Source organism: Stylophora pistillata, chromosome 11, assembly GCF_964205215.1.
Source record: "Stylophora pistillata chromosome 11, jaStyPist1.2, whole genome shotgun sequence".
NCBI classification, from domain to species: domain Eukaryota; kingdom Metazoa; phylum Cnidaria; class Anthozoa; order Scleractinia; family Pocilloporidae; genus Stylophora; species Stylophora pistillata.
In genome coordinates, this window is record NC_142529.1 from 5,670,916 (window position 1) to 5,792,811 (window position 121,896).

At 38.0% G+C, this 121,896-nt stretch overlaps 5 protein-coding genes, 1 long non-coding RNA gene and 1 pseudogene across 10 annotated transcripts; all 7 read left to right on the forward strand.

Annotated features, from left to right (window-relative positions):
- Positions 1–12,425: 12,425 nt before the first annotated feature.
- LOC148719791 (uncharacterized) lies at positions 12,426–13,678 on the forward strand. Its single transcript, XM_088737463.1, has one exon. The coding sequence runs from the start codon at positions 12,426–12,428 to the stop codon at positions 13,494–13,496; it is 1,071 nt and encodes a 356-aa protein (XP_088593589.1). The 3' UTR covers positions 13,497–13,678.
- A 1,502-nt stretch (positions 13,679–15,180) lies between these two features.
- Positions 15,181–24,301, forward strand: LOC148719792 (receptor-type tyrosine-protein phosphatase alpha-like; annotated as a pseudogene). The gene is made up of 14 exons (XR_015993343.1): positions 15,181–15,309; positions 16,208–16,305; positions 16,492–16,608; positions 17,326–17,474; positions 18,443–18,578; positions 19,561–19,710; positions 20,321–20,423; positions 21,010–21,080; positions 21,306–21,351; positions 21,796–21,884; positions 22,203–22,325; positions 23,256–23,410; positions 23,775–23,910; positions 24,263–24,301. The product of XR_015993343.1 is annotated as a receptor-type tyrosine-protein phosphatase alpha-like (transcript).
- A 1,587-nt stretch (positions 24,302–25,888) lies between these two features.
- LOC111342861 (protein sidekick-1-like) lies at positions 25,889–64,657 on the forward strand. Its single transcript, XM_088737369.1, has 23 exons — positions 25,889–26,004; positions 31,512–31,825; positions 32,053–32,197; positions 33,327–33,655; positions 37,915–38,062; positions 41,131–41,436; positions 41,814–42,116; positions 42,955–43,268; positions 43,349–43,493; positions 44,618–44,940; positions 46,127–46,274; positions 46,852–47,154; positions 47,416–47,718; positions 49,978–50,280; positions 51,274–51,573; positions 57,835–58,128; positions 58,612–58,914; positions 59,785–59,893; positions 60,153–60,462; positions 60,705–60,747; positions 61,097–61,363; positions 61,762–62,055; positions 63,093–64,657. Exons 1-23 carry the CDS (start codon positions 25,935–25,937, stop codon positions 63,455–63,457), a joined length of 5,739 nt encoding a protein of 1,912 aa, XP_088593495.1. The 5' UTR covers positions 25,889–25,934; the 3' UTR covers positions 63,458–64,657.
- On the forward strand, positions 34,392–36,416 carry LOC148719793 (uncharacterized). Its single transcript, XR_015992920.1, has 3 exons — positions 34,392–35,116; positions 35,278–35,442; positions 35,951–36,416. It is a non-coding gene; the product is annotated as an uncharacterized LOC148719793 (long non-coding RNA).
- A 10,008-nt stretch (positions 64,658–74,665) lies between the features above and the next one.
- LOC111324014 (protein sidekick-2-like) lies at positions 74,666–97,646 on the forward strand. Of its 4 annotated transcripts, XM_088737382.1 has the most exons (21): positions 74,666–74,941; positions 76,213–76,526; positions 76,780–76,924; positions 79,914–80,227; positions 81,875–82,022; positions 82,916–83,221; positions 83,556–83,855; positions 84,604–84,917; positions 87,087–87,231; positions 87,822–88,135; positions 89,470–89,617; positions 90,479–90,781; positions 91,661–91,954; positions 92,489–92,791; positions 93,208–93,316; positions 93,574–93,895; positions 94,181–94,223; positions 94,520–94,786; positions 95,167–95,439; positions 96,071–96,271; positions 96,518–97,646. In XM_088737382.1, exons 1-21 carry the CDS (start codon positions 74,872–74,874, stop codon positions 96,595–96,597), a joined length of 4,713 nt encoding a protein of 1,570 aa, XP_088593508.1. In that variant the 5' UTR covers positions 74,666–74,871; the 3' UTR covers positions 96,598–97,646. The 4 variants fall into 4 exon arrangements, with proteins under 4 accessions (XP_088593508.1, XP_088593506.1, XP_088593507.1 ...); XM_088737380.1 differs by having other exon boundaries at positions 96,071–97,646; XM_088737381.1 differs by having other exon boundaries at positions 93,586–93,895; positions 96,071–97,646.
- Positions 97,647–98,859: 1,213 nt separating this feature from the next.
- Positions 98,860–109,450, forward strand: LOC148719794 (neuropilin-1-like). The gene is made up of 5 exons (XM_088739159.1): positions 98,860–98,989; positions 105,979–106,292; positions 106,539–106,683; positions 108,763–109,076; positions 109,388–109,450. Exons 1-5 carry the CDS (start codon positions 98,860–98,862, stop codon positions 109,448–109,450), a joined length of 966 nt encoding a protein of 321 aa, XP_088595285.1.
- Positions 109,451–110,961: 1,511 nt separating this feature from the next.
- Positions 110,962–120,251, forward strand: LOC148719795 (uncharacterized). The gene is made up of 7 exons (XM_088737443.1): positions 110,962–111,081; positions 111,964–112,269; positions 112,981–113,274; positions 117,364–117,672; positions 117,949–118,215; positions 118,519–118,809; positions 119,425–120,251. The coding sequence occupies exons 2-7, from the start codon at positions 112,260–112,262 to the stop codon at positions 119,787–119,789; spliced, it is 1,536 nt and encodes a 511-aa protein (XP_088593569.1). The 5' UTR covers positions 110,962–111,081; positions 111,964–112,259; the 3' UTR covers positions 119,790–120,251.
- The last annotated feature ends 1,645 nt before the right edge of the window (positions 120,252–121,896 follow it).

Below are 121,896 nucleotides of genomic sequence, written 5' to 3' on the forward strand. Positions count from 1 at the left end.
CTCATCGCATTGTCTTTTACTGTGTTCGTGTTGCTCGTTAAAATTTGTGGGCTGATATGGCAGCAAAGCCGATCGCGAGCTGTTCCTAATAAATGGATACAGAATAAAGAAGAAATTGACTTTAATGGCGTCAAATCTTCACCTGATCAACAGTCAAGTAAGGAACAACCTTCAGATCCAAACACATATATGGAACTTAAACCCAGGCCTTCCAACTAAAAGTCTCGTGTTCCTTTTGAGTATCTGTCGTTATAGAAAAAAAAAACCGAAAACCCCGCCTATTATAATATGGTGCTTCAGAAAGAAAATGGTGGGAAACTAAAGGAAGAAGTGTATGAGGAAATATGATATTCCCAAAACCTATTTTGTATCTGTTTAGTTCAGAGCATCCATCCTGTTTCATATAATAAGCTTAATTAAATACTCATTCTGTATGTGTAATGTAAAGGAGAGCAGGTGCATAGATGACGTCACATCCTGGTTCTTTATTGCATAAGACAATTGGATTCCATGTTGCTGTGTGTCTGTTCTGCAATAAGTCACAGAAGACGTCCGAAAATTTTGTTAAGAACGTCAGTGCCACGCTCGGCTGCACTTCGTGAGCCACTGTTTTGTCCTGATTGCATTTTAACGTCACCTGTGATCAAAAACGGAACAGACGTACGGCAACATCCAAATAGTACTTCGGTTCGTGACACACTTCTTGTTCTAGTCTAGCTAAAAGAGTATTTGTCAATGAAATGAAATCGTTACAACTGTTTTCCTCCTTCATTCAAAATTCATTTCTTAAACCTTTCTTATATTTTACTTGTATCTGTGTAATTCTATCTTTTTTATTTGCTTTTTATGTGTTTGAAATGTACAGCCGGTTCGATTTTAACTATTAGTTATAACCATCGGATGGGGGGTAAGTTAAATTTATAACTTTGGGTGAGGTTCCCAGACAATACGAAACCTCTTAAAAGACAATCACGTATAACTTCGTCGACTTGGTTTGACGATTCCGTCTTATCAAATGTGAACTAATCCATATGTACCGTTAGAGTCAGTGTTATAAATTAAAAATTTGAATTCAAATTAAGGTGGGGAAACCTACCACGCGGAAGACTCTTTAGCTTGAGCTTTTTATTGACAAGAAAATTAAGTTTGTAACGTGAATATACCTCGACCAATAACACTTCAAGGCATTGCAGGATTCCTGTAACCAAATAGTGCATTCTGTTCTTGCTGTCAACTTTACATTTAGTCGAGGATTAAAGCATGACCCAGACTTTCTGTAGCCTTAGCTATGTTACTACTAATCTCTGCTTGGTAAGGACTGCAGCAGACGAGCACGAGTTAAGCTCTTTTGTTCAGTATAATTAATGCATAGAAACTCTTTTGTAGTGTCTAAGCAAGTTTGAAGGTTATGACATGATGTACAATAGAATAGAATTGAATACAGATTGCTTTCTTTAATGTCGAAGGCATGGGATGTGTTTGCAGAATCCTCCAAGCCAGAGGTTGATGTTAAAAACGCTCGACAAACTAAAAATACAAAAAAAGATAAAATGGAAATTATACATATACAAGTATAAAGAAACCTAGCTATCAAGTACCTCGTAATTTTGTGAACATTTCTGAGAAACTATTTGCTTCTGAAAAAAAAACTAAAAAATCTAATCACATGTATTAAAAATAGTTTAAAATGGAGTAATCCGAATTATAAACTGATTAAAATGTAAAAAATATCAATTTATTTTTGTATAAACTAGCCCAAAACTGTGTAAAAATGTAAAAATAGATAAAATATACATTTCATGCACTGGCACCCTGTGAAATTACCATTATTCAGGCGAGTACGAAATTGTGCCAAAGTGGTCGAGGATTTTGTTACAGCTGGTAATTGTTTCCATATTTGGGCAATCATGTACAAATGGGAGTTGTGCATGACAAGGCTGTTATATTTATATGGAGGCTGTACAACATTTAAGCCACTGCCTCATTAATTGTATTTAGACAACCGAGGTGTAAAAAAAATTGGGAGATATAATTTGGGCCATCTAGATTAAAACTTGCTCAGGGGGCAAAAGTCATAGGAAGCCGAATTACCTAGATTCAGTAATGTCTTGATCGCATTATGATTGGTACGTTTGATCATAGTTAGTAGAGGTTCGATGTTCTTTTTCAAGGCTTTAGATATGCCCAGAAGTAGTGGGCAACAGCTAGTATTCCAAATGCGGTAACTCGTAGGCTATATAAAGAGAAATCACAACGTCTGAATGAACTAAGGGCTTAATCCTCAGTAGTGCGGCTACCCTAGCTTACACCTTTTTCAGCAAGATTGCAACGGGAGGCTTGAAAGACAAATTCCGGTCCAATGCAACGCCACGAATCTTCAGAGGTGGTTCAATTTCGATGGACTTGTCACCACTAAAAAGACTGTGTGGGTGTTGAGATTTCCCCAGTGTCATTGCCCAAGTTTTAGCAGCGTTTACTTGCAGGTAACTTGCGGTGAACCAGAGGGTAATCTCTCTATGTCTTGATTCAGTGTAGATCATTAAAGTGTGCAGAGGCTCTCATGAGCGTTATGTCATTAGCGTAGAAACGTATACAGGGAAGAAGATACAGCTGAGTAATTGACATCATTCACAAAGATATTAAAACAAGCGGACCTAGAGGGCTCCTTTGCGGCACTCCATAGAGAAGAGGCAGCCAGTCTGACACCTTCCCGTCACATTCCATTTGTTTAAAGCGGCCCGATAGATATGACTGAGTAAGCTTTAGGGAAGAATTGTGAACGCCGTAAACATTCAGTTTTGCAAGTAATAATTTATGACAAATCGAGTCAAACGCTTTGGATAGGTCAACAGCGACCACCGCCACATCCTTTTTATTGTCAAGAGCCTGGTGCCAATCATCAGTTAGCTTCAATAAAGCGGAACAGCAAGAATACCCACACAGGAACCCCGACATATTGTCCGAAAAGACTGGTGTAAAAACGCTGCATAATTGATCAAATTTTAGTTTCTCAAACACCTTGGGTATAACTGACAAGACACTAATGGGGTGATAATTCCTCTTAGATGTTCCGTCGTCTTTTTTATGAACTGGGGTGACGTTACTAAGTTTCCATTGGCATGACCACTCGTCTATGCCAATACAATAATTAAAAAGTTTATTCATTGGTCCTGCTATGACTGGAGCGGCAATTTTAAGCAGCTGGAGAGATGTTCCGTCAGGACCAGCTGACTTCCTAATGTTTAGATTAGTGAGAGTTTCAGAAAGCCAGGCCGCACTAACTGGATGAAAATAAAGTTTCGGTACCTTCGTCTGAATATTAACAAAACTGGCGTAGCTGGAAAATTCATCCACGGACAAGGTTAAGACGGACTCATTAATTGTAGGAGATGAAAATATTCATTAAGAGACGCACTACATTGTGAAGTTTCTCTGATGATTGCTACCCTTGCAGCATTTAATATTCTGATCGGGTTTCTCGAAAGTACGTACGAAGAGAGCCTTTTCAAATAATTCTATGAAAATTAGATTTTTCGGCAGCTTTCGCACAAAGACAGTTTTTTTCTTCACCCTAGTATTATTTATCAATAAAATTTTTTAGGATTTGTCTGAAGAAAGCAATTGCACTCGGAAACCCTAAAACATCCGGGATTAATAATGTTTAAAGAATCCTGACTACGTTTTAGTCGAGCGGTTTTATTTGCCACTGATATAATTTTGAAGTCAATTATAATGATTTAGCTGGCTTGATTTCCTTTGCCTTTTCCCTTTCTATGGGACTGAGAATTAATTCTGACTACCATTAGAGAACTACGAGGGGCCCATCTAAAGCAAAGTAGTTACAATTTAAATTAGACCAGGCTGAAATCAGCTGAAAAGTGCTGAAACATGAGCTACAGCGCAGGGCACTCTGGGAAGTATTAAAAAATATTTTTCTCCTGTCATCTTGTTACAGGAAGATAAAACTCGGCCCACACAGAGTGTGATTGTCTTGCAAGAAGCGCGGACGATATTACCACAAACTATATAACGATGAGCTTGAATTGTGAGGGATCAAAGATATCTTTTGTCTAATGAACGTTTTGTTACAAATGGCCGGTCAAGAAGAACAATCGTGATCGCATTAAATACACCGTGACACATGAATCGATACATGGCGCAATTTAATCTCGAGCTTTGTTTCCGGGTAGCTTTTCTCGTTGTTCTTCTTCCTCTGGTTTCAGGTGAGCACTATTTTATTTGAAATCCATTAGAAATATTTTTTCAGTTTGATGTTTACATTTGGGGTGCTTGATTGGATATTTCTTACATCAATATTATATTATTATTTTTTTATATTATCATTATTATTATCATTATCATTATGATTATTATTATTATATTGTACCTAGCTCAGTTTGGAAGCATGAGGACATTTTCCAAATTTAAATAAGACTTTAAATCATTCAGCGAACAGTCAGACCGTTCTGAAACAATTGTGTAGCAATGAAGCTATGAGTTTGTTTCATCTTCCATCCCACTGTTGTTTTTCAGAAAGTTGCATTCATAGGCGTACGGACCGGGGGGGCGGCTGCCCACCCAAATTTTGGGCAACTCATTTTTTGGGCAGCACAAAAAAATTTGGGCAAAGCTAGTTTTTAAAGAAGCTTGCATGTGTCTGTGTATTTTTTTTCCAAGAGATATTTTCTGTTTCAACCTGAGGTTTGCGTTCTTTTTTTTTAAATAGGCTTTTTTTTTTTAAATAGGCTCGATTTTCACCGTCTCTGGGGTCCAGTCTTTGATCTTCCCCTTCGGAGGGATGAGTGCGGGCTCATTTTCCCGAACAGCGGCTGGTAATCGAGCCTACGTTGTAAAGGCAGTGAAATTCACGCGAGACATTGGTTGCCTAGCGCGTGATCACTTTCTAGTTATTTTTGAAGGGGATCATACGTTGATATACATATTTGTAATTTTGTTGTTGTGGGGCACTGTGCAGTCTGTGTTGCACTGCACTAGTTACATTGAGAATTTCCAGTCGTGAATTAATTAGAGTCAATTTTGGCGTAACTTTCTAGAATCATATTGTAGATTATCCACTCGAGACTCTCAGAAGATCTGAGTTACCTGCTCGGCAACCACTGTCTCATGTGAATTTAACTGGCTTTACCACGTCCTTTATGGCTTAAAGAATGGAAGAGCGCTCCCCGCTCGGTATCTACGTCCACTGTTACGGACATGTGCTCAACCTCGCCGTTAAGGATACTATGACACAGATTGGACCGTTGCGAAACGCTCTGGGAACTTTCCAGACTCTGTACAGCTTTTTAGAAGCGAGTCCCAAACGACACGCCTTGTTTAGTGACACAGACGTACAAGGTGAGGCTCTAAAACTGACGCTGAAGTCATTAAGTACCACGCGATGGTCATTCCGGTGGGAAGCCACAAAGGCCGTACACGGGCAAATGGAACGGATTGCAAAAGCCCTGCTCACACCAGATAAAGAAAGCTTCTCCTGAGTTGCTAAATTTTACAAAATCGACGGGGAGATTCTGGAAGTTTCAGAAATGTTGCAGACAATGCATGAGAATGATGTATTTGATATGTTCCCAGAGTTTTCTGGTGTGGTACATATCCTTGCAGTGATACCTGCTACATCATGTTCTGCAGAACGATCATTCAGTGGGTTGGGCAGATTGAAAACTTACCTCCGCAGCACCATGGGGCAACAACGTGTTAGTAACATCGCACTTATTAACAATGAAAGGGAATATGCCAACTCTGTAGTCGAGAAAGGCATGGATCGTATGACTGATATATTTGGCCATGGAAATAGCAGAGACAGCTATTTGTTTTAACGTGTTTTAGATATACGTCAATGATAGTGTATCATATGACGACTGTTTCGTAGAAATTTGGGCAACTTTCGAGAACTAGAATTTTTTGGGCAAATGGTTCACCGCCCCCCCTGGCAAAATATTGCCCGTACGCCTGTGGTTGCAATAGTCAGTTTTTTAACACCCAAGAGATTATATTTGAGTTGTGTAAAATTTAATCCCTTCAAAAAAATCTTTTTTGGTGTTTTGTCTGAGCAATGCCTCTACTAATCTCTTAGGACTACATTTACTTCTCCTTTAAAGGCTACCACTGGAAATTATATTTCAACTCCTAATTAATACAGGGTCACATACTGGTTTTGTGCTAGTTTATTAACGAAAGAAACAATAAGTCTTACAATAGCATTTTAGCCATTACAGACATTTGCTTACAGAAGTCGCCATGGTTCATGGTTCAATCATTTGGCCTTCAATTTCTAAAGCTGAAAGTGGCCGCATGTGTATGAAGCAGCCGAGACTTAAAAGTAGTCATTGATACAGCATATTAAGAAAATTACTATGAAACAATTTCAAATTTTGCAAAATAGCATTGTAAAAACAGTCTTTAGGAATTTGCAAGAGCAAAGTTTATCCGCTTTCAGCCAAGAGCATGGTATTTATTGGCTTCAAAGCTCCGAGAGCTTATAAAGCCATACTATGAAATACTTCTAACTAAAGGTATTTATTTGCTCCTCTTGTGTTTGTCTCCCCCTGAGACAAATATTTATTGTGGGTGTAACATCTTCGTAGTCCTTGGCGTAAATGAAACAAAAATTATGTCCATGTGAATAGTTCTTGGAGTGTTCAGTGTCTCTATAAGTTCAATCTGTCGGGTGGTTGGCAAATCCTCTGCGGGTAACGCCTTAGTAGACCCACCTGGAAATCATTACTTCCCGAGTAGACTGCTGCGTCCATCTCAACTGAAGCGGAAGTGGTGTTTTCCTCCTGATTAACCTTTGTATCACTGAGCTGATCATTAGTAGGGTGGTGCTGCTTGACTACAGTTGTGTTTAATTTCAGTGCAAAACTCTCGCGGGATTATCGCTATCAGACACAACCACCTGATTTCCTTTCTTCTCTTTCACTTTGTAGAGTTGAGGTTCAAATGTGGTGGACAGTTTGTTCTTCTTATCCTGTTTCATGAGTACAAAGTCACCTTGTTTCACCTCACTTATCTTAGCATTTCTTGAAGAATCTGCATACTGTTTGTTCTTGAATTTCATTAGTTGATATCTATCTCTAATTTCTTCATCGCCATTGGATGGCTGTGACAATTCAGGTAACTTTGTTCTTGGATGTCGGCACATCAGAAGAAATGCTGGTGTCTGTCTAGTTGTCTGGTGAGGAGTTGTTCTGTAAACAGCCAAATACCGGACCAGTTCCCTTCTCCAGTCCTTTCCTTCTGCATGTGCCAATTGCAATCTTTTGAGTATGGATCTATTCTGTCTCTCTACCTCGCCATTTGCTTGAGCTCATCGAGCTGCTACACTTCGATGCTTTATACCATTCTCCTTCAGGAACGCTTCGAATTTCTGTGAGACAAGGTTTGGCCCATTGTCACTTACGAGCAGTTCAGGCAGTCCATGTCTGGCAAATATGGTTTCTCAACACTCAATGGTCTTCTCTGATGTAACTGTCCTTACAACAGCCACTTCGTAATATCTGCTATAGTAGTCAACAACTACTAGTATGTGTTCACCTGTGGGTAACGGTCCCATGTAATCAATTGCGACAGAACGCCAGGGTCCTGGGGGTAGTTCTGTACTTGCCACAGGCTCTGGAGGGTCAGGTCTGCCCACTAACTGACATGCATCACAGGTCTTGAGAAAGTTTGACGAACGAGTGACTGAAATAGGGAGAGAGTTCCAAATTTTAAGACCTTGGTAGAGAATTGTAAACTGCTTGACATTTGCACGGCACAAATGCGTTCCATAATTACTGGCTGTTCTGGTACCATAGTTGTGAATTTGGCTTTTCCTTACAAAAAGATCGAGAAGCAATGGGGGCAATAAGTTATTTTTGAAATAAAACATAAATTTAGCGATTTCAAACGTATTGACTTGGAAAATATCTAAAATTCCTAGTTTGGAGAATAAAGGGGCAGAGTGGTCTCGATAGTCTGAGTTGGTGATAGCCCTCACAGCTTGCTTTTGCAAATAATAAATTCTATTTAAGTTAGATATACGTATGTGAACGACCAGAAGGAGTTACAATAGACGATATAAGGATAAACTAGGGTGTCATACAAAGTGAGCTTGGTTGCAGAGGATAGGGAAAAGCGAGACCTAAATGCAATACCTATTGATTTAGCGATTTGTTTACATACATAGCTGATATGGTATTTCCAGATGAGATGATTGTCAATATAGACCCCAAGGAATTAAGTTACATTAGCTTGTTGTAGGGTTTTACCTCCAAAGGAGAGAGAAATGCTGGAGTTAAATTTCTTCTGTCTGGGTTTAAAAACTATATAGTTGGTTTTGAGATAGAATAAATATATGAAAATCATATATTGAACTGCGGTATTTGATACGTATGATGCACGATCCTCGCAGTAGATAGCGCTATTTAAGCAATAGCGAAATTCAGACCTGAAAAAAATCAGGCCTGTACGGGACTCGAACCACTGACCTCTGCGATACTAGTGCAGCGCTCTAACCAATTGAGCTAACAAGCCAACTGAGAGCAGGCCGTTAAGTTGATTCGTAATGAACCCGTGAAAGTGATAAATGAGATAGAATAAATATATGAAAATCATATATTGAACTGCGGTATTTGATACGTATGATGCACGATCCTCGCAGTAGATAGCGCTATTTAAGCAATAGCGAAATTCAGACCTGAAAAAAATCAGGCCTGTACGGGACTCGAACCACTGACCTCTGCGATACTAGTGCAGCGCTCTAACCAATTGAGCTAACAAGCCAACTGAGAGCAGGCCGTTAAGTTGATTCGTAATGAACCCGTGAGTCTTTAAATTTTAAAGCCAAATGATGCGGTGGCTACCGTTCTGTCAGGTTATGGGGTAGTTAAAAGCGTTAGGCACCAGGTTTGGCCGGGCTTGCCCGATGTCTCCACTGGTTCAAGAATTGTAACGATGGTACGAACTAAGGAAATCCCCCGGTTTGTGTCAATCAAGGGGATTAGATGTAAAGTTTGGTACTGTGGCCAGCCCCTCCGCTGCGATATTTGTAGAGCGGTTGGACACAAGTCTGCAGCATGCCCTGATAGAGGCAAGTGTTTAAGGTGTCACAAGGAAGGTCATTTCGCTCGGACTTGCCCCGACGCCTGGAACAAGGCCTCAGCTCCTACTGTCCCAAGTGTGGCAGCTGCTGGTGATGAGGCGGTACAACCATTGGACGCGGCTGTTGTTATTCCACCTCCTCCAACTGGTTCAGTTAATGAAGTTTCTGCCCACTCTGCTTCGGATGTTAACGTTGCTGACCCCACCCCTCCCGAGCCTGTGGACACTGCGATGGAGTGCGGTGATGTCTTTCCTCCTGCCTAGCAGGGCCCACTTGATTCTCAAGGTTACTTAAATGAGGATGTTGTTGACCCAATTGTAGTTGTGTCTGGTCAAGGTGCTAGTGTACCCTCTAGTGATATAGACTCTTCGGAGTCTGATGTTAAATTGTATGACGAGCACTTCAGTCAGTTGGATGAAGTTGCTAGTGTCACCTCGCCGGTTGTTCAGGGTATTTTGAGCAATGGTGATATCCTAAGTAGTACAAATAATGAAATAATTAATGATACAAGTAGTGAAATAATTAACAATACAAGTAGTGATATAATTAACAATATGGCCAGCGCTGGCAATGGGGAAGTTATCTTAGTTAATGAAATTGCAAACGAACCTAATGCAAATAGTGAAAATACTACCTTACCTAATGTAGATGAGCCTCAGGACTGGGGTTCCATTGTTGACTCTCAGGATGTGAATATGTCGCCGGCCTCTGGCCAACGCAAAAGGCCCTCCACCTCCTCGACTCCTAGGCGCCGTCCAGCTAAGAGGACCCCGGGCACTCCTCAATTGCCTGTGGGCCCTTCGGCTGCTATTAGGGTTAATGCAAGTCGTTCGGCTGAGAAAAAGTCACGATGTTTCTTTCATGCTTTGTGATGGCTCTTTCCATCCTTACGTTAAATTGTAATAGTATCCGGGACCAGTCTAAAAGGATTGGTCTCGTGCAGTGTTTGCGATCTCTCCCTGTGAAGGTTGACGTTGTCTGCCTTCAAGAAACGCACTGTGTTACTCGGGCTGAATGTTCTTTGTGGTTTTCTTTGTCTGGTTTCTCTTCTGTGTTAGCTCCGGGTTCTGTCCATTCCTGTTGTTGCGTCGTACTCTATCGTCCTTGTATCTCTCTTCTTAATTCTTGGTCTGCTGATGGTCGCTATTTGCAATGTGAATTCTCTTTTCATGAAAAGGTCTTTAGGGTGGTTTGTCTCTATGCCCCCAATCGCAACCCTGCACGGGATCAATTCTTTGATGGCCTGCATTCGAAGATTGACCCTTCAATACCAACGGTCCTTGCTGGCGATTTTAACTCCGTCTTTGACCGGGCTCGAGACCGACGTGGTCCAGTTCCTGCCTCTGTATCTAGTGATAATTCCTCCTCGCTTAGCCATCTTTTTTATGCGTGTTGCGTCACAGACATCTGGCGTTACCTCCACCCCTCTTCTCCGGGGCTCACCTGGACCAGGTGGGACGGGAGTTTGGCGTCGCGTATTGACATGTTTGGGACTCCTTTTGCATGGGTCCCATCGGTGTCCTCTGTTTCTGTGTATGTCTGTCCATTCTCGGGTCATCGTGGCTTGTGTTTGTCTGTGTCTGTTCCTGACGTCGTCCCACCTGGCCCTGGCTTCTGGAAGCTCAACACCTCAATTTTGGAAGATCAGGATTATTGTCAACTTGTCCGGGAGGAATGGTCCGCCTGGCGTCTTGCTGTCCCTCGCTTTCCCTCTCTCGCTAAATGGTGGGATAGGGGGAAAAGCCGGATTAAGGGGCTCACCATCCGTTTTTGTGCCAGTAGGGCCCGTAGGACATCTGCATGTAGAGACGCCTTGGTGCGCCTTGTTCAAAATCTCCAGGAGAAAGTCGATTCGGGGGTTACTTCTTGTGTGGATCCCCTGCGGTCGGCTCTCTCTGAGCTTGCTCGCCTACATTCTCATGTGGCGAAGGGGGCCCAGGTTCGGGAGCGAGTCAAATGGGTTGAGGAAGGTGAGACTTCCTCGCGTTATTTTTTTCGTTTAGAGAAAAAAGGTTCTGCCGACCGTCGCATCTCTGCGCTGAGAGAGCCCGATGGCTCAATTGTTTCTTCTTCTGCTGCTCTCTGTGCTTCTCTTGGTTCTTTCTATTCTGGTCTATATACTGCTTCGCCTACAGACTCTCATGTCCAATCTTCCCTTCTCGGTAATCTGTCCTCGTTTCTTCCTCAGGATCAGTCCAATAGTTGCGAGGGCCTACTCACACCATCTGAGGTCCTTGACGCTCTTAAGGGTATGGCACGCAACAAGACGCCAGGTCTAGATGGGCTCCCTATGGAGTTCTATCTCCGCTTCTGGAATGTGGTTGGTGCTGATCTTGTGGCTGTCCTTAATGAGTGTTTTTCTTCTGGCTCTCTTTCTCTCTCTCAGCGCAGAGGTGTCATTACTCTGTCATTCAAGAAGGGGGATGGTCTCGATCCCAAGAACTGGCGTCCCATATCTCTCCTAAATGTGGACTATAAGTTAGCGTCGCGGGCCATGGCCGGGCGTCTTCTCCGCGGGATACACCTTGTCGTCAACCGTGATCAGACGTGCGGGGTCCCTGGCCGCTTCATTGGTGAGAATGTCGCGTTACTGAGAGATGTTGTCAGCTATGCCGAGTCCTCTGGCACCCCTGTCGCAATCCTATCTCTTGACCAAGAAAAGGCCTTCGACCGGGTGGATTGGGGTTTTATGCGGTCCACTCTGGTCGCCATGGGTTTTGGTCCGTCCTTTGTCGCGTGGATTGACCTATTTTATACTCGTGTGCAAAGTGCTGTAAATGTTAATGGTTACTTGACTCCCTTCTTTAGTCTTTCTCGTGGTGTCCGGCAGGGGTGTCCATTATCTCCACTCTTGTATGTTCTTGTTTCGGAGGTCCTTGCTTGTAGCATTCGTGCAGACCCCCGTATTAAGGGTCTGTCTCTCCCAGGTTGTCCTCCGCTGTCTCCCATCTCTCAGTACGCGGATGACACGTCTCTCATACTTACCTCGGATGAAGACATCTCGGCTGCTCTTGACATATAAAGGTGTTATGAACTAGCTTCTGGATCGAGGATTAACCTCTCCAAATCTAAGGGTCTCTGGTTGGGTGGATGGCGGGGTCGCACGGACCCCCCAGTTCCTTTTGACTGGTCTCCTGTTAAGCTCAAGGTGCTGGGGGTTTTCATTGGCCCCGGTAACCTTGAGGAAGACAACTGTCGCCCTCGCATCAATGCGGTGGACCATGTTCTCAAGTCTTGGCGTGCTCGTGTTCTGTCTTTTCGTGGCAAGGCCCTCGTTATTAACGCTCTTGCCCTCTCCCGGGTTTGGTATGTGGCCTCTCTTATCCACATGCCGGCCTGGGTGGAGGTGGTGCTCTCTCGCCTGGTTTTTTCCTTTTTTTGGTCTGGCACGCGGGAGCTCGTCTCTCGCTCTGCCGTTGTTCAATCCCCCCTTTTTGGGGGTTTCTCTGTGGTGGACGTTCAGTCTAAGGTGAGGGCCCTCCTGGGCCAATGGGTGAGGAGATTTGTCTCTTCTCCCTCCAGTTGGGTCGCTCTCATGTCTTTTTGGTTTAATTCCTTGTTTGGTGTCTCTCCTTTTGTTGTGTTTTCTCGTCCTTTTAGTTTTGACCTAAGGGTCTTGCCACCCTTCTATCAAGCTCTGGTACTGGCGTGGCGTAAGCTCGACGGGGCTTTCGCCACGTCCAAAAACTCTCTGGTTTATGTTTCTTCGTGTCCTCTTGTCTGTTCTCCTGTCTTAACCATGTCTGCCAAGTCTTGTTACCTGTACCTTCTCTCTGAGAACATGGTCCAGCCTCATTGTGTTCTAAAGTTTGAGCTCATCTACCCCAATCTCGACTGGCCTGCCACGTGGCGCGCCTTATCTTTCTTTCATCTTGATCGCCGTGTTATCGATCTGAATTGGAAGATTGCGCACGGCGTCCTGTACACCGCCCGGCGTCTTTCCTCGTTTGGTTTGTCTATTCCCCTTTCTTGTTTTTGTGGGCCCCGGGTCGAGTCGCTCGAGCATCTGTTCTTTTATTGTCCACTTGCTCAGAGTGTTCTCGCCTGGGTGCAGTCTTTGCTATTTTGTTTCTCTCCTATGTGTCCTGTCATCACTCTTCGTCATGTCCTTTTTGGCTTTAACTCTGGCGACCTTGTTTCTGTTCCGCGTGTTTTTGTCTATCTTCTCAATGTCTCTAAGTTTTGTATCTGGCAGTGTAGGAATGATTTCCGGTTTCGTGGTACTCGTCCTAGCGCCGTGGCGGTGATTGCATCCATCAAGGCCCGCCTGAAGTCTTACCTACCAGTCTCCTTCAGGCGGTGCAAGTCTAACAGGCGTCGTCGCGTGTTCTATCGGCAGTGGTGTGCCCGTGGTGTCATTGCATCCGTGCATGGTGACTCCCTCCGGTTTGCTTTTTAGCTGTTTTGGTTTTTGTTGTGCCTCCCCTTGGCTGGCTAGGGGCTATGATTATTGTTTTGGTTTTTTCTGGTGCCTCCCCTCGTCTGGCTAGGGGCTATAATTATCGTTTTGGTTTTTTCCAGTGCCACCCCTTGGCTGGCTAGGGGCTATTATTATCGTTTTGGTCTGCTATTATTATTGTGAGTGCGTTCTTCCTTGGAGTAAGTGTGTAATTTTTAGGTGAGGTGGGGTTCGATTCCCCAGCGAGTTTGGCGTCTGGTGACCCTCGTTTCTGGTGGACCCCATCCCTAAGGCATTGCACGCCTGCCATGGGTTGGGCTTAGACATGTAGGTCGGCGGGCACTGCACCTCCCTTCATCGGGGGCCCGGCCGTCCACCTTAAACATAAAAAAAACATGAGAGTTTTCTAGCAGAAGGTCAATGGAAATCTTTCACGGTTGACGTCATAACTTTTGTATAATTGACTACACTTGAAAACTTACTTTCATGTTAAAAAGGATTGTTGGGATGCCTTGCTATATTTTTCTAAGATATTTATTTTTTGGGTAACAAACTTATATCATACTTTAAATTTAAGACTTGGTTCAGCATCATTTCAACCAGTAAAGTAGCAATAACTTTTAAAATTAATACAGTAATTGGTTTTTAACTGGGAGCAATGTGTAGTCTTTTGTTCAAATTTGCTGTAATATTATTGGCTGTAAGATTCAAGTGGTGTAACTCGTTCGTCATTGAATCAATCATCTTTTACGAACCAGACTTAGTTACGTCACCCGAAGTTGAATTTTGCTCAAGTTGTTAAAAGATCTCCTTCGTAGTTGACATCAGTCTTTGTCAAAATACTCTTTCATGGTAGATTGGACTACATGTACTTGATTAACAGTTTTAAATCTAAACAAGAAAATATCAAATTAGGTAATAGGGGCTTTGTATCGAAGTACAAGTTTGGTTACAATATATTAAAAGTTAAAATACCTTAAAAATCTAATTTTTATCAAGTACTAAAAAATCTTCGAAAAAATTAAAAGGCATAGAAAGCTGTTTTGCGCGGTGACAGGTTACTTTCCCAGACGAAGATTTTTGAAATCTTGAAATTACCAGCCCTTTACCTCAAAAGCGTGAATTCTGTTCACCTTCACGTCCCTTGTCACAAAAGATTCTTCTCCTTCAAATATTTATTTAACACGTGAGATCCATGTTAAATGATTTTCAGACACCAGATACCTTGAGTCTTAATATTACTTTTATTAGTCGAACCACCCAAGATCTAAGGCCTGTACAAGAAACACACTCCCATACCATGATCGTTTCTTAAGCATTATCGTTATCGTTACCTGTGGCTGAGTTTGCAAAATACTTCAAGCAAAAATCAGCAAATGGTGCTGATTTTTGAAAAAATGAGAAATAATTTACTATGTGAAGAGCTTAAATCAAGAGAGATTGTTATGTCTAAATGAGAAATCTCACCACACCCTACACCATACGTTCAAAGCACAATGATTCACAAGGTTTTCTTTGTATTTCACACTATAAAAAAAACCGTGCAACTGATTGACCAATTGTTTTTGTTAACAGATGATCATTCTCGCGTCTTATTGGAGGAAATAGAGGGTGATAAAAACTCCAGTTACATCAATGCAAGCTACATTCCGGTCAGTGACAATAAAACCACGTCGAGGTCGACACAACGACGCAATACGACAAGACAAGATAAAACTGTAGAATGACGTCGACACGACTTGTTTGATATAATGGATAGATAAATTGATGAACAATGAAACAGAGAGACAAAAAAATGTTTTTTACCTCTAAGGTATCTACAAAACTTTAACTTGAATTTTTTGTCTCTCCGTTCTCTTCCTTTTTGAAGTTTAAATTTTATCTGTTATTGTTTGTCTTCGAGAGCTAACTTTTTTATCAGACTTACCCACTATTTCAAAAACTTCTTAGCTGAAAAAAAACAACAACTACAACAATGGAAAGGACATTTAAATGGCTTGACATCGATATTTTAGTTGCCTATCATAAATTTCTGTCACCTTTTTCAAATGTCTCTTCTCAGACCTACGATGAAGTCACCATGACCTACATTGCAACAAAAGGTAAAAATCACGTGAGGCGTCTCATGGAAACATCGTCAATTGTCACACGCTAACACGTTTTATTGTTGAACAGCTTTTAATGGAATTTGATTCAACATATAGTCGGAGAACGAGCAAATGTCAGTAATAATGTGGGTCAACTTCACCGGGATCTTTGTCAGTATATTTAACCGTGTACCTTCTACAAATGGGACACCCTTGTAACTAAAAAAAAAGCGTCTTTGATTGAGGTTCGATCGTTGAAGGGAGTACTGTGTGGCTGCAAATATTACTGAGAATTCCCACACAGTTCATGCCGACGACAGTTTCTGTAATTTTAGGGGGCAAAGATTATTGCTCGTCATGAAGGGGTTCCATCACTTTATTGAATCTTTTACTGTGGCCTCGTTGCAGCATTTTGCGTTGTGTCAGTGTACGTCTTTCTTTGTGGGCAAAATACTTAGGGAAAAGCAGCAATAAATGATGGATATTTTCAAGAAACTCACTACACTCCCAAACAAATGACTTCTCCCATTCTTTTGTATATAGGTGCTAATTTGCCCCAGTGAAATTAACTAGTCTTTCGTCTCTCTTTTACAATTTTCTAACTGCTTTGTCAATGTCTGTTAGGTCCAACGTCTTCAACTATCGCTGATTTCTGGCGAATGGTCTGGCAGGAAAACAGTTCCACCATTGTGATGCTTACAAACCTGGTTGAGCTGGGAAAGGTAGGCTTAGAGAAATATTCAGGAAATATGCTTTGTGAGTGGTCTGTAAAACTCGCACCATAACCTCAGCCAGCAGGCCCAAAACCAAAATAACGAGTTGCTAGGCCACTCGCGTAGCATGCTGTACGACAAAGTTATTGGTCGCTACATATGTTATCACAAGTATTTTTTGTATCTTATCTTTAGGGAATATGTGATCAGTATTGGCCAGATGATGCTACCAAATTTGGTGCCATCACAGTTACCCTACACAAGACTGAAACCTTTGCCGATTACGTCATCAGGTCATTGATCGTGACAAAGGTGGGTTGTCCTAGCATAGACACACAGTTTCATTTCCATCTCTTAAGTGTTAAATGAAAGGTTTTGGTCATTTTCAGAGTAACCTTAATGTGCCTGTTACGTAATTACAGTGTACATGTACATGATAAAAAAACACAAATTGCGATGCATCCCAACATAGAAAACTGTAAACCACAACCATTTTGTACCAGTGGTAGATCTCGGGGTAGGGCTCGGGTTGTTCAGAATTCCCCCCTCCTCTCCTCCCTTGCCATCAGACTTCTAGGTTGTTTCACCACTTGTCTGAAAGCGAGACTTTTCCAACTAGAGCATTGCATATAAGTACTCAATTGAAACAATCAAAATATACCTTTTTGAAATATCTCTTAGGTTATTTAGCTATTTAGGCACTAGCGCAAAACAAGGACAAAAAATAGTTTTTGTTGTGAATCAAAGTGTAGACTTCTTGTCAAAAAAACTCCTGGATCCGCCGCTATATAACATTAAGTATTGGAGCTTTTTCTCTCTGTTGATAGTGCGTGTTGTACACTAAAATTCAGATAAGAATGATAATATTTGCTCATCTCTGTTAGAACTAAAATTACGTCATTTGAAATACGACATCTTGAATTATTTTTTTGTCACGGTAAACTACTTGCAAACAGTGACTACGTATTTTGGGCCAAGGAAGCTCTTATTATAAGAATATCCTCAACATAGATACAAATTTTCACCTAGGACGCAGAAAAAAGGAATGTGCAGCAGTTTCATTACGTCACTTGGCCAGACAAAGGTGTCCCACACCATTCCACAGCTCTACTTGGATTTAGGCAAAAGATTCATGCCAGGCACTTGGCTACTGGTGGACCACTTCTTGTGCACTGCAGGTAAAAAGTATTGTATTATTTGAAGACTTCAAATTAAATGCTTCACGTTTTGATATATTTTCCACGTGAAAATATGCCAAAGACCCTCCGTTAACCGTCTTTTCATCCTAAATTCTCGACGGATCGTGCTTGAAATAACTCACAGTCGCAGCACCGCTTTTTGATTAGGGAGCTTTAACAACGACGACGGCCACGGCAACGAAAACGTCTTGTCGAAATCTAACTTTTCGTTTTTGTAACTCTTTCGAGATTATTCCGATGTGTTTCACTTGGAAAATGCTGGCGAACTATTCAGTGACTTTATCACTACGAACTGCGTTAAAGTAAGGAAAAAGAAAGAAAAATTAACCGTCATGCCCTCACGTTCTCAAGAAAACCTAAAATTTGGTTATTTCACGCTGTTGTTTTGCCGAGAACGGCAAAGAAATGTACCAAAATGTTAAACGCACATGCAGGGCGATTGTCTTTGCTCATTAAGCCTATTGTTTTCTGCCGTTCTCGTTGCCGTTGCCGCTCTCGTTGCTAAAGCTCCCTAGTGTGTCCATAGTAATCACAGTAGCTAATCAGAAGAAAGATTAACGTCACAAGGAACCTATGAGAACTCGAATTAAACGAGTTGAACTCTCTGAAGTGTGAGAATTACATGTGTAAGTGTAGGGCTCTCTTTTAATGAGTGTAGTTAATAAATGAACCTCAGATATCTGCTCTCAATAGTCTTATTTGATCATACAAATGACGTCAAAAATTGTAAACTCGAGTAAAACCTGCCAGAAGCGAAGCCTATAGGTATACCCACAAAGTTTGTTTCTATTCTGGTTTGGTACTTCAAAAGTCAGATTTCCGACTTTCACTGAATTCCTAGTATGTTATCTTAGTTTTCCTGCCGTTTTCCCAGCCTTTGAGAATTCTCAATTTCTACACTCCTCTTCTTTAATTATTAACCTTTTTTTATTGGTACTCTTTTGTAGTGCTGGTGTTGGTCGAACTGGCACATACATTGCTATCGACGCCATGCTGGAGAGTGCTGAGAAGATTAAAACTGTGTTCATACAGAATTACGTGCAAGTCATGCGTAAATCTCGTCCTCAAATGATACAGAAAGATGTAAGCTAACAAATTCAACTTTTTTCCATGAGAGTAACAGCAGCATAATTCCTAGTAATTCTTCCCCCGTACATCTTTAAGAAGAATATATGTCATGATCATAGTGAAACTGATACGGTGTCTTAAGAACCCAAGCCTGGTCTTTATGATGACCGTCAAAGGCCAGTAATGTTTTTGCATAACGCTCAAATGATTCTAGAGTTTATCTCTTCGAATCCGCCATTTCTACACAAGTGTAGAAAATATTGTCATTCCAGATGACGTTATCCGAATTGATATATGTCTAAAAATTACAAGTTTAATAAAAAATGTTTGTAAAGCTCAGGACTTATGAAAAAAAGAATACAACTGTAGACTCTATTTATTAAGAAAAACATTGCAGTTAAAAAAAAAAAACTGAATTGCGTCTCTTTACAAGACAGTAAGAAATGATAAATGATCTATAACTACTACTATAATAAAATTACAGACGACTACTCTTAAAAATCACTTAAATGCTTCCCTCGCACTCTTAGCAATGAATGAATTTCCAAATCTATTTGTATTTACAAGAGGCGTGGCAAACCTCCTCTGCCTTCTCAGCTCATATGAAATAGAAACCGAGGGCAGGAGGCAGGAGGCTGGTAACAACAATGGGCAATTCCACTCTTGTCAAGTGGTTGTTTAGAAAACGTCTTAAGTAATGTAAAATAACCATATTCAACGAGTCAGCTTTAAAACGTGTTAAAGCTTTGGTGTAAATGGGGTATTAGTCACCTGAGAATTCGACTGATATATGGATAGATTTGGTCGACATCCTGTTTCAGAAGAGTTCATTTGTCTTAAAACAACGCTAAGGAAAGGTCACGTTTTTGTTGGTAATTAAGATACAGAGTTTGTTAAGCGCAGGTGATTTATTTTGACGATAAGGAATTTCTTAAATTTGGCTCTATCAAAAGCCGTCCATCTTAACAGTACTGGTATTGACTTTGTCTTTGTATAGGACCAATATGTTTTCTTGCATCAAGCAGTGATGGAAGCTTTGGTATGTGGAAATACAGAGATTGTCCCTCAGGACCTACGAATTACAATGAACAAGCTTGCCATGGTGCATAAACCATCCAAAAAGACTGCATATGAGCAAGAGTTTAAGGTAACTAGTAAATATTCCTAGTGACTAAATTTGCTTTTGTATGTTGTAAACTGCGAGAAGACGTTAATATCTGCAGGATAGTGTATCACTTGATTCTGAGAATTCTATTCAAAATGTGTCTTTGACTTTTTAACCTTGTCTTCATATTTCTTATACACTTTTAAGGATAAAAGAATCTCGACAACTAGCAACTGTCTCCCCCACAAATTAGACTTAAATATCAAACTTTACATCAAGTGTGCTTTTGTTCATGAATAACTCCTGCAATTAACCTTTTCACGTACATACCAGTGACAAATGAAGTTCGTTGTTGATCTTGCGTCACAGTACTTTGTGTCACTTTTCTATTTATTTAAATTTTTTTGTGTGTAACGGGGGGGGAGGTGTTTTGCGCCAATAAAAAACACTACCTTAATCCTTAAGGAGGCAGTAATATATTAGTTCGGTAAAAAACCAAAACACTAAAGAAACAACAATAAACTAGGACTGAAGCTAATGGCTTAGGATTGAGAGGATTAAAACGGATTGCAAAAGACGAACCCAGAGAATTTAGAATAAATTTTTAAAATGCCCAAGCAATGACACTACTTTTTTCAATTATGTGTTGTAGCGCTTGGAGCTTGTAACAGACGCCGAGGCTTCTCAAGAGGAAGCAAAGCAAGCATTTATGCCGGCAAATGTTGTCAAGAATAGGTTCCCTAACGTTGTTCCACGTAAGTGTTGCCTTGTCCTCGTTTGCATTTGTTTCCGAAACACTAAACTAGACTTTTATTTACTCCTGTGTTATTTCCTAGATGAGTCCTAAAGCAAGTGTTGTCATTCAGGCATGACTAGTGTACTGTTCGATTAGTGCGCTATTCAAGCTGCCGGTCATCGATCGTTCTGCATCATTTTGTTAGTCGTTTAAGTCAAGTCATAGCCTACAAGGGATTATGAAGTTGTACTGCGATGACTCAAAACAGATAAAATGTTGTAGGTTGGAGTGATGACTTAAGTCACTGTGTTGTGTTTTGAGACAGCTTGCGTAAACTTCACCCGAAAGTGACCCAAATAGGCGTGAAAGGAAGCTGTCTAAGGCATTGTTGGGCTTGGGGTGGGGAGAAATATCTCTTGGATGACTAAAATGTGTAAAATTCGACATTTGTTTCCCCAAAACTCCATACCAAATGTCAGGTGGCGCCTCACATTGAATAATGTTTCCAACCGAGACAATCTTTTTAACTTTTGTTGGGTATATTTTTGGTCTGCATAAATACCTTTACTTCTATAATTAAACACTCTTATTCGATTCTGTCCCAGTGGACAGCGCTCGAGTGCTCTTACAAGCTTCTTCACAAGACAAGAGTTACATCAATGCTTCATACATTGACGTAAGTGCAAAAATGACCTTTTCTTATTTGGTTATGGTATATTCTGTAATTCCAACATTTTGATCAGAAAAGAGTCAGAACTTTCAGGTTATTTACAATCTATATGTAAATATTCATTTTAAATTTTTTCCTTCTCGAGTTGTGGTGGTCTTATTCTTTTTCTGCTGATATACTCGTGTTGCTCAAATTGACTTCCCTATTTTCTTTTCATCTTTTATTTATCAGGAGTACAAACAACGTAATGTATACATCCTGACTCAAGCGCCATTAGATAACACTATTTTAGACGAGATAGAATAAATATATGAAGTTCATATATTTTGAACTGCGGTATTAGATACGTATGATGCACGATCCTCGCAGTAGTCAGGTCTGTGGTTCGAGTCCCGTACAGGCCTGATTTTTTTCAGGCCTGATTTTCGCTATTGCATAAATAGCGTTATCTACTGCGAGGATCGTGCATCATACGTATCTAATACCGCAGTTCAAAATATATGAACTTCATATATTTATTCTATCTCATTTGTCACTTCACGGGTTTATTACGAACCAACTTAACGGCCTGCTCCCAGTTGGCTGGTTAGCTCAATTGGTAGAGCGCTGCACTAGTATCGCAGAGGTCAGTGGTTCGAGTCCCGTGCAGGCCTGATTTTTTTCAGGTCTGATTTTCGCTATTGCATAAATAGCGTTATCTACTGCAAGGATCGTGCATCATACGTAACTATTTTAGACCTCTGGCAAATGATTTCTTAATATGATATTGGCACAGTTGTGATGTTTAATAACTTGAAAGAGGGAAAGCAGGTAAGGTTATGACATGTTTCTAAAAAGCGCATAGCAACACGCTTCACTCTTAGCAACGGAGAAGTCATTTAGTTCACTTAAGATAACTTAAGAAATTTTGAGAGACTAAACAGCCTTTTAGCATCCTTCATCGTCAAGAGAAAGTAATATTTTACAACGACTGTCCGAATGATTATGCTCTCAAATGTCATACTCTAGAGGTGGAATTCTTTACTGGAAAATCCTTCCTACCTCTTTTTAGATTCCTATCGTAAGTTTAAATATATTCAGTTAATGGTATCACGGAATCTCCTAGTAGCACTGCTTTTGTCTTTATAGAACTACCCACAATACTGGCCAAGCAAGGAATCCGCCAAGTATGGGGAAGTCACCGTCCAGCTTTTTTCTCAAGAGACTTCTAACAATATCACTACCCGACGATTCAGCGTAGAGAATGCAGCGGTATGGTTCGCTTGTTCTAGAATTTTTAGGTCCCCTTTTATCTGATTACTTTCAGGGCTCGACACTAACTTTGCAACCTACTAGCCAAGTGGCTGGTGACATCTTAGATGTTACGACAATGTCAGTTCGTTTACCAGCCAAACTGGCTAGTGGAAATCGAAATCCACAAGACAAAACTGAATTTCTACTAGGCTGTGGCTAGCGGGCTGTAGCTACCGTTAGTGTCGAGACCTGACTTTGGGGGGAACCTTTACTATAACAATAAGAAGTGTTTGTACGTTTTCGATGCGCAGGAGTTTGACCTTAACGCTTTCACTATCAGGAGAGACCAATGAAAAATTTTTCATAACATCATCAGTACAGTGTCTGGTAGAAAGATGATCAGTAGAGAGGAAAAGATTTAGTAGAGGATATTGTTTGATTTAGCTTCAGATTTTCTGTACTTTTGTATGACTGTGGAATCCAGCGGTGGAAGTCTTTCTTTTCTTCTTTTGCTTCTTTATTTTTCAAAATTCAATGTTTCATTCCTGGTAATGAAATTAATCCTGCATGGAAAATTGATTTTTTTTTAATAGGGGTATCCACTGTAGGATGTGTTTGGGAATTTTACAGAAAATCCCACGACTCAATTCACAAATACGTTCATTACACCTTGTTTCGCCTTTCACGCTTAGGCTAGTAGACCTACAATAAAACTAAAAACACACTAATAAATATTGCACTGTTTTCTTAAAATGCGAAGTTCAGAGTTTTTTTAAGTACTTCCAAGTTCTCTGAGGCTTCCCCACGAAGAAAAAAACGGATTGAAATCTCTGGAGGATTTCAAGTTCTCAACAGCAACAGCCAAAAGAGAGACTTGCTTATACGAGCACGTGGCCCTCGTGACGACTTATCAAAATCACTCGCTTTCTAATTAAATTTGTTCTTTAGCTTCCTAAGAAGACGTCAACTTTACAGCATATACAGTACACTGGTTGGGCCAACGCAAACTCGTGCCCAGATCCCCAGGAGATACTCGACCTGATGACCGCTGTTCAGCAGTCTCAGCAACAATCAGGAAATGGAGTCATTGTTTTTCAGTGCAGGTAAAGAGCACGCCTCTTCTTGATGTTATTACGCGTTGAAATGTTTTACTAGACATGACCCTAAACCCGCTAGGGGTTTGGCTAATAATGGTTCAATCGGTCTATACCTCATGAGAATAGCGTATGGTAACTTGTCAGATGCTTGAATCATATATAACTGCAAACGCGTACTTTTTGTACGACAAGCTCAGATTGTCATCTGAACATAAAACAATTTACCCTGTCTGCAATCTGCACCATCTACATTAATACTTAACACTTTTGAAAAATTAAGGGTAAAGAGACAAGGCGAGAAACTGTAACATCGTTCCACCAGAGTCTACGTTTCCACTTTCTTGATTGATTTCCTTTTATCTTTTTACAGCGATGGTATTGGCCGTAGCGGCTGTGCAGCTACTATAATGTCAGTGATCGAGCGAGTCAAGATTGAACAAACAGTTGATGTTTTCCAGACGGTAAAACTTGTTCGAGCAAAGAGAGCAGGTGCAGTCAACACTCTGGTAAGATGACAGGTGTCAAAAGTTGTGACTGTTATTACTTTACTCGGATTTAGATTAGCATAACAGATTACGTCTTCTCCGGCGCCTGTTAGTAACGTAATAGAATACCACATTTGCCTTTTCATACTGGGGTTGGGGTAAGGGTTATCACGTGCACCTAAAATCTTCCGCCCGTCATTCTTGCTAAGACTGAATTTTCCTTTATATTGAGCAGTTCATTGTTTTTCATGTTAAATAGTTTTTGCTTATTTTTACTTATTCCTAAGCTTCCTTTGCACAGTGCTGGGTGCCCACCATTCAATAGTATATCCCTCGTGAGCTTAAGGTGTGCTGTTTTTTATTCATCTTTCAGGAGCAGTACATGTTCTGTTACAAGACAGTTGTGGCTTAATTAGACTCTTTCAGCACCTACTCAAACTTTGCAGAAAGTTAAAGAGCATTGCAAAGTATAAAAGGTGTGACAGACAGAAATGATCTACATCCTCGAGTGTTTTTATGACTGAGCTGTGTTCGGCAGCTTTTTTTCTTCATATTAAAATTTTTATAATATGTTAAATTTACCTCTAAGTAGAAGGCCTTTCGCTCCAGTATATTTGCAAAAAAAAGTTTTTTATAAAGTTTTCTATATTTTAGTATTATTCATAAAATATTTCAAGTAAAAGTAGGTAAAATAAGTCAATACAAGTGAAGGTGTTGTCAGCTAAAGGAGGTTCAAAGTTTGATAATAGATGTACTTACCCCAGATTCTGTTATGGTAACTTGAAGCACAGACATGTGTCCCTACACGGCTCAGTACAATGGCAATATCATTAATTGTGTTATCGTAGTTTTCAAACTATCCCATTAAAAGAGAGAGAGACTACATTTTCAGTGTATGTAGAAAGATTTAGAACACAAAAACTCTAAAAAATTTATTACAGTTATAGAATTTTGTAGTATTTTGTAGTTTAAGGTAAAGGAAAGTTTGTTTGTAACTTACATATTTCATAATATTTTTTCTTAAAAGTCCATGTGAGGTTTTAAAGTTATCGTTTCGTGTCAAAATCGTTGGATTCAAAGTGGAGGTTTGTAGTTCTATAGTTTGTTTTGGAGTGTTAACGTGCCGTTTGGGTTTACCTCCAGTATCTAGATTTAGTTCTCATTATATTCCATTATCAAATCATATGAGGTCACACAACATCAATCTATGAAATTGCCTTTTTTCTCTCTGAAATATGATATATTTTTGTATAGTAGATTTTTGTCAATGAAATGATAAATAAACTGATTTTTTTAGCGCTTTATGCAAAATTAAAACGTGCAAAGCACATTGAACTGTCTAACATTCAACAATTGTATAATTTTACAAAAGTAAAGTATAGAGTTATTTAAGCGTAAAGATTTATATTCACATAACTATTGATTGATTGATTGAAATCAGTATTTTTTTTAAACTGTGGTCATATTCACCAATCTCAAAGTTAAAATTTTCTTTATTCTGTGAATTTTGTAGTAATCGGCCTTCGGATTGGCTATTCGAGCGAGTAAAAAGGGCCCATTTTGACCGCTGGACTTTTTCTCGGTCCATGAGATCACGAAGAAAGCACTCGGCCAGTATCCAGCCCCCTTGACCTCACGCTTCGTCAATAACGCATATATCGATAACTAGTCAATGCATTTGCACACGTCAGCAGCAAACACCCATAAGCAAATAGTAGACACTGAATCGCCGGATCAGAGCGCGCGTTCTGTTGGATATGTTATAAAAGGTACTTAGATTTTCTGGGAATCCCAATAGTGAAAGTAATACTGCTACATCCATAGCATTAGAGGGTAAAATTCAAACTGCCGAACCAACTGACCCACACATACATTTGTGTAACTACTATAAATACTGCAGAGAGCTAATTATATCATCATTTAAAAATTAACATAAACTGATTGACAACCACGAGTTTCCGAGAGGAGCTTGAGTTTTCTGTTCAAATAGCCGCTTATTAAGTAAAACAATTGTGATCGCATACCGTGACACACTAAATCAAAACATGGCGCAGTTTCATCTGGAGCTTTCTTCCCGTGTGGCTTTTCTCGCTGCACTTCTTCCTCTGGCTTCAGGTGAGCACCGTATTATTTGAAATCTACTCATAACGTTTGTTCATCATTTTAATTATTAAATTAAGCGGAATTGGTTGGATATATCTGTCACTTTTGAGTTCTAAAGCCTAAGACTTCCGCACCCCATCGCAACTTCATCCCCACTGCAGACAGCATCAGCAACGTTTTCTTTTAGTTTTAATTATCAAATATAGCGAAACGGGTTGTAAACATCTTTCACGTTTGAGTCCTGAAGTCTAAATGCCTGTTATTCAAACGAGGTCTAACCCAAACCGCGGTTCTACCTTAGCAATGGGCCTCAGGTATTCTCTCAGTCAAAGGGTTGACTAAATGATTAGATAAATGTCCTTCGACTGTTAGTTTTCGGCCCTCTTGTCACTGTTCACAAAAAATAAATGTTCAGATAAAAGGTTCGGCTTAAATAAAGATGGGTAGAACGCGGTTTTGTTAACCAACGCCTAAACTTTGCTTAAATAACCGGTCCAAAGACTTCCGCACACCATCGCAACTTAAATGCTAATGCAGACAGCATCAATACCAAAAAGATAGGAGAGCTACTCCGGTTTTCGCATATTTTTCCTGAAAAGATCATCTTACAACGAACGGGAAAGTTGAAAACCTTTATGCTTTTATAACTTGCCCAGTGAGGAAGCTAAGAGAAATTTACAAAAGTCAGTTTAAACTTTGAATTATTCAGCAAACAGACGGTCTGAAACGACTGTTTCTGTAAAGCTATCAGGTGGTAGTATTTGCTTCAATTTCAAGTTAAAGGACTCTTGGAAATTATTCTACCCGTACTATTTACTCAGTAATTTTAGCTATACAATTTAGTACAAAGATTTCCATTAAACCCGGTACTATTCTAAGACAAAGTTCGTCGTGAAGATGTCATGTTATTTTTCATAACAGAATTGTATGCATAATGAGGTAAGGACTAAGTATTATGGATTATGCCCATTCCAGCAGAGTCAGTTCACTCAGCTATCATCTTCCTGTATTTCACCCCAGAAACTGTCCATTTACACAAAAAGTCAACCTTTCTTTGCTCCAAGAAAGTGTTTAAGACCCAGTTTTGCCTGGGCCGAGGTCATTTTACTATATTTCCTTCAGGCAGCTGGTAGGTCGACTGATAACGTCCGCGGTCGAGTTACCGTTTGAATAATGAATATTTGGGAGAGGGGCGAAGCTTAGAGGGCAAATGTGAAACTTTGAGGACAATCTCTCAGCTGTGGATATTATCAGCAGACGTCACTATCACTGGATGAAAGAGAACTAAATGAAAAAGAGATAAAAGAAAAGTGGGCTTAACAAAGGAAAAGAGAAAACATTACCTTTTTTAGCCGTAAGAGGGGGGACATCGGTCACTGCGGAATAACGCTTTAGCGCTAAAAAATGACTGGAATCTAATTACTCCTTACTCTATCACCGCTTAAACAAATTTTTAGCTCGTCAGAATAAAGGAAATGAGCAGTAGCTGAAGAAGCTCGAAGCTGAAGTTCTAGAAGAAGAGCTGAAGTACAATTTTAAGTAACATATAAGATTATGCGGGAGAATAAGGATACATTCGAGCTCACATCTAGTATAAGAAACCGTACAAAATTCTCATTGGAAAACTGGCATTAACATGATGACTTTTAAAACGAAATTTCCCTTGAAGAACTTTTGTAAAGAGGCAGTTTTTACCTTAACAGCTGATAGCCCTGGAGTGCACAACAAAGATTCAAACTGACGAACAAACAGACAAGCACACTTAAACAGCTATAAATTCTGCAAAGAACTAAATGGGATATCATTTAGAAATTAACATAAACTGATTGAAAACTACAAATTTACATGTAATGACGACATGCCACAAATTATGCAAAAACGAGCTTGAATAGCAAGGGAACAAAGACATCTTTTGTCGGATGAGCTTTCTGTTACAAATGGCCGGTCATGCAAAACAATCGTGCGGTATTCCGTGACAGTTTCGGTCGCAACGTGTCGCAATTCGATCTCGAGCTTTGTTTCCGCATAGCTTTTCTCGCTGTACTTCTTCCTCTGGCTACAGATGAGCACTATATTATTTGAAATACAATCGTAAGGTTTATCTTTATTCTAATTCAATACATCTAGCGGATTTAGTTGAACATGTCTAAATGTTAAGCGCACATCACAACTTAATGGCCGATGCAGACAGCATCAATACCAAAAAGATAAAAGAGCTGCTCCGAGTTTCGCAGTTTGTTAATGATAAGATTATCTTACAAAAAACCGGACAGTTAAAATCCTTCAGGCTTTTGTGACTAGCTCAGTTAGGGACATGAAGGAAAGAGTTACGAAAGTCAACTTAAACTTTGAACTACTCTGTCAGAAAGTCTGAATCCATCCTGACGCTGTCGGGCGGTAACATTTGCATCAATTCAAGTTAGCTCCCGGTTAGCTCAATGGATAGAACGCTGGACTGTTGTGCGGGAGGTCGAGGGTTCGAGCCCCGGCCGAACCAACACTCAAGATCTTAAAATAAATGAGAAGAATATGCTACCTTTCTATAACATCAAGAAATGGTTAGATATTCTAGTCTTCTCAGATAGGGACGAATAAATGGAGGTCCCTTCTCCTGCAGGGTTAGGGGTAGGTGACGTTAATTTCCCACGCACGAGATTACTGTGTGATGGATGTCCTCCCCTGAGGTGGGATGGGTGGGGTTTGTTGGAGCTTAAACCTCGTAGGGAACTCGTGTCTTATTGTTTCTGCTCCTGTACTTGGTACAAATCCTCAAATAAATAAATAAAAATAAATAAATAAATAAATAAAAGCACCCTTGGATATCATTCTACCTGTACTATTTATTCTAAAAACGATTCCATTTAATCCGGTATTTCACTAAGGCAGAACTGGGGTCATAGATAGTCGACTGTTTTTGCCGTTGTTGTTGTTGTTTTTTTTTTTCATGAAGAAACTGTATGCTTAATGAGGTGTGAATGAATTATTATTTATTATTCTACTACAATGTCATTTTACTAAATAAGGTCACGATAACGCTCAAAATATGCCACGGTAATACACTGTGGAACAGGACAAAAAACGCAGTAAGAAAATGGCCGCACTGAACGATCCAAACTTTCTTTTTCGTTTTATAAGCTTGGCTTGTAAAGAAACGATATTTCAAGCGATACAGATTTTTAATTTGTGACTATTATCTTCTGTAGGAGGCATAAGAGCACTATATATGATTATATATTGTTATATATTATTAGTACATACTAAATGGTGGATAGCGTTGAAGACGGGCACTGATAGGAGACTCAAACTCCGACTTTCCTTTGCAATGTAAGAGAGAAAATAGGGTCCATCAGGATTTACAATATTTTATTCAAATGTCAACCTAAAATTATCGGTACAGTTGAAAATTTCTCTTTATCTATATCTAGCTCAGTTTGAAAGCATAGAGAAATTTTCCAAATTTCAATTAGACTTTAAATTATTTAGCCAACAGAGAGACGGTTCTGACACTATTGTGTTGCAATGAAGCTATTGACAATGCACGAGGTGGTCACCTGTGCTTCAATTTCATTAAACAGCACTCTTAGAAATTAATCTACCTGTTCTAAGCAGCTTAAAAGAAAGCTTTTACAATTCCAATGATAGTAATTTGTTTTTGCCAATGTTTCTTTCCTCAAAGAACTGTATGCATAACAAGGATGAATTAATTTTATTTTAGATTTTGCTTCTTCCAGCATAGATTAGTTTACTCTGCTATTACATGCCAGTCGTTTCGTGCCCATGGATCTTTCGTATCCAGGCTCAGACGTTTTATACGCACTTTCGATCAGTTCGTACTCAAACCTCTGGTCGGTTCATAGCCAACAAATTATGGCAAAAAATGTTTAAAACAAACATAAACATTTATTTCATTTATCATAGTAGTCACAAAAAGCTAATTCTAATCACAGAAGCATTGAAAAGTTATCTTTTAGTTAATATTCTTGGAAAATCGTGACCTAGTTGACCCATCCCAATATACCGGTTTTTTTGCCTTCTACCACGCAGCGCTTACGCCTAAATCTACTTGATCTGCTTAGTAAAAGAGCTAATATCTAATTCATAGTAACGTTGAAAAGTTATCTTACTCTTGAACAGTCGTGACCTAGTTGCCCATGCTGACTTATTCTAGCTAAGGTATTTTGCCCATTATTACGGAGCGGCTATACAACTAAACGTACTTATTGTACTCAGTTATAAATTAAAAATCCTAGTAGTAAATGCAAGTAATGTCTAAGCTCAGTTCATCACTGCCCTGTTTATATTGGCACATCCTTTGAGAAGCTGCCTCAGTGACTTCTCCTTCTTGTTGAAGGCCTCCCAAGGTTCGAAGAGCCGCCTCTCCACTTCACGATAGGTGGACCTTTGCATTCGCTTAAGCTTGCGCTCGGAGACTAGACAAATTCCAGTGGAGGGCACCTATCATGTGCATGATAATAATTAGCTGTTATTGTCAAGAAACTTGCAAGTATAAACAATAGAAAAGCAAACGACACCTACCTTACGCGGACCACTGACACTTTTATTGTTAAGGAAAGTCCAATAATATAACAAATAAGATCACACATATACCTTGCACGGGCGTGCGTGCATCTTAATTGTTTTGTGAATACTAGGATAAGTGAAATAAATGTTTATCTTTGTTTTAAACATTTTGTGTCATAATTTGTTGGGTACGAATTGACCAGAGGGTTGGGTACGAACTGATCAAACGTGGGCACAATACGTCTGAGCCTGGGTACGAATCGTTTGGGTACGAAAGATCCATGGGTCCGAAACGACTGGATACCCTGCTATTCTGTTGGATCAACCGGTACATTCTTACATTGCGCCTCGGAAACTGTACATTTTCACTAAAACTGAACTTCTCTTTGCTCTAAGAAAGCCAGTTTCAAACCCACTTTAATCATCATAAACTTTCTTCACTTGCCCTCCAGTGCATCACAAAAGTTTCAATAGAAACTAAAATCTTTCCTCATTTTCTCTAAAAGTGAACACCTTCAGAAAAGATATTGAGAGTATTTCAATGCCGCAGATTTGATTATTCATAACCATGTTACCCCTATGAATGATAATAAGCATGTAGCATCTCCCGGCATCAGTATCACCACTGAATCAAACACCAAGGTCATCAGAATAAAGGAAATGATTGCAGACTCAAGGAGCTCTTTATTTTTAGAAAAATTATGCAAGTATCATGGGAAATCATAAGAGCACAGCGCAGAGAACTTGTGTACTGATGTTAGGGTACAATAGCCTAATAAGGACTTAGATTTCTTTGTAATTTTTGATAAAATTGGTAAGTCATTTTGAATGCAGACAAGCTCTAATTTTTACTATCTGTGACATGGACTTTATAGTCAAGGAATATAATAGAGACATATAAGGCTTACATAATTGGCATTCACAGCCAACCCATGATCCCTTTTGCAATAGTTATGAGTTTCTTAATTAAAATGCAAATGTAAAATTTGCTTTTGTAGGGGCTTGCGTTGATTTAGATCTTGGAATGGGAAGGGAGACGATTCCCAACAATGATATTACTGCTTCTACTGTACAAAGTGTTCACACACCAGCCCAGAATGGTCGACTGAACTACACATCAGGATCGTCATGGTGTGCAGGAACAAGTGATACTAACCCATATCTACAGATCGATCTACAGACACTTCATATCATCTGTGCTGTGTCTTCTCAAGGAAATTCTCAAGCAGATCAGTGGGTGAAGAATTACACACTACAATTTTCCATGAATGGGACAACCTGGATGGACTACAAGGAAGGTGGACAAATCAAGGTATAAAGGACTTTCACACTTAAAAAAAATTACTACTGTAATAATATAAGAGTCCTGATTGCATGAGTTAACGTTTTTTAATTAATACTTCAATAATATTCAATGCAAGTGATTGTTGCTTCTTAAAAGTGGATTAAATTGTCTATAGATGCATGCTGTTATCTCAACCTACATGTAGGGAAAAGTAATATGTGGTCAGATATACTGACTGTTTGTTTCTTCACTAGGTTTTAATAGGAAGTAATGACAGGAACTCAGAAGTGAAGCATGTTGTTTATGGAGTGTTAACAAGATATCTGCGATTCCTGCCAAAAACTCACCAGGGTGCAGTGTGTATGAGAACAGAGGTGTTTGGAGAAAAAAAAACACCCAGTGAGTGTAGAACTTATATGTATTCTTGCATGTTTACAGTGATTAAAGCTCAACTTTTTTCAAATGGGCCATTTATTACTGAAAATTATGTTGTGGTCACCAAAAACAAAAAGCTTAGTGCCAGAGGGATATAGATGAAAAAGGTAAAGGTGGGAATATTATCATGGTGAGAAGGTTAATTTTATCAATGATAGAAATGATTTTCTTGTTTCAAATTTTGGTTCAGATTTTTTTCTTTTGCGGTATATGAAAGCATGCATGTGGTATAGCTTTTCTAATCAAAATAGATCAATTTTATCCTATTAACTACAAATGCAAGGGCCATAATGGAAGAAAATCATACATTGTTTTGACAATAATGGACTGGAAGCATAGGAAGAGTTGTGTGGGAAAAGGACAGAGGTTTATATAATCTCGGGAAAAGTTTCTTGAATTTATGAAAAATGATACACACTTTAAAGGGGACAAAGAGTACTATGAACAGTATTTGGTTTATAACCCTAATGCCATCAGTATCCTAGGTTCAATTCACTACTTAGTTCACATTAGATTGAAAACTCTGAAAGATGCTTCATTGAGCACAGAAAAGTACTTGCTAAATATTGCTTAAGAGACACATCTCAACATGTTACATGTAAGTTTGGTTTTTAACTTTTTTAGCCATACAGTAACTTGATCTGCCACAAAAAATTGAAATAAACTTTAATTGATTTACTTTCAACTGCTAAAACTTCCACTTTGAATTGCAATCTTTGCAATTTTAATTGGTGCATTTTAATTATAATACTGTGAGTTTATTATACACAAGTGAACTTTTAAAAATGCGCATGCACTCAAATTGTCTAGTTTGAAAGTGAATAGCAAGTACTATTCACTTCCAAATAGTGGATGAGACAGAATTGTGTGGCAGGAGTTGAATCACTGAACGTTTTTTGGTAAAAATAATGAAAGAAGTACACTTAATGTTTTGATATCTGACTGTGTCTATAGATGTACTGTTACAATTGTTCACCTCAGTGATGTTGAAAGAGGTGGATAATCAATAAGCCATTAAGTGGCAAGGTAATTATCCATCACTAGTCACCTTCACTCTGGTAACTAATTGTTAATGATCATTATTTTCTTGCAGCTTGTGATATGAATGCCATTGGTTTGGCCAATGGTGGTAAAATTCCAGACGGCAGCTTCACAGCCTCTTCAAAATTTAGTGATGGGGTTGGCTATGTAGCTAAAAATGGTCGACTGAATAAAGATAAAGCATGGGCTCCCAAGACAAGTGGCAATGATCAGGACTACCTACAAATTGATCTGCTATATGAGTATATTATCTGTTCCACAGCCATTCAAGGAAATCCAACTTCTAATACCCAAGCTAAAGAATGGACTACACATTACAAGATTCAGTTATCTCTTAATGATACCACTTTTGACACCTACAAAGAAAGCAATAATGACAAGGTTGGTAACATGTCAAGGTCACAAACATGAATGCCTAAAATTTGCATCTGGTGCACTCTCTAAACTTTTCGAGCCAAGAGTAGGCCCTTACCGAATGGACAGTTATGTAAAGTATCTGCAACTATCTGTCTCGTATCTGTTACAGTACGGCACAATGTCTGTAATGGTGTTATTCATATCTGCAGCATATCTGCAATTATATATGTTTACAGTTATTTCACAGATATGTAGGGACTTCTTTCAAATATCTGCAAAGTATCTTAGGAAATTGACATTTATTTAACATATATGTAGGTGATCAAACAGAGTGAGTTAGAAATCAAGGACCCGGCCATCTTTTAAATTGTCATCATATGCCAGTAATGATATTTGAATTTGCCCTACTAGGAGACCATAATTTATTTGATTAAAAGCTGACCAAAAATTGAGTGTCCAAGCTACCAAACTTTTAAACAATTAATTGTGTAAAACTACTAAGATCTCTATGGAAAATAGCATATTGATTGAGTGACATGTAATAGTTTGCAAAAGGGGTCTTCTCAGCCTTGTCTTTAAAAATCCTCTTTATTGTGGTATTTAACCTTGTGTCCTTCAACAAGAACTGATTACAACTGTAGGGTCCAGAAATAAATTCACACAACCAATTTTCTATCTGTACATCAATTTACTCGCTTTGCAAATCTAACATGAAAACAGGTCAACCTTTTAATAAACAAGTGGGTCATTGTTTTCTTCAAAAGTGTTTAGCTTACTTGGATCAGCTGTCCCGCCGTTAGTGATCGTCAACTAAACCTATATCTGGAATTATTTCATTACTGTTCGGTTCTTCTACGTTTCATAAATGTGTGAAGGAAGTTCTTCATGATTTTGTACTTCGACGCAATCCAAAAGTTAGCCTGAATCAAAAACTATGTCCTGCAGTGTGAATCCTGACCATCCATTTTCAGCTGTTCAAGAATTCGAAATCAGCGATCCATTTGAACCATCGATGTGATCTTCAAAACACAGTGCAGTTAAAAGAGGGGTTGGTCTGAAATTATTACAGCTTGGAGCTTCGATTAAAGCATTCCTCACAAGACAACTTAAGCTTTGGTAGCAAAGGATTTGCAACGCAGCGAATAGGTGTTGAAACGCTTGCGTTTCTTTCAATCAGTCCGTTTGGCCGCCATCTTGCTTTACATTGTAGATGGACGAGGGGGGAATGGTACTAAAAGTATAAAACGCGTTTGATTGGATATGCTGGAATTTCAAAGCTTCTTCGGTAAACTTTGTTATTTTGGCGGCACTTCTGATTTCTTTTCGTGGTGTGATAAATTTCAGTTATTCAAATGCTTGCACGTGGCGTCATTTTAGCGTGCTGCAGACTTATAGTTCGGCTTACAGATAAAGATCAGCTCTGCAAAATGTCAAAAAGGAATAAATGAATTACCAAAGTATCAACACGTCTTCAAGAGGTTAATGGTGAGTGACACCCATTTTTTTAGTGGTGAAACTTAAAACTTTTTTGTTTATTTCGTTCATAGTTGTGAATGATGACCTTATCGAAACTATGAAATAACTGTTTGTAGCAAGACTTACTTCAAACAGATAAGCTTAGTTGCTGATACCTTCTTTCCCTATAGACTTTCACCCTGTGAAATTTACTGAGGATGGAATAGAGTGCCTGTTCCGTTGAGGTAAAATTGAGATTGCCGGTACTGATGTTGAGGCAGGCTCTTTGTGTGACACATTCTGGGAGGATGCAAATAGCAAAGGGCTGGTCCCAGCAACAATTCTCACTTTTCGTGGTATGTAAACTGAATAACCCCTCATTTTTTCTTTTTTATCTCAACAATTCAATTCTTTAGATGGTCCTTTGCCTCTATTTCATGTTTCAAAGGTAAAGAGTGTTTGATAAAACTAATTTATGAATTACTTTCTTCTTTGCCAGTAACTAAACCACAATGATGATATTTTTTTTATGAAGTGATAGTCTTTTGCAGAATTGATTACTACTTCCCTTGCTAACCAAGCTTACACTGTCACTTTGGACCTTGTCTTTCATCATTTTGATTGATTGATTATAGTTAGGGAAGGGGGCTATTCTAAGTGGTAATCTCAATCTCTGGAAATCTAGGTACAGTGTGCATGGTCAAACAAACCACTGTACTCTCCTTGGTTGAAATTTTTGTCAGTATTTTAGATTATGAAACTCCATGTTACCAACATAATCAACTGTTGGGCTGTTTGTTGGTAATCCACAATTTCAATCATTTGAGAACTGACTTGAACATTTGTCTTTTCATTGCTTCCAAGGTTTTGTTCTGGATGAGAAAAATTATAGAAAGCAGACTGCCACAGTTGTAAATAAAACCTTGCAAGATATTTTGTTGTGGAGTTTGTTGAGAAGTATCAAAAAAACAAATTTAAAACCACTAGAACTTTTTTTAGCACAATTTTATGATTATTCCTGTATTTTTTAATTATTTTTTAAGTATTACATGTTCTAGTTGATTAGAAGAGAAATAAAAATTGCATACATACTTAATTTATATCAATAAACTATGTGAAATAGATAACATTGCAGTGTGTTATTAACTTGTTCTTAATTAATGAACTACACTGGTACCCTATGCCACCCTTGATAGTCTCCCCTATAGCCACAGTAGGGATCCACAGATAGCTAACATATCTGTAGTAGCAGATATTTCCACAGATATGTAAGTACTGTTGGTTTTTCATATCTGTCACATATCTGTCACAGTTAGAAATTTTGAGCCAAATTCCTATATGTTACAGATAGGTCATGCAGATATATTTCACAGATCTGCTGCAAACCTGAGGAACATATCTGTAGCCTATCTTCCTGTTTGGTGAGGGGGTGCATGTTCTTTTCTTTTTTTTCAAATTTCAATCTTGATGAGAAATTTTCTTTTTCATTGAATGTAAAATAATGGTGAGCTAAAAAAGCACAAATCTAACATGTAATTCATACTCGGAATCCTGCAGTTGTCAGTGATTTTCAAGTGAACTTCAATTTTGTGTCAGCAGAAAGGTCAGCAAGGTACTTGTATGAGAGTGTATATGTCTCTCAAGGAGACAATTGCTGATCCTAGCAGTATGCAGGAAGTGTGCACAAGTATGCACAAAGTTTGTAATGGGCCTTGCTCACCATAGAGTGTTTGTGTCCCAGTGGTAGAGCATCCGAGTGTGGAATCCAATAGAGGTTTGATTTCTCATGGGGACTCAGAACTTTTTCTTTGTCCCATGCTAGTGACAAGACAATATATCTTTCTCTAAGAAAATTGTTGTAGCAATAGTTAACAAATGAACAATATTGTTGTAGCAATAGTTAACAAATTAACAATAATTTTTAGAAATTATGTTAATTTGTTTTATGTTTCTACTCGTTACCCATCCACTCCTTTTATGTGTACTCCTATATTTTTTGGACCATTTCATTTATGCCTAACTGGTGTCAATTAGTTTGATTTCCATGTAGGAATGGCCATTTTTTTGTGATCAGTGAACCTGCACAGTCAATATCTTTGCTTTGCCTTTCCTCTTCTCTCAATTGCAAACCAGTCAATACATTGCATATACCTGCATCTATGATTTGGAGATATCCTGGATAGTGATTTTAATTGATTTATAAGTTTCATACATGTAGAAGGACATGCAATTGTGCCCGTACAAGTGTTAATTATTGCACACAATGACTCCTCTGGTACAAGCAGTTTGAAGGGGGCTCTGTGAGACAGTTGTGCTTTTATTGTGTCTAGTTGGGCTTTTGAAAGTAGGTAAAATACAATCCTGGATAAAGGTTAGAGGTAGTGAACAACTCAACATTGAGCATCCTTAAGCACACTTGGGTATAGTCAAAGTGTTCCTGGTGCTGAGTTCCATGTAAACGACAAAAAATGTCCAACTGAATGCAACCTTAAAGGACACAAAAGATGGAAAATGTAGGAATTCTCTCAAATTCTGAATTCTCATCACAGAATGTTTTGAAAAAAAATCATTCACTCTAATTTTTGTCCTGTCTCTTATAACTTAACACTAAAACCTGTGTATTTCAAAAATAGAGGTGATTTATAGTCCAAAAGATAAAGTTGATAAATCTCATACATTCATGTCACTCACATGGACTGTAAAAGTAAAAATTTTGTATTAGTCATGCAATGCTAATTGAACATTCTTATCTGTCATAATAGGCTTTAAGTTACTGTTCATATTTTAAAACAATCTTATGGTATCTGTTTTTGTGCCACCAACTACAGGTCTTTCCTGGAAATAAAGACAAAGACAGCACTGTAAAATATAGTCTTCAGGAGTTTGCAAGTGCAAGGTACATCCGCTTTGTGCCAACACAATATCATGGCTGGAAAATTCTGAGAGTGGAAGTATATGGAGTACTTCTAAGTAAAGGTAATATAAATCCATTTGAGCACTAATTTTTTCCCCCTTAGACAAAAACAAAGTTATTGTTTAGTTGTTTGTGAAAGGGAAGTTACAGAGTAGTTATATATGGTAAGTGTAAGTATTCCCTGATGCTTAGCAATCCATTATTACCAGTTAACTCGTTCAGCGAAGTTTTAAAGATGAACAGAAAAAGATTTTTGGCATCAACACCCCACAGCAAGGTGTTGACATCTAACTGGTGTTGTTCTGGTTATGCAAAAAATGCAAATTTTGGGATTTTTTAATTATTATTACTTTTTGTACACATTTTTACTTATACATTTAACACTTATAATATATACTAATATAACTAACATTTCTTAAGTTCTTACATTTCTTACAAAAAACAAACTATTTTGTCAAAAAACTACTTACAATTATAGGAACAACACTTACAGCACCAATTTTATGTACACTAAAAACACTTCATAATACTCTAAAAGTAACATTACTTACAACTCTAAACATCACTTGCAATCCTAGCGTTACATTTATTCTACAGTATGTAATACTATGGAGAGCAAGGAAGTATTGTATAATGTTCAATAAAGCCATCTTGTCACACAAAGTGTAAAAACAGCCTACAAATTTGAGTGGCATGATACATTATTTGACCATGCTAATGATAGAATGGTAGATACGTAGAAAGGGAAGCTACTTATACTCATTATACTGAATAAGAGATTCTCACTTTTCATAGTGTTTTATCAGTGTACCATTTCTTTGGCAATCAAATATTCTATGCTAAGAGTGGCTTTCAATTCTGCTGTAAAAACTTTTAATCTAAGATGGCTATGGACTTTCACAGGCAGCCCAAGCATACTATTTGAGCGCCTCCCAGTTAGCTTGACCTCCTCCCAGTTAGCTCAATGGATAGAGCGCTGGACTGTTGTGCGGGAGGTCGAGGGTTTGAGTCCCGGCCGGACCAATACTCAAGGTCTTAAAATAACTGAGAAGAATATGCTACCTTTCTATAAATGAAAAAATGGTTAGATATTCTAGTCTTCTCAGATAGGGATCAATAAATGGAGGTCCCGCCTCCACGCATGAGATTACTGTGTGATGGATGTCCTTTCCTGGGTTGGGATGGGTGGGTTGGGTTTAGGTGGATGAACCTAGTAGGGGACTACGTGTCCTATTGTTCTTCCACCTGTACAATGTACATATCTTTAGAAAGAAAAGAAATGAAACAAATTTTGGGGTCTAAACTTGATTAACGGCAATGCTTAACATATTAAGATAGAACTTTAAGCGTAAGTGGGGGCTGTTTAAAAAAGAAAAAATTATAAAAAAAATTAAGAAAAAGGTTAAAAGGATAATAAAAGCGAGGAATAAAACGTGTGAAGTCTCCTTACCTTTTTTCTGTAGCCGCTTCAATGTTGCTAATAGTCGTTTTAACACTGTTTTGGGGATTTTCTTTGTCACATGTGGGGTGTTACCAGTCAGGTCTTTATCAGTTTGAAATTTACCAAACAAAATAACTGTGTGAAATATGTACTTTTTTATTCACGTGGATGGCCAGCCATTATACCACCTCAGCAATTTCTATTTAAATACTCTGGATTTTTTGTCCAAATTACGTAACATTAAGGGCTAATAAATATATTTCTCTTCAGTTAACAGTGAGGTTAGGGTACTCATCTTTTAAATTAGCTTGAGCAGTCAAAGGCATTTCTTTACAGTAGCAGAAGTCTGTGAAGTATTATGGAGGAGATGCTTGAAAGATCAAACATGTTACCTCTTATGGGCACTTGATATGAATTTTCAATGAAAGTGTGCGCTTGAACATGAATACTTTTTCCCTTTATGGTGGAAGGCCATTCATGCGCTATGGTTCTGACCACTCTCAATGAGAGGAGATATTGACTTGAAGTTAGTTTTGCATTCAGGTTTTTTTCACCTCCAAGAAAAATATTAACTTTAGAAATTAAATGTATGACATTACTTATTCCACTTGTGTTGTGAATGAAGGCATGGACAAAGATCTACCATTACACCCATTGTATTTATTATTCCACACAAGTTGGTTCATAATATCTTCATAAGATCACACTTCCTTTCCCTTGAATCCAGGCAATCTTTCTAAAAGCGTGGCATAGATATGGGAAAATAAAGCCAATCAAAATGGTACTGTAAAAGGAACTTTCCTCTTACTTTTCCAAATAACTCAAGAACATTTTCCAAGGATTAGCATAATCCTTAACATGCCTCTTTCAATATATGGCTCTTTGTGGCAGAATTTTAGATTCTAGTTCTAGCATCTTTAACCCTGAGACCTTTTAATCTTATTCTTAAAGAACTCTTTGTGGGCTACCTGTATGAGACCATTCAAAACATGAATAAGGGAGGCTTTAAACATAACTTTAGGAATGGCGAATGATTTGATTTTCTCCCAATAAAAGTGAGTCCTCTCCATTTCCACATAATGTTTTTTTTAAAAGGTTTGAGGACTACTTCAAAATTGGCTTTTTTCCAAGACAACTCGTCAGAGTGAAAATGCACACCCAAAATTTGAGTTGGTAGCTTAAATTCGTGAGGAACAACTCAGATAGGTTATAAACCCTCAACTGAAAGAACTCTGTTTTTTTTCTTCGATTTTAAACCTGAGAATTTTTCTAACAACATTCCAGACTGGAACTCAAATGCTCACAGTAGGACTTGTTATTTAAAAAGCTTGTTATGTCATTAGCCCAAAAAAATGTTTCACTTCTTCATTCTTAATATCGATACCCTGTATTTTAGCATTTTAAAGAAAACTACATGCTATAAATTCTAAACTTAGAATGAACAAAGGAGGGGTTAGGGGATCCCTCTCTCATCCTCCACTCAGCACTGAAAATTAATACTTTGTTGCAAAACCATTATTTATGACGTAGCTTGAATTGTTTGAATAGAAAGTTAGAATCCACAAACTAAGAAATGGCTAACTTCCAGTGCATTCTAATGGAATTTGTGTTGATGATTAACTCGGCATTAGCACTTAATAATAATAGAGTTTACAGTTGTTAATTAGCCAGAAACTGCCACTTTTCTAGTTCCATCAAAACCTCCTGCTGCCTTTGAGTTGACTGCAAGCTCCTCTACAAGCATTACGGCTTCTTGGCAGGTACCACCAGTATTTGCCAGACATGGAAGAAGTGTTACAGGGTTTAAACTGTTTTACAGAGAGAAAGGCTTTACAGGGTCTTTTTCCTTCTTGAATATTACCAATGGATCAACATTAAGCAGACTGGTGACTGGACTTGATAAGTACACTGAATATGAATTTCAAGTCCAGGCCTACACATCTGATGGTGATGGACCAAAGAGCCCGATTAAGGTGAAGAGGACTCAGGAAGATGGTATGTGAAAGACAGAGAAAAAATAGCCAAATGCTCAATCTGAGAGTTCCCTGATTGCATCCAGCCATATTTTGTAGACTTCTCACTGGCCTCTATTGCCATTTAATACCAGCATGTTTGCCTCAGAATCTTAAATTCGAATATTCATGTTACATGACATCCTCAGAAAAAAATGCCTCAAGTTGTAAGTGTTTGGCTAAGAGCAATAGTGTGGAAATTCTTAGCTTTTAACAGTGAAAGCCAGGCCTCTATTGTGTCATCTGCTCTGGAATTGGTTTGTACATTTTTTCCGGAGCCATACAGGCAGTTTGAATTAAACCTTCATGATGTAATAACCTCATACCAGCTGTGAATATTAAAAATGTTTCCAATTGCAGTTCCATCACAACCCCCCAAAAATTTCATTGTGACTGCAAGAACATCTACAATTGTTACAGCATCCTGGGAGTTACCACCACTACACTCTAGAAATGGAATAATCGTAGGGTTTAAATTGTCCTACAAGAAGAAAACCTCATCAGGGCCAACAACCACAGTAAGGATAGAAGATGGAGCTACACGTAGCAAAACCTTCATTGGACTTGAAAAGTACGCACTATATGAATTTGAAGTGTTGGCCTTCACTTCTGCTGGTGATGGATCAAAGAGTTCTCCTGTGGTGGTGAGAACCAAGAAAGATGGTAAGAATTCACCCTATACATGAAATATTTTGGATTATGTTTGGCCCAAACATAAGAGAAAAACTAATAACCTACATCAGTTGTAGAAAACTTTGTACCCTTAAGAAGAGTTACATGTTGAAAACTATTAAGGGCTATAGCTTTCATGCATTTATTACCCCAGAGGATCGGCAATGTTTCTGGACCTTCAAAGGTTATGGCAATTGATATAATAGCAGTCGCCTATACAGGCATAATTATTTTTGTACCAAAGTGGATGCTCTTGCTTTCCTTATCCTTCAAATAATATATAATTATATTTGCATCGTGCAGGGAAATTCTCTATGAAAACTTTACTGTTCCGTCGAAAAGAAGACCAAAGCGCGATTACAGAAAAACAACCCGTATTTAATCTCTTGTTTTTTCTAGTTGAAGCTAATTGATGAATTAAACAAGCAAGAGATATTCAGAAACGTCTGTCACTATTGTTCTCCAGATCACATGTTATGCAAGTTGTGTGTGTGTAATTCGAACCTCGCATTGCAAGCACACTTGCTAATGTAGATGCAAAAAATCTGCAACATAATGATACTGAAATGTAAACTGTTTCATTTTGTTCTGGATAAGAAAGAAAAATTTTTTTCAACTTCGGTCTGAAATACACGGTAATCTAAGCACTGCAAGTTGCAACACAGTACCACGTCTGTGGTTCTCTTATGGTGGTTAGCACTATGACCCTTTATCTGGAATGCTGATGTTCAGAGTTTCACCATCTTTGCTATTTCCATGATATTGTGTACATTAATTATTACATTGACTTGTTCTGTTTGATGTTTTTGACATTTATTACAATTTTTAGGAGGTTGCATTGAGTATTACCTTGGAATGGAAAGTGAAGCAATCCTAGACAATGAAATAACTGCTTCTTCGAAACAAAGTAACAGCACGCCAGCCAAGAATGGTCGACTGAACTACACGTCAGAATCATCATGGTGTGCAGGAGCAGGTGACACCAACCCATTTCTACAGATTGATCTACAGACACTTCATATCATCTGTGCTGTGTCTACTCAAGGGAATTCTAAAGGAGATCAGTGGGTTAAGACTTACAGACTACAATTATCCACAGATGGGACAAATTGGGCAGACTACATGGAAGGAGGACAAGTGAAGGTGGAAAATAGATTCTGTATCAGAAGCAATAATGATGAGTGTAAGGGTTTCATCTGGGTATCTTGTGTTTTCTTTTTCAGGTTTTAAGAGGAAATGATGATAGGAACTCAGACATGAAGCATGTTGTTTATGGAGTGTTAACAAGATATGTGCGATTCCTGCCAGAAACGCACCAGGGTGGGGTGTGTATGAGAACAGAGGTATTTGGAGTGAAACAAAAGCCAAGTGAGTGTGAAACATTTAATGGTGCACGATTTCGAGAATATATAAAAGCTCAACCTTTTATCAAATTGGCCATTTAGTGACCTAAACTTGTTTCGTGTTCACCAGGAATATGACATTTTTGTGAAAGGGATAAAAGAAGAAAAATTTTCCGATGTTTTCCTGTCTTTTTTCTCGAAGAAAGTTTTCCAATTTAATGACACGTGTTTGTCAGTCATGTAGGGGGCCATTACATCCACTAATTATTCCATTAGTCGATGTTTTTCATGCCCATTAAAGCTGTAAAGAGGTAAACATTTCAATAAAATTTTATGCTATGATATATATTGTATAATGTGTACCATTTATAGTGCTCCCCACTTAACCGTCAACTTATTTTTTTGTGGTGACCAAAGTTTAATTTGAGTGGTTGTTGTTTGTGGTTTGTGGTGAGGTGTAGTGTGAACCTCAAAGAAGCAGATTTAAGAGTCCTGATGAAACTCTTCTAATTTGATATCTTCCAACTTAAACATTGTATATATTCATCTAAGAGACAAATCCACCTAGAAGAGAAGTAGGGTGAGAAGAGGGAGGAATGTTCATATTTTTGGTCTTAATGCACAAGTGTACAGTTTATGTTAGTCAAAATGCACCAATTGTATGACATTAACTGATTGCAAAGAAGGTCAACCAAGGTTTTGACAGTATGGACTAAGCTAAGGAAGGGCTATATTAAAAAGGAGGAAGGCCTTAATATTTCCTTAGGGAAAGCTTCCTGAGTGTATAAACATTATGCACACTGTTAATGGGGCACAGAACCATATGCCATTAAGGCTTTTAGGTTACAACCCTTGTAATCAACTATGCACCAGTAGGTTGATACTGCTCAGACTTAAGGCCACATTGAAAGCTCTGAAAGTTGCATGTAATTCTGTATCATATTATTATAGCGCAACAGTTTAGAGACTTTTGTCTTATAGTTTGGTTATAATTTTTTTAGCCATATAATCACAATCAGTGTTATACAGTGAAGTTAATTATCAATTTGTTGTCAATTAAGTGCTCAAACATTCATTTTGATTGGAAATCATTGTGAATTGAAGCTCACATGAAAAGTTGAAAAAATTATTATCATAATTATCTCGCAGCTTGTGATACGAGTGCCATAGGTTTGGCAGATGTTGGTAAAATTCCAGACAGCAGCTTCAGTGCCTCGTCACAGTATAGTGAAACATATGCAGCACAATATGGCAGACTGAATAACAGTAGAGCATGGGGGTCGAAGGATAACGTTGATGTTGATGACTACCTACAAATTGATCTGTTGTATGAGTATATTATCTGTGCTGTAGCCACTCAAGGAAATCCAAAAAGTAATACAAATGCACAAGAGTGGACCACATATTACAAGATTAGTTTATCACTTAATGATACCAGTTTTGACACCTACAAAGAAAACAATAATGTGAAGGTTGGTCTATGTGAAGGTCATGAACATAATTAATGCTTAAATTTACAACCAATGCAGTTATTAAATTTTCTGAGTCAATGTAAGGTTTCATGGGGTTTGTTTCCTTCTTCAAAATTTCAGTTTTGATGGGAAGTTCTCTTTTTTAACTGGTTGTAAACTTAAAGCTCAACTGGATCATGCAGTTCACACCTCACATTCCTTAGTTCTCAGTAATTCAAAGCGATGTCCATTAATATATTAGTTAAATTTAAAGGAGACACTCTTGTGCGCACACTTAAGCTCCTGTAGGAGACAAGAGGATAATGTTACAATTTGTTGTCGCAGATGCTACCTGCAAACAGTTAATTGTTTTTATGGGCACACCAGTGTTTCTGATGACCATACAATTTATACTCAGTAACTGGTGTGGACCAGTTTGATTTAAAAATAAAACTCTTTTTGATCCGTGAACCTGGTTAACAAAACACCTTTGCTGTATGGATCTTTCCCCTTTTCTCCATGTAAAATTACAGAGAAGGCATGTTTTAATGATTTTCAAGGACGTAAGAGATAATCTGTGCTGTTCTCTGTAGGTGTCCCACTAGCTGTGGAACTGTTTTTCCAGTTAGATTAATTGTAATTAGTACCTGTAGGTCGTCTTTGAGGACTTTTCTTTTTGAACGCTATTATGTATCTTAGGTTATTTTAAGTTTCATTACATTTTTATTATTGTGAAGTGCTTTAGAAGATTTGCATTATCTGGGTATCTTTCGTCCTTATTCCAGTAGCTTAATACTATAATTTAAGTATTTCCAAAACAGGTAAATAACAATCCTGAAGATAAACTACAATCAGGATAAATTTCATAGGTACATGTGTGCATGCAGGAAAACCAAGTTTATTTCAGAATCGTTCTCTAGATCTGTCATAAGTTAAAAGTTGATGTACATGGATTAAGTGTTGATTATGGACCACTTTCATAAATGGCTGCCGGATAAATTGAATGGCTAATTTAAATTGAAACAAAAGAATATTAATCTGGCAGCCATTTATGAAAGTGGTCCACAATCAACACTTAATCCATGAACATCAACTTTTGACTTGTGACAGATCTAGAGAACGATGATACATCTATGTGTTTAATGATACATTATCTTAATTGAAATTTGTGAAAAAAAGAGATCTCTTTTTGTGCTACCAACTCTAGGTTTTTCCTGGAAACATAGACAAAGATAGCATCGTAAAAAACAGTCTGAATGAATTTTCAAGTGCGAGATACATTCGCCTTGTGCCAACAAAACAACATGGCCATAAAATTTTGAGAGTGGAGGTATATGGAATACTTCTAACTAAAGGTAACTATTTGAACACTTTTCCCCTTGAGATCTGCATAATCAAAGTTATTAGTAAAGCTATTTGCCAATGGAAAGCTAAGTATCCCTCGATGGTTACTGATCCTAGTTAACTGACTCAGTAAACTTTTAGAGCTGGAAATGATAAAATTTTGGAATTAATACCTCACCAGGTATTGATGCAGTTTAACCCAAAATATTTTACCGCTATGCTTTGATCCTGTGTACTAGTGACAGACTGCCCATATATACACTGCCCATGAAACAAATGATCCCATTATATGACCACAAATTTACCTTCTTAATTGCACGGAATTGTGTGATATTAAAATGCAAGTTGAATTTTAAGAAAGCAATTCTTCAGAATAAAGAAGATAGTCTTCTTTATCTATGTATACACGGTTATGTGGAAGTTAGATCTTATAGACAAAATTAAACATTAGAATGCTGTCAATGCATCAGCTAATGAACTAATGAAGTTCATGTTGATAATTTAATAGGCATTATTACTCAACTTTAATGGAGTTTACAGTATCTTGTAAATTAACCAGCAAATGTCACGTGATTTCTTTATTTACAGTTCCATCACAACCTCCCACTTCCCTCAAGTTGACTGCAAACTCCTCTACCAGTATCACAGCTTCCTGGCAGTTACCAGCATTACTTGCCAGACATGGAAGAGACGTCAAGGGGTTTAAACTATTTTACCGAGAGAAGGGCTTTGCAGGGTCTTTTTACTTGAATATTACCAGTGGTTCAACATTACGCAGGCTTGTGGCTGGGCTTGATATGTACACAGAGTATGAATTTCAAGTGTTGGCCTACACGTCTGATGGAGATGGACCAAAAAGTTTTGTTGAGGTGGAAAGAACGATGGAAGGTGGTATGTGACAGTCCAGGGATAATGAAGGGATCTGTGAACCACATTTTTGTGATTTTTCTCCATCATTATCAGGCGTTTCCTGACAATGAGAAACGAAACACATCATGCGAAGGGTAGAGATCTAGGTAGTGAGGAATCCACTGATTACTTCAACAAAAGACAACAACAATAATTTCATGCAGCAAGTTAAGATATGACATAAGGTTTTTTAGTCATTTCTACTGGTAATTAACTAATTAACACGCTATTGTCCAATCGCAGCTCCCTCACAACCTCCATCCAACTTCAAAGTCACTGCAACCTCTTCTACCAGTGTTACGGCATCATGGCAACTACCACCAGAAGACTCCAGAAATGGAATAATTAAAGGATTCAAATTGTTTTACAAAAGGAAAGACTCTTCAGGGTCAGGAAACATCCTAACTATCAATAGTGAATCAACTTTAGACAAAGATGTCAATAGTCTTGACGAGTACACAGAGTACGACTTTCGAGTGTTGGCCTTTACTTCTGCTGGTGATGGAGTAAACAGCTCTGTGGTTCGTAACAGAACAAAAGAAGACGGTTAGAAGAATTGTTTGTTTTGTCTTCTTCAAAAAAGTTAAAAACTTTTAAACAAAAGACCAGATACATACAATAATTATTTCTCATACAGCTTTCTGAAGTGAAACGAGAAACGAAATTGTACAATTAAGCAATTACATGTATGTGATTAGTATGACCATATATATGACCATACCGATATATAAGTGAGTCATTATTGGTAAGGTAATTATCTTAATATGAATAACAGTGTGAGTATTCTGATTTATTCTGATTGGCTATCAAATAATTACTATTTACTCATAAATTTTTGCATGCCAACGAATGTTGACAATTCTTTTTCCTGTTATTATTGGTAGCCTTCCTCTTGGAGTTAGACCTTGATGATGCACCCTTAGCTGCGTTGCAAATTCGTAATTGTCAGATTCTATTCTATTTTGAGTTTCACAAGGTCTAGCTCGATTGCAAAGGAACGAAAAATCCGACATAAAATTTTTGAAGGTTGACATATTTTCAAATATTTGATCATTTGGTGTGAACGAATAGAATAATACCCCTCTAGTACCCCCTAAAGCCATCAAAATAATCTTTGCAAACAAAGGATTCTGATTAGTTTGTTGATCTCCTAACGATAGAGGAAGCTTCGGGACAAAATTCTGCTTAGTAAGGGAGGTAGGGGTGGTTACGGGTGGTTCAGGTGTCAATGAATGAGCCTATTATAATTACAGTAAATAAGTAAGTAAAACTTTATTTATACAGGGTAGCCCATTCAGCTCAAGGCTGGTATCCATAGGGGCCCTAAATATACTAAATATATTTCTTTCATTCATCACGGAGCTTGCATCTTTGGTTGCACTAAATCTTAAATCTGTTCATGTTGTCCTTCAGCAGCATTGTTGAAATATGTACACAAATTAATCGAATGAAGTCTTGCACTGCTGTAAGAAGTAAAATGTTTTAAAAATAAGAGCTTTCGCCAATCAACGGCATCATCAGGGATAAGGATCCTTCACACTCAAACAAGCCGTATGTCACACCCCCAAAGTACGCGAATGTAACAGAGATAAGTGCCCCATCTCTAGCACCGGATTACGTTTACGACAAAATGTAGTATACCAGCTCACATGCAGCAGCTGCAATCAACAATGCATTGATAGTATGACACGCTTCATCCACGACCGCGTAAAGGAACATCTCAACAACGGAAACTCGTCTGTGAAAAAACATATCAGTCCATTCCTGCCAAAACAAAGACCATGAAGGCATTGATTGCAAGATTATCATAATGAAAACGACCCCACTAGTCTACGCTTTTGCGAAGCATTTTCCATTAGAAAGTACAAGCTTACACTCAATTCCCGGGAAGAATGTAGTAAATTCGCAGACCTTCTTTTTTAGTATCTCATGTTTTAGACAAGTTTTTAGCACTTTTATAGGTCCGCCTTTGTTTATAACGGTCCATTATTAGAGCTTTAATTATGTTCCATTTACATTTTATTTCTACAGCTTTCACACATAGTCACATCTTTTACACATTTCACCACACACACTTTTACACATGTATAAAGCGCTCCCGGAATATTATCTTTTCTCTGATGATGCCGTTGATCGGCGAAAGCTCGGATTTTTAAAACATTTTACTTCTTAAAGCAGTGTAAGGCTTCATTCGATTAATTTGTGACTATATCTTAAGTTGTGAGTAATTTCTAGTGTCATTTCAGGGTGGTTAAATTCGGTATCCTAAGTAATAACAGGTGCAGTAAGCTACATTTAGTCATTGACTGCCTATTTTTGAATTTGGGTCAGCTGTTCTTCTTTGTTTTGTTTTGTTTTGTTTTCTTTTAGTTTGTTCTTGAGTTGCATTAATAACAGTGATTAAAAAAGACAAAACAAAAAAAAAAAACAAAAAAAAAACAGCTATTGCTGCACTAATATTCTGAGTCAAATTTCAGATTGTCCTCACCAGAAGAGACATCCTACAAATCAAAGGAAAAACAAACTTTGATTCCCCAAGGTCATTTTCGAATAAAGCATATTTTCAACGTAGATTGCATGCTTGGTAATTTGCATGCAACGAGAACACGTCAAATTAGTCGCAGAAAGTTAGAATCGAATCAATTTACAGCAAAGTCGCGAAAGTGTAACGAAAGAAAATGGTGGACAGGGTATTAGAAAGTAACAACGTTGCTACTAAGCGATTATCTGGTTTGTAGTGATAAAAGGATGACGATCACAAAGACTCTGGTTATTGTAATGATTATTTTTACTTTTTATTTGCAGTTCCCTCACGGCCTCCCAATGGCTTTACTCTGACTGCAACCACTCCTACAAGTATAACAGCATCCTGGCAGTTACCACCAGCAGACTCCAGAAATGGAATCATCACAGGATTTAAATTGTTCTACAAAAAGAAAGGCTCTTCAGGGTCACCAGACGAGCAGCTTATTGGCAATCCGGCAACTCGCACAAAAGAGGTCACTGGGCTTAATAAGTACACTGAATATGGATTTCAAATCTTGGCATTCACTTCTGTTGGAGATGGAACAAGAAGTGCAGCTGTTTTTAGTAAAACAAAGGAGGATGGTAAGATAAGGATTGTGGAAACTATTGTTACGGAAGATTAAAATCAGTTGTACCAATTCCAAGGCTAACTGTTTGTTAATGCAGATCTGTATTGTGACCATTTTTGAGAAATCCGTATTTCCTATTAATATATATTTTTGGCCAAAATGCGAAATTGAAGTCGGGCAAAATATGCCGTTCCATTTTCGCGAAATTAAGCAACAACAAGGTGCTTCCAAATGTTCAATTTCATGACGGCTGAAGTAGAATACTAGTGTAGTGGGGTGTTGGCACTTTTGAAAGTGATAAGGTCACAAGGGAAATAACATCACAATTAATTATGGCAATCAGATTTGAACAATTTTAAAACTTTTTTAAACCATCAAAGGTACACATGTACATGTAGCATACAATGTTAAAACATGTTGTGAAGTATTTTTTGGGCTTCTGCAAGGTTTTTATTGCCCGTGTTATGGCAGTCGGGTTTGAATTTTTTTAAAATGTTTTCAACAGTCAAAGCTACGTTTCTAAATGTAGTATACAATGTTAAAACATGCAATGGTGTATTCTTTTTGGGCTTCTACCAGGTTTAATCTTTTATTATAGTTTTAAACATTTCTTAGAAACTTTGTTACTGCAGTTGTGAGTTTTAAATATCTATATGGGAAGTGTCGATCGAAAAATAGTGACAACGTTTTAAAGTAATTGAATGGAGAAAATTAAGTGTACCAAAATTATGATAGCAGCCTTTTGTCTTGTCCGCTGGAAATGAAATCTGTTATAACCAACATCAAATACTGTGACATGTGTCTTAATGAAGCTTGCGTATTACGTAATTTCATTTAAAACTTAAACATTTTTCAGTCCGAATGTGCCGCCCTCTCAGGGAGGCATCAATATCTCTCTGAAAAACAACTTCTGTGTTGAAGCTGTAAGTTAGCTACACTATAAACAGAAACTATACATTATTTATTAATTAAAGATGCTGATTAAAACATGACTGCTCAATTGCAGCTCCTTCACAACCTCCCTCACAATTCATCGTCACAGTGGACTCTTCAACCAGTATTACAGCTTCATGGAAGCTTCCACCAGAAGACTTCAGACATGGAATCATCAAAGGATTTAAACTGTATTATAAAAAGAATGACTTGAGTTCTGCAACCTCCTTGACTATTAACAACGGAAAGACATCAGCAACAAGAGTTAACGACCTTGACAAATACACAAAATATGAATTTCAAGTGTTGGCCTTTACTTCTGCTGGTGATGGACCAAATAGTTCTGTTGTGTTCAGGAAAACAATGGAAGATGGTGAGAATCAGAAGTGCCTTAACCAACATTCGAAAAATAATACCATCATAGTTGTTGAGATGAAGGTGATAATACTGATTGATTAAGGATGATAGCTCTAATTGTGGACTTCAGGCACAAATAGTTTATCTTGGCTCTTCATTTAGTTTTAACTCGGTATTAATGAGATCTTCGTCTTCGTAATGCGATGTGATTAATCATGCAGTAGTTTGCTTTGATGAGTTAAGTTGTTCAGTTGCTGAGATGAACCTCAATTTATTTTTTAGATTATCCCTTGAAACAAACCAATACCTTTAACGCCGAAAGTCGGTTCTCCCCCATCCCAGCATCAGCACTGCACTGATGAGGCCCAGAAGGCCGAAACAGCTCTGTCTGCAGTTATATATACATATCTATATATATTTAATAGTTCCTTAGTTGGGTTTCATATGGGGTTATAGGCTTCCCCTATCCTGTCACCTTGAAAATTAAGTTTCCCGGGAGACCACATCTCCGATCACGTAAATCACATCTTCGATTGCCGTGTTGACACCATGGTTGTCCTGAAAGTGTAGTGGTCATCACACCTGACTAGTAACAGGGGGACGTGGGTTCAAATCCCGCTCAGGGCAAATTTTCTCTTGAAACATTTATTCAATTTAAGTATGATTATTTGGGGTGTACAGGGTCAGGGTTTCCCTCGTATACGGAGTTTATATATATATTTATATATATATATATATATATATATATATATATACCACCGGGTCTAACTGTAAAATGAACACCACTAGTGGGATCTACAGACCTCCGAGATCAATGGAATGACGCTACTAAGGAATGCTCAAACCGTTTAATTGACCTCCTCGTTAAATCACACAAAGCTAAAAGCGTGACACTGAGAAATCAAATCGAGAGTAAAGAAAATATCCTAACCGATAAATTGTCAACGTCACAACTTGAAGTACTTAAACACTGGCTTCAGTTTCAAAATGAGAATACTCATCGACTCTTGACCTCAAGAAAACAAGAGAAACTTCACCAAAACATTGCCCTGCAAAAGTCTAAAGTAAGTAAACACAAAACACCTCCATTGCCCACACCTATATGTAATGATTATCGACCCCAGGATGCCTATTCATTTACGTCACCTTCATCGGCCTCAACATCACACAATCGCCCAGGACCGAAAAAAGCACAGCTAAACCGTAAAAAATCTACTCCACTGATGCATGGAAATCATCAAGTTAAACGCAGAACCCACTCTAGTAGATTGCATAATGTACACCACACTCCTCCAAACTCGTCCTTTAGCCAGATCAACAACACAACTGGACGTGACAACCAAGGTAATAATCCTGTAATTGCATCCGGCCAATTCACACCTGTGAATTCAGCCCATTCACCAGATCATAAACATCACAGACGGACCCACCGTGGCAGACGCAACACGAAACCACGAGCTAATTATAACAACTTCGAAAATGTTGTCAATCTCTCGGACCGCACATTTTCGGAGCACGAACTCAGGATCTTGAGTAAAGGTCTGAAGTTTGTCCCTACGCCGACAAATGTAAACAAAACTGAACTCATTACTGACATCAAACAATGGGGTCGTCGAATGCGCTTAAAGGAATACTTTGCTAATGACGACAATAGTAACACAGAGCTTGACGATGACAACACCTACAAGAAACCATTGAATTGGACGGCATCTCCGGGCAGAGATCTAGCCTTAGACTGATATTTAAATGGAGTAGAACGTGCCATCTTGCGACACGCGCCCCACAACGCTCTAACATCACTAGGCTAGAACGCGAAGCTATTAAATCGCTTAAACGTGATAGTGGTATTGTTATTTTCCAAGCTGACAAAGGCGCAGCACTAGTAGTGCAAAACAAAAGGGACTATCTAACAGAAGTTTACAAGCAACTAAATGGTACTGATGAAAACGGTAACAAGGTATATAAACATGTGGCCAGCGACCCCACGTCTGACTTCATCATCAGAGTAAAAGAAACTGTACAAGAGGCCCACTCCAAGGGTGTAATCAACACCAATACAGCAGAGTATCTGGTAATGGAAAACGCTCAACCAGGAAATATCTATTTCTTACCTAAAATACACAAACCGCAACGCCCACCTCCCGCTCGACCGATTCGTAACACCATCAAATCTGCCATAACTAACATCTCTAAGTGGATTGATGATCAACTACAGCCACTGGTCGAGAAACTACCCTCCCATCTCAAGGGCAACAACGACTTTCTCTGTAAACTTGTCGAACTCAACAAAAGTCATACCTTACCGCCAGAGACTACTTTAGTAACATGGGACGTGAAATCCCTCTACACTAACATCCCACATGATGGTGGCATGGAAGCATGCGACTACTTCATGCGCCTTAATAATTTTGCAAACAACAGAAGGGAAACTATCGGACAATTCATCAATCTCGTTCTAACTTGTAATAACCTAACCTTTCAAGGCAAACATTACATTCAACAAACAGGAACAGCTATGGGAACACGAATGGCGCCGAGTTACGCAAATCTCTACATGGGTCGCCTTGAGAATCGCTCTTTGATAGAAGCTACTGACCAACCTCTTGTCTGGTTCAGATACATTGATGACATTTTTTTCATATGGACACACGGCGAAGAAAAACTCAAAAACTTCTTTAACAAATGTAACTCCTTTGACCCACACATCAAGTTTGAACAAACCACATCAACTACAAGCATCCCTTTCCTGGACGTTCAAGTCATCGTCAAAAACAACGGCGAACTTAGCACAGACTTATACACAAAACCTACCGATACCCACCAATACCTAAACTGGACCAGCTGTCATCCACGACACACTAAAACATCCATCCCATACAGCTTGGCATTGAGACTACGACGCATCTGCTCCGACAACGAGTTTTTTGAAAAACGAGCACGTGAGCTACACAACATACTACTTAAGCGAGGTTACAAGAATAAGTTGATTAAGGAATGTATCATGAAAGCAAGGAGAACATCAAGGCAGGAAGCGCTCACAAGCAAACCTATTTCCTCCACTGACCGTGTAGCACTTGTAATAACTTACAACCCAGCACTGCCAAACATCCACAAAATCCTCAAGGAGCACCATCAAATACTCTTGACCTCGTCCAACACACAGGCCATATTCAAAGAAACACCTCTCGTTGCCTATCGAAAAGGGCGTAATTTAACACAGATGCTTACCCACAAAAGACTGCGATCGCCGATAGCCGCTGACACAACCCCCTCCACTGATGAATCCCCACACGGTATAAGCAGTCCACACATTCAAGTTCCATCTGACACTACCTATACAATCTGTGGTCGATCATTCAAAACTAACAAAAATCTCAAAATTCATTTCTCTCATAAACATAAAAAGCAGAAACCATTGCAATCCACTAGTCCCGGATTCTGGCCCTGTAGGGCTGACATAAGATGCAACTGCTGCAAAACATACGGGCAATTTACAGGGTCAGTTAAAAGCAGCACTACAGGAGAAACGATAACACTGCGACAACACACGTCATGCAAGACTAGCAATGTGATATACCTGATTGAATGCAGCAAATGTAACGATCAGTACGTAGGCGAGACAGGTCACCCAATTCACCACCGTGGCAATCAACACCGTAGCGACATCAAGGGTGGACATAAAAACATACCCTCTGTCAGACATTTTAAGAACTGTGGAGTCGACCATCTTAAACTTACGGTTATTGAAAAACTTAGAAGTCAAAATCAAGAAATCAGAAAAGACTCAATATTAAGATCAATAAGCTTACTACATGAATTATAACTACTTTAATTTATCTATTTTAGACACCATGACACGTTTCGCTGTTATCTATTCTATTTTTATATTATTACGTCATGACATGTTTACTGTTGACACGAATTTTAAATTGGAATATTGCTCATGTAATTAGTATGCTCCTGAAGAAGACCGAGACGGTCGAAACGTCAGAGCTATTAAACCAACAAAGCTACATTGGAGTTGGCCTCTTGACCATTACATTTCTGCTCATATATATATCTATATATATATATATATATATATATATATATATATGAATTGTTGTCATTTACATTCATTTGCGTCTTAAGACCGTCCCAACGCCCTGAGAATTAAATACCCAGTGACGAGGGGTTCTTAGTTTCTCTTAGACGTAGTTAATGTATGCTGTCATATGAACGGTTTAGCTCCATTACGGAATCATTGTGATACGAATATAGTTAAGATTCCTTTCTTTTTTTATTTTTCTTGCTGTAATTTTTTACATTTCCGAGTTTCATTCTGTTGATTTATCATTCCTATCCATTTTATTAATTAAGGTATAATAAGGAGGGTCGCTCACGGCTCGTGTTGACGCCCCAATTGTGCTTACTTATTGAATGATGAATGTTCTATATTCGTTTGAGCGGGGTTGCTAATTAGAATACAAAGATGATATTAATGACTGATTTTGGGTGCTCGTCATCAGATGTGGACTTCAGGCTCAAATAATTTACCTTACCTCTTAAATTAGATTTTTTTTCTTAGTACTAAGAGGGTCTTCCCCTTCATCAACTCTTAGCAGTTTCCTTCGTGACTTTGGATGTTAAGTTGTTCAGATGAATCTGTATTTATCAATTTTTGGATTATTCCTTTCCACCATGGGGCATGGCGGGGTAACCGCTAAATACAGGTTGACCTGCTTAATACCGATTGACCAGATGGTGACTTGCATGATGTTCGTGGGTAATGTTTGTCTTACTTCCAAAAAAAAGGAAGATAATATGCAATGATTTGAGGACATTTGAATTAAAAATGCTAACATCGATGTCATTGATTTTAGGGGATAAAAATGGAATAAATTTTACTTGAGAGATTATTTTTACTTTTATTGGGGTGGTTCCGCTTCATGTGATCGATTAATACAGAGACCTTTGGGACTCAGTCAAGGGTGTCCACGACCGCTTAACAGAGGTAACCAAACAATAGAAGTGAAACTTACAGTACTGATGGGGAAAATGTTGTGACTTTGACAACTGACCGGCTAATAAGGTGGTTTTCATCTTTTTGATGGTTTGTAACTTTGAAAGAATACAACAGAAAGACTGATCAAGGCCAGTTGAACACTTTTACGGGGTTGAATTACATAATCATTGGTTATCCAAAAATAAGTGTCATTTCGTCACTAGCAGTTTCCATGGCAACGCTTTCATAGGCTTATTCAGACGCATTTTTTAGCTTGTGGCTTAAATAATTCGAAAACTAACCCGGTGACCCCCTGATTTTTTTCAGTGATTGCTTTTGGCACTTGAAAAGGAAAATGCACAAAGATTTTTAAAAAATTCTACGAAGCGGAATTTCAGAAAATCTATAAAAAGGGCAATTTTTACACATCGCAAATTTCCTTCCGTAGAATTTTCTAGTTTTTTTTTCTGATTCTTTTCGACGTTATTATCATATTGGAACAATAAAAAGAAGGGATCACCGGACTTGTTTTCATGCAATACCTTTCGTGAGTTTAGCAATTTCCACGCGCGTTCTCGCGCATTTAAAATCTGGATTCTATAAGATCGACATTTGCTCATGATCTGTTTTAGCTACCGCTGACAATTGCGTGTGCTCGCGCGAGCACCTACGATCTGATGTTTACAGACGTTTACTGCTAAGAAAATCATTAAACAGCCGTCAAAGACAGCCTCCCGAGCTCACCTTAAAAATCCTACACATGAATTCTGGCTATTTCATACTATTTTCCTTGAAGTTTCAAAGTCTTCTTCCACTTCAGGTAGATTATCCTTCACTTGAGTTCTTCTTTTTTCGTCGTCGCAAGATTACATACCGCTTGAATATTTCTTTTAAATGTGAAGTGAAGCAACCTTTACTTCTCCGAAAATCGTCTTCGTTATCTTAGTTTCTATCTCCTGCATTCAAAGTGGCCGCTCAACACATCGAATACAAGCTCTTAGGTAAAATTCTCACAAAAGTAGAAAAAAATTCCACGCACCGCCATCTTTGTTTTGAATTTTCATCTTTTGATCTCGCGCTTCTTTCACACGTTTCTCTCGCGCGCGTCACGCAAGAGTAACCTGTTCCCCACGTGAGGAAACTGGTACGAGCCACCTTAACACAGGCTCGACTGTATTACATTTTTACAGCACACTACAAAATGCTTGGGATTAGTAGTCATCAACATACATAATAATAATGGTTTTCTGTATCATTTTTCTAATAATAATCCCATTATCTTTGTTCCTCCAGCCCCCAGTGCACCTACGTCTTTGTCGTCTGTTGGTGTGCCACCCAGCAGCACGCATGGTCCAAGAATAACCTTGTCCTGGAGTAAGCCTACAGAGCCAAATGGAGTTATCAGAAGTTACAATTTGTTTTATAGTCACGATGGAGCTGCACCAGTAAAGATTTCTGGAATAGACAAAAACGCATTCAGTCACACAGTTGATGTGTTGGGAGGAGTAACTTATCAGTTTCATGTCAGAGCTGTGACTATTAAACCTGGTCCAAATGAGACGATAACTGTAACTACCAAGGAATATGGTGTGTTCCTTAAATTTACCGTTATGTGAATTGCAGTGCACTTGGACACATTTACATGTATCACAACATCTAGCGACCCCATCTTGGTGATCCTTCATCTTTGAAAATAACTAGATTTTTAACTTATTTTCTGTTTGTATGATTTGATATGCTCACAATGAAAGTAACTATCTTGCATTACAAGAAATCTCAGGTATATGTTTAAATGTTCAATAACATGAACTACCGACCAACTCAACTTTTATCACAGGTACATTAAGGCATACTAACCCGTTTTTCTTTTTCTTTTTTTTTTTTATTTATTTCGTGTATTTTTGTTTTATCTTTTTAAACAATAACCTTTCAATATCTGTTACAGATTAAGCTTATTTCAAACATTTTGAGACTATTACCGTGTCATTCTGTTTCAGGTTAGTTGAGTTTTTTTTTCATCCAAGAGTAATTAAGACATCATAAAAATTGTTTCTCGTGTTTGTCAAATAGAGCCTATTCGTGGACCAGAAGAGATATCTTCCACTGCACTAAACTCCACAAACATCAATATAACTTGGCTCGGACTGCCAAGAGAAGTAGCGTACGGTAATGTCATAAGATATGAAGTAAGGCTCATTGTAGTGGAAAATTGTACGCAGGTCCAGTCTGCCTTTCATTCAACCATTAACACGACCATCACCTATGTTCTCGTGACTGGAATCTCTTTATGTGCCAAGTACGAAGTGTCTGTTAGAGGCTACACTGCTGTGGGACCTGGACCCTACAGCAGACCTGTAATTGTGCAGACATTGGGTAAGTAAGCTTTTAGAGAGCTTTATAAGGTAATTAGTAGGGTGAGAGTGGAACTGAAAGATGGTAATAACTTATGAGAAAATCTGGAAAACACGGAAAAAGGTTTTAGGTTTCGAGCCAAGGCGAGGGTTTAACGAGCTCTTTAAGTGTGTCATTTAGACGTAATGTAACCTCACATGTTCTCCTCCCGAGTGAGAGCTGCTTTTACAACTACTACCACTACTACTACTGCAGCTCTTGCTGTCACCATCGCTACCAATCTTTGCTAGTAAATAGGTAAGTAGACCTTAGTTAACGACTTGGCTAAAGAAGATAAGCAGTATGCAGTCGAAACGTTGCAATCCACATCCCAAGTGACCAAATCGTGAGACAAACAATTACATTTCTCTTTGTAGTGTTATTTACCACGATGAAGAGTTCGACAAATTTCGAAAGTTGAATTGAAAGTAATCCATATTGTTTGGGAGCATTATACTTTTCAGTTCCCTGATAACATAAAACGAAAGTGTTTCTCAAAGCGAAACCTTCGGTGTCTTGCCGTTGAGCAAAGTGGAACTGTAAGTAGATAAGTTGGTCTGTACCAACAACTGAATTAAGAACAGAAAAGGAAAGGCTTCACGTGCCTTTTGAAATAGCACAGAATTCGGAATTCACACATAGTATTTTCTTCTACCAATGTGATGGAAGGTGGTCCTAATTTTTTGGAGGACTCAGAATGCAGTGAAGTAAAACCAACAGAATCCCTAATTACTTTTGACATTTCATTAACATGTCGAGAATTGTGCTAAACGATAAAAATAAGTGTTGTTTTCTCTCCAAATATCTTTAGATGTGCCCGACGTAACTGAGCCTTCTTTCTCTTCTCCCCAGCTGAAATATGGTCCAAAGAGAGACCATCTTCGCCCTCTTTTTCCGCGAATTCAAAGGGAGGTGGAATTTCAGCCAAAGTAATGCTTCCACGTTTTCCTGGAAATGCAAGGTACGACTGACTTAATAATCTTACGTTAATTTTATGTGCTTCCTAACTAAGCAATTAAGCATGAGCTTGAGGCGATCAAAGTTTGGCTTTCGTATATTTCAGTATACATGATGTAATTTCAGTTTATGTTCATTTTCTTTCAATGTAAACATTTTCAGAAATGTGCATTGACATGTGCAGATGCAAAATAAAATACAAGTAACAATTGACACCCCAAAATACTATTGACACCACTAATATCCTGTCACGTATCTTGCAGGTTTTTTCAAGTTATCATCATAACATACAGCTCAAACTATACTGGTGCTGTTAAACCACCAGGAAGATTTACAACACAAGACATGATGACGTATGAAGAAGCGCACAAATCGTCCGTCCCTGCTGCTTATGTTGCTTTCCAGTTTGGAGGAAATTATTTTTATAAAAATAAGGAATTTGTTATTGGAAATGGAGCGCAATCCGGTGGTAAAGAAAGGAGAAAGAGAAGTAGTGGTTATCAGGTTTATTACAACAAACCGCTCCAGCTGAATACAAATTACAGAGTGTTCCTCAGGGCTTTTGTCTCCGAGGTATTCTAACAAAATCTCTGTCATTCGAAAGGGAAGTCTATTCGTTATTTTAAAAACATTAACAAAACCGACCCATTGATCTATTCCAGGTCTGCATCCTGATATCTCAGGAACTTCCCCATCCTGAATCCTTTTCCTACTGTTATTACCTGCTTTTTGGCCTTGGTGAGTCACCATGCCATACCCAAACGCACATCATGGTTGCACATTAATGATAAGTGTGTTGTGGTTCTATTTTGCAGACGGTGTATGTGTCAAGTAATTTCGTAACCATTGACACCAAAGGTACTGTTCCCTCAGTTTCAGTTTTTGGCGATTCCTTTTGTTTTCTTTTGTTTTGTCAGTGTTATTTTTTTCCGGCTTATTTGCTTCAGTTGTACGATTTTCTTATTGAGAGACTTTAGGCGCTCAGTAACCCAATGTAGTCTAAACTGTGATTTGCTTATCGATGAAAGACTTTGATGCTGTTTCTATGGTCGGTCATCTGTTTTTGTAATCAACCTGGAGGTTGGCTATCAACCGAGGGGCTTTCTTCCTATTGTTTAGTTAAAAGGGAGAGTCTGCAAAGCCTTCATGCTGCTTTGTGTCCTTAGCTTTGTTAAGGCATGTCTAATCCATGTTTATTAATAATCAGGGAAACCTATCATAAAAGATCTGCCTAAAAGAACCATTACAGCAATTGGTGAACTGGTAGTGTTGACTTGTGAGGTTAGTGGAGACCCTGAGGCCTCTGTTACCTGGACCAAAGATGGACTTACCAGTATAGCTCGCGCTCAGTTGGAGAACAACGCCAAAATACTTTTCATACAAGATGTTGTTCCTGGTGACAGTGGCGTTTATGAATGTAAAGCAGTGAACATGTTTGGAGAGAGCCGTACAGCTACGATAGTTATTGTCGCGGGTACGTAGAAACTCATTTACAATTACACTGAACATTGCGTAGCAATTGAGTGATCATTTCTTCTATGAGAAATATGTGGAAGAGTAGGTGTATAATTTTTAACAAGACGTTATAGAATTTGCCAATTTCAACCAAAGTTAATGACCAACTATGTTTTTACTAAGCGCCACGCTGATCACCATGGAAACAGCCTCAACCATAATCTAGCCACTTTTGACAGGTCTTGGACTACTTGTTGAGTCTAAAGGTTGATATTAAATACATCAGTAACAACAAAGCAAACCACCACTAAACGCGCAAACTAAAATTACGTGGTAGTATTCCCTTCTCCGTTGGTATGAGCATACGATTTTGTAAAAATTTCTTTTGGTCTCATGTTTTTCGTGTTTTGCACACAGTGCCACCCAGAATTATCGAAGAGCTCTCTCCTTCTTCAGTGATATGTGAAAAGCAAACTCCGTGTTTTCTCTCATGTCAAGCAACAAGTTATATTCCGTTTAACTCCTCTTGGACGAAGGATGGTGAGGTTGCAACTGGTGATAACATGAAGTTATTGAATAACAGTCTCATTGTCACACCACGGGATGCACAAGATTATGGGGATTATATGTGTCACGCTACAAACACCTTTGGGTCAACAATGTACAAAATCACTCTGGTTGCTCCCATAGATAATCAAGATCTCGATGACGGTAAATATTCTTCAAAATTCGAACGCGCTTAAAGGTTGCTTCTAAAATATTTTGGAAAGCCCAGAACTTTTAATTTGGATATATCAACAAAGTTGAAATGGTAAATTGGCCAACGTAACGATTACAAAAGCTGACGTTTCGAGCGTTAGCCCTTCGTCGGAGCGAATAGAGGAATTGTGGGTTGTGTGTGTTTTTAAAGGCAGAAAATGGAGCTACGTTATTGGTGGGAACATGGCAACGAGAAAAACAAGAATAAATTAGTGGAATGAAAAGCGTATGTTGATCCCTGTGGGATTTAGACTGCCGGTTTGAAAGATGAGCTTTTGTTCAAGATTTTTACCGCTTTTCGTGCTACCTAAGTGTAAGGAAAGACCGCAGATTGCCATGTGTTACTTAGAATGATTAGGTAAATTAAAATGTCTAGCGACTGGTTTCGATGTGTCCTTGTCATTCCTTTCCACGTCTCGAAGGTGTTCTCGGAACTTTTAAGTTCGTTATGAAGTTTTTAGGTTTCTTTATACAGCTGTTTACACAGGTTTAATCTTGTCAGTAGCAAAAGCAACCTTATGTACTGGTCTCATACACCGACGTTTTTCAATGTGAAGTTGCATTTTCTTTCTCTAGTTAGAAAATTTGTTAGTGTGCAGGTCGATCATGCCTTACATAAGAATAGCTGTTAAGTTGTAACTAGATCAAAACAGAGCTACAAGTGCCATTGTTGAGAGGACTCAAGGCTAAATAATGTCTTTGTTTCTCTTATTGGTTTCCCTCCCGGTTCGAGATTTCTGGAGGTCATATATGTGACTTGACAACGAAATTTCGAGTTATAGGAATTCGAACTTCCTAGCATTCAATGAAGTTCTACCACGAGACGAGATAGCAGAAAGGTTGAAATTGTATTCGTGCTTCGGGTTAAAAGAAACGTCGTATTCCTTAAGGTAATTCGACTGAAAAAAGAGAAACACCAATGCACTGAAACAAAGTAACTAAGCAATATTTGATTGCTGGTTCGAAAGTTGTTTGTTTTCTTTTACCAGACACACAAAGCAGCTTACTTGCCGGTGTCATCGCATTGTCTTTTATTGTGTTCGTGTTGCTCATTATAATTTGTGGGCTGGTATGGCAGCGAAGACGAGCTGTTCCTGATAAAAGAATACAGAGTAAAGAAGAAATTGACTTTGATGGCGTCAAATCTTCACATGATCAACTGACAAGTGACGAACAATCTTCAGACCCAAACACATATATGGAACTCAAACCCAGGCCTTCGAACCAGGAGTCTCATGTTCCTTCTGAGTATCAGTTGGTACAGGAAAAACTCGAGAACCCCGGATATTATAATATGGTGCTTCAGAAGGAAAGTGGCGGGAAACAAAATGAAGAAGTTTATGAGGAAATATAATAATTCCAAAATTGATTGTGTAAACTTTTCGTTCAGATTGTCCATCTTGTTTTATACAATTAAGCTTAATTATATACTCATTCTGTAGGTATAATCTCATGGAGAACAGACGCACAGATGACGTCACCATTAACAGCATCTCGCTTCTTTATTGTATAAAGCAGGTGGATTTCCTGTTGCCGTGTATCTGTTCTGTAATAAGTCACAGAAGACGTCAAAATTTGGTAAGAACGTTAGTGCTACACTCGACTGCACTTCGTTTGCTACTGTTTTGTCCTGACTGCATTTTGACGTCATCTGTTGCAAAGACGGAACAGACGCACGGCAACTTCCAAACGTTACGTCGGTTCGTGACACACATCTTGTTCTAGTTAGCTAAAAGAAGCGATAAGTAATTTGGCAATGAAATAAATTCGTTTGAACTGTCTTCCTCATTCATTCAAAATTAATTTCTTAAACCTTTCTTATATTTTACTTGTATCTGTGTAATTATATCATTTACTTTTGACGTATGTAAAATGCACAGCTCGATCGTAACCTTTAGTTATGACCCTCAGATGAGTGGTAAACTAGATTTATAACTTTGTGTGGGGTGCCCAAACTAAACGAAACCACTTAAAAGACAATCACACATAACTTCATCAATATGGCTCGACGAATCCGTGTTATCAAATGTGAATTATTAATCTATATATACCGTTAGAGTCAGTGTTACAGCATGAAAATTGAATTCAAATTAAGGCGTGTTCTAGCAGACCACTAGTAAAAATACGAGCCATTAGGTGTAAGGAATAGCAAAGTTTCGTAAAGTGATATCTCTTTGACTCATAAATTACCTTTTAAAGACTTCAGCCTATTTCTTTTAGTCGTTTATCGGACATTAGGAATATTTTCAATATATTTTTATGCGCAGTAAATTATTTTCAATTGTAAAAGCAATATATTACTTTGCTTTCTTTGAAGCAATTGAAAAAGCTAGGGTACAGAATATTATTGTTGGGTGTTTGTAGATAAGAGAATAGAAGATGATGAATATTTTCACTCCTGAAGGTATTTTTAGATTATTGAGTATTTACAGATGGTAGAAAATGCTGGGAAAGATTTTTCCAAGGCAATAACATCCAAATGGGTTCTAAATGTAAAGAAGCAACAGAATAGTTGTAGAATAAAGTAGTAGAATAAAATGTTTTACCAAAAGAAGTGTCTGATCTCCTTTTTCAACCAGACATTCAAGGTAAAACTGCCTGTATTCGATGTACAGTTTTAGCGCCAGGCTTGTCGCAGAGCTTCAGTTGCTTTTAAATTATTCACCACGCATTTTCTTGCCCCGCGTTGTGCCTGCAACGCAGCTCGTAATAAAATACCGTCGCTAGTTCGAATGTATTGTCATCCTGTGATGTTCTTCATCCTTAATTTTTTACGTTTGATTACGAATCCAATTTTCTTAATCATGGGACTTTGCTTGCGCGCTAAACTCGGACAGCACGGCTGTAGGAAACCACGCGTGAGACTCTAACTTGCGCTGTTTACGGTTTGTCGACATTATTGACAAAAACTTTAAACTTTTTGTACGAATATCCCTCGCCGATAACATTTCAAGACATTTCATGATTCCCGTAACCAATTAGCGCTTTCTGTTTTTGCTGTTAACTTTGCATTTAGTCGAGGATTTGAGGAAGACCTAGACTTTCTGTTGTCCTAGCTATAGTAGTAGTGATTTCTGTTTGGTAAGAACTGTAGCAGATGAACACGACATAGGCTCTTTTGTTCAGTATAATTAATGCATAGTAACTCATTTGTCGCGTCAAAGCAAGCTTGAAGGTTATGACATAATGAGAGGTTTGTTTGATGATTGCTGCCCTTGCTGTTTTTCTATGCTGGTCAGGTTTCTCTAAAATGCCTACGAAGAAACCCTTTTCAAGAAAACCAGTGATATAATTAGATTTTTCGGCAGCTTTCGCACAAAGGCAATTTTTTTTTCTCCACCCCAACTACTGCCTGTATGAGGCGCCACTGAAAGTGGACAAAAATGCCGTTTAGCAATTTTTCTTTCCAATTACATAAATATGTTCTAAACTCAAGATTTTTGTCCTCAGTTGACATATTAGATGCTAACTTAGTGAAATATTTATGCTTTTTTCGCATTTATTTTCTAAACTCTTCAGTTGCATTCTAATTGCAAAGAAAATGCATTACAAGTACAAAAAACTGAATTATTCTAATTGAAATGTGTTTTAGTTGTTCTGATGTTCTTATTACATTCTATTTTAAAAAAAATAAAGTATTCTAATAATGTTCTTTTCATGCCAAGTTTGAAAAAACTCTGCTCATAAGAATGAAAAATTATCCTATTCTCAGTCAGAAAATATATGGCAATTGCAAAAAATACGTTTTAATTAGTATGCCAATCATTCTCAGTTGAATTTTTTCGTGCTAATTAAAACACGTTTCTAATTAACATGCAAATTTATGCTACACAAACCGGTGTTGGGCAAGGGTATCGCGAACGCCGATGTAATTGACATTTCCCCCTTTTTGCGCTAATTTTAAGGTGGCTCGTGCTAGTTTCCTCGCGCGGGGAACAGATAACTCTTACGTCACGCGCGAGAGAAACGTGCGAAAGGAGCGCGAGATTAAAAGACGAAAATTTAAACAAAGATGGCGGCGCGAGGATGTTTCCTACTTTTGTGAGAAGTTCACCTAAGAGTGTGTATTTGATGTGATGAGCGGCCGCTGTGAATGCAGGAGATACAAACTAAGATAAAAAGACGATTTTCGGAGAAGTAAAGGTTGCTTTACTTCACATCTAAAAGAAATAATCAACCGATATGAAATCTTGCGACGGCCGAAAAAAGAAGAACTCAAGTGAAGGATAATCTACCTGAAGCGGGAGAAGACTTTGAAACTTAAAGGAAAATAATATGATATAGCCAGAAGTCGTGTGTAGGATTTTTAAGATGAGCCCAGGAGGCTGCCTTTGACAGCTGTTTAATGATTTTCTTAGCAGTAAACGTCTGTAAACATCAGATCGTAGGCGCTCGCGCGAGCACATGCAATTGTTAGCTATCACAGATCATGAGCAAATGTCGATCTTATAGAATCCAGATTTTTAAATGCGCGAGAACGCGCGTGGAAATTGCAAAACTCACGAAAGCTGTTGCATGAAAACAAGTCCGGTGACCCCTTCTTTTTATTGTTCTAATATGATAATAACGTCGAAAGGAATCATCACAAAAAAAATTGAAAATTCTACGGAAGGAAATTTGCGATGTGTGAAAATTGCCTTTTTTGTAGATTTTCTGAAATTCCGCTCCGTAGAATTTTTTAAAAATCATTGTGCATTTTCCTTTTCAAGGGCTAAAAGCAATCACTGAAAAAAATCACGGGGTCACCGGGTTAGTTTTCGAATCAAGTAAGCCACAAGCTAAAAATTGCGTCTGAATAAGCCTATGAAAGCGTTGCAATGGAAACTGCTAGTCACGGTTTTTGGATAACCAATGATTACATAATTCAATCCCGTAAAAGTGTTCAACTGGCCTTGGTCAGCCTCTCTGTTGTATTCTTTCAAAGTTACAAACCATCAAAAAGATGAAAACCGGTACGAGCCACCTTAAAGCTTTGAATTGAAGACTATCTAGAAAAGCTACGATATGCTTTTATACCATCGAGGAAGGGGCGACAGAGAGATAGCTAGAGAGATTCTTAGAAAATACTCAAGCAGTTCTCGGTCAAATTGCTAGCTTCCGGTCAACAATGGGAGACCCAGAATACAATCCTGGACGACTTAGAAAACGCTGTTGATCGAATGACCGAAATCTGTTCAACGTTTGGCGTTCTTCATCAGGGTGTACACACTAAAGCGCTGCAAATAATTCAGTTGTTGGCCTGACGAGTATTTTAGACGATATACGAACACATCTTTGGACGAGACCCAAAGGTTTAAATACAGAGAGTGCCTGTTCTTGTGAATACCAATGCCTAGTGAACAGCAGCGGCGAAAAAGGTCGTCCTCGTTTTGAAATTATGAAGGATCAACTGGAATTCTTGCGAAGTAAACACTTTCGCTGGGTTACCATTACTAAATTACTGGGAATTTCTAAGAGAACACTTAATCCAACAACATTGACTTTATTTCTTTTAAAATTAAAGAAATAAAGGCTTTTGTAGCCCGCAGATAGCAAAGCTATTCAAGGCGGGCTACCTAAACAGACACTGTATAGGCTCTCACACTTACGCACACACACACACGCGCGCGCGCACGCACACACGCAACAATGAAATAAATAATTAATGAGCAAATAAAAATAAATAATAAATAATAGTAGTGATAATCATGTTAACTGGGCCAGTTACACAAGGGAGTTTTTAACAGGTCAAAGAGAAAGCTAATCAGTTAAAATACAAATATAAGCTAGAAAGGTCAAGGTAGCGCAAGTCAACATTTATCTCCTCAATTTCAAGAATTTTCAAAAGCAAGTGAGTTAGCTCACTTTTAAAAGGTGCTTTCCTTAGCTTACGAATTTCAGGGAGGATGCCATTCCATATTTTCGCACCAACTCTGGAAAAGGAAGGCAACTGATGATTTGTTCTCGCCTGTTTTATATAAAAGCTTCCAGCTACTGAGAAACGAGTAGAGTAGGAATGAACCTGTTCAGAGTGAGTAAAAAGTTCAGAAATATTGGGAGGAGCACAGCGATTTTTAATGTCATGTAACAGAGATGCAACCAATTTGAAGTAAAGCATTTTTATCGGTAGAATTCCGGAACGACTAAAAAGAGGAGCACTGTGAGAAGACGAAGAGAGGAATTTGGACTCGAAACGGACGGTTTCACTGAGATTTCAGAGAGCAAACTTACAGCTGTCGTTCAATCAGTGAAATCGCTTACTCCCAATATTGATCAGAGTCGCATGCTAGGTGCATTGAGGAGCAGAGGTCTGCGCCGGCGTGCAACGCTGGAGGGTCCGCGAAATAATGAGGAAAATAGACTGAATTATTTGCAGCGCTGCTAGTGGGTACACTCTGATGAAGAACGCTAAACGTTGTACAGATCTCAATCATTCGATCAACAGCGTTTTCTAAGTGTCCCAGGTTTGTATTCTGGGTCTCCCATTGTTGACTGAAGCTAGCAATTTGACCGAGAACTGCTTGAGTATTTTCTAAGAATCTCTCTAGCTATCTCTTTGTCGCCTTTTCCTCGACGGTATAAAAGCATATCGTAGCTTTTCTAGATAGTCTTCAATTCAAAGCTTTAAAATTAGCGCAAAAAGGGGGAAATGTTAATTACATAGCGTCCGCGATACCCGAGCCCAACACCGCTTTGTGTAGCATAAATTTGCATGTTAATTAGAGACGTGTTTTAATTACTACGAAAATTTCAACTGAGAATAATTCGCATACTAATTAAAATGTATTTTTTGCAATTGTCATGTATTTTCCACGGTGGCCCATACGGTGGCCCATAGGGGACATGACACATTTTCTTTATCGCGCGATAAATTCAATTTTATCCCGCGATATTTCGCACTCAGCGTGTGCGTGATATTAGTCACGCAGTGAACACAGTAGGGTAAGATGGCGTTGTTAAGGCGTTCTTTGAAAGGACGTTTACTTTTTGGAATAATACATTTATCCAGCACTGTATTACCGCCTTACGGTGGCAATGGCTTGCCCAATACTTCGAGAGGAATGATATCATCATTCACCACTTTTCTCTCGATCTGGCTTACTCAGAGATCCTCGCTTTTCTTCTGTGTTTTCATAGAATTGAAATAAGCTTGCGCCAGCTGAAACGAGTGCTTAGGTGTCAGGGTCTTCGTAGAAGAAAAGACCATAGTGACATCAGGGAAATTTTAAATGCGATTGAAACTGAACTCGAAGGAAGTGGGAACAGTATTGGTTATCGCCAAATACACCAGCGATTAAGAATTGACTACGGCCTTGTTGTCCAGAAGGAGACCGTACGAGTTATAATTAAAGAATTGGATCCTGCTGGCTTACAGTCACGATCATCAAAACGATTACGAAGGAGAGCATATCGTGGCAAAGGACCTAACTACATTTGGCATACAGATAGTTACGACAAGCTCAAACCATTTGGGTTTTGCATACATGGGGCTATCGATGGTTACAGCCGACGTATTCTTTGGTTAGAAGTTGGTCGCACAAACAACAACCCAAAAATCATTGCTAACTATTTTACAGAATATATTCGTCAAATTGGTGGAGTCCCGAGGATAGTGCGTGCATATGCGGGAACAGAAAATGTATATGTCGCGGGAATACAACGGTTTTTGAGGTCAGGGTGCGAAGATGCATTTTCAGGTGATAAAAGTTTCTTGTACGGAAAATCAGTTAGCAATCAGAGGATAGAGGCTTGGTAGTCTTTTCTGAAGGAAAGTAATGCAAGATGGTGGATTGACTTTTTTAAAGACATGAGGGATGAGGGTATCTTTTGCGAAAATGACCCAGTTCACTTAGAATGCTTAAGATTCTGTTTCCTGCCTTTGATTCAAGGAGAGCTCAACAAAGTTGCAATACACTAGAATCTGGACGGGATAAGACCTTCGCATGATGTAGAATCCCCTTCTGGCCGACCAGATGTACTGTATTATGTTCCTGCATGGACAAATGCAACGGATTACCGGACAGAAGTTGACCTAGATGACATTGATGTGATTCAGATACAATGAAATATATGAAGTTCATATATTTTGAACTGCGGTATTAGATACGTATGATGCACGATCCTCGCTGTAGTTAGCGCTATTTAAGCAATAGCGAAAATCAGACATGAAAAAAAAAAAAAAATCAGGCCTGTACGGGATTCGAACCACTGACTTCTGCGATACTAGTGCAGCGCTCTACCAATTGAGCTAACAAGCCAACTGGTAGCAGGCCGTTAAGTTGATTCGTAATATACCCGTGAAAGTGATAAATCAGATACAATGGGATATATGAAGTTCATATATTTTGAACTGCGGTATTAGATACGTATGATGCACGATCCTCGCTGTAGTTAGCGCTATTTAAGCAATAGCGAAAATCAGACCTGAAAAAAAATTCAGGCCTGTACGGCATTCGAACCACTGACCTCTGCGATACTAGTGCAGCGCTCTACCAATTGAGCTAACAAGCCAACTAGTAGCAGGTCGTTAAGTTGATTCTTAATAAACCCGTGAAAGTAATAAATCAGATACAATGAAATATATGAAGTTCATATATTTTGTACTGCGGTATTAGATACGTATGATACACGATCCTCGCTGTAGTTAGCGCTATTTAAGCAATAGCGAAAATCAGACATGAAAAAAATCAGGCCTGTACGGGATTCGAACCACTGACCTCTGCGATACTAGTGCAGCGCTCTACCAATTGAGCTAACAAGCCAACTGGTAGCAGGCTGTCAACTTAACGGCCTGCTACCAGTTGGCTCGTGTTCGAAGCCTTTCTGGCGACAAAGGACCGACAGTTCTGATGACAAATGTGTCAAAGTAACTGTGTATTCATTTCGGATCAATTTTACTATAGGTAGTGTCGGCCGACATGGCGACCGACATGGCGATCGACATATCGGTCGATATGTCGGTCGACAGTTGGTCGACAGTTGGTCGACAGTTGGTCGATAGTCGGTCAGCAAGTCGGTCGATAGTCGGTCGATAGTCGATCGATAGTCGGTCGATAGTCGGAAGATAGTCGGTCGACATGTCGGTTGATATGTCGACCGACAGATGGGGTATCGCGTCTCGGTGGGATATCGGTCAAGTGTCGGTGGAATATCGATCAAGTGTCAGGGGTCTATCGGCCGAGTGTTGGTAGTCTATCGGTCAAGTGTCTGAACTTTATCGGTAAATATAGTTTGAACGTCGCTCCTGTGGTTGTGTATTGTTGCAGTGTCGGTATTGAAAAATTTGATTTGAAGGCATAAACTTTCAGGTATATGATTAAGATAAGAAACGACTTATGAATGGCGCGGTGAATTTAAAAAAATTTGGGGTGACTTGTTTACTACAACATGAGCCACTCACGAATTGAAGTCCGTTAAGCAAGTAACAATAACGGGAAATGTGAAGGTGTAGTCTGATCGTCCGGGTGAGTGTGGTCCTGAGAAGGACTGTTGTCGGTGGTAGTGACTGACGTTTCGACAACCTGTGCGGAAGTCATCATCAGAGTCGACTCTGATGATGACTTCCGCACAGGTTGTCGAAACGTCAGTCACTACCATCGACAACAGTCCTTCTCAGGACTACACTCACCCGGACGATCAGACTACACCTTCACATGTTACTCCCGGGTTCAAGCCATTTACTGAATAACGGGAAAGTGAAAATCCTCATAGACGCAAATCCTTGCGTCACCGTCCCACTTTAAGAAAAAATTAGCACCTATGATAAAACTTTCCGAAGACCTAATCTCGTTATGGTTTCAATCTGTACTTTTCTCTCGAATATTTTCCCTTTATTTTTGAGACTTTAGCTTTTTCCTACTCGTCTAACATTACAATAACTAATGACTAATGCGAATCGCAGGGACGTCACTTCACGGGAAGAAACTCTAGCCGAGTAACATGCTTTTAGCTTTTTGTTCGCACATCTCTATGGTAGAGCCGGAACTGGCTGAATTGCATCTCTTCAAATAGAAAAAATTCTGAGACAGTTAATATTAAACCAATAAAATTTTATTCTGACAAGTAAAATAACCAAGAAAAATTTTCTCAACAGGATTATTTAAATTATTTTGTTTCCAAGAAGCTTGTAAAACAACACACTCAGATAGATTTACTCCGGTGTGGGGGTATGAAACCAAGCCTACTTTGAGGGTGGGGGATGATGCTAGCAGAAAGAGAGGACCTTTTTTTGCTCTGCGTAAAGCAGGTGCAGTTAAAGATGATTCATGCCTAAATTATAATACTTCATTCTGGTGGCTACGTTTCGCTTGATTTGGTGGTTTCGTTTCGATTGTTTCGGTGGTTTCGTTTCAGTTGCTCCAGTCGTTTTGGCTGTCAGTCGGTGGTTTCGTTTCCCTTGTTTCGGCGGTTTTGGTTTGGACGTTTCATTTCGGTCGTTTCGTTTCGGCAGTTTCGGTTGTTTCAGTCGTTTCGTTGTTTCTAGTTTTAGTCTATGTGCGAAGAACAGCAGAAGTTTTATCCTGTTAAGATTTCCTTAAAACACGTCCATACGACAATAGGTAAAATGCCATTGAAGCATCACTGAAGTGTAAGTGAAGAATCGGTGAGGCATCGGTCAAGTGTCGGTCAAATATCGACCGACTGTCTACCGACATATATCGGTCGACATATCGACCGACATGTCGACCGACTATCGACCGACTGTCGGCCGACACTACCTGTAGTAACATTGATCCTTCAATTCTGCGCGAAATAAAGGATATTAAAGCCTATGAGCATTGTGTAACTACTCGTGTACACGAAGTAATTTGACCCTATTCGGCCCATGCTTTTTTTTTATCTTTTCAGACCGAGGAAAGAAGCGAATTCCGTCCCCCCCCCCCCCCTTCACCTCTGTAACTTCCAGAATATTTGAGCAATAACAATGAAATTTAGAGGGCATATAGTATAGACTGGAGGATAAGCAAACTGATGAAAGTTCATTTCAAGGTTTTAGCGTAACACAACAGTATAAACGTATGATGCACGATCCTCGCAGTAGAGAGCGCTATTTATGCAATAGCGAAAATCAGACCTGAAAAAAATCAGGCCTGTACGAGATTCGAACCACTGACCTCTGCGAGGCTAGTGCAGCGCTCTACCAATTGAGCTAACAAGCCAACTGGGAGCAGGCCGTTAAGTTCATTCCTAATAAACCCGTGATGATAAATCAGATACAATGAATATATGAAGTTGTATATGAACTTCATATATTCATTACAACAGTATAAGTCATGCAATCATCAAAAAGTTATCACAAAATATAAATAAATAATAAAAATTTCTACGGGCTCGGATAGCGGTCTATTAGATGAAAATTAGACTGAATATATAGCTAGCCAATAATATTTTAAAGCAGGCTAATTTCATTATTAATAAAGGCTTTTAAAACCTGGCAACAACGCTCTTGTCGACACATCTGCCCTCTAGAAATTTGCAAACCTGCAATGTAATTTGAGAAAGATTAGATAATCTTCTTTCATTCTCAGACACTGACAGTCATCCCTGAAAGTGTCTCGTAAGATTTCGAAAAATCAAGGTTTACTGTACTGATTCACAGAGCTATGTGTCGGAGTATTGCAACGTACCGCTAAATGATCTTTTTACGTAAATAAAACAAACTGTTGACCTCAAAACACACCTCCTCAACTGTGGCAGCCATTGTCGTCCACGGAAACATCGTGCGCGACAGCCGATTACGTGACCTCCCTTGATCGCGCGATAAATGATAAATTATCGCGAGATAATAAAAGTTATCGCGTGATAATTTATCATTTATCGCGCGATAATTTATCATTTATCGCGCGATAACTTCCATTTATCGCGGGATAATTTCCATTTATCACGCGATAATTTATCATTTATCGAGCGAAAATCTCCATTTATCGCGCGATAAAAAAAAATGTGGCATGTCCCTTACTTCTTATGAGCAGAGTTTTTTTTCAAACTTGGCATGAAAAGAACATTATAAGAATACTTCATTGTTTTAAAATACAACGTAATGAGAACATTAGAGAATATCTAAAACCATATTAACCATATTAACCATGTAAGTGAAAAAACTCTAACTAACTTCTACTTTCAACACACTACTGCGAAAACTTCAAAACTGAGTTTTGAAGTTTTCGCAGTAGCGTGTTGAAAGTAGAGGTTAGTTGGATTTTTTTCACTTACATGGTTGATATGGCGTCAAGTAATACTTTCTTGGCTTCGATAAGTAGAATTTCACAACAATATCTAAAACACATTTCAATTAGAATATTTTTTTTCTGTACTTGTAACGCAACTGAAGAGTTTAGAAAATAAATGCGAAAAAGAGCATAAATATATTACACTAAGTTAGCATCTAATATGTAAACTGAGAACAAAAATATTGAGTTTAGAACATATTTATGTAACTGGAGAGAAAAATTGCTAAACGACATTTTTTGTCCATTTTGGCGCTTCTCAGCTTACGAAACCAAACAGAAATCAACTGAAATATGTTGAAACATGAGCTACAGCGCAGAGCACTCTGGGAAGTATGAGCAAATTCCAGCTTCTGTCATCTTCAGTTACGGGACTATAAAACTCAGCCCAGGCAGTGTGATTGTTTTGCACGGACCGCGGACGATACGGCTACAAACTATACAAAGACGAGCTTGAATAGTGAGGAATCAAAGATATATTTTTTCGGATGAGCGTTTTCTTTGAAATGGCCGGTCAAGAAAAACAATCGTGATCGCATACCGTGACACACTCGATCGATTCATGGCGCAATTTAGTCTCGAACTTCGTTTCCGGGTAGCTTTTCTTGCTGTACTTCTTCCTCTGGCTTCAGGTGAGCACTATTTCATTTGAAATATATTAGAAATAGATTAATGTTTACATTCAGGGTGCTTGGTTGGAGATTTCTTCTAGTTTTGAGTACTGTAGCCTAAGGCTTTCTCGCACGGTCGCTTCTTAATCCTCATTGCGGACAGCATCAATATAAGTAAGAAATAGGGTCCCTCGGGATTTGCATTTTTTTAATTCAAATGTCACCTTGAAAGGAACGGTACAGTTGAAAATCCCTCTGCATTTATATCAATGAAGCTATAGACAATCTAATGAGGTAGAGACATGTGCTTCAATTTCATTAAACATCACTAATAAATTATTCTACTTGTTCTAACTAGCTTAAAACAAAGCTTTTTATAGTTCCAGTGATAGTCATTTGTTTTTGCCAATGTTTCTTTCATTAAAGAACTGTACGCATAACAAGGTATGGATGAATTATTCTAAATTATGCCTCTTCCAGCATAGATCTGTTAACTCAGCTATTCTGTTGGATCAGCCCAGACATCCCTACCTTGCACCTCAGAAACTACATATTTACACTAAAAGAGAACCTCTCTTTCCTCTAAGAAAGCCAGTTTCAAACCCACTTTTCTCAGATTTAAAGAGGCAGTCTATCTACCCAGTGCACCACAACAGTGTCTCTAGAAACTAAAATCTTTCCTTGTTTTCTCTAAAAGTGGATACCTTCGGAAATGATAATTATATTCAAAGTATTTCGAATGCTGCAGATTTGATCATTGAGAACCATGTTACCCCTATGAATGCTTTTAAGCATGTGATATCTCCCATCAGTGTCACTAATGAATCAAACACTATAAAGTTATCAGAATAAAGGAAATGATTGCAGACTCAACAAGCTCTGGATTCTTAGAAAAATTCTTAAGAATTCATAAGAGCACAGTGCGCAAAACTTGCATACTGATGTTAGGGTGTAAAGCTTAATAAGGACTGACATTTCTTCTTCATTTGTAATAGAATTGGTAAATCATTTTGGAAGCAGACTAGCTCTAATTTTAATTACTGTTTTTTTTTTTTTAAGTCAGGGAAATTGTTTTTATAAAGGGCTAACCTCATGATTTTCCCTTTTCAGGATGTATTTTTTATATTTGCGTTGTAGCTTCCTGAATAAACGTTATGTTATGTTAATGGACATTATATAGTAGAGGTAACTGATACAGACACATATAATTGCCTCTCACAGCCAACCCATTATCCCTTTTGCTATAATTATCAGGAATATGTTATAATGCAAATGTAATTTTGTTTCTACAGGAGCTTGTGTTGATTTAGATCTTGGAATGGGAAGGGGAACAATTCCAAACAGTAATATAACTGCTTCTTCTGTACAAAATGCCACCACACCAGCCAAGAATAGTCGACTGAACTACAAATCAGGATCATCATGGTGTGCAAGAACAACTGACACCAACCCATATCTGCAGATTGATCTACAGACACTTCATATCATCTGTGCCGTGTCTACTCAAGGAAATTCTCAAGCAGATCAGTGGGTGAAGAACTACACACTACAATTTTCCGCAAATGGGACAACTTGGACAGACTACAAGGAAGGTGGACAAGTTAAGGTATGAAGGAGATACAATGTGAGAGATAAATTAACTGCTCAAAAAAATGACAGCTATTTTTACAAAAATAGCATAACTTGGTTTCTAAGTCTGATATGAAAGAGTATCTTACAGGTGAAGTGATATTGAAGTCTTGTGCTAAGAATTGTTGATCTTAATGCTATTTACACTTTTAATATTTTTGTTCTCACTATTTTCTCAACTTGCCAAAAAAATTATTGATGATGAGTTGACTATATTTACTATTTTGAAGTTTCTGAGAGGAAATGATGACAGGAACTCAGAAGTGAAGCATGTTGTTTATAAAGTTTTAACAAGATATCTGCGATTCTTGCCAAAAACACACCAGGGTGGGGTGTGTATGAGAACAGAGGTGTTTGGAGTGGAACAAAAGCTTAGTGAGTTTGGAACTTATACCAGGAGCCCATTACCCGGAGCTTCCATCTCAGTTTTACCCATGAGTCAACCCTGTCCCGTATCTTTTTATTTTTAAAACTGAGATATTTGCGGGGGTTCTTTAATCTTTCCGCACTTTCCGCCATTATTGAAATAATTTCGTGCGGCCTGCAAGTGACGCAATAGAGACCACAGCTCTCTTATGATTGGCTATTTTAAAAACATGTTTTTCTTGTTGCCATGTTCCCACCAATAACATAGTTCCATTTCCTGCCTTTAAAAGCACACACAACCCACAATTCCTCTATTCGCTCCGAGAAAGGGCTAACACTCGGAACATCAGCTTTTATAATCGTAACGGTGGCCAATTATTTCAACTTTGTTGATATATTCAAATTATTTCATTACCCCCACCGACGCAGCCCCAAACAGTTTCTTTAGAAACTATCAGCCTTTATTCATTTATATTTTAAAAACACCCGTGAAAACCGCCATGGGAGGTGCTTCTAAAAATAGAAAGAAAAGTGACAGGGTTGGCTCAGAGGGTCAGTATGGAAGATGGAAGCTATGGGTAACGGGCTCCTGCTTATACTTATTTTTGCATGTTTGCCATTATCACAGTGCTCGAAATTAAAAAAAAGTCCAGGTTACTGACCCTATTTCAAAAGCCGGGCAACCAAAGCCATGAATTTGGTTGCCCTGATGATTCCTTGGTTGCATGGCCGGTAGAAAATCACATGGCGGTCAAGCTTAAACTAGTCCCATAGTTCTTAGTGTGCAGCAATGGTTTTCGCGGAAGTCTGGGTTTAAGTTATGGTATATTCAAAATGGCGTCTTTGATCTTGATCACCTCCAGACAAGAAACTTTGTGAGATACAATGAATATATGAAGATCATATATTTTGAACTGCGGTATTAGATACGTATGATGCACGATCCTCGCAGTAGATAGCGCTATTTATGCAATAGCGAAAATCAGACCTGAAAAAAATCAGGCCTGTACGGGACTCGAACCACTGACCTCTGCGATACTAGTGCAGCGCTCTACCAATTGAGCTAATAAGCCAACTGGGAGCAGGCCGTTAAGTTGACTCGTAATAAACCCGTGAAAGTGATAAATGAGATAGAATGAATATATGAAGTTCATATATTTTGAACTGCGGTATTAGATACATACATACTGGGTTCCAGAACCTACAGTATATAACATTACTATAATTATAATAATAATAATAATTTTACGTATGATGTGCAATCCTCGCAGTAGATAGCGCTATTTACGCAATAGTGAAAATCAGACCTGAAAAAAATCAGGCCTGTACGGGACTCGAACCACTGACCTCTGCGATACTAGTGCAGCACTCTACCAATTGAGCTAACAAGCCAACTGGGAGCAGGCCGTTAAGTTGACTCGTAATAAACCCGTGAAAGTGATAAATGAGATGCAATGAATATATGAAGTTCATATATTTTGAACTGCGGTATTAGATACGGTATTTTTCGCTATTGTGTAAATAGCGCTATCTACTGCGAGGATCGTGCATCATACGTATCTAATACCGCAGTTCAAAATATATGATCTTCATATATTCATTGTATCTCATTTATCACTTTCACGGGTTTATTACGAATCAACTTAACGGCCTGCTCCCAGTTGGCTTGTTAGCTCAATTGGTAGAGTGCTGCAATAGTATCGCAGAGGTCAGTGGTTCGAGTCCCGTACAGGCCTGATTTTTTTCAGGTCTGATTTTCGCTATTGCATATAGAGCGCTATCTACTGGGAGGATCGTGCATCATACGTAAGAAACTTTGTGTTTGTCCCTTACATTTTCCTACCTGGCAACGTTTTATAAAATTTACAGATATCCAAAACACAGGAAAACGCTTAGTTGAGGCAAATTATTATTAACTTCACACTACCGCACATTAACAAAAGAAAATCTTCATGTAGGTCAGGTGCTGTTTATGGTTAATTTATTTTCTATTTTTGGCTGGGTTGTCCGTTGTTTTTTTCCCCGCACAACCAGCCTCTTAATTTTACTAAAAATTGGTTACCCAGGCCAGTAAACTTTTTGGTCATCTCGGACAACCGGACGACCACTAATTTCAAGCACTGTTATCATATTATTATTAATTAGTATTGTATAGGGTAGTTTAAGATTATTCTTTAAACAAATTTGTCAAACCTACTGTCTGTTATATATTTTGATTTGGTGTGCCTCTTTTGCTTGTTATTTGGATAATAGCTGGTATGCATGTGCCTCTGATTGGCTGAAAATGATTAAGTGCATTTTTTCAAGTTAATTAAGTGCAAAGTTGTAACAGACTAGAAGTGCAAAGTTGTAACTGAGTGTGTATTACAAATAGCACTCATATGCACTGTCCCTACAAAATTTTGTTTGTCTTCACTTACTATAATGCCTTTTTTTTGTGTAAATAATTAATAAGTATAATATGTCATGATTTTGTGTTAATTTCTGTTAATAATAAGCTTGTAATTTTTTTGAAAGACTACAGAATTCCTCTTGCCACACACTAGCCAGTGCAATTTTGTTTGCAGATAGTTTAAAAAATCTGCTCATGCTCATAGTAACACTGAATTGGACTCGATCAAAATCATGTTAATACCTATACTAGTACTATACTGTACTTTAATTGGCTCAAATTAAATGGTAGATACTTGACTTTTATGCACTCATCAAAGAAATCCAGGCACTTGTGATAACCTGTTATTCTTATGATGCTCAGTGTTGAATTGTTTAAAAATCCACCACAAGAAACTTCATTCTGAACTTTAATAAAATCCGGTTATTTTTTGTTTGAAGTTCAATTGTAATTTTTGCAAAGTGAAATGCACATTGAAGGGCAGCACTCAACCAAGATGCATTACAGGGGTATAAGTAGCCATTCTAAGCATTTTCTGTTTTCTGTTTTTTCTACATTTTATTATCTAGGTAGGCTAGGGTTGATTTTATATTATTATCCTTACAGGATGTTCTATGCAGGCCATTGGTGTAGCCAAGAGTGACACTATTCCAGACAGCAGCTTCTCAGCCTCGTCAGAATTTCATTCAGTAAATTATGCAGCTAAATATGGTCGCCTAAATAATACAAAGTCATGGGCACCTGACGGGAACAATAATGGTAATGATTACCTTCAAATTGACCTGCTGTTTGAGTACGTCATCTGTGCTGTAGCTACACAGGGAAATCCAAGGACTGGGGAGTGGACAACAACGTACAAGTTTCAATTATCCCTCAATAGTTCAAAGTTTGTCACCTATCATGAAAACAATGCTGACAAGGTTGGTTTATATGAACTTCAAAGTTATTTTAAGTTAGACAAATAGTTCACTTACAGTCAGTTTTTGCAGAACTGTAACATCATGCTTGCCTATACCTAGAGAAGAAAATTAATTTGCTTTCTCGAGTCATTTCTTTCCTAAAGTGGCCACCTTTCCATCATAGCAGACTAGCCATTTTCTTGACCCATTTCTAATCCTTGTTTTACACTATTACAACAAATTTTTAATCATTACAAGAAATTGGTAATTCAGGTTTTCTCAAGATTGCTGTTCAAGTGGCTTTGGACTGTATACATGAATGATGGTCATGTTTATGTACATATTAAAAAAGCCAAAAGTAGCTCCTACAACACACCGATTCAATTTTTTTAAGTTAAGAGGAGGGAAACGGAAGATGTGTCAACTAGCTTGGTCAAGACTCAGCCTCAGTTATCTTTTAAGTGAATTACAAACTGTTTCTAGAACACCCATAATTGTTCATTCCAGCAAAAACACAAACCTGTGTGCTTACTTCATTGCAATTTCTACAGTTTGCTCTCAGTATCCTGTATATTTGTTATTAAGTTTTCATCATGTGGACTTTATTACTATAACCATTACCTCATACACCACTTTCATAAATGGCTGCCGGATTCATATTCTTTTGTTTAAATTCAAATTAGCCTCACAAGCCTCGCTTGAGATAATGCATTCTTTTGAATTTTGAACTGGAGAACGAGGCCAGAAAGGGTAATTTTAATTTAAACAAAAGAATATCAATCCGGCAGCCATTTATGAAAGTGGTCAATAGCTTCACACTAATGTGACTGTGTTTTATCTTAATAAATCAGGAAATGTTCAAAAGAATACAGAGGAAATATCAACTACAGTAACTCATATTACCCACACAGAAATACTAGCAGTAATCTTTGTGTGCTCATTGAAAAGATTAAAAGGTTTAACAAAAGAGCTATTAAGTGTCTGTGTAATAGGAAAATAATTTTATGATAGTTAATGTGATTTCCTTCTAACATTTATGGAAACATCATGGACAAATATACAGTAACTGCACGTAGGGCTGTGAATATTAATGCAAAATGTAGCTTTCGTTCAGTTAATTCTTAGATTATATAGTTGAAACCCTTAATTGGTTGTTCAAACTGTGTCTGATTAATCATTTCAATATTTTCTTTCATCTACCTTTTCACTGTTATTATTCAGAACATTGCATTAATCACTTTTTTACACTTGAGGGAGTATATTATTTGATTTCTGTGGAATCTGCAAGTCCCTTCTAAAATATCTGTATTGTTTTGGTGTTTTTTCAGACCAATGCCTCTTAGAATCTCTCACAAATTACATTAATTTACCTCTCCCTCAAGTATCACCAAAAATGACATTTGAAGTTCTAAAGAATACATGATCACATACTGATTTTGTACTTCTTTTTTTAACAAGTGGAAGGAATGAGTCTTTCAATATCATTACAGCCATTAGAGGCATTTACTTAAACAAATCTCCATGGTTCATGTTTCAATCATATTCCATCAGTTTTAAAGCTCAAAGTCTCTGTTTATGGAATGGCTGATACTTAAAGTTGTTAATGATACAGTATATTAGAAAAAAAAAGTGATGAAATTATTTCAAATTTTGCACCACAAACCACAGGTCTTTCCTGGAAACTCCAATCAAAATGGCATTGTAAAAAACAGTCTTCAGGAAGTTGCCATTGCAAAGTTTATCCGCTTTCAGCCAACAACATATCATTCCTTTAAAGGTCTGAGAGTGGAAGTTTATGGAATAATTCTAACTAAAGGTATTTACTTGCTTTACTTGTGTTGGTAATTCAGCTCCCCCTGAGACAAACTTATCTATTTGCCAGAATCTGCTAGAGTAAGGTTTATCCGCTTTATACTAACAAATTCCACACTCTGGAAGGTTCTGAGAGTAAAAGTTTATGGTCAGGAATAGTTCCAATTGAAGGGTTTTTTTTTTCTCTTATTTTTGTCTCCTTTTGAGGCAAAAATGAGATCACAATGACCAATTATCTGAACAAGGAAAGGATGCATGGGTAAATGATTATTGAGCTAGATCAGAGTTAAATACTCTTAATTAAGTTATGAGTGTGCCTTGGTTGGATGAGTCTTTGTTTTAGTGTTATTTTAGAGCTGCTCATCGGAGAATTTGACTATGACCACATACAGCTTTATATACATGAAATGTCACATTTCCTCCTCTGAGATACTGCCAGTTCACTTTTTGTGTAATTGAATAAAATTGAGATCATGATTTATACCAGGTATATGATACAAATTATGTGTTGGTGTAATATAATTTATGAATAAAGGCTGATAGTTTCTAAAGAAACTGTTTGGGGCTGCGTCAGTGGGGGTAACGAAATAATTTGGATATGTCAACAAAGTTGAAATGGTAAATCGGCCACTCTAACCGATTAAAAAAGCTGACATTTCGAGCGTTAGCCCTTCGTCGGATAATATAATTTATAATAATGTTGAATTCAGCCAACAAAATGCCTATCTTTAATTGTGTAGAACATCCCTACTCTGATGATCCCTGAGTCATTGCTCTGATGTTAATATCTTGTTATCTTAGAAGTTCGCATTGATGGTTCAGTCTTTGTTCCTTTCTTAACTTCACATTAAAAATCAACTTAAGAGTAAAGCACACATCTGGCTATATTTATTTTAGTTCCATCACAACCTCCTACTGATTTCAAGTTGACTGTGAGCTCTTCTACCAGCATTATGGCTTCCTGGCAGTCACCACCAGTCCTTGCCAGACATGGAAGGACCATAACTGGTTTTATACTGTTCTACAAAAAGAAAATTTCTGCTGTGCCAGCAACAAAGCTGAATATAATGGATGGATCAACATTAAGTAGGAATGTCACTGGGCTTGATGAATACACAGAATATGAATTTCAAGTCTTGGCTTATACTTCTGATGGTAATGGACCAAAGAGCCCAGTTGAGGTGGAGAGAACAAAGGAAGCTGGTATGTGAAACAGAAAAATTATCACAAATTTTGCTGAAATCAAATCAATTGGACCTGCAGATAAAGTCAAGCAAAGAAATGATCATCCTTGGTGGGCTGCAATTTCAACCAATTGCAGTAAAAAGGCGGAAAAAAATTCAGGCTTTGAAGGGATTCAAACTTTTGCTTCACAGATATTGGTTGGGTGCTAGCTACTAGCTATAGCTACCAACTGAACTCGGGTCAGCTGCAGGTTGGGAGCAACTCAATTTTAAGAGGATTCCTTGTTTTGTAGTAACAGTTTCAAATAACAGGGTCAGTTAGGCATTAACTATCACACTTTTTAAATTCATAGCTCCATCACGAGCCCCAAGCAGCTTCAATGTGATTGCGGTTACTTCTACAATTATCACAGCATCCTGGCATTTACCACCAGCTGACTCTAGAAATGGAGTGATTAAAGGATTCAAATTGTTCTACAAAAAGAGAGGCTCTACTAGATCAGAAACCTTGCCCATCAACAATGGAACGGCATTTAGTAAAGATGTCATTGGGCTTGACAACAACACAGAATATGAATTTGAAGTGTTGGCCTTTACTTCTGTTGGTGATGGACCAAAGAGTCCTGTTGTGGTGGTGAGAACCAGGAAATATGGTAAGAATTCTCAACAACATACAACAACAACATCAAAATAAAAGACTTATGAGCTGACTGTTAATGAGAATTTCAAGCATAATTATTCTAACAGAACTTTAAATTTGTAGTTATTGTATATATAATTTCAACTTTTTCACTTTTACATTAATTTGCAGTAACCTATGTGGTTCTTGCGAGTTGCTACTATCCAAGGCTTTGTATTATAGTTATCCATGTTTGGCCAACAGATCAAAAACATGTAAAGGTTTTTTAGACAGTGAAAAGTTATAGCACTCTGCTTTTGTACAGGTATTATCCCTCTTTTAACATCTCAGGAACTTGAGGAAAATGGAAAATAACCAAAATGGATATTGTAAAAGCTGTATATCACCTCTGTATGGTGAATGAATAATGCTCATCTTACTACTTATTTAAGTGCTGAGTTGAGTGACTGCTTTGCTTAAGACAACAGATGACAAGTGGCATGGATATCTAAGGGCTACCACTGTGTCAAGTGAGGCCTAAGATGAAAATATGACTCCCATAGCTGTCAAATCCCGGGAAAATAGCCATGAGCTCCCATAACAGGCTAGGCTCAGTCTTTCTTAACTGACTGTAAGACTACATGTAGGTCTGAGAGAGCCAAAATGAATGTATAAGTGCTTACATGTAATTATACCCTTGCATGTACACCTTTGAAGCCTACATGAATGATTTTGTTTCATGGTCATTAACTTTGTAATGTTTAAACCCTTGTAATTTATAGGAGGTTGTGATGAGTTTAATCTTGGTATGGAAGATGGAACAATTCCAAACAATACAGTAACTGCTTCTTCTGAACAAAGCGCCAGCACATCAGCCAAAAATGGCCGCCTGAACTACACATCTGGATCATCATGGTGTGCAAGAACAAGTGACAGTAAGCCCCATCTACAAATCGATCTACAGACACTTCATATCATCTGTGCTGTGTCTACTCAGGGGAATTCTCGAGCAGATCAGTGGGTGACGACCTACAGACTACAATTATCTACAGATGGGACAACTTGGAGAGACTACAAGGAAGGAGGACAAGTTAAGGTGAAAAATAATAATTATGTTCTGCATAAAAACCTTTGTCCTTGATAAATTGTTCCACTGAATTTATGTCTGCAATCCTTGAAGCCATGATTCCAGGCAAGTATAGGGAAGGTTGCAATATTCACTCTCAATTACTTTGCAAAGCTGCCCCAAAAGGTGGGAAAACTGAATCAATCTTTCACACTTGTGAAAAAATGGTATCTGAGGCTTCTGATTGGTCATATGAAATGTTTCACTAGTGACAAAAATCATTTGACCACCGGGATTGCTTCTGATCATCGAAGAGAGATGATTTTTATTCAATGACTTTGCACTGAGTAAATCTCAACACTTAATTTATTGTATGATAAACAAACATGACGGTTGGATGACCTTTAAATTGTGCCCTGAAATAATTGTGCAATGAATGTGTGATCCAATGTGTAAGAAACAGATGCAATCACATTTGTGGAAAAAGAAAAAAAATTGGCTACTCTTAGTCAAACTACAGTTAAACCTGTTGAGTTTTCATCAAAATTTACTGAACATTCAGCAAATTATTTTTTTAGGTGGAACCGAGACATTGTTTCCATCCATTGTTAAAAATGTACTTACACTCCAGATGAAGACCTTCTATCTTTGACAAGCAAAATTTCCATCAATTTACGTATAAAAATGAGTATTGCTTGCCTCCAATTAAAAAAATCTTACTCAAAAATGAGCCTTAAAAGACTGTTTTTAACTTAGGAGCCCTGAGAAATGCTGTTGTCATGCCGTAGTAATGACTGACATTTCAAGTCAAGCTAGGAAGAAGTCATCAACAGAGTCAAGTGAAGAGTTGTTGTCAGTCAAGTGTGATAATTCTGTTTGTAGGTTCCGAACGGACATTTCATGATTTTAACGTGACCCAACTCTTAGTTGTTATCAGGCCGAGCAAATGGTCTTGTTTGGCCATGTGTTTGATGATTTTGTTCTGAAGATTGTGAATGTGAATCGTTTTCATCGTATCGATTTCAACGAACATTTCTCAGTTATTTTGAGAAGGAACCCTCAGATTGTCTGTAATTGTTCGACATTTCGATTTATTTGAGCTTTGTATACTTTCATTTTGCTTTATTTTGCTTCGCGTTTGCAAGTTTGGATTGTCTAATTCTACTTTCAGAAACATAAATTGTATGCCATTTATCTCGATGAACCTGGATTAAAGACTCTAAAATTTACCGATCGATTCAGTGGTTACACTGTTTTGTGTAGACTGGTTGGTCAGTTTAGCCACATTGTTATTTTCTATTAGACTCAAGTTGAGAATGTTAGTTGTGATGGATATCAGTAATATTAAGTGTTGCATAATCAGCAATTCACGCCGCCATTTAGATTTATCACAAAAGAATCGTTGCTAATTAGTGTATATTGTAATGTGACCGTAATTATACGCAAAATGCCCGAAGGTATAAAACACGTGAATTTTGACTCTACATTTATTATTACTTGAATTAGTGTGTGCGAAAATAAAGAACCTTATTTTTACAGGACCGAGTAGTTAACATATGCTCTCTTTGGTTTGTTTCTTGTGAAATCGTGATGGGTGAGTTGTTTGTATGGTGCCGACTGGTAGTAGTTGACACCCGCAGAAGGGAGTCTATTCTAGGTTCTGGTAAACCAGCTAATTCCAGAGTCAGTTGTGGAAAATAGCTTGCGCAGTAGGTTCAGTAATGTGATTGTTGGGTCACCTTTTCTATATAGTGGCTTGCTTGTGCTCATTCAGTCTTGTTCTGAGCTTTCTACCTGTTTCTCTGGTCTAGGAGGCTTGGGAGTCAAAGCACTTGTTCTTATAAACCACTCCCTCTATGTTCTTCAGTTCATCCATGTCTTTGACAATCATTTGTATCGGACATGGTGCAGTGATGGGTTTGTAGGTGACGTGGATATATATTGAAGGGTTATAGTACTAGTAGATGTGTAGGGGTTGCAGTGTTATCACCGTCAGGGCTATTTGAAATTCTCTTCTGATGAGCTGTCTGTCTGCACACTAGTCACGCTCATTGTGGTAGAGTCCTAATCGTCTCGGCTTTGCATGATGAATGACAAACCAACTGGACAGAATGATGTAACATTGCCAATGGATCAAAACTCACCATTCATGACCAACCTATGTCACTTATGAGATATTTTCTTTGTTTTGTTTTCTAGGCTCTGAGAGGAAATAATGACAGGTACTCTGAGGTGAAGCATGTTGTTTATGGAGTGTTAACAAGATATCTAAGATTCCTGCCACAAACTCACCAGGGTGGGGTTTGTATGAGAACAGAGGTGTTTGGAGTGAAACAAAAGCCAAGTGAGTTTGGAATTGTGTGTTTCGTGATTGTTATTTTAGCTACGACTTGTTTTTGGCCAATTTAAGATACTCCATTGATCTTTGACAAGGGTTTAAAGCAACTGCATGGTCATTTATTCTTGATAATATGTGCTTCTTATAAGACTTATTTGGACAACAAGCCAAAATAATCTAAACTATTGTTTACATTTATGTCGTCATTAAAAACACCAAGCCATGCGATTGATCATTTTAACTAATTGTAATTACAGCATGCCCTTTTTAAATGAACTATTTTCAAGTAAGAAACTTAATTTTCAATCAAGGGGAATTTATAGTTAATTGGAAAATGCTGAATTTAAAATTACTGTCACTGCTCAAGACTTTAATTTGGACCTTGAATCTTCTGAAATTTGAAATCAATATATCACATGAAACTTTGATGAATTGAAATGCAAACTAATGGTTTTAAAATTATAGACAAGAAACCAATTAACTGAAGGTGAGATTGAACTGCAGATCACACACTGGTTACATTCCTTTGATTATCTAATTATTTTACTTATTTTGGGAAACAATTTGAAGGCTGATTTTCAATGTTTATCTTGCAGTTTGTAACATGGAGGCCATTGGTCTGGCCAGTGGTGGTGCAATCCCAGACAGCAGTTTCACAGCCACATCATTTTATGATGATAGATATAAATCTTATTATGGTCGTCTGGATGCAGATGAATGGGGTTGGGCACCAAAGACTAAGACTAATCCTGCTGACTTCTTACAGATTGACCTGCTGTATGAGCATTTTATCTGTGCTGTGGCTACTCAAGGAAGTAAGGGATACAATGAATGGACAACTGAGTACAAGATTCATTTATCACTCGATGGTACAATTTTTTCCGCTTATAATGAAACTAATATTGAAAAGGTTGGTGTATGCGAAGGTTATTTCTTTTATACATCAAGAGGTAAAATTAGCACCGAAGCACCCATTGCTTTTTGTGACTACTGCCTCCTGTAGGAGGCGAAGTAACATAATTTATGTTGTCGAGACGAATGAGTGAGTGAGTGAGTTAGTGAGCGAGTGAGTGATTGTAACAATGGAATTTCGATCTTAACCCAATTATGACCCGATGTTAGCGGCTGCTACCTACTGTTTTTTCTTTTTTCGGAGTATCCTGGTAGTTCGACAATCGCACTCAATGCACAGTTGGGCTCTCTCCTTTTGTGATTTCTGGCTTATAGCCACCAGCACATTATGTTTTTAGTTCTTGCCATGACACTATCGAAGACAGCAGAGGACGATAAGCATCTCACAATCATTTCAGGATTGCACACAATTCTAGAAACAGAAGCTGTTCCTTGCAGGAATGTTGAAAGGTTTGATCGGTGCATCATGAAACTTCAAATTATATTTTTCTTTTAATAACAGAGAGCATTTTTACCGTTTAAGCAAATTATGTAGATCCGAAAGTAAAATCTTTTCATTTCTTGTAATTATTGGTCGAGAGTCAATTAGACAATATATTCTTGAATCATCATTCTCTTGTGGAGATGGGTACTCACAGATGTGTGGGGTGTGGAAGGTTTTCTGTTTTGCAAGTGAGACAAATATTCAACAGCAGTTCCTTCTAACGTTATTATACGATCTCTTGTTCTTTTTTTCTTTTGATGCTATAAAAATTGTGCTTTACCAGTAGCTACAAGCAGTCTTTGACTGTTTTTTCAAAAGGAGGGAGGTAAAAGGGGTGTTCACTTTCTCAACACATTTAGCCATCATATTTTCTTTCAAAGTGAACATACAACTGTTAATGTTTTATACAGGACTACGCAGTTCCCACCAGTAGGAACATGAATCTGTGTGGCATCAAAATCCCGTAGTTGTTAAGAAGTAAAAATTATGTGGACTTCATACTAACCATTACAACCTAGCTAGATAAAGTGATGTTACAGTACTTGTTTTCACAAAAATTAACGAGATATTTTAAAACAGTACACATGCTGGGAATATAACCAACAGTACCCCACAAAGCTATACTAACTTTATCCTGAAAAGTTTCTTGTTTAATTTTGATAATTTGCTTTGGACATCAAAGACACGTCCTCATACAGAACTCAATGGCTCAGGCTTCATTGACAAGCCACCAGCTCAAAGTTACCTCATGGATTATTTCATACTTTTAGTCGTTAATGATACAGTATTTTTATTATGAAATCTTTAGTACTAAGCAGTAATTTCACTTTTTACACCATAAACTACAGCTCTTTCCTGGAAACTCAAATAGAGATGGTATTGTGAAAAACAGTCTCCAGGAATTTGTAAGTGCAAAGTTTATCCGGTTTCAACCAACAAATTATCATAATCGGAAAGTTCTGAGAGTGGAGGTATATGGAATACTTCTAACTAAAGGTATTTGTTTGCTTGTTTATTCGTACTTCTGTCTAAAAGTACCCTCAATCATAACCATTACAATTTCCTCAAATGTGATAGGTCCATTAACTGCTTTATTTTTTACCAATAATTCTGTGATAGAGTTGTTATCAGAAAGTAAAATCAGACAGTTGGCTGTAATCCGACAACTGTAGTCGGCCAGTTAAAGCAGCCAATCTTATTAAGTCCCCTCAGGTAAATCCACCAATCAGAGTATTGATTATAGTAACTATGGCAACAGCCACCTACCTTACAAAACTGGAGAATTTCCAAAACGGAGGAATTTTTTGCATTCAAAAATTTCTTTATAGGAGATAATTTCTCAAATGTATTTGTTTTTTCATACTCGTGACTGACAAATCGGAGTTCTGGTTTACTGTCGTCCACTTTTGTAATCACTTGTTTCATGACAGACTATAAACTGATCCTTCCTATTGATTATGTTTCCAGGTGTCCTTCCACATAAGGTTCTGTCAAACCCGCAAAAGTAAAACCAGAATAGGTCGTGTAGACAGAAGATTATTGGCAAATATGAAAACAAAACGTCAGATACAGCGGTAAAATGCTCTACATCGCGTTGTAAATTCTGGAACTTAGTAGGTTGCCATGTCAACGAAGTTCTTAATCTCATGTCACGAACTGCGTCTTCACATTCAATATAGGAAGAATATAGGTCTAATGTGTAAATACAATCAACGTATCACGTGATCTTTCACACTACTTTTTCTACGGAATGCCTCCTCAGTGTACTATTTTGGTTAATTACATATCCTTTCTGAATTACACATCCATCATCAACTAAGAATGGAAGCATGCATGATTTCTTGTTATTTCTTTCAGTTCCATCAAAACCTCCAACTGCTTTCAAGTTGACTGCAAGTTCTTCTACCAGCATTACAGCTTCCTGGCAGTTACCACCAGCAATTGGCAGACACGGAAGAATCAAAGGGTTTAAACTCTTCTACAGAAAGAAAGGGTCTGGTGGGGCAGTAAACACCTCTTTTATTAACAATGGGACAAAATTACGTAGCAGTTTGTCTGGGCTTGAGAAGTACACAGAGTATGAATTTCAAGTGTTAGCCTTCACTTCTATTGGTGATGGACCGAAAAGTTCTGTTAAGGCCGAAAGAACAATGGAAGATGGTATGTGTGAGATCAGGGACAGTGGGAATCTTTTAACTTTATTTTGTGAACTGTTGCATGTTCATCTTTGATGTCCTGACAATCACATTGTAGATAACCACACACATGATGAGGCAAGTATAAAAGTAAATATTTATGAATTAAATGATTTCTCTATTAAACACTTCAAAATATAACGGTTACTTTCCCCTGTTATGGCAATCACATTTCCTAAATTTTCAAATATTTTTTTCCATCAGTCAAATCATGCAATGTGGTGATTGTGTCGTACTGATAGGTTTTAGAAAATGTTTCTACTTCTTTGTGTAAAGAACTACACGTACATAGTATTCATTTAATAAGTAACATATCAACCTTTTCTATGCTATGCCATGAGGAGGAGAAACCATTTTTCAATCAAATTTATTTCATAGAAAATGAGATAAAATTGGGAAGACTCTGTTATCCTCCAATAATTAGGTGTTCATTGTCACTTATGAAGTGTCAATTGAAAAAGAGTGAGAAGAAGTCTCGTACATTAAAAAAAAAGAGCTTTCTCAACTGTTCAAAACGATGATAGTTTCCTATGATTTTGGTCCCACCACCTGGGAAGATTGGAATAAATGATATGACCTGTACCAGAAGCTCCTTCACAACCTCCTCCTCTGTTAATTGTCACTGTGAACTCTTCAACCATGAACCTGTATTTATTTCATTCTTAAACTATCCCCAAGGAAGCGCCAGTTCTTTAAACACCCAAATAGAGGGGCAGCACATCCCTACATTACACTTTTTCGATATACTGCAACAATAATTTTCTTGTGATAACATACTTTATTACTACATGTACTAATCTTCTATGTCATTCTCTTCGTGAAAATCACATTTTTGTTCTTCCAGCTCCCAGTGCACCTCGGTTTTTGTCTTCTGTTGATGTGCCACCCAGCAATGTGCATGGCCCTAGAATAACATTGTCCTGGTGTAAACCTGCAGAACCAAATGGAGTTTTAAGAGGTTACACCTTGTTTTATAGTCACGGTGGAGTTGTAACAAGAGAGATTTCTGGTATAGACAAAGGTGCATTGAATCACACAGTTGATGTGTTGGGTGGAGTGACTTATCAGTTTCATGTCAGAGCTGTGACTATTAAACCTGGACCAAATGGGACAACAACTGTAACTGCCAAGGAATACAGTGAGTTCTTTACATTTACCGTTACGACATTTCGTCTGCACTTAAACACATTCACATGCATTACAATATTTAGTAGTGATTTTATCGTGGTGATCCTTCATGTTCAAAATTGATTCGATTTTTAATTGCTTTCTTTTGTCTGTTTGATTTGATCTGTTTACCATGAAAAGCTGTATCTTGCACTATAGAAAGAACCGCAAGATACAACTTTTAATCCATATGTTTAGTCCATCAAAGCTCTGACATTTTTAATGCAGTATAAATCTTGAATTACTGATAAACTCTACTTTTATCACAAGTTTAAGAGTTGATGTTTTAAGCAAGGCATAGTAACCTGGTTTTCTTAGCTGTTTTTCTCTCTTTTTCTTTGTTTGTTTTGTTTTTTCTTTTTACTCCGTCATCTTTAAATATCTGTTACAAGTTTTATTTATGAGTAATATTCTGAAAAATATTCTTTTGTCATCCTGTTGCGCGTTGGTTTAGTCCGAGAGTAATTTTACTTGATGAAAGCTGTTTTTCGTATTTTTTAAATAGAGCCCAGTCGTGGACCAGAAGCGGTATCTTCTTCTGCAGTGAACTCCTCAAAAATCAATGTAACTTGGCTTGGACTGCCAAGAGAAGTAGCCCATAGTGATATCATAACATATGAAGCTAGGCTCAGTGTGCTGGAAAACTGTAAAGGGATCCAGTCTGCCTATCATTCAACCATTAACACATCTACAACTTATGTTCTCGTCACTGGACTCTCTTGGTGTGCCAAGTACGAAGTGTCTGTTCGAGGCTACTCTGCCGCGGGGCCTGGACCCTACAGTAGACCTGTAATGGTGCAGACACTAGGTAAGTAAGCCTGTGGGTAGATGTATTGAGGAGATTTGATCAGAGGGCGTTAAACAATAGGGTTGTAGCAACTTATGATATAAACGTATGGGAAACACAGGGAAATTACGTAACTTTTTGAGTGTGTGCTTAACAGGCACCTGTAACCTCACACGTTCTTGTACAGAGTAATATAAGGATTTCGTTAGATTTACCTGTCTAAACTGAGTGTAATGTTTTAATAGCAATCCTACCGGAAGTTGTCCTAGAGGAAGTTCTAAGACATTACAAAGGATCATGGATATTTGTATGGGCCATGCTTTCCGGTTGTCATGGCGGATGAATAGAGACTAGTTTCGTTTTATAGTTTAATCTGGGTTATTGTGCGGCCATCAAAGTGACATCGTTACTCTGAGCCTTCTTTCCCTTTTCCCCAGCTGTAGTGTGGTCTAAAGAAACACCATCTTCGCCTTCTCATTTTGTGCATTTAAAAGAAGGAGGAATTTCAGCTAAAGTCACGCTTCCACGTTTTCCTGGAAATGCAAGGTATGATTGACTATATGTAGTTTTACGTTTACTTTGAGAGATATTTGCACAGGAGTAGGCTTTCGTCTTGCTAACGAATGGCAAAGGAAGGACTTGACACAGAAAGATGTGGCTCAGGGTTAGGGTTATTTTATCTTCTACTGTAATCATCGACATCCTGTGTATTGTCATGTGTCAAAATATAATGCAAAGTAACTGTAACTAACAAGTAACAATTGGCACCACGAGATACTGCTAACACTAGTAATATCCTGTAGTGTATCTTGCAGATTTTTTCAAGTTATCATCATTACAATTAGCTCAAACTATACTGCAGTTGTTAAACCACCGCAAAGATTTACAAAACAAGACATGATGACGTATGAAGAAGCGCATAAATCTTCTGTTCCTGCGGCTTATGTCGCTTTTCAGTTTGGAGGAAATGATTTTGATGAAAATCAGGAATTTGTTATTGGAAACGGAGTGCAGTCCAGCGATAAAGAAAGGAGTAAGAGAAGTGGTGGTGATCAGTTTTATTACAACAAACCACTGCAGCTGAATACAAACTACAGAGTGTTCCTCCGGGCTTTTGTTTCCGAGGTATCTTAACAAACTTTTATCCTTAGGAAGGGATTTTCTATTCATTCAGTCAAAGAACTGAGTGAAAATTCTGACTCATCCACCTCTTCCTGGTCATCATCTCAGGTGTCTCAGGAACTTCCCTCTCCTAAACTATTAGTTTGCCGTTTTTTTACCTACTCTTTGGGCTTAAAGAATGGAGTGCTATAACAGCAGCTTTTAGCAGGAGCTCTGAGTCACCGTGCTATAACCAAACACAGCAAAAGGTTACACATGATGATTAGCTTTTGTGATTGTATTTTGCAGACGGTGTATGTCTCTAGTAACTTCGTAGCCATTGACACCAAAGGTATTGTTGTTATGTGTTTGTGTGTTTTTGTATACTTTTCTTTGTCAGAGACATCTAGCATCTAGCAACCAAGTTTACCTCAATATTGTCTAATCTGTGAGTATTTTATTGATATAAGAATGCGATTCTGTGTTGTTTGTCTTCCTGTATTTGTGATGAAATTGAAGTTTTTCTATCAATTGAGGGGATTTTATGTTATTTTTAGTTGGGAAGAGAGAAGCTGCAAAGCCTTCATGCTGCTTTGTATCCTGCACTTTGTTAAGGAATGACTCTACTCCATCTTTATCAAAACTCAGGTAAACCTACCATCAAAGATCTCCCAAAAACAACCATTACAGCAATTGGCAAACTGGTAGTGTTGACCTGTGAGGTTAGTGGAGAAACTAAGGCTTCTGTAACCTGGACTAAAGATGGAGTTACTAGTATACCTCGCGCTCAGTTCGAGAACAACTACAAAATACTTATAATAAAAGATGTTGTTCCTGGTGACAGTGGTGTTTATGAATGTAAAGCAATAAACATGTTTGGAGAGAGCCGCACAGCTACGACAGTCATTGTCGCTGGTAGGTAGAAACTTTGCTACATTTGCATTAAACATTGGGTAACAATGACAAGACTAAGTGTATTTTTTTATTTAGTTTTGTTTAGTTAGAGAATTAAATAACCTCTACCAAAATAAATAACCAAGTATGGTTCTTCTAAGCGATACGATAATCACCCTTACTAGGCTCAACCTTACCCCAGCCACTTATTAACAAGTCATTGAGGATTTAGTGTGTGTACTCAGTACTAACCAAATATTAGAAGTTTGTGATTGAACCAAAAGTGAATCGTGGTAGTGTCCTCAAATATTTGTTTCACCCCAGCTCCGTTGGCATGAGCATGGTTTTGTCTTATTTATTTATTTTTTGGTATCATTACGTTTTCTGTTTTTCTCACACAGTTCCACCCAGAATTATCGGAGAATTTTCCCCTTCCTCAGTGATATGTGAAAAGCAAAGTCCATGTTTTCTCTCATGTCAAGCAGCAAGTCATATTCCGTTAAACTACTCCTGGACGAAAGATGGACAATTTCCAACCGGTGATAACATCAAATATATGAATAACAGCCTCATTGTCACCCCACAGGTTGAAGAAGATTATGGGGAGTATGTTTGTCACGTTGCAAACGCCTTTGGCTCAATATTGTATGAAATCACCCTACTCGATAGTGAAGGTAGAAATTTTTTCTCACATTTCGAACGTGATCAAAATTTTCTTTCAACAAGTTTTAAGTGCTTAGAACTTTCGAGTCCGGCTTAGAGTTTTTAGGCTTCTAATTAGGGCTGTTTAGACAGTTTTGAACGTGTCTGTGAATGTATCAAAAGCAACATTATGTAGTGGTGTATGTTGAAGTCGTTGTTCAGTGTGAAGTTACGTTTTCTTTCTCCAGCTAGAAAATTGTTTTAGTGCGCAATACAAGTCGATCATTCCGTATATCAAAATTGGCCTGTCAGGTTGAAACTAAGTCAAAACAGAGTTATATGCACCAACGTTGAGAGGGCTCAAGGCTAAAATATCTCTGTTTCCCGTAATGGTTGGTTCGAGATATCTGGAGGTTATGTAAGTGACTTGATAACGAGATTTCAAGTTAATAGGCATTCAAATTTACGGCGTACAATGAAGTACGACCAAGAGATGACACAACAGAAAGTTTGAAATTATATTTATGTTTCGTGCATTAAAAAACGTCCTATTTGATAGGTTGGATCAACTCTAACAAAAACATCAATGCATTAAAACATAGTAACTAAGAAATTTTCAATGTTTGATGGCTGGTTCGAAAGTCGTTTGTTTTCTTTTACTAGATACAGAGAACATCTTACTTGCCATTGTCATCGCATTGTCTTGTATTGTGTTCGTGTTGCTCGTTATAATTTGTGGGCTGATATGGCAGCGGAGAGGAGCTGTTCCCAATAAAAGGATACAGAGCAAAGAAAAAATTGACTTCGATGGTGTCAAATCTTTACCTGATCAACAGTCAAGTGACGATCAAGCGTCAGACCCAGGTACATATATGGAACTCAAATCCAGGCCTTCGAACCAGGAGTCTCATGTTCCTTCTATGTACCAGTCGTTACAGGAAAAACTCGAGAACCCCGGATATTATAATATGGTGCTTCCTGAAGAAAATGGTGGGAAACAAAATGAAGAAGTGTATGAGGAAATATGATAATCCCAAAACTTATTTTGTATCTGTTTTGTTCAGATTATCAATTCTGTTTTATATGTTTTGTATGTATGATCTAACGGAGGACGACGCACAGATGACGTCACCATTGACAGCGGCTTGCCTCTTTACTGTAGAAGACAATTGGATTCCATGTTGCCGTGAGTGTTCTATAATACGTCGCAGAAGAAGTCAAACTTTGTTAAGAACGTCAGTGCCACACTAGGCTGCACTTCGTGTGCTACTGTTTTGTCCTGACTGCATTTTGACGTCATCCGTGATCAAAAAACGGAAAAGACGCGCTGCAACATCCAAACGGCACTTCGGTTCGTGACACGCTTCTTGTTCTAGTCTCGCGAAAAGAAGCGTTAAGTAATTGGGCAATGGAATGAAATCGTTTGAACTGTCTTCCTCCTTCATTCAAAATTCATTGTTAAACTTTTCTTATATTTTACTTGTATCTTTTGCTTTTGATGTCTGTAAAATATACAGCTCGATCATAACCTTTAGTTATAATCCTCGGATGAGGGGTAAATTAGATTTATAACTCTGGGTGAGGTTCCCAAACTAAACGAAACCTCTTAACAGATAGTCACCTTCGCAGCCGTTCTTTGGGCTCGTCATGCAACGGGGGAGGGAGCGTTGCGTGATGAGCGTTGCGTGATGAGCGTTGCGTGATGAGCCCAAACAACGGCTGCGAAGGAGACTACTTAACAGGCAATCACACATAACTTCGTCGACTTGGCTTGACGAATCCGTCTTATCAAATGTGAATTAATCTGTATAGGGCGTTAGAGTCAGTGTTACGGCATGAAAATTTGAATTCCAATAAAAGTGTCGTCTGAACCACTTGTTAAAATAAGAGCCTTTAGATAAATGCAAAACTTAATAAAGTGGTATCTCTTTCACTCATAGATTACCTTTTAAAGACTAAAGGTTCTATTTTTTTAGTCGTTTATTGGACATTAAAGGTGTTTTCGATCTATTTTTATGCACAGTAAACTCTTTTCAACTGTAAAAACAATATGTTGCTTTGCTCTCTTTAAAGCAATTGAAAAAAGCTGGGTTACAGAATATTGTTGGGTGTTTGTAGGTAAGAGAATAGAATATGATAGATTATTTTCACTCCTCAAGATATCTTTTAGATTCCAGATTATTTACAAATAGAAGAAAATGCTGGGAAAGATTGTTGCAAGGCAATAACATCTAAATAGGTACTAAATGTAAAGTAACAGAATAGTTGTAGCTAGTAGAATAAAAGGTTTTCACGAAAATAAGTGTTTGATCACTGTAGACTCTCTTTTAAACCAGACATTCAACGTAAAACTGCATTTATTCAATGTACAGCTTTAGCGCCAGGCTTATCGCAGAGCTACAGTTGCTTAAATATTCACCGCCCATCTACTTGAACTGGGTTGTGCCCGCAACGCAGCTTGTAGCAAAATACCGTCGTGAGTTCGGATGTATTGTCATCCTGTCATGTTCTTCATCCTTGATTTTTTACGATTGATTAGGTATCCTATTTTCTTAATTTTGGGACTTTGCATGCGCGCTAAACGTGAGTAGCACGGCTATGAGAAACCACGAATGAGACTCTAACTTGGAACATTACAGTTTGTCGACATCATTGACAAGAACTTTAAACTTGTTGTGTGGAAATCCCTCGGCTGGTAACTCTTCAAGACATTGCATCACTCTTGTAGCCTAATAGTGCATTCTGTTCTTGCTATTAATATCACATTAAGTCGCGGATTACCTCACGCTTCGTCAATATGCAGATATCGATAACTAGTCCATGCATTTGCTAAAGTTAGCAGCAAACGCCCTTGGACAAAAAATAGACTCTGCATCGACTAATCAGAACGCGCCCTTTAAGTTGTTTATGTTATAGATCGTACTTGAAAAACCCAATAATATAAGTATTACTGCTACATCAATAGCATCAAAGGGTGAAACTCAAACTGCCGAACAAACCGAGAGAGAGCAAAGAGCTAAATGTACCATCATTTAAGAATTGACATAAACTGATTAATAACCACAGATTTACATGTATTGACGATATGTCTAATAATTACAAAAAGACGAGCTTGAATAGTGGGAAACAAAGATATCTTTTGAAGGTGTTGTCTGATCGTCCGGGTGAGTGTAGTCCTGAGAAGGACTGTTGTCGGTGGTAGTGACTGACGTTTCGACAACCTGTGCGAAAGTCATCATCAGAGTCAAGTGAATGATTGTTACAATGATCATTCACTCGACTCTGATGATGACTTCCGCACAGGTTGTCGAAACGTCAGTCACTACCACCGACAACAGTCCTTCTCAGGACTACACTCACCCGGACGATCAGACTACACCTTCACATGTCACCCACGGGTTCAAGCCATTTACTGCGACAGAAATCTTTTGTCAGAAGAGCTTTCTGCTTAAATGGCCGCTCAATTAAACAAAACACTTGTGATCGCATATCGGGACAAACTCAGTCGAAGCGTGGCGCAATTTGATCTCGAGCTTTATTTTCGTGTAACCTTCCTCGCTGTACTTCTTCCTCTGGCCTCAGGTGAGCACTGTATCATTTGAAATCCTCTTGTAACTTTTTTTTATTATCTCAATTTCTAAATTTAGAAGAAATGGTTGGATATATCTTTGACTTTTGATTGCTAAAGCCTAACACTTCCGCAACCCATCGCAACTTAATCGCCAATGCAGACAGCATAAAAAACGGTATTTTTATTTTAATTACTAAACTTAGCGGAATTGGTTGGACAGGTCTTTCACTTTTGAGCACTGAAGCCAAAATGCCAGTTATTCAAACGAAGTTTAAACTAAACAGCGGTTTTACCTTCAGTTAGCAACAGGCCTCGGATATTTTCTATAAGAGGGTTGACTCAGTGATTGAATAAATGTCCTTCGATTGGTAGTTTGCGGCCCTCTTGTCACTGTTCACAAAAATAAATGTTCAGATAAAAGGTCCGGCTAAAATAAAGATAGTCTAGAACGCGGTTTTGTTAAACCACGGCTCAACTTTGTAATATAACCGGCCGTACGACTTCCGCACACTATCGCAACTTCGTCACCGAGAAAGATAGCACCAATACCAAGAAGATAAGAGAGCTACTCCGGGTTTCCCATATTTTTCATGAAAAGATCGTCTTACAACGAACGGGAAGATTAAAAACCGTCATACTTTAGTAACTTGCCCATTGAAGAAGCAAAGACAAATTTACATAGGTCATCTTAAAATTCAAATCATTCAGCGAACAGAAAGAGAGTCTGAAACAGTTTTGTTTTAGTGAAGCTATCGGGAGGTAGCATTTATTTCAATTTATAGTTAAAGCACTCTTGGAGAGTATTTTACCCGTACTATTTACTCAGCAATTTTAGCTATTTCCATTACCCGGTACTATTCTGAGACAAAGCTAGTTCCAAAGATGTTCTATTGTTTTTCATCAAAAGACTTTATCAATAAAGTATGGATTAATTATGATGGATTGTGCCAATTCCAGCATGAATAAGTTAACTCATACATTACCTTTGGATCAGCCTGTACATATCTGCATTGCAACTCCAAGAAAGGCAAAAAAAACCAAGTTATATAGTAAATAAACCCCTTCAGGCAGCTGGTAAGTCGATCGATAATATATGCGACTGTGATACTGTCTGAACAATGAATATTTGGAAGAGAAGCAAATGTAAAAATTTTGAGGCGATCTCTATCTCAGCTGTGGATGTTAACAGCAGAATTCACTGAAACTAGACAAAAGGGAACAAAGTGGAAAGGAGATTAAAGAAAACTTGATTTAATATCGAAGAACAAACGCTGCCCTTACTTAGCCTTGGGAGAGGTCGTCATTTGTCGCTGCGGAATAGCCCTTTAGCCTCTGAAAGTGACCAGCATCGGATTTCTCCTCACAGTATCACACACAAATGAAACAAAACGAAAACTTAAGCTCATGAGAATAAAGGAAATGATCGGTAACTGAAGAATCTTTGATTATTCAGCAAGTTGTCATTGTCAATCCTAGAAAATGTGTGAAGAAGAATATGGAGAAAATATATACTGATTTTGGAATGGAAGACATTTTCTTCTGGTAGAGAAACAATCTTCTTCTCAGTCTACATTTTCACATACATTGAATAATCGCAATATCTCCATGCAAAGTTCTTGAGTTTCTCATCGTTTGAATGAAAACGATTGAATTGAAAAACTCCCACAGACACGTTCATATTTCAATTATATGTTCAAAAGCTCAAAATACTCTGTCAGGATTGTAGAAAAATTTATGGTTTATTACTGCATGTAGATGCCAAGCTCTTTTGAAAACCTTTCCTTTCCAAAGCATGGTAGGGAATGTGACAAAACGATTGAATACATTTGGGCCCTTCCCTTCATTTATTAAATGCTGATGCATGTCCAAGCAACTCGTGAACATTCAGTCCAAACAGTCCCTCGAGGAATAAGGACGCCATGAATAGATCTGACTAAAAATTCATTCTCATCTTTTACAAACTTGGCTTTTGTAGCCATTAAAACAACCTGGCAAAGAGTCAAACTGAGGGTAAGTTTTAATGTAATAGAAATTAGTCAGCAATTAATCAAGATTTAGTTGTCAAAGCGATCTATTTATATCGTATTTAACTGAACTTTTATGTGCGCATTAGGCTTTCCCTCATTTTATGTCTGCCTCAGATATGTGTCTTTCCCAATCTTACGGAAACAATTCTATACATTTTACTTAGGAGGTCTTGGAGAGCAAACATAAAATTGCAATTATCCTTTTCCAGTATTCCGTCCAGTTTATGACTTGAAATCACAATGAATCAAGCGTTATTCATTTGAATTTTTCGAGCGAGCAGGGTCCGCACATGCCCGCGGCAGGAAAACTAAGCCCTTTGCTTCTGCCATCGCGAGTCACGCTCATAGCCTACCTGGCGCTCAGTGTTCGTTGCGGTTAACGACATGCATCTGCGACGATAATTTATCGAGCGTCTGACGGAAAGCTAATAGGTAACACTGTATTAACTAACTGGCTTCACACACTACAAATTTACAATTACCGTACGCTTTAATAAGCGCCCTCCCACGAATAAGTGCTCACCCCCTAGTAGGACATGATTTCGAACAAGCAACCCCCCCCCCCACTCCTTGTTTGCAGAAGCCTGTATCACTTATATGGCTTAGGCTTGTGGCTGATGTAACGCTTGCTCTGATTGGCTAAGAGCGAGATCAGAGCGGGGCATTAAAAAGTGGTAATGCCCACGGGCCGATTATGGATTATGTAAATTAGAAAGAGCACAAAATGTCAAACTAGTACCGCAGCATTTCATTTCACTTTTTGAAACTTCGAGCGCATGAAAACGATAAAGGCTGATTACAAGTCAGAGAGAGAAGACTCAATTTAGCACAAACAGCCAAAATTTTAGAAGAACCGCTGAAGTACAATTCTAAATTTCGTATGAGATTGTGTTGGAAGGCACGAGGTAAGCAAACAAGAATACATTGAAGCTCATATCTAATAGAAGAAACCGTAAAAAATTCGCTTTGGAAAACTGTCATGACATGATGACTTTTAAAATGAAATTTTCCCTAAAGAAATTTGAAAAGAGGACATTTCTTACCTTATCAGCTGGTAACTTTGGAGGGAACAGCTGAAGAAAGTCGTGTAAAGTGGAACACACAATCCGTAAATCTGTCATGTTTCCTTAGCAGAACACCACAACCGAATTTAGTGGTATTAACAATTACCGAAAGTTTCAATTTTGTCACCACTGCTTAGTAGTCCTCTTAAATGGATTGACTCGCCAATAAAGCCTGATTTTCGCAAGCATAACAGCTCTTATTTCGGTCTCGACACAAGCACAAACATAAGCGCAAGCACAGCACAAGGATAAAAAATTTTCCTTCTTCTTGTTCTTATGCTTAAGCTTGCGTTCGCGTATCCCGAGTGAAAGCAAGATACTGTACACGCACAAGGAGATCTATGACATTTTGCTATGTCTGGCCAATTATAGCTCTCGTTACAGTTTTCCCCACTTCTGAGGATTTCAACAATGTGGCGGAGGTCGTTTCTGTAGAATTTGATGAAAAGTTTTCCGAAGTTGCTCGCAACTATCGAGTCTCGTATGACAAGGGGTGTATAGACTAAAGGAAAAAAAAGAGCACAAGCTTAGACTCAAGTTGACAAGAAAAAATTACCTTGGCTTCTCATTTCTTTAAAAATATTGCTAACCCAAAAGCATTTTGTTATACTATTTTACAACCACTTCCGCTTTCTTCGTCGTAAGAGTAGAAGAAACGACAGAACTCGAAGTGTCTGCCGCCAGATTGGCCGAGTCGAGATCAACAAAGCCTTGTGACTAGTTAACATGTTAAGATACTTGTGTTTATGCCTGTCGATGTTCGTTTCCACTTGACATAATTACCATATGCTTGCGTTTGTGCTTGCGCTTGTGGTTGCGTCACTGCTAAAAACCAGGCTTAAAGGACCGTATTGACAAGGCCTCAGTTAGGTCTAGTTTTTTTTATCGTCATGACCTTACTCCCGGTTATCTTGTATTTTACATTAACGGGCATTTAAATTGTTATTGTTACATCCAAAACATGAAAGGGTGAAATTCAACTGGCGAACAAATAGACGCGCACATTTGTGTAACAACTTTAAATTCTGCAAAGAACTATGATAATAATAATAATAATAATAATAAATAATGATAATAATAATAATAGTAACTGTTTATTCACGATCCCATTAAGAAGGGAAAAAGAGATAAAAGAGGTTATTCCTTTCTGGTTTATCTCCTCTTAAAAATAGTTAAAAAACTTTACCTCTGATTTAAAGATAGAAATAGATAACTTAATGTTCGCGTAAAACACTCATAAGATGATATTTGCGTCTATTCTTTAAAATGTTCAAATAATTCGCCTCGCCTCGGCAGTTTCTTTTGGTAAACTATCCCATGCATCAATTATACGTAACTTGCGGATGCAGAACTAAGTTTAAAACAGTGGTTAACTCTTAAAGGTCGAAAATCACCTGCGAACGTAAAAATGCTTAAGGTGTTAAATTTAATTTTGCAGTCATTGCTCCAAGATTACAAGCGAGCAAGATCTTTCTGAAGCTCATCCACATCTTCCTTTGTATCTCTTAATACCCTGTACACCTTCATGTCATCTGCAAAGAGTTTTGTGTGTGATGAAATGTTTCTTGAGGTATCATTCATATAAATGAGAAATAAAATAGGTCCCAACACAGTTCCCTTGGGTACACCGAACAAAACGGAGGTCCATGAACAGTAATGTCCCCGTAGAGCGACTCGCTGGTATCAATTTGCTAAGAAGCAACTAAGCCAAGACAAGAGTGGATCTCGGATACCATATGCGTGCATCTTTGTCATGAGGCGTTCGTGAGATACCGATTCGAAAGCTTTTAAAAGGTCTAAAAAGATGAAGTCAGTTGTCAATCCTTTGTTTCTATCACGGGCCCAATCGTGAAACGAAGATAGTAGTTGAGACAAACAAGATTTCCCTTTCAAAAAGCCAAATTATTCTGGAATAAAAATCTTATTAGTTGTCCAGAAATGAATACGATGCTTTCTCTCTATCATTTTACACACTACACCAATGTTAGCGAGACAGGACGGTAGTTCTTGCGGACTTTCTTAGCACCTTTCTAATGTAAAGAGTAATATCAGCCAATTTCCAGCCATAACGCAGCATGCCCGACGTAAAGGACGCATTAAAAACGTCGCTAAGTGTTGAGGCCAAAGTTCCACTGCATTTCTTGAAAATCATGGTATGGCTGTTATCCGGACCAAGAGATTTATGAGGTTTCAATTAGCTTAGGATCTTGTTAACATCCTTAGGTGAACAGTGTAGAAGGCTAAGGCCCAAATCTTTGATAACTTGATCTAATCATGGAAAATTTTCAGAGTTTTCACTTGTAAAAGCTGATGCAAAGTATTCGTTCATGCACTCAGCGATGCCACTTTCGTTTGAAAGCATGTTGCCATTGTCTAGCTTCATGACATTTAGGTCATTAAATCCTTTACACCTGGACTGCACAAAAGTCTAAAATAGCCTGTGTTCGCTTTTATCATGCAAATTATTTGCCAGGCTATTTAGGTACTCCAGCAGGCCTTGTTGCATTCTTTAACTAATTGTATCATCATTTATAAATTAACATAATCTGATTGAAAACTCGAAATTTACTACAAATTATGCAAAAACGAGCTTGAATAGCGAGGTAACCAAAACATCTTTTGTCGGACGAGCTTTCTGTTTCAAATGACCGATCACACTAAACAATCGTGCGGTATTTCGCAACATATTCAATCGAAACATGTCGCAAATTAATCTCGAGCTTTGTTTCCATATAGCTTTTCTCGCTGTACTTGTACATCTTGCCACAGGTGAGCACCGTGTCATTTGAAATCTAATGCTAAGGTTAATTACGTTTACCTCTATTCTAATTAGAAATCTAATCATAAGGTTTAGTTTTATTCTATCATTATTTCTCCATCTGGCGGGATTTGTTGAACATCTCTTTCAGTTTTGAGTGCTGAAACCTAAGAGTTACGCTTACAGCACAACCTAATCGCCAATGCAGACAGCATCAATACCAAAAAGATAAAAGAGCTGCTCCGAGTTTCGCATTTTCTTAATGATAAGATTATCTAACAACAAATGGGACAGTTAACGGAACATGAAGAAAAAGGTTACTAAAGTTAATTCAAAACTTTGAAGTATTCTATCAGCAAACAGACAGAGAGTCTGAGACCATTATATTTTTGTCAGGCAAAATGATATCCAAGCACCCTCGGATATCATTCTACTTGCACTATCAATTCTAAAAATGTTTCAGATTAATCTGGTATTTCACTAAGACAGAGCTAGGGTCAAAGAGAGTCGATTGTTTTTACTATTGCTTTTTTTCATTAAAGAACTGTATGCTTAATGAAGGTGTGGATCAATTATTATTTATTATTCTGCTACAATGTCATATTACCAAATAAGGTCATGAGAACGTGCCAAATATGCCACGGTAATACACTGTGGAACGGGGAAAAATATGCAGCAACAAAATGGCCGCACTGAACGATCCATCTTTTTCTTTGGTTTCTTTTCGCTTAACTTGTAAAGAAACGACATTTCAAGCGCGACAGATTTTTGTGGCTATTGCCTCCTATAGGAGGCTGACCATGTTACCATTACCATTATGTTACCAGTATATACTAAATGGAGGATAGCGTTGAAGGCGGGCACTGATTGGATACTAAAACTCAGACTATCCTTTGCTATTCACCTCCGAGTAACTTGCCCCCAAATACTGTTTTTGTTACAGGTACAAAAGAGTTAATTTACTCTTCTGTTTAACAATAGCCACCACCACCTCGTAAATAGTTGTTAACTATCTGACATGAACTTTTATCAGAGATAATTTATAAAGAGATTTAAGGCATCCACGTGCTTCTCACATGCATCCAACCCATTTCTCTATTTACAATAATTATAATGAGTACGTTATAAAGCAAATGTAATTTTTTTTGTAGGAGCATGCGTTGATTTAGATCTTGGATTGGGAACTGAGACAATTCCAAATAGTGACATAACCTCTTCTACTGAACAAAATGCCAACACTCCAGCCGAGCATGGTCGACTGAACTACACATTAGGATCATCATGGTGTGCAGGAACAACTGACACTAACCCATACCTACAGATTGATCTAAAGTCACTTCATATCATCTGTGCTGTGTCTACTCAAGGGAATTCTCAAACAGATCAGTGGGTGAAGAACTACACACTTCAAATATCAACAGATGGGACAACTTGGGTAGACTACAAGGAAGGTGGACAAGTCAAGGTATATAGGAAATACAGTATGAGGCATAGCTGCTCAAAACAAATCAGTGTACATTTATAAAATTAATATAACATGGATTATTAAGCCTGACCATATAGAATATCTTAGAGGTAAAATGATATCGAAATCTTGTCCTCAGAATTGTTGATCTTAATGGTATCTGCACTGTTTCTATTTTATACCTGCTATTCTCTCAATTTTCGGAAAAACGTTATTGATGACATATGACTATTTGTTTGCCTCAAGTTTCTGAGAGGAAATGCTGACAGGAACTCAGAGGTGAAGCATGTTGTTTACGGAGTATTAACAAGATATTTACGGTTCCTGCCACAAACACACCAGGGTGGTGTGTGTATGAGAACAGAAGTATTTGGAGTAAAACAAGAGCAAAGTGAGTTGGGAGCTTTTTAAATGCATTTTTCAAGTTTTTTGTTATCATATTATTATTATTATTATTATTATTATTATTATGGTAAACGAACTGGATGATCTTTTTCCGGGTTGTTTCCTAAGGGAGCGAGTCATAGCCCACGACCAGGGGTCCATTAGGATTTTCTCTTTACTCTAGATATCCAATACCTTTCTCAAAATCCTCGCTGTTCCCAGTATTATCATTATTATTATTATTATTATCATTATTATCATTACTATTATTACTATTATTATTATAATATTATAGGGTAATCGAAGATACCCTTTTAAGCCTTCCTTTTCAGTCTATTTTGATGACCTATGCTTGTTAGTTAGATAAGTGACTAAATCAGACACCAAGCCACCAATAACAACCTGTTATTTCTATGCTCAATGTTGAGTTAATTGCCAGTAAATACTTACCCAGGAAACTATATTTATATCAGAGGAGAAAAACTTCAAGAAAAGGGCTGAATTTCAATTCATTGTTGTACTCAATACTTCATTATGAACTTTCAAAAAATCTGACCGGGGTATCTTTAATTTGTGAACAGTCGTAATGTTTATGAGAGAGAGAATGCAACTTGAGGGCTATGAAGTATCGGGCAACTAAGTTAAAGTGAGAGTTAATCTACGGATTTTGTTAAAGTTACTCGTTTGATCATTTCAATTAATTATCAAAATCTGTGTAGAGATACTCGTAGCCTCTTCCCGTTCTTTACTTATATCTTACTTATAAAGGAACGAAAACAGCTCTGAAATATACATGGCATGTGCTGACGCTTCCCGCGGCGCAAGCGTAACACCGTAGATCGAATGTGTTTACATCTCCACCCTGAAAAGTCTAATGGGTGTGATAAACAGCAAGGCTACATACACAAACAAGAAAGACTAATTAGTTAAATGTAATGCAATGAGAATCTTAAAAGGCCTAAATGGTATGTCGCAAATGTAGTCTGTGAAACAGTTCATAAGTCTACTTTCGATGGTTTCTTTAGAATGTTAACCGAGAAAAAAGTACATCACAAGACAATCCAAATGAATAAAAACGTATTTGAGAAACAATCAATATTCGAGAACTAAAACCTGAACAAAACTCTCCCTTGAGGACACTAAGCAAGGTAAAAGAAAAACCCAAACACGATTAGTGATAACGACTATCGTACAAGAATTCAGCCCTATTATAACGGCTAGGAACACATCACTCAAAATGTAAAAAAAAAAAAAATAAAAATTAGAAAAAGTTAATAAAAGTTTGGTCTTGCACTAGACATGCACAAGGATTTCAAGATAATCAAACGTACCTAAACAATTCAAAACACTTAGTCAGAAAATTCCTAACTTTAGTAGTTCCCAAACACTTCTAATTTTAGTAGCTCATAATATCTTGTTACGTTGTTATTTCTGGACGTCTTGTCGATGATGAAGATGTGCTTCATTCCACTTAATGGTTTGCGAGCGCTGGAGTCGTCCGCTGCAAGGTAGATGAAGAGTAAAGCAAATTCTCTTCTTCTGGTATCCCATGTTTGGCAAATTCCATCCATGCTTCTGCCATGGGAAACTGGGCACGCTGTGGGGTTGTAGTTTTTCTTATGGTTGGTGTTTGGAGAACCGTACGCACGTGGCACAGTTTTTCGGTCTTTTCTTTTGCCGTGTCTCTTGATATACCTGGCCAAAATAGATCACCTCCTGTTCTCAGTAGACATTTTTTCTGTTTCCCTGTATCCTTGGTGTATGATTTCCAACGTTTGCTGGCGGAGCTTACAGGAAATTACTGGGTGGTGTTCCTTGAGGATAACGCCATTTTATTTTGTATTTCCAAAGCTCTCTCAAGTCTTGGGTTTGTTCATTCGAATGGTGTGGTCACCCATGGTTTACCACATCCTTTAAGTGGGCAAGTGCAATGTCTCGCAGTGATCAATGCACTCTCGTATTTCTTCTGGTTTATCAGAACTAGTTCGTAAAGTGTTTGTGATCATGCCAACTTTAAGCAATGGCGCTACGATGTTTAAAATTTGCATAAAACTATGAGGGCTGAGTTTAAGTAATTACCTTGCAGCCTGTAAATCGGCAGCCATTGGTTTGGCCTTTAATGGTGCAATTCCAGACAGCAGCTTCTCTGCCTCATCGTATTATGACAATAGGTATAAACCCTCTTTTGGTCGATTGAATGGAACAAATCGGGGTTGGGGACCCAAGACTGCGACCAATCCTGCTGACTACTTACAAATTGACCTGCTGTATGAGTACGTCATCCGTGCTGTAGCTACCCAAGGAGAAAATGGGTTAGACGAGTGGACAACAAACTACAAGGTTCAGTTATCAATGGATGGTATCACTATTTTCACTTACCAAGAAAGCAATGTTAACAAGGTAGGTTTACATGAAGGTCATGCGCAGATATATCAGATATATGAAAAAAGCCAAAAATATAAGTGTCTTAGAACACTAATTCAACTTTTGAGTCAGGAGGAGGGACACAAAAGAAGTGTATACCTGGTCAAAACTCAACCTCAGTTACCTTTTTCAATAAAAAACTCAGCAAAATTACAAACCTATGTACGTATACATTATATTGTGTATACATGTAATTATATAGTTCACTTTCAATACTACTTAAATGTTAATTGGTCCACGTCTTATGGACTTATTAGCCATTACTTATTTTTACCGTTTAATTTAAGGAACTGTTTAGAACAAAAGAGAGGAAATATCAACGACACTTATTATCAACACAAGAATACTAACCTTTGTGTGGTTATTGGAAAGGATAAAAAGTGTAACAACAGAACTAAGCGTCTTTGTAGGAACAAAATTGTTTTTCTGCCAACTTGATTGCCTTTTGTCCTTAATGGAAACATTATGGACAATTCTGTTCCCACTTGGGGTGTGATTTCTTATATTTTTTAAAAAACCAAAAACTGTCTGATTAATAAGTTCATGTTATTTGTTTCGTCTTTCTTTTCACCAATGACATTTGCATCAAACAACCGAAGGATTATGGTCGATAGTTTATTGTTGTCGTTTAAAAAAATGTAGAGTATGTAATCGAGACCATAGAACACAAAAAGAAAATTTTGCAGGGTGCCTCTCAATTTTTGATGTGTTGTTCAACCAGTAGTTCTTCCATTATAGTCTCTCACAAACTCCATGTACCTCTCCCTAAGTTAGTCACCAGATATGATAAGCAGGGTCACACACTGGTTTGTGGTAGTTTTGTAAAAACCGAAGCTAACTCTTCTGACATGGAAAGAGCTTATATGTAATAGTGGTAAATGATGCATTAAAATAAAGAACATTTTGATGCAATAATTTCAAATTTGTACCACGAACTATAGCTCTTTTCTGGAAACTCAAATCGAAATGGCATCATTAAAAAGCGTCTGCAGGAATTTCCGCTGTGTGGTGATTGAAAAGGATGAAAAGTGTAACAACAGAACTAAGGGTCTATGTAGGAAAAAAAATAGTTCTGTGTTTGTCTACTTGATTGCTTTTTGTCCTTTGTGGAAACATTATGGACAATTCTCTTCCCACTTAAGGTGTGATTGCAAAATGAAGCCTTCATACAATTTAGTCTTAGACTAGTCTTTAAATTTCTAATTTTTTTTTAAAAAAGAAAACTGTCTGAAAAAGCACTTTGTATTATTGGCTTCATCTTTCTTTCTCCCGATGTCATTTTAGTTGTAATGGGACATTTTGTACATGATACATAGTGTAAGGATCGGATCGGGAGCACGTGGTAAAAGAACGAACCAGTTTTCGGTGTATGTGTTCTGTATGTTACTCGGCTACTTTATTATAACAGTTAAGCTACTCAGAAATTGTCTATATCTCCCTGTGTGGCATTTATTACATAGTAAACAACCGTAGGATTATGTTCGATAGTTTATTGTTGTTTTTTGAAAATAGGTAGAGTATATAATCGAGACCAAAGAACAAAAAAAGACATTCTACAAGGTGTCTCTTATTTTTCGGTGTGTTGTCCAACCAGTAGTTCTCTTATTATAATACCTCACCAAATACATTTACCTCTCCCTGAGTTAGTCACCAGATATGATATGCAGGGTCACATACTGGTTTGTGCCAGTTTTGTAAAAAGTGAAGCAAAGTCTTTCTATAGCAATAGCCATTACAGACATGGAAATAGCTGATATGTAATAGTGGTAAATGATGCAGTGAAATAAAGAACATTTTGATGCAATAATTTCAAATTTTTACCACGAACTATGGGTCTTTTCTGGAAACTCAAATCGAAATGGCATCATTAAAAACAGTCCGCAAGAATTTGCAAGTGCAAAGTTTATCCGCTTTCAGCCAACAGCATATTACAGTTGGAAGGTTCTGAGAGTGGAAGTTTATGGAGTACTTCTAACTAAAGGTATTTGTTTAAAACTGACTATAACATGACTTGTCCAGATCAGTTAAAGAATTATTTAGTTGAGCGATCAGAAGTACACAAAAAATCTCTAAGGGATACTACCTTATTAGATTTAGGGGGAACCATGAAATTCTTCGTTCAAATATGCTTCTGCGAAAGACTGGAACAATCTCCCAAAAGAGTTATGAGAACTCAGCTCCTTCTTACTCGTTCTTTTTTCTGCATTTTATCGACTTCGGCTTCGTCTCGGTCGATAAGAACGCAAAACAAAAAAAAAAGAACTCAGCCAAAATCCGGCCATCTTGACCTCACGCTTGCTCAATAACGCATATGTATTGATAGAGCCTTGGTAAGGTAAGATTTTTTTTAAAATAACTAATGAGCTCACGATAAAAGAGGGCCACAAGTTTATTAGTTACTTTAACTATTCCGTGCCACCCTATCTAAATAAAGTGTATTGTCAGAATTTGACAATCAATAACGTTCATTCTGTTTAAACCTTATCTCATCTACTTTGCTGAGATCATTTAGATTCTCCGTTTGCTAAATCAAATCAAATTAATACATTATTTTTATTCATGCTTGATATAATCCAGTGAATGATGGGATTGTTGCATTGCAAGTGCATTGAAGATTCTGGAACCTAGTAGGTTGCCATTGCAACACAATCGCTTGCCCAACTATCTGTAGAGCACGTCTTCACGCTTAGGATATAAATAATGTAGATCTAATGCATATACACAGTCCCCTCAGGTGATGATCCTCCACACTGCTCTGGGAAACATCTAATGCTTCCTAAGTTCACAAGCATGATTAATTTACTTTCACATCAATAATAAGTAGAGAATTAAAACATACAACTGTTGTTGTTTAACATTTCAGTTCCATCACAACCTCCTACTGCCTTCAATTTGACTGCAAGCTCTTCCACAAGCATTAAAGCTTCCTAGCAGTTACCACCAATCTTTTCCAGACATGGAAGAAACATTATAGGGTTTAAACTGTTTTACAGAGAGAAGGGCTTTGCAGGTTGTTTTTCTTTCTTGAATGTTACTAGTGGATCAACATTCAGCAGACTTGTGACTGGACTCGAAAAGTACACAGAATATGAATTTCAGGTCCTGGCATATACTTCTGATGGTGATGGACCAAAGAGCCTTGTTGAGATCGAAAGAACAATGGAAGATGGTATGTAACAGTCCAGGGATAAGGAAAAAAAATGTGAACCATATTTTGTGAATTTTTGCCATCTTCATTCGGCGTTTCATGACAATGAGATACTAAACACATCATGAGAAGGCTAACAACTAGTTTACTAGAGTTGTTCAGTTTCTGAAAACCTGAATTTAATTTAATTTTTTTAGATTATTTAATCAAACCAATTCCTTTAACACCAAAATAGGGTGGCAGTACATCCTTCTGTTACATTTTTACAACGTAGTGCAACATACCTGGGATTTACTGTTATTTACAATTAAAACATGCGTACACCGTTAAGATTACGTCAATGAATTGATCCATGAGTAAATGAATCCGCTAGTAGTTTCATGAATAAAATGACGAATCGACTATTTGATCGTTGAATCCCCAGTCGTTTAAAAAATGCAATAATAGGTGGATTATTTGAATATTGAACCCGTTTTGAAAAGGCGCGGACTATTGTTCAAATCAGAAATCGACTTCTGATCTGAATAATGATTCGCACCATTTCAAAACGGGCGCAACATTCAAATAATCAATCTATTATTGCATTCTTGAAACGACTGGTGGGTTCAATATTCAATTAATTGATGTAATCTTGAGGGGTACGCTTCACTTGGTTTGACCTTAATACACTTACCTTTAATTATTTTTTTCATTATTATTTTATCAATAATCGCAATATCTTTGTTCTTCCAGCTCCCAGCGCACCTACGTGTTTGTCTTTTATTGATGTGCCACCCAGCAATTCGCATGGTCCAAGAGTAACCTTGTCCTGGAGTATGCCTACAGAACCGAATGGAATTATCACAAGTTACACTTTATTTTATAGTCACAGTGGAGGTGCATTAAGAGAGATATCTGGTATAGACAAAGATGCATCGAGTTACACGGTTGATGCGTTGGGTGGACTGACATACCAATTTTATATCAGAGCTGTGACGTTTAAACCTGGACCGAATGAGACGATAACTGTAGCAAGCAAAGAATATGGTGGGTTCTCTACATTAATCATTACGCGAATTGGAATGTACCCAGACACATTCACAAGCATTGCAACATTTATTGGCGATTTCGTCGTTGTGATCCTTGTTCATGTTTAAAAATAATTCGATTTTTAATTGCTTGTTTTGTCTGTTTGATATAATAATAAAAATAATCCTAATAATAACAAAACATATAATAACAGTAAAATAATAACAGTAAAACTACATAAGTTAAGAAACTTTTGAAAGGTTGAACATTATAAGAACATTATATAAGCATGAAGTTTATTCCTACGTATGAATATTAATTTGAAGGATATTTTTAAACATTGAAGGAAATTTAAATATTGAGTTCCGTATATTAGAAGATTAATCGATTTATTTAGAGAATTTAGTTTATAAGTTTATACAGCAATCTTATTCACAGAACGTGACTTAGTTGTTGTTATGTATATTCAAAATAGATTGTAAATTAGCGATGTTATTTTAGTATTAGTTGTACCTTAAATAATTTTCCATGCTAGGAAATAGGTTTTTATATTTTTTTATAAGTACAACGATGTGTAGTTTCACAGGTTACGCTGTGCGCCTTGTGAAACTTTCTTTTCCTGGCATGCTGAAGTTCAATAAACTGCGTCATAATAATAATAATAATAATAATAATAATGATCGATATCTAAACAGGATGACCCCTTCAGTCACAGGACTGTTATCAACAGGGGTCCTGTATAACATAAAATAAAGGAGAGTAAAATAGATCATATATTTAACAATTATTCGGCGAAGGCGAGGTGAATATCGTCGAATAATCTCCGAGACGAAGTCGAGGGGATTATTCGACAATATTCACCGAACCTAACGCGAATAATTGTTTTAGTATAATTTCCAATCTGAACAACAGAGAAATTTCTAAAATCATAACATTTTAGTAACATTTATAAACAGGTTATTTTAACATTTTATGTATATGTGCACGATCCTTCGCAGTAAAGCACTATTTAGGCAATAGTGAAAATCAGACCTGAAACAAATTCAGGCCTGTACGGGATTCGAACCACTGACCTCTGCGATACTAGTGCTCTGCGATCACTAGTATCGCAGAGGTCAGGGGTTCGAATCCCGTACAGGCCTGAATTTTTTTCACGTCTGATTTTCACTATTGCCTAAATAGTGCTTTACTGCGAAGGATCGTGCACATATACGTTTCATAACCGCAGTTCATATATATGTATTTCATATGTTTGTTGTTTAACATTTTATATAAACGGCGTGGAGCGGTTTATATAGCGTCATATAAGGAACCGCTCGACCAATCAGATTTCCGGAAACTCTTTGCTCAGCTCTGAAATTATACTAAATTCATATATGAATAAAAACTAACTGATATAAAAAGTAACAATGTTCGATTTCAGAATGTTCTAAAAATAGCCTAAGAATAAAAAGCGGAGGTAGCCGGGAAACGTTCCTTAGGTGATAAAGTCTTAATTTTCATTTGGAAAACTATTGATTGTCATTGCATAATGATAGTCAAAAGACTTTTTAGCGACATCCAGATGAAATTTAGGAAAAATAATGTCGGTGATTGACGATATAGTACATATGTTGGTTTTCGCTCTGGCTGCGTAACATGAAATAGTCTTTAAAGTACGAAGGACCTTCCCCAACCAAGCACTTGTTAACTAACAGTGCACAGTGCTTTTCCATGAGGTTAGTTCTTGCAAGAGGCGGCCAGCGTAGGTTCTTAAGTATTGATTCAGTGGCTATGCCAGGTTTAAAACCGCATACGATTCTCGCAGCACGTCGTTGCAGGCGTTCAAGAGTCTTTCTGTTAGTGCTTCCCAAAGGGCAAAAGCACGTATCACAATAGCTTAATATCGGTAGCAGCGTGGACAAAGAGATCTTATTTGCTGCTTCCGTGGTTAAACAACCTCGTAATCGTGGCAGGAGGCCAAGTCTGCGGGCAACTTTTGACCTTATATAATTATTTGATCGTTGAAAGATAAACACTCATGTAGCAAGACTCCAAGATACTTAAACGACTTTACTTGGTTAACTTCTTTCCCTTCCATGCAGAGCGGACTATGAGATTCAGATCTAATTGGCCTCTGCCGAGTTCCAAATACAACGTACTCAGTTTTCTTTAGGTTGAGGAAGAGACCATTCGCTGTTAGCCAATTTGAGACAATACTGAGATCAAGACTTAAGTTAAGCTGTAGTTGGTCAATGCTTGAAGCAGCAGAAAAGATAACAGTGTCGTCGGCATACAACATAACACTAGACAGACCAACGCCTAAAGGAAGGTCGCTTATGTAAATAATAAACAGTAGAGGCCCTAACAAGGATCCTTGAGGTACTCCGCTACTGATGTTAGCGGCAGATGAAAGGTGATTTTCAATGGACACGCTCTGATTCCTGTTAGTGAGATAGCTCTCAAACCAGGAGAGAAGCTGGTCTTGAATTCCATATCTAAACAACTTGTTTAAAAGACCATCATGAGGAACAGTATCGAAGGCCTTTTTCAGGTCGATAAACACTGCCCCCGTTAATAGCCCTTTGTTCGTATGTCCACGAATTTTATCTGTAAGGAAGGTAACGGCCAACTGAATTGAATGACTTGCGCGAAAACCCGATTGATATGGCAAGAGGAGGAAGTTTTCTGATAGGTAGCTATGTAGCTGATGGAAGACAACTTTCTCCAGAATTTTCGACAGGATCGGTAAAATTGATATAGTTCTGTAATTGTCCAGATCATCTTTGTTTCCAGATTTAAACAAGGGTACAACCTTAGCTTGCTTCCATTCAGACGGGACCGTACGAGATTTAATGGAGGGATTTACCAAATGTGTTACACAGTCAGTTATCACAACTACGGTGTCCTTTAAAAGTCGAGCTGGTAGACCGTCTAGACTAGTGGCTCTCTTAAGTTTTAAGCATTTAAGTTGCTTAAGCACTAACGACCTACCCACTGCTGTGTTTCTTTGTAAACAAATCCTCAGCTGTAGATTTAAAAACTGGTCTTGCACACGTGCGCGATTCAAATAACTTGTTCACAACAGATGTAAGGAAAGAGTTGAACAATTCTGAAATGCTTTGTTTATCAGTAATAATCTTGTCATCAGTCTTGATACATGTCGGGATAGATCTCACTCCTGCGTCCGGCAATATTTTCTTTACAGATCTCTAGAAAGATTCAGAATCGCCCCTATTCTCTTCGATTAATGATCTACTCTAGCTTTCTTTAGCACGTTTAAGCCTTGCACTGAGTTTTTTGTGAAGTAATCGATATGCAGCCAATATGATCTGTTCACCATGAAAAAAAAAGACTCTTTAAGTGAGTTTATGCCATCAAAACTGTGATACATGTTTAAATGTAAAAGTGTACTGTGATTGTCCGGGATATCGGTGGTGGTGACTGACGTTTCGACAACCTGTGTGGAAGTCATCATCAGAGTCAAGTGAATATTTGATATCAGTAGATGATTGGTCACTTTTGTCGTGAAGTTATTGGTTGTAAGACTCAAGTGGCGTAAGTCGGTTGTGATTGGTCTGTGTCGATCCGTCGGTAAAGTTACGTCGTTCTGTTCGGTTCGTTTTGTAATGTTAATGTCGTGAATGAGTCGTTTGTATGGAGACGGTAGTAGTTGACACCTGTTTAGGTGTTTAGGTCCTAAGGTTGTCAAAACGTCAGTCACCACCACCGAGAACAGTCCTTCTCAGGACTACACTCACCCGGACGATCACTCTACACTTTTACAAGTTACCCCTGGGTTCAAACCATTTACTGCAACAGATTTTTAAATGTTGTTAAGTATGAATTACTGAACAACTCTACTTTAATTACAAGTGTAAGAGTCTACGTTTCAAGCATGCTTTTATTTGCTGCTTTTCTTTCCTTTTTTCTTTTTCGTTATTGTTGTTGTTGTTTTTTTTTTGTCTGGTTTTTCTTAGTAAATCGTGACCTTTAAATATCTTTTACAAGGTGTATTCATGAGTAAAATTTGGAGACTATTGTTGTCATTCTATTGTGCGTCCATTCAGCTTTTCACTTGAGATTAATTTTACATGATGAAAACTGTTTCTCGTGTTTTTCAAATAGAGCCCAGTCGTGGACCAGAAGAAGTACGTGTATCTTCTTCTGCAGTAAACTCCTCAAGAAATAATGTAACTTGGCTTGGACTGCCAAGAGAGGTAGCTTATGGTAAAATCATAAGATATGAAGTTAGGCTCGCTGTGTTGGAAAACTGTAAAGAGAGTCAGTCTGCCTATCATTCAACTATAAACACGACCACAACCTATGTTCATGTGACTGGAATCTCTTTGTGTGCCAAGTACGAAGTGTCTGTTAGAGGCTACACCGCTGCCGGGCCTGGACCATACAGTAGACCTGCAATGGTGCAGACATTGGGTAAGTAAGCCTATGGGCAGTTGTAATGAGGCCATTTTCAGCAGAGAGGGGGTTGAATAGAAGCCGGGTTGCAAAAACTTATGGGAAAGTTACAAACGAAAATCATATAGGTTTCGAGCCGAGGGCAAGTGATTAACGAGCTCATTGGTTTTCTGCCTTTAAAAGCACACACTCTCATGATATGGCTTTAGTAAGGAAGAAAGAAGCTACAGAGAAGTCTTCGGGCTGCTCTGAGTCCTGAGTTTCGTAATTTTATCCGTATTTATTAAAACTCAGGGAAACCTGTCATCAAAGATCTGCCAAAGAGAACCATTTCAGCTATTGGCGAACTGGTAGTATTGAACTGTGAGGTCTTTGGACAACCTGAGGCTTCTGTTACGTGGACTAAAGATGGACTTAACAGTATACCTCGCGCTCAATTGAAGGACAACGGCAAAGTACTTGTTATAAACGATGTTGCTCCTGCAGATAGTGGCATTTATGAATGCACAGCTATGAACATATTTGGAGAGAGTTATACTACTACGACACTCATTGTCGCTGGTACGTGTAACATTTTGTTACTTTTACGTAAATATTTACTTCTTTTGAGTACATCCGTGGAAGAGATGGTGTCTTTGTAGGGTATCAAGTTGAAGAGGAGGCAAAACTGTTCCAAAATCGATGACCAAATGGTAAATTAACAACAATAACACGATATATAACAGCAACAAATGAGAAAACTGCTTACTAATGTGCACAAAAAAACACATCATGGTGGTGTCTATGGATCTCCCTCACAGGAGTTTTTTACTGAAATTTTGCCTGACTTTATATGGCCTCATTACACTTTCTTTTTTCTCACAGGGCCACCCAGTTTACTAAAAGAACTTTCTCCCCCCTCGGTGTTATGTGAAAAGCAAACTCTGTGTTCTCTCTCGTGTCATGCAACCAGTTATACTCCATTTAACTATTCTTGGACGAAAGATGGCCATGTTCCAGTAGGCGATAACATCAAACTGATGAATAATAGTATCATTGTCACGCCATTGGATGCACAAGACTATGGGGAGTATGTGTGTCATGTTGCAAACGGCTATGGATCTACAAAGTATAAAATTACTCTGTTTGCTTCAAAGGATAATCAAGATGGTGGCGGTAAATATTTTGCTCACAAATCGAACGCTATCCAAATTAGCTTAGCGCTCTCAAGTCTGATTTGGTTTTTCTAAGCTGCTGATAACTTTTCGTACAGGTTTAGACATTACTATCAAAAGCAACATTATGTAGAGGTCTCAGACGCCGACGTTATTAAGTGTGAAGTTTCTTTATCTTTCTTCAGTAAGAAAATAATTTGATTAGCATTGTATAGGTCTATCTATCCGTGTATCAAAATTAGCCTGTTAGGTGGTAACTAAATCGAAGCAAAGCTACCAATGTTAAGAGGGCCTAAGGCTAAAATCTGTCTTTAGATTCTTGAGGTGATATACAATGTGTTTGACTCGACGAAATTTTGAGAAATTTTTCGAATGCCGCGAAAGCTTTGGAATTTTAAAAATTTTGTAGGAAACAGTGAATTAAGATCTTAAGGGACGAGTCAAGATAGTTTGAAACTATTTTCTAGTTTCCTGGAGTTTCCTTACGGTGAATATGCTAAAAAAGAGACATTATTACCTTGAACCAAAGAAACTAGGAAGAACATTAGGAGATTTTAATTCACCTGGACTATGTTAGTAGTGTTTGATAGTTTTTGTTTTTTTTTCTTTCGGCAAGGTACACAAAGCATCCTTCTTGTTAGTGTCATCGCATTGTCTTGCCTTGTGGTTGTGTCACTCATTATGAATAGTGTGCTGATATGGCAGCGGAAACGAGCTGTTCCTAATGAAAGGATACAGAATCAAGAAAAAGTTGACTGTGAAAGCGTCAAATCTTCACGTGATCAACAGTCAACTAATCAACACGCTTCAGACTCAAGTACATATATGGAACTCAAACCCAGGCCTTCGAACCGACAGTGTCAGGTATCTCCTGAGTATCACTCTCTACAGGAAAGACCCGAGAACCCCGAATACTACAATGTGGCGTTTCAGGAAGAAAATGGCGGGAAACAAAATGAAGAAGTGTATGAGGAAGTATGAAAATGCTTCTGATTATGTATCTGTCTGGGTCAGAGCATCCATCCTGTTTTATATGAAAAGTTTAGTTATCTACGCATCCTCATTTGTTCTTACTTACATGTATAGTATAAAAGGGGAAAGACGCATAGATGACGTCACCATTACCAATATCTTGCTTCTTTATTCCTTAATACAATTGGATTCCATGTTTCCGTGAGTGTGTTCTATAACAAGTCACAGAAGACATCAAAGTGTGGTAAGAACGTCAGTGACGTAGTAACATACTCGGCTGCACTTCGTGTGCAACTTTTTTGTTCTCATCACATTTGACGTCATGTGGAATCAACAAAGGAACAAACATATGGAAACATTAAATCTAATCGTTAATTGGAAACGGTACTTCGGTTCGTGACACACTTTGTTTTTGTCTCGCCTAAAGAAGCACTCGGTAATTTGGCATTAAAATGCATGTATTTTAAGATACGTCCTCCTCATGATCGTTATTATCACTTTTACTATCATAATGCCGCATAGGATGCCGTTCTTTAACATCGCTGTATGGAAAATATATGGTACACTCATAACAATAACCTGCTCAAAAGATCCTGTCAGCGAATGGAGTCTGGTTACTTCAAGAACATGCATGACCTTTATAGGTTTCTGATCAAGGCAGTTTATTAATAAGGCATTAAGGGCTTCTTCAACGTGCAGCAACCTTTGATTTGGTCCATTTGAAACTCTTTCCTTACATCTGCCTTTTATTTACATGTACCTATGTATTTACATTTTTTTGCTGTTGATGCATGTGAAATGCTATACGATGGAATCACGTATAGCCACATCTGAACATTTAGTTCTAACCTCAAATGAAAGTTAAATGAAATTCATAATTTTGGGTGAGGTTCCCAAACTGAACGAAACCTCTTAGAAGACGATCACACATATACATAAGCTTACTTTGCTTAAAGAATCTATATTATCAAGTGAGATTTAATCTATATTTTTATATACTGTTAGCACTACTGTTAGCTATTCCTTTTACCTTTAAAAGAGGGTTCTATTTTTTCGAGGCGTTTACTGGACATCAGAGACGTTTTAAAAATATTTTTAAGTAGATTCATCTCAACTGTAAAGACCATGTATTGGTTTTGCACTTTTACCTTAAAGCAATTGAAAATGTGAGCAACACAATGTTACTCTTAAGTGTTTCAGTTGTAAAAAATTGGACTTTTGGAAACCAATCACAATCAAGGATCCCAAACAACTACAATGATCCATGCTGAAAAATACTGATCCCATCCAAGACGTAGTGAACCCTGTTTGCTGGCCATGTCGGGGAGGCTCAAGCGATGTATTGGCCATAGCCATTACATTAAGATGATTAATTTAAAAACACTTTTTTTCTGTCTTTACGTCCATCTCTGTCTCCGCGTGGCTCTAGAGATCATGAATGTGATCTTCGACTAGAAATAGTATCCCACCTCCGAAAAAAAAAAAGTATTAAAATGAAAACACACCAGAAACGAGTTGGTTTCAATGGAGACTCACGATATGGACCCTTTAACGACAAGAAATACTGAAAGGAGCGAACTCGTTACTCTTCACGCAACCATTACGCAACCGAGAAAGCAATTTTCAAGACAGTCGTTTGTTTTCGATAAGAAAATATGCCTGATAGACGAGGCAGCAACCATATGGTAACTGTTTTAATATCTTATTGGAAAGTTTATTTACTGTTTTTTTTTCCGTAAAAGTGGTAAACAGTTTTCCAACACGAGTCAATCGCTCAGTCAAATAAAGCATATGAAGTGACTATGTAATGAACAATGGGGGTAAGTTTCTAACGAAACTGTGGTGCCTGCAAATACTTTGGTTTTATCAGCTGAATTGATAAGATAAATTGGCCATCGTACAAAGTTTCATTGTGGACGATGCGAGCGTTAGCCCTCCGCCATTAATATGCACAAAAGTCCGGTCATTGTAAGCGATGAGTGTTTTCGTACTGACCTCCGATCTTCTCCGATGATCGTGACCTGTTGACGAAGGAAGTGGACTTAAGTCAGGTAAATAGTTTAAACAACATCGCATTGATAAGTCATGTTAAGTCATTGTTCAGCCAACCACGAAT

Coding starts and splice junctions, on each gene's coding strand:
- LOC111324014 (XM_088737380.1), top strand. CDS start 74,872: ATGGCGCAATTTAGTCTCGAACTTCGTTTCCGGGTAGCTTTTCTTGCT. Junction 83,856..84,603: donor GGTGAGAACCAGGAAATATG/GTAAGAATTCTC, acceptor TGTAATTTATAG/GAGGTTGTGATGAGTTTAAT. Junction 88,136..89,469: donor ATGAAACTAATATTGAAAAG/GTTGGTGTATGC, acceptor CATAAACTACAG/CTCTTTCCTGGAAACTCAAA.
- LOC111342861 (XM_088737369.1), top strand. CDS start 25,935: ATGGCGCAGTTTCATCTGGAGCTTTCTTCCCGTGTGGCTTTTCTCGCT. Junction 47,719..49,977: donor TAACAGAACAAAAGAAGACG/GTTAGAAGAATT, acceptor TTTTATTTGCAG/TTCCCTCACGGCCTCCCAAT. Junction 61,364..61,761: donor TACGATAGTTATTGTCGCGG/GTACGTAGAAAC, acceptor TTTTGCACACAG/TGCCACCCAGAATTATCGAA.
- LOC148719795 (XM_088737443.1), top strand. Junction 117,673..117,948: donor TGCAATGGTGCAGACATTGG/GTAAGTAAGCCT, acceptor ATTAAAACTCAG/GGAAACCTGTCATCAAAGAT. Junction 118,810..119,424: donor GGATAATCAAGATGGTGGCG/GTAAATATTTTG, acceptor TCTTTCGGCAAG/GTACACAAAGCATCCTTCTT.
- LOC148719794 (XM_088739159.1), top strand. CDS start 98,860: ATGGCCGCTCAATTAAACAAAACACTTGTGATCGCATATCGGGACAAA. Junction 98,990..105,978: donor ACTTCTTCCTCTGGCCTCAG/GTGAGCACTGTA, acceptor TTTTTTTTGTAG/GAGCATGCGTTGATTTAGAT. Junction 106,293..106,538: donor AGGAAGGTGGACAAGTCAAG/GTATATAGGAAA, acceptor GTTTGCCTCAAG/TTTCTGAGAGGAAATGCTGA.
- LOC148719791 (XM_088737463.1), top strand. CDS start 12,426: ATGCCGGCCTGGGTGGAGGTGGTGCTCTCTCGCCTGGTTTTTTCCTTT.